General features: G+C 43.0%; 6 protein-coding genes and 1 long non-coding RNA gene across 11 annotated transcripts; 2 read left to right on the top strand and 5 right to left on the bottom strand.

The window, feature by feature from the left end:
• Positions 1 to 17,726: 17,726 nt before the first annotated feature.
• On the bottom strand, positions 17,727 to 33,698 carry LOC110524278 (repulsive guidance molecule A). The gene is made up of 5 exons (XM_021603770.3): positions 33,360 to 33,698; positions 26,844 to 26,884; positions 24,280 to 24,428; positions 21,110 to 21,621; positions 17,727 to 19,312 (listed from the first exon to the last, which is right to left on the bottom strand). Exons 2-5 carry the CDS (start codon positions 26,879 to 26,881, stop codon positions 18,614 to 18,616), a joined length of 1,398 nt encoding a protein of 465 aa, XP_021459445.3. The 5' UTR covers positions 26,882 to 26,884; positions 33,360 to 33,698; the 3' UTR covers positions 17,727 to 18,613.
• A 54,804-nt stretch (positions 33,699 to 88,502) lies between these two features.
• On the bottom strand, positions 88,503 to 100,750 carry LOC110524276 (hydroxysteroid 11-beta-dehydrogenase 1-like protein). Of its 2 annotated transcripts, none has more exons than XM_021603767.3 (6): positions 100,470 to 100,750; positions 91,201 to 91,331; positions 90,300 to 90,503; positions 90,013 to 90,106; positions 89,429 to 89,594; positions 88,503 to 89,265 (listed from the first exon to the last, which is right to left on the bottom strand). In XM_021603767.3, the coding sequence occupies exons 1-6, from the start codon at positions 100,555 to 100,557 to the stop codon at positions 89,076 to 89,078; spliced, it is 873 nt and encodes a 290-aa protein (XP_021459442.3). In that variant the 5' UTR covers positions 100,558 to 100,750; the 3' UTR covers positions 88,503 to 89,075. The 2 variants fall into 2 exon arrangements, with proteins under 2 accessions (XP_021459442.3, XP_021459443.3); XM_021603768.3 differs by lacking the exon at positions 100,470 to 100,750 and adding an exon at positions 99,278 to 99,540.
• A 742-nt stretch (positions 100,751 to 101,492) lies between these two features.
• Positions 101,493 to 105,826, top strand: LOC110524277 (MICOS complex subunit MIC13). Its single transcript, XM_021603769.3, has 4 exons — positions 101,493 to 101,682; positions 104,744 to 104,900; positions 105,019 to 105,070; positions 105,159 to 105,826. The coding sequence occupies exons 1-4, from the start codon at positions 101,654 to 101,656 to the stop codon at positions 105,254 to 105,256; spliced, it is 336 nt and encodes a 111-aa protein (XP_021459444.3). The 5' UTR covers positions 101,493 to 101,653; the 3' UTR covers positions 105,257 to 105,826.
• A 1,494-nt stretch (positions 105,827 to 107,320) lies between these two features.
• Positions 107,321 to 111,800, bottom strand: LOC110524275 (spindlin-Z). Of its 3 annotated transcripts, none has more exons than XM_021603764.3 (5): positions 111,573 to 111,800; positions 110,829 to 110,870; positions 110,446 to 110,699; positions 110,025 to 110,258; positions 107,321 to 109,695 (listed from the first exon to the last, which is right to left on the bottom strand). In XM_021603764.3, the coding sequence occupies exons 2-5, from the start codon at positions 110,846 to 110,848 to the stop codon at positions 109,490 to 109,492; spliced, it is 714 nt and encodes a 237-aa protein (XP_021459439.1). In that variant the 5' UTR covers positions 110,849 to 110,870; positions 111,573 to 111,800; the 3' UTR covers positions 107,321 to 109,489. The 3 variants fall into 3 exon arrangements, with proteins under 3 accessions (XP_021459439.1, XP_021459440.1, XP_090091608.1); XM_021603765.3 differs by having other exon boundaries at positions 110,829 to 110,867; positions 111,573 to 111,729; XM_090235482.1 differs by having other exon boundaries at positions 110,829 to 110,905; positions 111,573 to 111,651.
• Positions 111,704 to 125,376, top strand: LOC118964634 (uncharacterized). 2 transcript variants are annotated; one of them, XR_016496227.1, is made up of 5 exons: positions 111,704 to 111,835; positions 112,970 to 113,032; positions 113,146 to 113,248; positions 113,364 to 113,463; positions 122,580 to 125,376. It is a non-coding gene; the product is annotated as an uncharacterized LOC118964634 (long non-coding RNA). The 2 variants fall into 2 exon arrangements; XR_016496226.1 differs by lacking the exon at positions 122,580 to 125,376 and having other exon boundaries at positions 113,364 to 117,693.
• LOC110524274 (mast cell protease 1A) lies at positions 113,681 to 118,224 on the bottom strand. Its single transcript, XM_021603763.3, has 5 exons — positions 118,160 to 118,224; positions 117,726 to 117,888; positions 115,386 to 115,518; positions 114,182 to 114,436; positions 113,681 to 114,010 (listed from the first exon to the last, which is right to left on the bottom strand). The coding sequence occupies exons 1-5, from the start codon at positions 118,209 to 118,211 to the stop codon at positions 113,855 to 113,857; spliced, it is 759 nt and encodes a 252-aa protein (XP_021459438.1). The 5' UTR covers positions 118,212 to 118,224; the 3' UTR covers positions 113,681 to 113,854.
• LOC110524272 (mast cell protease 1A) lies at positions 125,224 to 138,839 on the bottom strand. Its single transcript, XM_021603762.3, has 5 exons — positions 138,340 to 138,839; positions 134,119 to 134,269; positions 133,785 to 133,926; positions 133,101 to 133,367; positions 125,224 to 125,794 (listed from the first exon to the last, which is right to left on the bottom strand). Exons 1-5 carry the CDS (start codon positions 138,398 to 138,400, stop codon positions 125,642 to 125,644), a joined length of 774 nt encoding a protein of 257 aa, XP_021459437.1. The 5' UTR covers positions 138,401 to 138,839; the 3' UTR covers positions 125,224 to 125,641.
• Positions 138,840 to 144,179: the final 5,340 nt, after the last annotated feature.

The following is a 144,179-nucleotide window of genomic DNA, read 5'->3' as shown; positions in this document are numbered from 1 at the left end:
GTGGGCGTATTCTGCCCAGGGGAGCTGTTCTGACCAAGACGCAGGGTTACGAAAAGAAAGACTGCGTAAGATGCGACCAATAGTCTGATTGGCCCGTTCTGCTTGACCGTTAGACTGGGGGTGAAAGCCGGAAGAGAGACTGACGGAAGCCCCAATCAAACGGCAAAACTCCCTCCAAAATTGAGACGTGAATTGCGGACCTCTGTCCGAAACGACGTCTGACGGAAGGCCATGAATTCTGAAAACATTCTCGATGATGATTTGTGCCGTCTCTTTAGCAGAAGGAAGCTTAGCAAGGGGAATGAAATGAGCCGCCTTAGAGAACCTATCGACAACCGTAAGAATAACAGTCTTCCCCGCTGACGAAGGCAGTCCGGTGACAAAATCTAAGGCGATGTGAGACCACGGTCGAGAGGGAATAGGAAGCGGCCTGAGACGGCCGGCAGGAGGAGAGTTACCGGACTTAGTCTGCGCGCAGACCGAACAAGCAGCCACGAAACGACGCGTGTCATGCTCCCGGGTGGGCCACCAAAAACGCTGGCGAATGGAAGCAAGCGTACCCCGAACGCCAGGGTGGCCGGCTAACTTGGCAGAGTGAGCCCACTGAAGAACGGCCAGACGAGTAGGAACGGGAACGAAAAGAAGGTTCCTAGGACAAGCGCGCGGCGACGGAGTGTGAGTGAGCGCTTGTTTTACCTGCCTCTCAATTCCCCAGACAGTCAACCCGACAACACGCCCCTCAGGGAGAATCCCCTCGGGGTCAGTGGAGGCTACTGAAGAACTGAAGAGACGAGACAAAGCATCAGGCTTGGTGTTCTTAGAGCCCGGACGATAAGAAATCACGAACTCGAAACGAGCGAAAAACAGCGCCCAACGCGCCTGACGCGCATTAAGTCGTTTGGCATAACGGATGTACTCAAGGTTCCTATGGTCAGTCCAAACGACAAAAGGAACGGTCGCCCCCTCCAACCACTGTCGCCATTCGCCTAGGGCTAACCGGATGGCGAGCAGTTCGCGGTTACCCACATCATAGTTACGTTCCGACGGCGACAGGCGATGAGAAAAATACGCGCATGGGTGGACCTTGTCGTCAGAGAGGGAGCGCTGAGAAAGGATGGCTCCCACGCCCACCTCTGACGCGTCAACCTCGACAACGAACTGTCTAGAGACGTCAGGTGTAACAAGGATAGGAGCGGATGTAAAACGATTCTTGAGGAGATCAAAAGCTCCCTGGGCGGAAACGGACCACTTAAAGCACGTCTTGACAGAAGTAAGGGCTGTGAGAGGAGCTGCCACCTGACCGAAATTACGGATGAAACGACGATAGAAGTTCGCGAAGCCGAGAAAGCGCTGCAGCTCGACGCGTGACTTAGGGACGGGCCAATCAATGACAGCTTGGACCTTAGCGGGATCCATCTTAATGCCTTCAGCGGAAATAACAGAACCGAGAAATGTGACGGAGGAGGCATGAAAAGTGCACTTCTCAGCCTTCACAAAAAGACAATTCTCTAAAAGGCGCTGGAGGACACGTCGAACGTGCTGAACATGAATCTGGAGTGACGGTGAAAAAATCAGGATATCGTCAAGGTAAACGAAAACAAAGATGTTCAGCATGTCTCTCAGGACATCATTGACTAATGCCTGAAAGACAGCTGGAGCGTTAGCGAGGCCGAAAGGAAGAACCCGGTATTCAAAGTGCCCTAACGGAGTGTTAAACGCCGTCTTCCACTCGTCCCCCTCCCTGATGCGCACGAGATGGTAAGCGTTACGAAGGTCCAACTTAGTGAAAAACCTGGCTCCCTGCAGGATCTCGAAGGCTGAAGACATAAGAGGAAGCGGATAACGATTCTTCACTGTTATGTCATTCAGCCCTCGATAATCTATGCAGGGGCGCAGAGACCCGTCCTTCTTCTTGACAAAAAAAAACCCCGCTCCGGCGGGAGAGGAGGAGGGGACTATGGTACCGGCGTCAAGAGCTACAGACAAATAATCTTCGAGAGCCTTACGTTCGGGAGTCGACAGAGAGTATAGTCTACCCCGGGGGGGGGGGTGGTTCCCGGAAGGAGATCAATACTACAATCATACGACCGGTGTGGAGGAAGAGAGGTGGCCCTGGACCGACTGAACACCGTGCGCAGATCGTGATATTCCTCCGGCACCCCTGTCAAATCACCAGGCTCCTCCTGTGAAGAAGAGACAGAGGAAACAGGAGGGATAGCAGACATTAAACATTTCACATGACAAGAGACGTTCCAGGAGAGGATAGAATTACTAGACCAATTAATGGAAGGATTATGACAAACTAGCCAGGGATGGCCCAAAACAACAGGTGTAAAAGGTGAACGAAAAATTAAAAAAGAAATGGTTTCACTATGATTACCAGAAACAGTGAGGGTTAAAGGTAGCGTCTCACGCTGAATCCTGGGGAGAGGACTACCATCCAGGGCGAACAAGGCCGTGGGCTCCTTTAACTGTCTGAGAGGAATGTCATGTTCCCGAGCCCAGGTCTCGTCCATAAAACAGCCCTCCGCCCCAGAGTCTATTAAGGCACTGCAGGAAGCTGACGAACCGGTCCAGCGTAGATGGACCGACAAGGTAGTGCAGGATCTTGAAGGAGAGACAGGAGTAGTAGCGCTCACCAGTAGCCCTCCGCTTACTGACGAGCTCTGGCCTTTTACTGGACATGAAGTGACAAAATGACCAGCGGAACCGCAATAGAGACAGAGGCGGTTGGTGATTCTCCGTTCCCTCTCCTTAGTCGAGATGCGGATACCTCCCAGCTGCATGGGCTCAGCACCCGAGCCGGCAGAGGAAGATGGTAGTGATGCGGAGAGGGAGGCGACGGAGAGCGCGAGCTCCTTTCCACGAGCTCGGTGACGAAGATCAACCCGTCGCTCAATGCGAATAGCGAGTTCAATCAAGGAATCCACGCTGGAAGGAACCTCCCGGGAGAGAATCTCATCCTTTACCTCTGCGCGGAAACCCTCCAGAAGACGAGCGAGCAAGGCCGGCTCGTTCCAGCCACTGGAGACAGCAAGAGTGCGAAACTCAATAGAGTAGTCTGTTATGGATCGATTGCCTTGACATAGGGAAGACAGGGCCCTGGAAGCCTCCTCCCCAAAAACAGATCGATCAAAAACCCGTATCATCTCCTCCTTAAAGTCTTGATACTGGTTAGTACACTCAGCCCTTGCCTCCCAGATTGCCGTGCCCCACTCACGAGCCCGTCCAATAAGGAGAGATATGACGTAGGCGACACGAGCAGTGCTCCTGGAGTAAGTGTTGGGCTGGAGAGAAAACACAATATCACACTGGGTGAGGAACGAGCGGCATTCAGTGGGCTCCCCAGAGTAACACGGCGGGTTATTGATTCTGGGCTCCGGAGATTCGAAAGCCCTGGAAGTGGCCGGTGGATCGAGGCGGAGATGGTGAACCTGTTCTGTGAGGTTGGAGACTTGGGTGGCCAGGGTCTCAACGGCATGTCGAGCAGCAGACACTTCCTGCTCGTGTCTGCCTAGCATCGCTCCCTGGATCCCGACGGCTGAGTGGAGAGGATCCGAAGTCGCTGGGTCCATTCTTGGTCGGATTCTTCTGTTATGGTGAGTGAATGAGGACCCAAAAGCGAACTAACTTAAACAGAGCTTCTTTAATAACCAAACATAGGTAGGCTCAGATAGACCGGCAGATTCCGACAGGACAGGACAAGGTTACAGCAAACATGACGATAGTCTGGCTCAGGCATGAAACACAACAAACAAGAATCCGACAAGGACAGGAACAGAAACAGAGAGAGATATAGGGACCTAATCAGAGGGAAAAAGGGAACAGGTGGGAAACGGGGTGAATGGGTAGTTAGAGGAGACAAGGAACAGCTGGGGGAAAGCGGGGGAGAAAAGGTAACCTAACAACGACCAGCAGAGGGAGACAGGGTGAAGGGAAAGGACAGAGACAAGACACAACATGACAGTACATGACACTGAGTCAATACATCACCTTCAGCAGTAATTACAGCTGTGAGTTTTTCTTTTGAAAAATCTTCAAGCTCCATCAAGTTGGTTGTTGATCATTGCTAGACCGACATTTTCAAGTCTTGCCATATATGTTTTAATTAAAGTCAAAACTATAAAATATAGGCCACTCAGGAACATTCAATGTCATCTTGATAAGCAATTCCAGTTAATATTTAGCCTTGTGTTTTAGGTTATTGTCCTGCTGAAAGGTGAATTTGTCTCCCAGTGTCTGGTGGAAAGCAGACTGAAACAGGTTTTCCTCTAGGATTTTGCCTGTGCTTAGCTCTTTTCCATTAATTTGTATCCTACAACACTCCCTAGTTCTTGCTGATGACAAGCACACACATAACATGATGTAACCAACACCATGCTTGAAAATATGAAGAGTCGTACTCAGTGATGTGTTGTGTTGGATTTGCACCAAACATAACACTTTGTATTCAGGACATAACGTTTTTTTCTTAGCCATTTTTTGTTTTGCAGTTTTAATTTAATGCTCAATTGCAAACAGGATGCATGTTTCTGAAAATTGTATTCTGTACTGCCTTTTTCACGTCATTTAGGTTAGTATTGTGGAGTAGCTACAATGTTGTTGAGCCATTCTCAGTTATCTCCTTTCACAGCCATTAAACTCTGTAACTGTTTTAAAGTCACCATTGATCTCATGGTGAAATCCCTGAGCGGTTTCCTTTCTCTCTGATAACTGAGTTAGGAAGGACACCTGTATCTTTGTAGTGACTGAGTGTATTGATACATCATCCAGAGTTTAATTAATAACTTCACCATACTCAAAGGGATATTCAATGTCTGCTTTAAAAAAAATCTACTAATAGGTGCCCTTCTTTGCAAGGCATTGTCCTTGTGATTGTCTCCACCCCCTCCAGGTGTCGCTTATTTTCCCCGGTGCATTTATCCCTGTGTTTCCTGTCTCTCTGTGCCAGTTTGTCTTGTATGTTCAAGTCAACCAGTGTGTTTTTCCCATGCGCCTGCTTTTTCTTTTCTCTTTTTGCTAGTTCTCCCGGTTTGGACCCTTACCTGTTTTTGGACTCTGTACCCACCTGCTTGACCATTCTCCCTGCCTTGACCTCGAGCCTGCCTGCCACTCTGTACCTCCTGGACTCTGAACTGGTTTTGACCTTTTGCCTGTCCACGACCATTCTCTTGCCTACCCTTTTGGATTATAATAAATATCAAAGACTCAAACCATCTGCCTCCCGTGTCTGCATCTGGGTCTCACCTTGTGCCCTTATAAAATCTGGGTTTGAAATTCACTGCTCAACTGAGGGACCTTACAGATAAGTGTGGGGTACAGAAATGAGGCAGTCATAAAAAAATTATGGTAGCCCTTTCCTGCAGTCATAATTAATAAACGTTATTTAAAAGAACAGCTGAAAATCTGTTTGTCAAACGATGTACATGTAACGGATGTGAAACGGCTAGCTTAGTTAGCGGGGGCGCTAAATAGCGTTTCAATCAGTGACGTCACTTGCTCTGAGACCTTGAAGTAGTAGTTCCCCTTGCTCTGCAAGGGCCGCGGCTTTTGTGGCGCGATGGGTAACGATGCTTCGAGGGTGACTGTTGATGTGTGCAGAAGGTCCCTAGTTCGCGCCCGGGTATGGGCGAGGGGACGGTCTAAATTTATACTGTTACATACAGTACCAGTCAAAAGTTTGGACACACCTACTCCTTCAAGATTCTTCAAAATAGCCACCCTTGCCTTGACAGCTTTGCACACTCTTGGCATTCTCTCAACCAGCTTAATGAGATACAGTCGTCACCTGGAATACATTACAATTAACAGGCGTGCCTTGTTAAAAGTTCATTTGTGGAATTTCTTTCCTTAACTGGCTCTCACGAGGACCGCCACAGGAAAAACCCAGAGTTACATCTGCTGAGGATAAGTTCATTAGAGTTAACTGCACCTCAGACTGCAGCCCAAAATAATGCTTCACAGTTCAAGTAACAGACATTTCAACATCAACTGTTCAGAGGAGACCGCGCAAATCAGGCCTTCATGGTCAAATTGATGCAAAGAAACCAGTACTGTAAATAAAAACAAATTTAAACCTGGAATGAGTAGGTGCCCAAACTTTTGACTGGTACTGTCTATATAAAGGGTAATATTTGGATGCAAACTCAAAATTGTATACATTTCAACTCTATTACTGACATGGTACAGGAGTCTTCTTTTTAGGTCCATATCCATGTGTGTAAGGTCTAAATCTACTTGTTTCAAAGTAGATTTGTTTAAGACTACCAAGAAACAGTATCTGACCCTGATTTAGCCTACTTCAGTAAAAGGTAAAACACCATTGCACACAGAGTCCATGCAACTTATTATATGACTTGTTAAGCCCATTTTTACTTCTGAAGTTATTTAGGCTTGCCATAACAAAGGGGTTGAATATTTATTGACTCAATACATTTAAACTTTTAAATTAATTTATAAAAAATTCTAAAAGCATAATTCCACTTTGACATTAGAAATTCCCCAGGGCAGCTGTCTAGGCCCCTTACTTTTTCAATCTTTGAGTAAAGCCAGTGTGTCTATGTATGTGGATGACTCAACACTATACACGTTAGCTACTACAGCGACTGAAATGACTGCAACACCCAACAAGGAGCTGCAGTTAGTTTCAGAATGGGTGGCAAGGATTGTAAACTGTCATGGTCAAAACATATTTATACAACAGTAGCTAAGATGGGGAGAAGTCTGTCCATAATAAAGTGCTGCTCTAACTTCTTAACAGTACTATTAACAAGGCCCATGGATGTACACAGAGCTAACATTAATAATATGCATATCCTTCTCTCCTGGCTCAAAGTAAACTACTGGCACACAGCTTGGACACCCATGCATACCCCACAAGACATGCCACCAGAGGTCACTTCACTGTCCCCAAGTCCAGAACAGACTATGGGAGGCACGCAGTTCTAAATAGAGCCATGACTACATGGAACTCTATTCCAAATTAAGTAACTGATGCAAGCAGTAAAATTAGATTTAAAAAACAGATAAAATACACCTTATGGAACAGCAGGGACTGTGAAGCAACACAAACATAGGCACAAACACATGCATATGCAAACAATAACATATGCACTCTCCATACACATGGATTTTTTTTCTGTTGTAGATATGTGGTAGTGGAGTAAGGGCCTGTGGGAATAGTATGTTGTGAAATCTGTTTTGAATATATTGTAATGTTTTTGAAATTGTATAACTGCCTTAATTGTACTGGACCCCAGGAAGAGTAGCTGCTGCCTTGGCATAAACTAATGGGGATCCATAATAAATACAAATACAAATTATGGGGTATTGTGTGTAGGCCAGTGACAAAAAAAATCCAAATTAAAACAATTTTACATTCAGGCTGTAAGACAAAATGTGTAAAAAGTCAAGGGGTGTGAATACTTTCTGAAGGCACTGTGGGTGAAAAAAAAAACATGGACTCAATAGTTCATGCCTTCTGAGAGTGATATGAAATCCAAAAGTTATGGGCGGAATTAGAAAGTTGGCTGTTAGACGTTTTACAATGTCAGTTTACTTTTAATCTGTCTATGTGCATATCTCAAGACATGGCAAATGACGGTGCGATAAGATACCCAATGGGGTAGACCATACTTTCCTCGTCAATGGTTTTGAAAATAACTGGAAATGATCCTCCATCACTACAACAGCTGATGAATCAAAAGTGTTATTATTGTAATATTTAAAAGGTGTGGGCTATGAAGAATCAGAACAGTGCAATTTGAGGCCATATGGCATAGTGCTACAAGCACTGGAAAGTTCCTGGGGATGAAGGGGGAGTGGGAGCATTTCGCTACACTCGCATTAACATCTGCTAACCATGTGTATGTGACAAATAAAATTTGATTTGATTTGATTTGATGTGAGTGTTTGCGGTGGGAACAGGAAATACGTACAACAACAATAAAATAAAAAATTCTGGTAACTTGCACCTTCCCACCTGCCATACAAAATTAGGGTATCAGCAAGGGGTCTTCTAAGATCCTCAAAGTTCTTCAAATAACCTTAGGGTTCTTGGCATTGAAAATGCCCCCAAAACGTTATTCCAAAAACCCTATAGGAAGTGGGGTTCATCGAGGAACCTCCTAGTTGGTAGGGGTTCTTAGAGGAACTTAACGGCCCAACTGAAAGATTTGGATTTGAAAGGACAGCAGGCACTTAACTGAAATATTTAGAGATCTCAGTTTAAGGTAAGGTTTGTCCCTTGTATAATCTAAACTGATATTGTTTTATGATGATACCAACAACCTTTTAATATTTGTGCAAATCTTTCTAAAATGTAAAATTGACACAATTCACTGGATATCAAACAAGAAAGAGGTAAGAATATATAGGCTATAAGAATATGTTGAAGGCTAGCTTTATTAGGTGCAGATGACTGAACTGCTCACTTTTGTGTCTGTAGGTATACAGAGGAGGAGGCATACAAATGTATGTCAATAGGTATAGGTCAATGTTGTTATGCAGATCACACTTACCATCCTCCTCCCTTATCTCGTCAATGAATATCCCACAGCCCTCCACATTATGGACAAGTTGTGTGTATGACAACCATATTCAAAATAGTATTTTTTCTCTCACATTTACCACAAAAAAAACACGGTTGTGTGAATGTTTTGATAATCATCTGTATAATTACTATTTTTGGGATTCACAGACTTCACCATCCCTACACCTCTGATTTTAACAGGAAACCTGTTCGATCACCATGCACTGCAAAATCATTCTGGCTATGGATACGGAGAACATCTGCAGACACTGCCAGTACTCAATTACAGTTGCTACTGTGGATCTCTCCACTCAAGAACAATCTCTACTATCTACTCTGGAACACATAGACTCTGACCTGTGCAATGAGCCAAACTGATTAAAGAATCCTACAGTACCCAAACACCCCCCCCCCCTCTCTCTCTCTCTCTCTCTCTCTCTCTCTCTCTCTCTCTCTCTCTCTCTCTCTCTCTCTCTCTCTCGCTCTCTCTCTCACACACACACACACACACACACACACACACACACACACACACACACACACACACACACACACACACTGTGCAGTAATTAGAATCCACAGAGCAGCTTTAAGTGACACAGTCTTCTGTGTTCTCACCCCTCCTCTGCTTCTCTCCATCACGTTCTCTGTGTTGTCTGTTGCTGTCTCTCGTCTGCCCTCTTCTGTTGCTGTTTATGTTGCTGTCTCTTGTCTACCCTCCTTTCTCATCCTGTCCTGGTTGTAAAAAGTGTAAAAGAAACAATTGTTTTATTTGTAATTTCACAGGCCTTTTTACCTCAGCTATTCTTTGTAAACCATGTTTAACTTTTTCACTGCCTGTATTTCACCTCTTAGAATTTGTGCAAATAAATACAACTAATTAGAATCTATAAAGTAGCTTGAAGTGCTACAGTCTGTGTGATCAACTCACCTCTGTTCTATCTCCATCTGCCCTCTTCTGTCACTTTCTCTGTCTTGTCTGTGTCACGAATCCCGCTTCCTGAGTCTGTGTTTGCCTGTGTTTCTTTCCTGGAGTGTGTTTCCGGTGTCCTGGAACGCACCCTGTCTGGTTGCCGGGCGAATTAGCTTGTTGGGAGATCGATGTTCACCCGCACCTGTATCCCATCAGTAATCTGCACACCTGTCCTGATCATCACCTCTCCCCTTCAAAAGCTCTGACCTGACATCCATTCCCTGCCGGATCGTTAGCCATGAACATTACTCACCCGGATCATTTACCCCATTCCCGCCTGGTCGTCAGAGGATTCCGCTTCCCCATTGGATCCACCTATTTACTCCCATCAACTCACCACCGCTACCCGCTACACCACCTGGATATATCTACCCATTCACATTCACTTGTAAATAAATACTCACCTTCTTCCTACTCTCCTTGTCCTGGTCTGCTTCTGGGTTCGATTTTGAAGAATCGTGACAGAACGATCCGGCCAAGAATGAACCCAGCGGACCTGGATTCCGTTTGCCATGCCATTACCCAGCAGGGGAAGACATTGGGACAACACAAGACGGCGCTACAGGAGATAGCGGTTGCAATCCAGAAATTATCTGCTAGCTTGACACAGATCCAGGATCAGCTCAGTTTGCTGGCGATTCATTCACCACCTGTTTCACCCATCTCACCTGCCGTGCCTGATGCGGTTTCCTTCCGTGAACCCAAGGTACCGACGCCTGATAAATATGAAGGGGATTTGGGAAGATGCCGTTCGTTTCTTATGCAGTGTGGGTTAGTGTTTGATCTGCAGCCCCATTCTTATGCCACTGACAAGGCTAGGATAGCCTTTGTTATTGAACTGCTGCGTGGAAGAGCTCTGGAATGGGCTTCAGCCGTTTGGGAACGACAGGGGACCTGCATGGCTTCATACCAGGAATTCACGGGAGAGATGAGAAGGCTTTTTGACCATCCAGTCCGAGGTAAGGACGCAGCTAAACGTTTGTTCACTCTTCGCCAAGGAGCTCGCAGTGTGGCAGACTTTATGATCGAGTTCAGGACATTGTCTGTGGAGAGTGGTTGGAATGAGGAGTCACTACAAGCGGCTTTTTACCAGGGGTTGTCGGAGCAACTCAAGGACGAGCTGATATCCTATCCAGAGCCTAGTGACCTAGACAGCTTGGTCACTTTATCTATTCGGGTAGATAATAGAGTCCGAGAGAGAAGGAGGGAGAAGCAGTGGGGCCCATCCAATCAATCAGCAACTCGGTTACCATTCAGTTCAGGAAGTGAACCAGAACGTATTGATCGTTATTCCCCACACAGGATTAGTGGAGGGGTCTTGCCACCAGAGCCTGAATCAATGCAAGTGGGGCGACACGGGCTAACTAAGGAGGAGCGCCAACGTAGACGTGAGACCAACAGCTGTCTCTACATCTCTACTTAGAGATGAACGCTTTTATCGATTCAGGTGCTGATGGCAGCTTTATTGATGCTGACTTGGTGGAACAGCTGGGGCTTTCCAAGGAGCAATTGCCGGAAGCCATTGAAGCAACCACTCTGAACGGCAGTAGTCTGGCACGGATCACTATGAGGACTGAACCGGTTAAGATGTTGTTGTCGGGTAATCATTCAGAGTTTATCTCCTTCTTCATTCTGTCCTCGCCCCATGTTCCTCTGGTTCTTGGTTACCCCTGGCTGAAGGAACACAATCCCTCGTTTGATTGGGTGACGGGTAAGGTAACTAGTTGGAGCATTGATTGTCATGCTAACTGTCTTAGGACTGCCTGTTCTCCTGCCATTTCCAGTCAGGTCAGTGACTCTGCTCCTCCTGATTTGTCCCTGGTTCCAGAAACATATCACGAGTTGGGTGAAGTATTCAGTAAACAGAAGCCTCAGTCCCTTCCTCCCCACCGACCTTATGACTGTGCGATTAATCTGTTTCCTGGAGCCGCCTTTCCCAAAGGACGGTTATACAGTATCTCTCGACCTGAACGTGAGGCCTTGGAGACCTACATCAAGGAGTCTCTAGCTGCAAGTCTCATTCGGCCCTCGTCATCACCTCTGGGAGCAGGATTTTTTTTTGTGAGCAAGAAGGATGGCACTCTTCGACCGTGTATTGATTATCGGGGTTTGAATGATATTACGGTCAAGAACAAGTATCCCCTGCCCTTGATGAGCTCGGCTTTCGATTCTTTACAGGGTGCTACGGTTTTTACGAAGCTTGATTTACGTAATGCTTATCATTTGGTTCGGATCAAAGAGGGGGACGAGTGGTTGACTGGGTTCAATACTCCGATGGGACATTTCGAGTACCAGGTGATGCCGTTTGGACTGACCAACGCTCCTGCTGTGTTCCAAAGTTTGGTGAATGACGTTCTGAGAGATATGATTGGTATTTTTGTGTTCGTTTACCTGGATGATATCCTCATCTTCTCGAAGGAGCTTTCTAGCCACGTTCAACATGTCAAGCAGGTCCTGCAGCGGTTATTGGAGAACCGTCTGTTCGTGAAGGCTGAGAAGTGTGATTTTCACGCCCACACGACGTCCTTCCTCGGTTACATCATCTCCAGGGGAGAGATCAAGATGGACCAAGAGAAGGTTCGGGCGGTTCGGGATTGGGTCCAGCCCGGTTCGAGATTGCAGCTCCAGAGATTCCTGGGGTTTGCAAATTTTTATCGGAGGTTTATCCGTGATTACAGCCGGGTGGCCGCCCCTTTAACTGTACTGACGTCTTGCACCAGAAAGTTCTGTTGGTCTCCTGAGGCAGACCGAGCATTTCTAGATTTGAAGAGCCGATTCACCAACGCCCCGATTCTCTCTCAACCTGACACTTCCCGTCAGTTCGTTGTGGAGGTGGATGCGTCTGATGTGGGGGTGGGCGCCATCCTGTCCCAGCGTAGCTCCACTGACGGTAAACTCCATCCCTGCGCCTTCTACTCTTGTCGTCTTTCTCCAGCTGAAAGAAACTACGATGTGGGTAACCGGGAGCTTCTCGCTGTGAAGCTTGCCTTGGAGGAGTGGCGTCACTGGTTGGAGGGAGCGGAGCAACCGTTTGTGGTCTGGACTGACCACAAGAATCTGGCTTACGTGCAATCGGCTAAACGTCCCAACTCTCGTCAGGCCCGGTGGGCTTTGTTTTTTGGATGCTTCAATTTTTCCCTGACGTTCTGACCTGGGTCGAAGAACGGGAAGGCGGACGCCCTGTCCCGGATGTTCTCCAAGACGGAGGAGAGTGAGGCCAAGACTGAGACGATTCTTCCCCAGAACGTTGTCGTGGGAGCCGTTACATGGAGGATTGAGGAGGAGGTGATGGCGGCTCTTCGGACACAGCCCGGGCCCGGTAACGGTCCACCCGGTCGGTTGTTCGTGCCTGAGTCGGTTCGTTCTGCTGTCCTTCAGTGGTCCCACGCCAGCAAGATAACTTGTCACCCTGGTGTTGCTCGGACTATGGCGCTACTGCGCAGACGATTTTGGTGGCCTGCCATGGGAGAAGATACCCGGAGGTTTGTTGCCGCTTGTCCTGTTTGTGCGCAGAATAAGAGTACCAATCGGGCCAGCTCTGGGCTTCTTCACCCCCTACCTATTCCCCGACGACCTTGGTCGCATCTGGCCCTGGATTTTGTCACGGGGTTGCCCTCTTCTGTTGGTAACACGGTTATTCTGACCATTGTGGATAGATTCAGCAAGTTTGCACACTTTGTTCCCCTCTCCAAGCTGCCTTCTGCCACTGAGACGTCCGAGATCCTGGTTAGGGAGGTGTTCAGGGTCCACGGGTTGCCCTGTGACATTGTTTCTGACCGTGGTCCTCAGTTTACCTCTGCTGTCTGGAAATCCTTCTGTTTGGCCATTGGAGCTACAGTCAGTCTCACATCTGGATTTCACCCCCAATCTAATGGTCAGGCGGAGAGAGCCAACCAGAAGATGGAGTCCACGCTGCGTTGTCTTGTCTCCTCTGATCCCACCTCTTGGTCATCTCAATTACCCTGGGTCGAGTATGCCCATAATACCCTTCCTTCATCTGCCACTGGGATGTCCCCCTTCCAATGCCTGTACGGATACCAACCTCCCTTGTTTCCTTCTCAGGAGAGGGATCTTTCGGTCCCTTCTGTCCAGGCCCACATTCGTCGTTGCCACCGGACCTGGCATCGGGCCAGGAAGGTTCTCCTTAGAGTTTCTGACCGGTATCAGATCCAGGCGAATCGTCGCCGTATTCCTGCTCCCGCTTATACCATCGGAGATAAGGTGTGGTTGGCTACACGGGATCTTCCTCTACGGACTGAGTCGAGGAAACTGTCACCAAAGTTCATTGGTCCGTTCGTGGTGGAGAGAATCATTAACCCTGCTGTGGTCCGACTCAAATTGCCGGCAACGCTTCGAGTACACCCCACCTTTCATGTCTCCTGCCTCAAGCCGGTTCACCTCAGTCCTCTGTTGCCCCCTCCTCCTCGTCCTCCTCCTCCTCGGATGATCGGAGGTGGTCCTGTCTACACGGTGCGCCGCATCATGGACTCCAGACGGCGGGGTCGAGGGTTCCAATATCTCGTGGATTGGGAAGGATATGGTCCAGAGGAGAGGAGTTGGATTCCTCGGCGTCAGATCCTTGATGACGACCTGCTTCGTGACTTCTACCGCCTGCACCCTGGCGCTCCAGGTAGTCCGCCCGGTGGCGTTCGTCGGAGGGGGGGTACTGTCACGAATCCCGCTTCCTGAGTCTGTGTTTGCCTGTGTTTCTTTCCTGGAGTGTGTTTCCGGTGTCCTGGAACGCACCCTGTCTGGTTGCCGGGCGAATTAGCTTGTTGGGAGATCGATGTTCACCCGCACCTGTATCCCATCAGTAATCTGCACACCTGTCCTGATCATCACCTCTCCCCTTCAAAAGCTCTGACCTGACATCCATTCCCTGCCGGATCGTTAGCCATGAACATTACTCACCCGGATCATTTACCCCATTCCCGCCTGGTCGTCAGAGGATTCCGCTTCCCCATTGGATCCACCTGTTTACTCCCATCAACTCACCACCGCTACCCGCTACACCACCTGGATATATCTACCCATTCACATTCACTTGTAAATAAATTCTCACCTTCTTCCTACTCTCCTTGTCCTGGTCTGCTTCTGGGTTCGATTTTGAAGAATCGTGACAGTCTGTTGCTGTCTCAGGTTCTTGTTTCTTACTGTGTTCTTTGTCTATCCTCTTCTGTTATGGACTGTTATGTTTTTGTAGAGTCTCTCTCCATCATATCCTACTCTTTGGTTGTCTGTCTCTCTGTCTTCTCTCGAGTGTCTCTTTAGTTTTCCAATCCAAAACGGTCAAGGGGATACTGGGGTAACTTAACTTGTTTTGGCCTGTATCAGGGTCACCTAAATCATTGTCTTCCCTTCCATTTGTCTCTGGCTGCTGCTGTTCTAAATGCTCCACTGGTCTGCTGTTCTCTTCTGTCCTTGGCTCATCTGAAAGGTATCAAGGTAGAGGTGCAACATGTCATTAATTTGTTTTAAAGGGTGACGGCACGACCTGATTTGGCCTCCTTTTAGATTTGGTTAATTAAGAAATGCAAACAGCTATGATTGAATTCAAACGTGTGTTGGTTTCAGGGTGTGATTTGATGTGTGTTCGTAGGTGGGAAGAGTTAGCCAAATTATTTTCTCAATTAGCTTTAGCTGACTGGTGTGCAACCTGACTTTGGCTTTGGATAGTCTAGCCCCGGGATTAGTTAGGGACCGTCAATAAATTACACAATGTAAATTAGACAATATTTTCATGCTGCACACCTTTTAGTTTTCTCATTAAATGCATTCAGTATTTGTTTATACATTTCTACAATTTATAGTTGGTTTGAGGTTCTTATGTCATTGAAATTTGGAGCTATTGGAATATTTACATATTGTCCCATGTACATTGTGTAATTTATCAAATGGTCCCTAACTAACCCCATAGGGATATTTCCGCATAACAGCGCAACACAACTCCAAACACGACAGATAAGAAGCTACGTAGCCTGTAGGCTATATGAATATAAAGTGACATGAGCCCAAAAAAGATTACCTTTGGAATGGCATAAGTTATAAGAACTCTAAGTTTCATTTGATTTTGTCAGTTCTACCAGCTAATGTGAGATTTTTAGATTACATAACAGGACACATAATTTAATGGCCTATGTATTTTTCAATGTTTTGTCCACCTACAATCTAACCACAAAGCTGGCCATCTTTTCCCCTCTCTTTCTGGCTGGCCCCCCCTTCTCTTCTAAGTTCAAGTTTGTTTATTTGTCATATAGACATGATAAACATGGAGTACACAGTGCAATGAAATACTTACTTGCAGGTTGACCTCTCGACACTGCAAAATCAACAGAAAAAGTAAGTGTCAAATAAATAAAGAGAAATACAAATAAAAGCTCAATTAAATAATTTCACCAATTCCATAATAGCCAGTTATAAATAGTTACATAACCTATATGGAAATAACACACGAGCCAAACATGTTAACCTGTAGAATGGAACAGGTTAGAGGACCTCTATGATTCATTTTGTCAGTTTTACTTCCTCAACATTGCTAATGTTAAACAGGGTTAAAAATGCTTTAGTAAAGTTCAGCTTCCGTCCATAGGGGGGCATTTTGCTGAGTCACATTGACATCTAACCGGTGCTGTAGGGGTGGGGTCAAGGGACGAGTGGTCCACTGTGTTGAGAAACCACGACCAATCACAGCAGGCACCGCATCACTCCAGGGGCTTCTTGCAGTGCCTGCTACTGCCTAGTGCAGTATATTGTATTGTTAATTTTTTTCACTAACATTTGTCAGTAAAACATGTATTTGGTTATGGAAACTCAGACTGAAAGGTTTGGGGCTGGATCAAAAACATCCAGGGCTGAATCCCTGGAGCCCAGGCCAAATGACGCCCCTGGTTTTACTCTCACTTGGAGAGAACACCGTGTCCCAATTCATACGTCAAAATGTATAAATGATTTGGCCTAGATCTCAGAAACATTTATTTATTATTTTTTATAAATACTAGTTACCCACTTGGCTGAATATAAATTAATTCCAGAACAGTTAACATGAGCCCTGTTGAGTGGGCTAGATGGAAATCCATCAATATCCCTGGCTTGTCAATCTGTGGAATAGGCTCCAGTGCGTAGCAGACATGTGTTATCTTTTCTGTTGGCACGTAAATCCCTTCCACACGGTTCACGACACAGATGTTCCCATCCTGCAACACAATCAGAACACCTGCCTTTTTCTTAAATACATTATATCCTGGGTGTTTCTCGAAAGTTTTCTATTTTACCCAAAACAGCAAAGTGGGCAGTCTGTCAATGACAATTTTTATTTTTTAAACAAAAGGTTTTTCCACTATCAATTAAAGGCTTTATTGGTTTCACTCATTTAAGACTTACATGAAGTGCCTCCATTCAGTCTTCACACCTTTTGACTTTTTCCACATTTTGTTGTTACAAATTGGGATTAAAAATGTCAATACATTAGAATCACTTTTGGCAGCAATTACAACCGAGTCTTTCTAGGTAAAACTAGGAGCTTTCCACACTGGATTGTGCAACATTTGCCAGTTTTTTCTCCAAATTCTGTCAAATTGTTGATTGCTTAACAGTGGAGGCTGCTGAGGGGAGGACGGCTCATAATAATGCCTGGAATGGCGTGGGATCAAGCAAATGGAAACCACAATCTTTGTATTTCATACCACACCAGACTCCAATCCAGCCATTATGAGCCATCCTCCCCTTAGCAGCCTCCACTGCTAGACAACCCTTCAGGTCTTGCTATAGATTTAAGTCAAACTCAGGAACAATCATAGATTTGGCCTTGTGTTTTAGGTTAAGGGCTTGAATACTTGACTCAAGACACATCAGCATTTAATTAATTTGTAAAGATTAAAAACAATCCCACTTTGACATCAAGAGTGTGTGAAGGCCAGTGACAAAACATCTAAATGTATTCAATTTTAACTGTGTAGGCCAGTGACAAAACATCTAAATGTATTCCATTTTAACTTCAGGCTGTAACAAAATGTAAGGTCAAGGAGCGACTACATCTGAAGGCACTGTATGTAGAAAGTCACTGGCCTATGCTAAATATAAATTGCAACCCTTTAGGAAGACTTAGTTTACTCAGAATTGACAGATTTACACTAGCAAATATTCTCCATGGTCCCACTCACATACTGAATCCTTGTGCTGTAGACATTGACTCTTGAAAGCTTAATCATAAATGACATACAAAGATGGTGTCCAACACTTTTTAATATGGAAAATTACAGATAAGGTAAAACGCATTAGTTCATTCAAAAATACCTAACTAATCACAACAAGTGTAAAACAATCTATACACAGGCAAATGTACACAATATAAAACATACACTCTTTCAATATATTATTATTATATAGAGATTGTTTCTTTACCTTTAAAAAAACAACTGGAAGCCAAGCAGCTTGAAGAGGGAGTGTTTCACCAAACTGATAATGCGATCACACTTGGGCGGAGTGAAAAGTACTGAGAATATTACACCAAAACCCAAATACATTTGGATAGGTAGTATTTTCGTTTAGTTGTTGGATCATCCCATGTAAGAAACATTTTCCAGTAAATATGACAACATTGAGGAACTAAACTTGGAGCGTTAACCGTTAAGTGCCTAATGATACACATTCCAGAAGTCCCTGCACTATAGACTATTTACACGTAAGCCTGATGCGTTCTCTGATAATATCTGACACGATTGTGTGCATCTTGATGTATTCCCCCAAAATATGAAATTCACTAATATGTTTGATAAGATGCATTTACAGCCCAGAACCACGTTACGATGAATTTCCCATTTAAGCATCCTGTAACTGTCTTAATCCAATTTACAAGTGTGAAAATAGAGAGTGCATTACGCACTTAACCACCGATCCCACCTGATTGCGTGCATTCAGGCTCAGACTCAATTAAGTGGTAGAAGCTGGCAGCCAACGTGTGTCTGGGGGGAACAAGAAGCACTGGTATCCTTTGAGGGATCAATCCTACAAAATGGTTTAGTGACAGGAAAATAACTACAACATTCACAAATGCAAAAAAACTCCTTCAAGCTGGCATCACTTCCACTTTGTTTGCGTGTTGTATTCGCTCTTTACAAAAGCAGTAGAACCAGGAGTAGGAGTGTGACCAGACTGGGGGTGGCTGTGGCCAACGTGTATAGCCCCCCTCTGTTTTGTTGAACATGAGGAGTCCTGGGAGAGTTTTGCTTCAGTTTGCTGGGAGGAAGGGCCTTCAGATCCTCCAGAGCCCCGTAGGCTGCCATGGAGAACTCAGGGTCCCCTGTGGTGAGCAGGTCAAACACACATGACTGGAAGTATATGTCCTCCACTTGCAGGGTCTCCCTGCACTTGGCTGTGGCACGCTCCACTGTGTAGATCTGATGTGGGGGCAGTAGGGGCCCCAGCTCCGGGTTAGACCCGGAGCCCGGGAGGTGGGGATGAAGGGGCTGGCGCCCCAGCGTGTGCTCCTTGATGAGCTCGTTGCGAGGGCACCCATGCAGACAAAGCTGCAGCCCACTGTTCTCCTCAGAAAAGTCAAGGGTGTCCTCTGGCATGCGGATGGCGAAGGTAAGGTAGCGCCCCACTCGGCGCACTATGATGGACGTCCCAATGTAGCGGGCCTGGATCGTCACCAGGCGGCCCCCGGAGCCAACCTTTTCTACGATCCACAGACTGCCCCCCTCCCCGCCACTCCGAGAGCCGTCCTGGAAGGCAGAGGGAAGGTCCTCGGTGGTAGCCTGGTACACCTTCTGCTCTGTACAGCCGTGGTACGACTTGAAGATCACTGTTATCTGGAAGAGAACAATGAAGAGACAAAAGGCAAGACAAAGGAAAGTCAATTAATGATTACATTGAAATCAAAAACTTACTTTCTGTAGTATTGTTTGGTGGACAACTGTTAGTACATAGTTATTATAGTTCTATGCTGATGGTAAAAGCTGTTGAGGCATTATCCTGCATAGACCCTGATTACTAACTACTAAGCAGCAGATGCCATCAGAGGCCTTCAACAGGTGTAGTACCATTTTGAGCCACAGTGTGTCAGCAGGACCTTAACTTTTTATGACATGAAAGGTTAATTTTAAAGTTTGAAAACAAACTCCAGTCTTTCTCTTAGAAAAGGTGTAAGAGCTTTTGTGTAATCTGATGGAAGGAATGCACCGTGAGCAGAAATTATACTTATTTTCCAGTAAATATGGACTAGAAAGCATCAGCAACACATTGGTGAGGTCTTGGACCACTAACTTATAATAACCAAATCCAAAGAAACGACTAGGCCAACTAATGAGTGTTCCCACATTAATCTGTGCAATCTAAAATAAATACTGTAAATGTCATAAACCATGCCACATGTAAGAAAGAGTATGGAGCCATACAAGAGTGATGGATCAAAACAAATCCAGCTGTCTGATAGTCCCAGAAAATCAGAAATACCATCCACCACAACTGCCACTGTGCCAGAGCTCTGACACGACTCTGGAGTTGAGTCTGGATTTTTAGTACTACGCAAACATTTTCACGGCTTTGTCAAAGAGCTGGCTATGGTTCACTTCACAGTTAAGGGGATACTGTATTTGATGAAGGATTTTCCTTTCTGTACTGACAGTTGCCCCAATTCAAGCGGACGGTGGGGGCATGCGGTATTGGCGTTGCATTCCCTCCACCCATATGAACAAAAAATTATCATTTGAAATAGTTGGCTCTGAAATCTGTTCTCCCTTTAGTAGTGTTTGGTTTACTTCGAACTCATACACAATCTAGCATAGGTTATTTACAAAAGCTCTCCAGGTTCAGCAAACTGATCTGAAAGAAACTGTCAGACTAGTCATTATCACTTTTATCAAATCTAGCCTGTCTAGATGATTTGGCCTAGGTCTATTGAGCTTCTCAGAGGTCTAGGTAGTCCAAGACCCAATCCTTTGTGTATTTGCTTGTAATCTACATGAGCTGAAAAATTCACTAATGAAACCAGATTATTTGAGCAAATGTGGCATAGTAACCTAAGCGAGTCTAAATTTAGCCCTACTTTTTAGTGTCTACCAAGTGTTGTATTTATCCAGTTCATATCTACAAATGTAGTAAGACAAGCTCCAAGCGTGGCTTTCAATATGAAGAACCAGGTTTAAATGTCGACTTGAGGATAAAATGGTATTACGATAAACCAAACAAAATCAGTAGAAATATATATATATATATATTAATCAAATTCTTTTTCAAATGATTCCATATTTCAAGAAAAATCTGTTCATTATTTGACTACAGTGGAGAACTTTATTTTTTAAATCCAATTGTGGGAGCGGGAACTGTTGGGGCAAGCGTTAATCACTACCACATGACTGACCACCCATGTGTTAAAGGTAGAGCGCTCAAGCATGTCTGTGATCCAACACCACTAAGTAGCCCTTCTCCCCTGGTGTCTGGAAAAGGAGAGGTAAAGTCACTGCAGACAGAACCTAACTTGAGATATACGTGTCAGTCTCCTTTCAAATGTAATGTATGACATACAGTTCAGGTACCTTTGTTATGATTGGGGCCTTATGTTTTACTGACAGCAAAACCACCATACATGAACCCATGACTTGGCCTACCTTGCTGGTGGCGGTGGCGCTGGAGCCCAGGACAACAGGTACGTTGGTCACCTGCACCGACAGGTAACGGTTATCGATAAGAGGCCACGCCCCCTCCACCTTGCAGGTCTGGAACTCGTCGCGGAACGTCCGCAGGTGTGGGTCCCCAAATAATCCACAGTGGGCATACTTCTTTCCCTGGCCGGCAGGGCCCGAGGCCAGCACGCGGCTCTCGTAGTCGCACAGCTCGGACACGACTGGCCTGGAGGTGCTAGGGGCCCTGGCCGAGGAGGTGGGCCCGTCGCTGGAGCAGTTGTGCTGGGTGAAGAGCTCTTTGATACGGAACACGGCCGAGTGGTAGACAAGGTCACCCCTGCAGCTGCGCGCTGTGCGGCGGGTACACAGGGCGTAGGCACGCAAGGCAATGCAGTAGTCCACATCGGACAGGGAGTCTTCCTGGAGACCACTAGAGGGAGAGGTAGAGGCCACGTACTCCGCATTGCAGCGCTGGATCCGGCACTGTTGGCAGTGTGCTGTAGGGGGGAGGAAACAGGGGACAGGTGTTACATGTTTATCATTGCCAACAACAGGTGAACAGAAACAAAAAAATGTGAGGAAAGTCATTTAATTAGATAATGAACCATTGTGTACACCGAAGCGGAAACTAGTTAAATGGTGGTGTATACGAATGTGTTTGTCTGAACTCTTCCTATGAAAAATTGAGGATGCAAAAACTGCTTAACACTACTCTAAACGACCATATAAAATAGGTTTCCAATAGAAATCACAGTAATTGGGCAAGTCTATTCACTGCTTAATAACTGTTATAATTAATTTTCTGAGTTAACACATCAGCTGTACAACCCAGCTACTTGCAGCAGGACAGTTAAACTATTCCACATATCGAGTTCCCATTTGAAAAAATTGCTACTTAAACCCCAAATGCGCCAGCCCACAGGGACATGGTACCATACCCCGTCTAACAAAATCAGTCAAAACTTAATAGCCCCCACAACTAACTACCACAAAAATAACAGTGCTTCACTGCTGGAGGAAGCCAATCTAGTTTGCTAAAGGGTGATGAATGTGGTTTGGATTTTGCTTGGCCAACAGGAGGCGCAATAAAGGTGCACATGCCCACTGTATATGAGGTTGACTTCAGACCCAAGAGGAACTACACAAAGAGCAGTGCTTGTTCAGCAACCGACTAACAGCTGGTCGAAGGCAAGGATGTAAGACCCAGTCAGGATCGTATAAATTCAGCACTTCCTGTGTTAAGTTATTACTCAGCACTGTATCTGGCAGTAAATATGTTTTGGGGGAGACTATGTATTCTGATGTTTCACGTTTGAGAAGCCCATAGGCTTATCTTGAGGTGACAGGTGCATTGCATGACATTCATTTATTGCCTCACCTGTGCACGTGTCACACAATGTCACATACATTACATCCACTTTAATAATACAGCCTCAACAAGACTAAAAACGGAACTATGAACAATAATCATATTCACATTGACAGAAGATCGGATAATTAACACTAGGCCTCCAGACTGTTACCTAAAGGCATGATGAGCTTACAATAATACAAATCTTGTCATTTTTATTGATTTTTTTCCCTAGACAGTGGGGAAAGATAACTGGTTGCAAAACTGTGTGAAAACATTTTCAAGTGACTAATGCCCTACATGGGTCTCGGCAACTGTTCATCAAAAGTGAGGTGTCGTGTGAGAGGTCATTTTAAAAGCATTTTACATCCCTCTTCTAAATTCCACCAATGAGCCATGTGCTTGGAGGGAGGTCACCAAACTCTGCTTAGAATGTTGTCCGTCTGGCAATCACGGCGCAATCAACAAACACGTCCATCTCTAAAGGCTTTATGGTTAGACCTTGACAAGACGCAATGTGAAAACTATGTGCGGAAAAGGGAAAGGATTAAGAGAATAGGACGAATTTGCATAGGAGAAAAATGTCAATAGGCGCGTGAGAACAATTTAATGGAAACAAAATAAGAGGGTGGCTTTAGAATGTAAACAAGGCAAGCATGGCATATCCAGTACTATAACAATGATCTTACGCATCCTGCTATGTACATGAATACACCAACCAAAATGCACAATAACCATGTCATAGCAGTCTACAACATTATGGGGAAGTAATAATTTAAAACTCAACTAATACTAACATTACTAATTTATAGGATACTGTGTTGCAATGCAATTCCATTTATTTGAATTTATAGCGTCCAACTTTATCTGAAGCTCATCTAAGGATCTACGGTGAAAATTGTCAAAACACTACAATACATCACGAAACGATTGGACCAAAAACACATTCGTCTCAAATCCCCATGTATTTATCTGTAACAACTCTTGTGACTTAAACTTGTAACGTTAACTAGGCATTACGTAATTTTTCAAATACCTTCGAAAGTTATTCAAACTAACAAATCACCACACTTAAACAATGTGTCGTGTCGCTCATGCATACAAAGCTCGGGCCGAAGTTTTTTAAAGTTACGATGGACACGTTCAGAGGCCGAAAAGTCTGACCAATGCATTGTAATAACAAATGAAGCGTGAACTTAAAGACACCATCGACTAAAACTATCCACGGCGTTAACAGTTAGCAAGCTAACTTACATGTTAGCCATGTGTCGCTACTTTACAAACATTTTCGAATACACATTTGCAAATGCGACGTCAAAGGGCTAGCAAGCTAAATGCTAATGTGCTTAATTTGCCAACTTCTACAAGTAACGTGAAACTTTATTTTAGACTTCGTGTGTGAATACTTCATTAGGTCTATAGCTAGTTTCGACCGTGAAAAAAAAACTGTTCGGGATATAATGCATTTAACTAGATACTTTGAGCAAACGGTTAGCAAACTTAAATCGTGTAGTTTAGCTAGCCGCTAACTGCCCGTTTTAGGCACGCAGCAAGCTAGCTCGCTGATTACCGACTTAACTTGTAACAAATCACTGTTTGAACTATAACTCCGATTAACAGCAATATACAGGGTAAACAAAATACAGTCCCATGTTTCAGTTCATAACTATTCCCGAAAGCGTAAGTGTTTTTGTGAACTAGTCTCGCACCATTAACACAGCCAAGAAAGTCTTCCATCAATCATTCTGGGTGCGGGAAAAATGTTTTGCATGCACACAGGAGAACATACATAATGTTGCCTTACCTGGTCGGAGCAGCAGCGAAAGTAAAACCATCGTAAAAGTAATACAGTTCCAAAGCTGCCGCTTAGCCAAGTTTTGAGGTCCGCTTCTCCCCATGCCAATCCATTCAGTTAGAATGGAGTTCTTCGACTGCTGCTCATCGACGCTGTAGCTGCGTGAAATTAGACAAACATTCGTATTCTTTCCCCTGCGCTGTCATTCAAAAAGGGCCCAGTCTTCAGGGCGGCTCTACGTGGGAGGGGTCTAACATAGTAGACAGGGCTCAGATGTGGTTGTTGGCCAATGAAATACTAATTATTCGTTGACCACTTTATATTTACATAATGCGGTTTATGGCAATCATGGGACATTGGGACTAAGCCAATGGAAAGTGTTTCTAAAGACAATGAAGTCGTTTCGAAATGATCATTGTAGTAGTTGGTAGCCAGTTATAAGAAGTATTCGGCCAGGATAGGGCTGATGACAATTAATTTTTCTCACATCTAATTACACTTACAACTAAAACATGATGTTTGCAGCCTACATGATTTATCTGAAAGAAATAGTAAACCTCTTTCAGGAGAGAGTTCGAGATAGGAGTTGTAGCTCTGTCCACATAGCTCCCTCTCTGCACTATAAAGCATTCAGCTGTGGCAGTTGTCCTGTTTGATCTCCCTGAGTCTCAACATAGCTGGAGAGCAAATGGCCCAATGCAAACAACCCTGTTGTTTCTCTCTGCTTCACTTAAATCATTACATTACTTTCTGAAGAAAATGCTCACCCAGGAGAACAATGGTGTCATAACACCTAGCATGAATAACAAAGTTAGGCATTATGTGGTAGTAAATTACCCTAGGTTTGAATAACATATTTGTGGCACATGAACAGCATGAGGGAGTGAGCTCGCCGTGTGAAGATACTCTTGTCGCTTTGCTATTAAGTTGAAAAATTGTTGGGGAAGCAGGTCATACACACTCAGTGGTGACCTACAATCATGTATGCATCAGTGGAGGCTCATTGTAATGGCTGGAATGGAGTCAATGGAATGGTATCAACCAAAAGGAAACCACAGGATTGATGCCATTCCATTGACTCCATTCCAGCCATTATTATGAGCCGTCCTCCCCTCAGCAGCCTCCACTGGTATGCATACATATGGGTTTACATATGTTACCCTGGATGTTGTTCATACCTGAGGTCACTAAACATTGCCAGAGATGGTAAATCTGGTCAATGTGTAGCATTCCCCCCTAGTATTATATCTCCATAAAGATGGGCAGCTTATTAATTGAACACTCACAATACAGGAGAGACATTCTCCATTAATTATTTTCTCTCAGCTAACTGGTGCTATTATTTTTTCCATTACATTTTCAGTTAGCAACTTGTATGTTACTCTTTCTCTTTTTGTAGCCAACTTTCCATCCCTTGCCTTGAACGACACTCGTCTTTCATTTCCACAGCTGCAAAGCAGGTCCATCTGCATGGAGCAGAATCATTGGGTTTTGCTCCATGGCCACCACTGTGTTTCTGTGGTTCTCATGTCATGTAAATGTAGGGTTTTTAATGGACAACTAATTAGCCAATCAAATATTGGTGTAAAGACGATCAACAATCATACTCAGCATAATTCTGTAATTGGATTTAAAACGGAATTTACTCAGACAAATTGAACATTCTGTGCGCCGGGCTGCATACCCCTTTTTACTTTATTAGAAGCAACTGAATTATTATACTGCTCAATTTGAGTGGAGGCTGCTGAGGGGAGGACTGCTCATAATAATGGCTGGAATGGAGCGAATGAAATGGCATCAAACACATGGAAACCATGTGTTTAATGTATTTGATACCATTTCACTAGCTCTGCTCCAGCCATTTCCACGAGCCTGTCCTCCCCAATTAAGATGCCACCAACCTCCTGTGCTCCATTTATACACTTGCCCCCCACCACTTCCCCAATACACATGTAAATATTGGACTATAAATTGTGCCTGTATTATACTCATGCTAAAATGTTTATTCTATTCTACTGGCATTTATGTTTTACTATTTCCTATTGTTGTTGCACTGACAAAAAGGAACCTGCAAGTAAGAATTTAATTGGACGATGTATACCATGCGTATCCTAAAAACTTGTAACTTGAAACTTGAACCCAGACAGGTATTGGATCACTGGTTTCTCTATACACATGCTGGCTCCTCTGGCCCACAAAATGGTGTGATTCAGGTGCTCTGTCAGTCTTGTGAAAGGTCCTCATAGTCCTTGTTGATGTGGGGTTGATATATATATATTGGAGGGGGAAATGAAGACAGCTCAACCTAAGTGGAACGTCTGGATTGTTCTGTTCTGTCAGAAGGGCCTCCTCCACCACAGTTGATACACTGTGCCAAGTCTGTCCCGCGAGGGTCAACGTACTATGTTTGTTCAGCTAATTTTGGGCTTGATCTGTTTCATGGCTGTTCTCTACTACGGACACATTTCAAACTCCCTGCTGCACGGGTTTGCAGATAGTCATTAGGACTCTTAGACATGAGACCGTAGCAAGGCATGTGCATATTCCTAACAAAGTTTCAGGATGTCTCTCACCTCTCAAAATGCTCATCTTCAGGATCTGTAGACAACATTTTCTGCAAGAAAAAAAAAAAAAAGTTATTGTGAATGAAGGCAAATACAATTATTTTTGAATACGTATTTATGAAAAAGTCATTTGGGGCAATTTGTGATTTGCGTCTTTAAAGAGCAACCAATACAACATGCTTAGTGCTGCCCTTTTCACTTGTTTATATTTTCTCTATAGCCTACTTCAGTAACTGAATCCAAACAATAACTCCAAGACGTCAGTTGTAAATGATAACACTTCTCCAGGTTTGTCCTGAATTGTGAACTGACCCTCTCGAAATAAATGTAGACTCTTTGTCCATTGAAGAATTGATATGACTTTCACTAGGGATAGCACAATTACCGTATAACCATGTAACCCATGTTATGAATGAAGACCCTCATGAAAATAAAACAACCGTCATGACCGTTATGATTTTTTTTGTAGAACAAACAGCTGACTGAAGACGGGACAGCCGGCCATTCACATGGCTAAGTCCATTTTTGCGGTAACATGGACTCTTTACTCCTTGCTGAAACAAGCAGGGTGTTGTAGCAAACAAGTCTTCGGTTGCCCTAGACAATGCCCCCTTCCCTGCAGCAGCACACATAGAAATATAATGAATAGAACGGACTTGGAACCTATAACCATGGCAATTTGACTGGTAAACTCATGGGTATACTCGCAATGGCTGCCTAGTTTTGTGACATGTGTAGAATGTTCATTCGAATGATGTTAACTGATGTGGCTACATAGAGATCCTATTAAATTACTGGAGGGACAATGTCATAAACCCTCAAAGTTCCAGAATGGGTGGAAAATGGCAGCCATATTGGTCAGGGATAAGTCTAATTGGAATGAATGGCAGTAGAGGCATAATCCTGATTTAACTTATGCAGGAAAATAAAATGAAGTTGTGATATATCATAAATTGTGTAATAGAATTATTGTCAACGTAAAATATGATCATATAATTATAAATATTGTTTATACAGGCACAGCCAGAAGAGGACTGGTCCCCCTCAGAGCCTGGTACCTCTTTAGGTTTCTTCCTAGGTTCAGAGTTTTTCCTAGCCACCGCGCTTCTACATCTTCATCGCTTGCTCTTTGGGGTTTTATTCTAGGTTTCTGTAAAAGCACTTTGTGACAGCTGTTGATGTAAAAAGGGCTTTATAAATACATTTGATTGATTGATTGATGTCCATTCTAGTATTCTAATTCTTAATTTTATGTGTTGCTCATGCAATGGAATGTATTTTATGTAATGTCAGTTGAGTTGATTCAACAAATCACAGCACATATTGATGGTTGTGACTAGATGAAATACAGCTACGCCCCGAAGTGACTTTTCGTAGCAGGTTAGGAGAGCCTAAATTATCCTAACCTGCTACTGTACGTTAATTCTCCTAACTTGTTGCGTAGGTTCTCCTGACCTGCTACGAAAAAGTAACTTCCTGTCGCAGCTGTATACCACCTAGTCAAAACCCATATTGATGGGTACACTTCCTGCTTTTACTTCCTGCTTTGCTCCTATGGGTACACTCACAATGGCCACCAGTCCACCCATTATGACATCATTAACTTGAATGCGGATGCCTGTTCTATTCATTCTATTTCTATGACAGCCCATGCAGTCAGGAGCGGAAGAGAAGAAACATTTTGACATATTTTTGCTATTCGAACGGTTTTAACAGTGACCGCGGTGATTTGGCCGACCAATGACCGTCATCCAAAATTCCATGACCGTTACAGCCCTAATTTGTAAATCATTCAAACATAGCTCAGTGAAGCAAACAGCTAATCCATCCAGATGGATGGACCAGATGAATTCTTCACATGAAAGAGACCCCCTATAGATGGTCCGTAGAGCTTGATAGGCAGAGAAAGAGCTCTTTCTTCCCCCTTTCCTTCTGAGCATATTGCATTGCATGACCCAGCAAATATGCATATTCTGCCTCTTAAAGCCAGTACATTTCTCCCGACACTGGATCACTTGTTCTAATACAATAGAAAAATGAGGTCAGTCTGGTAAAATTAGCCATCCGCCTCACGGCAGGCCTGAATGCCAGGCCAGTGAGAAGGAACAGCTGGGCTCCATTTGTGAGTTGGAGAAACAAGAGAAATAAAGAGAAAGGGATCAGAGGCATTTTGGCAAGAAGCAAAGATAGGGATTGGAAGAGTGATAATATATAGTAAAAAAAGGAGTAAGAAAAGGAGTAAGGAGAGAGTAACTGACGAAAACATGGGGTTTGATGAGAATGAGTAGTATGAGTAAGGACACTGGAATTAAAGAAGAGGGAAAGGGTTTTGAGAGTCAGACAGTGAGAGAAAGATCCCCAGGAATCTGGCAATTGTAGCGTAAAAGAGAAGAAGAGAGTGAAACGAGAAGGTGGGGGGGAGTGTGCAGGAGCAGGAGAGAGGGGGAAGAAAAAGAGAGGGGATTGGGTTTCCTCTGACTGTGTGTCTGGGCAGCGCCACATGTTCCTCATTAAGGTCCTCACACTGCGGGACCAGCTCCACACCGTGGTGCTTGTTTTTGTTACTAGGTCCATTGCGCTGTGGTCTGGATGAAACCAGAAAACTGGGCCAGTGCTCTCCTGAAAACCTTTACAAACTAGTACACACCTCTTGTTTAGAGCAATCCTTATCTAAAACTTTAGATACAAAACAACATGGGTTTGTTTCACACTAACTTTGTCCACTGAAATTGTCCCCAGATTTTTTGGGATAGAATCTGATAACAAAATCTAGAGAAATGCTTACTCTCTGATACACCTGTAATATGAGGGGTAAGATTTAGGCCGTAGGTTACGCAGGTAACCGCACTGTATTTCTATCAAATCACATATTTTGCCTGGTGGCATGAGCTGTTGAGTGTGGCCACATGAAGGAAAAATGTGACGATTTGCACAATCGTCCTAAAATCTCATAAGAAATTAGGTGGTGTTTTTTGTCTTACAGTAACATTATATTATGCTATTATATTTGGTTCCGTTATGTACAATACTATCATAACGTGATATTGCAGACTTGTTTTATCAGCTTGGGTTGAACGTTATTAAACAAGCACCATCCACCAGAGTAGCTTGTTCTATATGAGTAGATTAGAGACTTGCGTAAGTAGAGAATACCGCACATGCGTAGAAGCTTTGGGACCTTTAGCCCATGGGATAAGGGGTCTAGAAAAGTTGGATCTGCACTCTAAAGTGGAGAGTGCTCAAATGTTCTTTAAAAGGGCTCTTGTATAAGGTAAGTGGCCTAGTTAGTACCTTGTGAGTGTGAGTCTCTGAGTGAGCAGCAGTAGGGAGAGCATGGCTTCATGATGCAGGGCAGGCCACTCACAGCGAGGGGACTGTTATCTGTAGGTAGATAAGACATCCAGCAGTGTGAGTGTGTACAGGGCTGTCCTGATAGCATCTCCTCTCGAGGATCCCACTTACGAGCCCTGATTGATACCTGACAGAGCACAGAGGGGGATCCTCACAGTGTTTTTCTAGCTGCTTGCAGCCCTCTCCATAGCAGGCCATGCGTGCATCTGTTTACAGTGTTTTGGCAATGTGTGTGCCTGAGTCAACATAAGCTGTTATCAAGGAGCTGTATATCTACTTTCAGAGGCTGTGCTTTTTGACCACGTTGTGTGGTCACTGGTTTTCAACAGAAAATGATTTAGTCATAGGACTGCTTGAATATTTTTTTCATTTATTTGTGGGTCATGTGAAGGCGGTTATGTCATGAGAGAGGGCATTATTGCATATCTCCTATCTGAAAAAAATACGTTTGCACTTTGCATTGACTAACTGTTGATCCAGACAGTAGATAAAACATATTGATATTATCTTGACTAGGGGCCTACAATGAAAACGTTGTATATAATGAAATACAGTTATCTATGAACCCTAAATCTAATCCTAAACTGAAAATGTAAATAATTTCACCGAAGTGTCCCTGTTCTCAATTCTGTTATTCTCTTGCAATAATTCTCTCCCCCTTTCCAACAGAACAAATGTAGTTGATATAGCGTCAAGCTCAGTGCCTTTCAATAGATAGTCAACTGACAGGTAACCATAGATTTTAGGTCAGGGGGTGATGAGGGATGATGGAGCAAATACATGCAGAGCAGAATACAGAGGGACCTCCTCTCCATTGCCCCGAAGGGAGAGAGTGCAGCATGGCCTGGCCGACCACAGTGAAGGGGGGATCTCACCTTTGACCCTGACACTACCTGTGTATCTGCAGTGCAGGTGAGTCAGGAGCCAGTAAGCTTCGGGGCCCCTGAGGTGGGAGGTATGTGTGGGAGGATTAGCAAAGGTGTGTGTAACATGCAGACAGATCAGCACTGAAGCTTCCCTAATCTTTCAACTGTCATCTAAGCACAAAGTACCTTGCATGCCCTGCACTCCCTTTCATTAGGTATTGCAACAAACATATATTTACAAGGACTGTGAAATAGATAGTGATGAAGCAAGAAACATTTCTTGGGTTGAAAAACAGACTTTATAACACAACCACAAATAGCACTTTCAGTACTTTATTGATAATGCCATTATGCCATATGCAGGTCGCAAGCTGATTTGATTTCCATTGCCTTGCTAGAACATGCTTGGGCTTTCCACTTCCCACCTCTCCTGACACCCCTCCTCCTCATCTGGACTCCTAGGGCAGGCTGAATAGTAGAGACAGATAGCCAATTGCTTTGCTTTGTAATGACACTCTTTCCGCCAGGAAATGATGGACAATCCGCTCTAAAAGGCTTCACCAGGGAATAAAACGATAATGACCGTGATCCATACCACACTTTTCTTCGATGTTACGAGCTTTGATTTGATTTATTAGGATCCCCTTTAGACGATGCCAATGGCGACAGGTAGTCTTACTGGGGTCCGACATATAATGAAAAAAAAAACACTTCCCAATTTACATACATTCTTTCGGATTGGATATACAGTACGTTGCCTTGTTTATGGGTTAGCTGAACTAGGAAAGGTACATTTAATCCAAAATATGTACACATTGTTGAATATTTCCAAGAATCGACTCTAGCGCATGATTGTGTTCTATCATTGAACCTTCAAACCACAGACCTCTCCAACTCCGGAGTTGAGTGTTTCCTACATTAACAGGTAAGGGAGGTGGAAAGAGGGATGTGGGTTGTGTGTGTTAGTCCATTTGTCTAAGAAGGCAAGCTCTCCCTCAGCCCGGAGAGAGAGAGAGTTATAGCCTCCCGCATCTGCCCCATGCTGTCACCAAGGACCCAAGGTTTCCTCTTCTGCGTTCCTTTTTTACTACCGCTCTCTTTTCTCTTCTCCTGCAGAAACTGTAAACATTTGACTGAGTGCCATGATACTTATCCATGACCTGTCCACACATGGGTAAGCATTAAGCAAACATGAAGGTTAAGACAATAGGGGAAAAATGTTCCTCTCCATTGCCCATCTCCATATATATTTTCCTTTTTCGCCAAACTCCTAACAACAAGGTATACATTTAAAACCACACTTCACTGCACCTTTGGCCATAAAACAGATTTATTTTGTATTTGTAACCACATTACTTTTACAATTACAATTACAATTCAGCTGACATTTGTGACAGTTCAAGTAAGTTTCTCCATATTCTACAAACCATGTGGGGCCAATCCTACACATTTATTTATTTTCATTGGAGTTTCGATTTTTCTACCCTTCAGTCCCATTGCAATGTGCTCTATTCTATGCCTGAAGTGACATGGCATGAACTCAAAATGCGTCACTGTGTGACTCTGCCCAGCCTATCAATCTGATAGTCTTTCAGAACTGGTCTATCTGACATGAGTAAAGGCTATTCTCCCACCCGTAGCTCACACAAACAACAGTCCAAGACCAGGAATAGATGGAGAGGCAGACGGTAACTCATGAGACTAGTGTGTAAATTTAGTTTACTAATCCCTATTCACCAAGGTTTACCTCTGGAGGCATGTAAAGAATGCTTCTGTGTGGGGCAAGGAACCTAAAACTGTGAGTCTTGGGGAAACATTCCCACCGATCAGGGCTGCTTGACTGAATACAATACTGAGGATACAGGATCCGGGTATCGTGTAAAGAATTCAGTGTTCACTGCTTGGAAATGGATATTACTGTCATTTTCTTGGCTTCTAACAGATGTTTCTTATATTCGCTATAAAGAGACATCATAGTCACCCCTAAGCAGTCACGTTCCTTTCTCGCAGAGAGGTAGTACATGTATTTTGTCAACACATATTGTCATCAGCTACTGGTATAGCCAGAGGGGCAGAAGGAATCGAATGGACATAGGAGGATTGATGCTTTTAGTCATATTTTACTGTTCAGTACTGGCAGGAATGAATTAAGATACAAAATTGCCAAATATTGACCCTGACCAGAATTACATTTTCACAGTGTATGTCATGAACAACAGTTTACGTTTAGTATTTTCTTTTCAGTACAGCATCTGACAGTGATTGATTGGTTGGAAAGCAATGTCAGAGGGAAAAAAATGTAACTTACCTTGGATTTCTATGTGTGCGTTGTTGTATGCTGTATGGGCAGTTGGACCAGGCAGAGACAGTTAACCCTCGTTCCCCTGCAACCTCAACTGGTGGACTAAGTGCTGTTCTGCTATACAGGGGGAGATAGCTGGGAATTAAAGCATATGACAACAGCTGTCCGTTAAAAGAATCGGCACTTTGATTAGTAGTGATCAATGTTCTTTAATTCCTACATATCTGGGTAGGGCATTTCTAAAAGAAAAAAAAAAGAAGAATAGAATAGAATGGAAAAAAGATTCAAACACATTCACATGCATGCACACAAACATGCACAAACACACACACACAGACACGTACTGTACACACCCACACACACACTCACACTCATAGACATTCATTGGCTTGACAACATGTGTCGCCTTTGGACGGCATCCCATATTCTCCAAAGGCCTGCGAGGCAGTCAGACAGACAGACAGACGCAATGGTGTAGACGGCCATGCACTAGTGTTAACAGAGCATGTGGACCGCTGTACAAAGTGAATGAGAGCTCTATGTGTTGTCATGTTCTATCCACATCTCTCTCTCACCTCCAATCCCCAACTTCTACAATCACACACTGATTTGCAGCACCTAGTCTTAGATCCATACTATCATGTCATACAATTCATTTATTGAATTAAGGAAAATATCTTTCTTGACAAATATGAAGGGTAAAGTGAGCTCCACAGCTTAATTTCTGTCATTTTTACCCTGCAGACATAGTTTGCTGAAACTCCAGCATCAAAACACCTTCAAAGAAAAAGCCTTCTTATGCGTTTACCCTCATCCAATTCTTTTATGTGGTTCAGACTCAGACTGCAAGCACATGAACGGCGTTCCCCGACAAGATTGATCATGTGCTGGGGCCCCATAAAATGTGTTTGGTTATCAGTTGGTTCTTGCAAATAGGCCGAAGTGATGTGAGTGTGATCAACCTTGCCAGGATGTCTGTGCGTGGTAGCTCCAGGATAGGGCTGTGCTACGGCTGATTTATGAGATCTAGAGCAGCCAGAAAGCCTCAGGCAGAGGGAGAGGGGGACAGAGAGAGAGAGCGAATGGGAGAGAGAGAGAGAGGCCTCAATCTGACTAACATTCTACAGGAAATCCATGCTGACTGTGCCACCAAGGCAGTCGCCCCAGCCTGTAAATTCCATGAAGCCAAGCAACCAAACACTATGGAATATCTGAAAAAACAAATGTGTTCCATTCAGTTTGTTGCATTGCTCTGAATTAGTTTGGGTTGTTGGACATGTGTGTAGATTTTGGATTTGTGCTTTTTAGTTTGGTAGCATGCTTACAGTACGTTCTGTACTCACAGTGTAGTACAGAACATGCATCTATTCAAACATCCTGTGAAACTCCCTTGAAGCCGATATGAATGTCCAGTAAAAGGGTACCTAATCCAGCATGCATTTTTCAAACTTGGGAAATTGTGAAAGGCCTCACAGGCCTCGTTTGCTTCATCCTCATAGTTTTTTTTCTTCCTGTTTCTAGCAAATCTTTTCAGTTGGGCAGCTGTTCAAAGACAGCTGCTTTGGTCATTCAGTCAATGTTGTGTTTCAGTTGATCCATTGCTAGTTCTACAAGTAATCCCCTGTCATGCCTCTTTTCTCTTTTCACACACACCCATTCTGGTACTAGCATGCACACAAACACACACACACACACACACACGCACACGCGCACACGCGCACGCACACGCACTCACACACACGCGCACACACACACACACACACACACACACACACACACACACACACACACACACACACACACACACACACACACACACACACACACACACACACACACACACACACACACACACACACACACACACATTAAGACATGCACCCACTCGTAAACGGCGCCATCAACGAAATAGTGCAAGAGACCAATGATAGTGTGATAGTATGGTGATACATGGCATGCATTTTTTCCAAAGACAAAGAGGCTAAATTGCGGCAACATGGCACCATTGAATTTGAAGCATTATTAGAGCCAGAGCCTATGAGGAGCCATCTAATCTCTTGGCCTTACTGGTCTATGAATGTTTTCCATGTCTGCCATGGTGGAGGTATGTGACCACACAAAGCCCCGCTGGCGACAGAGTGGCATGCGAGAGGGTTGAAATGAGCAGGGACCATGCCAATGTGTGTGTGTGTGCCGCCCTCCTGTCACATGCACTCACACATTGTTGTACATACTTACACACATACACATATCTATACAGAAACACAAACACACACCATGCCTCCAGTTGTCCCTTGCTCTCATTAAACATAGCAGGTGTCAGGCTGGCTCTGATAGACTGCCGGTGGGGGTCAGCTAGCTTAGCCTTAAGAACAGCATTGCTATTGTCTCTAATGTATGTGGAGTACTGGAATGGGATCGGAAAATTGAATGGATTATACCCTGGCCATGCAATTTCACTCATATGAAGTGGCAATGTATAACACATTCTTATTTAGTTTGAATTGCAGTTTGCTGCTTGTAGCCCTTTAAAGGATTGCCCTTGTATTCATTATACATTTCAGACATTCCTAGACAAAAACACATAAATCTTCCTTTCATAAACCTCCCAGTCCTGCTCTCTGTAATTCCTTGTCATCACCCAACGTGGTGTCCAAATTGGCATGTGCATCAGACGCCGTGTGGAGAAGGAGAGAGCAGCGGCCTTGGTTCTAAACATCATCCTCTTTCAGCAGGGGCTTCAACAAATCAAAAACATCCCCTGGCTGTCAGGACTTATTCTAGGTAATGTAAATGAGAGCCAGGGGAGCAGTGAGAGGAGAGAGGAGAGAGTATTCCTGGTGCCACTCACTCACACCCTGGGAGAATCAAAGACCTGGGACTGAGCTGTTTCTGTCAGGACAAGGCTGTTGCTCTGAAGTATGGTAGCCAGATCAGGTCCTGTTTTAGCCCACGCTGCTCTGTTGTCATGTTTATTTTTTGACCAGACAACAGAGGAGATGGCTGTACATCCAGGCACTTTGGATAAAGTCTGTTTTAAGTGCACCACCGTTTTCCAGTCCCCATTCCTGCATGCTCTGGTTTAGTGCACACTGCCAGAACAGTCCCAAGCCGTTAGTCAGGAGGAGTGGATTGTGCAACACGGTCCATGTACATCTGGGAGATACAGTAACAGTCATTCTCAATGAAGAAGTAAGGACATCCCTGTCTGTCTGTTTTCCATACGGCTTTGACAATTGTATTTTAGTAGCACAGGGCCCTCTGTGATTTATTTTCTTCTGCCCTCTGTCTCCTGGCATCTTCTTTTTGGTTGGTGTTAAGCATAAATTGTCCCTAACCTAAAAGATGGGCCACGTTGCAGGCCTATTTATAATGGATCTGGTACAGCCTATATATTTTAATGGACATATTTTTCTCCAACTGTAAACTCACCCTTTAAGTCTGTGGAGTATTTCTGTGTAACGAGAGTCGGGAAGCGAGTACAGGGAGTGAGTGTTTTTAATAAAGAAACAAACCATTAAACACGACACACAAACAACGCACCGACATGAAACAGAGTCAATGACACCCGGGGAAGGAACCAAAGGGAGTGACATATATAGGGCAGGTAATCACAGAGGTGATGGAGTCCAGGTGAGTCTGATGACACGCAGGTGCGTGTAACGATGGTGACAGGTGTGCTCCATAACGAGCAGCCTGGTGACCTAGAGACCGGAGAGGGAGCACACGGGACATTCTGTTACTGCAGCTCCCAGTCTGGGCCGGGGTTAATAGACAGGAAGAGTATGACAGATGGACCGGTGAATTTTTCTTCTTCTTTTCCTGGACTCTTCTACTTAATGGCGGTGATTGCAGGGATAAAGGGACCATCATCTCTCTGGCCCCCCTCGACCCTGGCTCTTCCTGTCCACCACATGTGCTCTGTGCTCATTTCTCAGACGGGGAATACAGAGAGGAGCTGCCAATCACCAAGATAAATGAGCTCCAGGTTTGCTATGATGACTTTGGTCTAGGCCTCTCCCCTCTCCTCCATCTCTCCCTGGGCACTCAGAGGTGGCCTACTCTGCCATACAACCACTGTCCACATAGCAGTGAAAAATTCAAGATTATTTCTTCTCATTTATGCAACGTATTTCATTTATTGTGAATGTTTAGAGTGGAGAGTGGCTAGCACTGAGAATAACAACACGAATAAACTATTTCATCAATAAGTAAATGTCCACTATTTATTTGTGTTTTTGAGAGTTGTTTCAAACACCAACCCCTGGTACCACTCTGTATAATAACACATGTTTACAATCTGGGGAGTGAGATTATGTACAATTGCAAACCTTTTCCAGCTCCACCAAATCCTCATCCAGACTGGGGCATTACACACTAATAGCAGTCTGCTAGAAGCACTGCGTAATTGCCTGGGCTCATGTGCTCTGGAAAGCCAGGGCAGGGGCCAGCGGCATCAAAGACCCACTGATCACTCCTCTGCCTCTCTCCTCCAAAGGGGAACCGGGGGGAAGAAACAAATACACGTGGACAAACACACAAGGGGAAGTGAAAACTGAAGCAGATGTGATAGTAGAGGATGGACAAGACTGGCCAAATGGATTCCCTATCCCTGGCTCCACCTGTTAATATTTAAAAACAATGGGAAAGAAACAATGGTTGGGTCGAAAAAATTAACAAAAACAAAAAGTAATGTTGCGGTGACATCATGGATTATTAAGCTGGGGGTGGGGCTATTAAGAGGCCAGCAGTAACCCCTGGCCTGGCAGTAAGCAGGGCAGGAAACTGTGGCAGAGGCAATTTGAGAAGCTGAGACCTCAGCGTCTGCAGCTGTGCTTTCAGTTTTCCTGCCTCCAACAGCTCAGAGACATGTGACGCTCCCAACTATTCACCTATGACCTCTCTCCCCATATACCTACAGAGAAAAGAGGTGAAAGAAGATGGGAAAGGGGAGCTGGACAACAACTTCTGCTCAATGCATTTACTCCATCAGTCACGTGCTGTGTAGCTGAAGACTGAAAATACATCCAGCAGTTTTACAAAATGGGTCAATGGGTTTGACAACTTCTTGAATTGTTGTATTAGTTTACTCTGACATTTTCTGATTTGTTTTCCAAAGACTTAATTACACTTTGGGGAATACCAGTAACAAAAGCTGAGAAACCATACAGTATACACTACCGTTCAAAAGTTTGGTGTCATTTAGAAATGTCCTTGTTTTCCATGAAAACATACATGAAATGAGAAATAGAGTCAAGACGTTGACACGGTTATAAATAATGATTTTTAATTTAAATAATAATTGTGTCTTTCAAACTTTGCTTTTGCCAAAGAATCCTCCATTTGCAGCAATTACAGCCTTGCAGACCTTTGGCATTCTAGTTGTCAATTTGTTGAGGTAATCTGAAGAGATTTCACCCCATGCTTCCTGAAGCACCTCCCACAAGTTGGATTGGCTTGATGGGCACTTCTTGCGTACCATACAGTCAAGCTGCTCCCACAGGTCAATAGGGTTGAGATCCGGTGACTGCTGGCCACTCCATTAGAGACAGAATATCAGCTGACAGCTTCTTCTCTAAATAGTTATTGCATAGTTTGCAGCTGTGCTTTGGGTCATTGTCCTGTTGTATGAGGAAATTGTCTTCAATTTAGCACTGTTCACAGGGTATGGCATGGCATTGCAAAATGGAGTGATAGCCTTCCTTCTTCAAGATCCCTTTTACCCTGTACAAATCTCACACTTTACCACCACCAAAGAACCCCCAGACATCACATTGCCTCCACCATGATTGACAGATGGTGTCAAGTACTACTCCAGCATCTTTTAGTTTTTTCGGTGTCTCGCGAATGTTCTTCTTTGTGATCCAAACACAGCAAACTTAGATTCGTATGTCCATAACACCTTTTTCCAATCTTCCTCTGTCCAGTGTCTGTGTTCTTTTAACCATCTTAATCTTTTATTTCTATTGGCCAGTCTGAGATATGGCTTTTTCTTTGCAACTCTGCCTAGAAGGCCAGCATCTCGCCTCTTAACTGTTGACGTTGAGACTGGTGTTTTGCAGGTACTCTTTGATGAAGCTGCCAGTTGAGGACTTGTGAGGCGTCTGTTTCTCAAACTATCACTCTTCTTTTTATTCTGGTTAGAGCCAGTTTGCACTGTTCTGTGAAGGGAGTAGTACACAGCGTTGTACCAGATCTTCAGTTTCTTCGCAATTTCTCGCATGGAATAGCCTTCATTTCTCAGAACAAGAATAGACTGATGAGTTTCAGAAGAAAGGTCTTTGTTTCTGGCCATTTTGAACCTGTAATCGAACCAACAAATTCTGATGCTCCAGATACTCAACTAGTCTAAAGAAGGCCAGTTTTATTGCTTCTTTAATCAGGACAACAGTTTTCAGCTGTGCTAACATAACTGCAAAAGGGTTTTCTAATGATCAATTAGCAGTTTAAAATGATAAACTTGGATTAGCTAACACAATGTGCCATTGGAACACAGGAGTGATGGTTGCTGATAATGGGCCTCTGTATGCCTATGCAGATATTCCATTAAAAATCAGCCTTTTCCAGCTACAATAGTCATTTACAACATTAACAATGTCTACACTGTATTTCGGATCAATTTGATGTTATTTTAGTGGACAAAAAATGTGCTTTTCTTTCAAAAACAAGGACATTTCTAAGTGATCCCAAACTTTTGAACGATAGTGTACGTCTGGACTCCAGTCAACAGAAAATGATCTATTGCCTAAACAGAGAGTTGCCGATTGACCAGACCTGTCCTCCACTGCAGCGTCAGAAGCTTGATGAGCCATGTAGGACCTCATGCAGGAGCTCATTCCCAAAAGTGCTGCTCTGCCTTTTGAAGTACTAATCATTTTAATGTGGCTGTGTGTGTGTGATGCCAAACACAGGAAATGTATCTCCACATCTTTTTATCTGCTGTGTTTAAAGTTGCCAGATTGTGAGCCCTTTGAAAGGGGTGCACTGTCATGGTGCTGCATTCATCTCTGCAGCTCCCCTCAATTAAAACCTACTGCTGCTCTTAAACTGAGAGACATCTGCCAAGCATCACGACCCCCCCCCCCCCCCCCCCCCCCCCCCGGTGAGGAGAGAGGAACATCTCCGTTCGCACCGAGCCCAGCCAGGGATAAAATGTGGCACCAGTCTGAGGGCTAAGCTCTGCGCAGCGGCCCTTTTGTAGCCAGATCACAACCAGATGTGCCAAGTGTGTCCAAACAGGAATGACTGCGTGTAGGCAATTTCAGCAATTTGTCCGATTTTAGGGTTCACCCCTATACCTCCTGATAGACAAATACAAACTTCAGAGCCAAAACAATAAATTGAAACACATAGGCACCCCAAAGAGAGTTGTCTCCCCCCCAGGCAAAGTGGTGATGAGAGATAGATACAGTGTGTCTATACAGAGACAAGCAAGCCAAGGTCTGCTGTATTGACAGATAACCTCCCGGCTCACACAACATTACTGCATCAATTGACACAGACAGCAACACGACCATCATGTATTTCACCCCCCGGACTTCAGCTTAGGTGTTTTTTAATGGATTCAAAAGGCCCTGACAAAAAATACTTAGATAAAATAAAGGCTCTGACAACATTTACACACACTAAATCCATCACCTAACACATATTGAGAGAAAAACACACAAGCAAACACAGACAGATAAACAAGAAAAAGCAGCCAGTTAATCTCTCCCCAAACACCTCGTAAATTAAAAACCCCAACTCCCTGGAAGTCTCTGGCCACAAGACCGTTTCAGACATGTTCTCTCACCTTTCCCCCTTCTCTTTTTCTTCTACATAAATATTTTCAAGAAATATAAAAGAGCTGGACTCTCCTAATAATAATCACATTTTCCAAGCCGAGAGAGGTGGGGGGGGGGAAGAAAGTATCCTTTGTTGCCTGTACCCTGTTTAGGCCTCTTTCGTAGGAAATTGAGGGCAGTGTCTCCTCTTTATAGCAGCCATGAAACGTGTCAGCTCTGGGGAGACGTGGGGGGAGACAGGGGGAGGCGGGTGAGAAAGTGGGGGAAAGGTGGGAATGCTAACCCCCCCATACACACATATATGAGCTACATATACCACTCTCCTAGCCCTGCTGAAAAACATTCCACTTTTTGCCCTCCTAACCTGAACTTGCTGTTGCTCTGTCACGCAAAAACAACACAAACCCATCTTCTAACCCACCCCAGATCCTTGTGTCTGAGAGGAACTAGCCCAAGGAAGGGAGTCTCAATTCAGAATGTACACTTGAGAGAATCCCTCTCTCTTGCTCTGAGCTCCAGGATTTGGAGAGGCCAACTGTTGTTTTCTCCCTCTGGTAGTGGTTACCTGGCAGAAAACAGACGTGAGCTTTGGGCTTTCTCTGTTTCTCTGTGATACTCACAGTGCATGTAAATTGCTAAAGTACAGTACCAGAAGCCAGCCCCAGCCCCAGTCCAGCCCAGCCCAGCCCAGCCCAGCCCAGCCCAGCCTCCAGCCCCCAGCCCCAACCCCCAGACCCCAGCCCCCAGCCCCATCCCCAGCCAAGCCCTAGCCCAGCCCCAGCGTTTTGGATCTAAAATTATCCCGTAGTACAATCAAGAGGGTCAGGCAGCTAGGCACTGATTCTGCTCTCTAAGTACGTAATAGACCAGAGCACTTGACCCCCATGCTAACCGCCAAACTTGTGAAGGACATTGCAGCTTGTACAGTGTCTCACTGTAGTGTCAATTGTGACGTCTTTGTTGCTCTTTTGTGTAATCACGTTAGAAAAATCCTAAATGAGCACGTCCACCTTCTCTTGTGCAACTTCGGCCTGTGTTTCAATCACATTACCGTTCAATAGTGATGACGTTTTGACAGGCAACTGCTCGTGTGTGAAAAGGACAATTGTAGAGTTTTCATGACTGATCGTGTATTTTCTGAGAATGCAAAATTTCATGAGTAATTCCCGTTTTTTATTGTCAGCTCACACTGGAATTCCTTTGAATTAGAACGCCATTGTCGGACCTAATTGTAAGTTACGCTCTTTCAGCAAATGGCCATTTACTTTATCCAATGGTATTCTTTATATACATATTGCTGTTGGATATTGGAGATGTCACATAACTTATCCCCTCAAATTTAAATTAAGGAAGTGGTTATAAACTAACAATGCCGTTTGTGATTCAACGTTGACCAGAGCTGCAGGATTTCTTCTTCCTATGTGGATAGCATTGCAGTTGAAATAAGGCAAGGAGATGGAGTTTCCTCCGAGGAATCTGTGTGGGTGTGAGAATGGATGCACTTAGGTATGTATTTTTGAAAAGTAGGAGGGGAAAAAATGTGTGTGTGTGTGTGTGTGTGTGTGTGTGTGTGTGTGTGTGTGTGTGTGTGTGTGTGTGTGTGTGTGTGTGTGTGTGTGTCAACCTGGTCTCAGAGAATTTCGTATTATTCTGTATGTAAATCTGAGATATTTAATTTAGTATGATATGTTACTTGCTGAAATTCACTGAGGAGATGGTCCTCCCCTTCACACATAGAACCCCAACCATAATGCTCTGCAGCACAACCCCAATACAACACACTAGGTTCATTCTCTGATCCTAATCCTATGATGGTATGGACAACATGTCAGTTCATAATGCAAAAGCTTTGATTGGTTGGAGGTTATCCTCCGGAAGTGGTCATCATTTAAAAAAAAATACATATATATTATTTTCCAATAACACATTTTAAAAAATACAGAGATACATTGACATTCATTGTACTGTTGAATGGGATGGCCAATTTAGAGGACAGAACAAAACTTAACTCACACATACACAAAATAAAACGAAATCCTAGTAGGTGGTACATGTATAAGAAGACAGCAATATAGTCATTACAAGCAGTGTAGTTAAGCCATAAAAAAATATTGAGTGGAGTACAGCACAGAGTAGCAGCAGATCGTCAACCCAGTTATGAAGCGGGACTAGACCCTTTATCCAGTATAGGCTGCCATATTTTGTAAAACATTGGACTTCTATTGGAGGTATTGTATCGAATGTTATCCATATGTATTGCATTCCATAAATCCCATAACCACATTTCAAAGGTAGGTACGTTTCCAATTTCCAAAATTGCAATATGAGCATTTTGGCTAATATAGTACAAAGAGAGACAGCCTTCCCCTCCTGGTTATTCCCATCAACTGTACCAAACAGAGCAATCAATGGGTCTGGGGCTAGAACTCTGTCGAAGGCTTTAGATAAGTCATCAAAAATTAGAACCCAGTAAGCATGTAACTTAGGACAGGTCCAAAGCAAGTGGGTCAATGTCCCCTCATCCTGCTTGCACCTCTCACACAGTGGTGAGGTGTCCGGGAATATTTTATGCAGTTTCATTTTTGACTAATGTAACCTGTGTCTGAAGTGGTCATAATTAGCATGAAGGTCAATGGAAGGGGGTGAAGCCTACGAGCCTCCTAGGTTTTGTATTGAAGTCAATGTAGCCAAAGGAAAACGTAAGCTAGCTGTCCTCCTGTTACATCATGGTGCTACCCCAGAGAGTGCCGTTTAAGTTACTATAGACCATTGCAAAACAGTGTGTTTTATAACATATGAATATTAGTATGATATGTTACATTTGGTATAGTTACATAAGTCAGCTGGTTACTAAAGGTAAAAACTGGTCGGGGTGGATGGGTTGCTGTATAATGTAAACTTCTAGCAACCCAAAGGTTGCAAGTTCAAATCTCATCATTGAGAACTTTAGCATTTTAGCTAATTAGCCATTTTTCAACTACTTGCTACTTTTTAGGTACTTTGCGACTACTTAGCAAGTTATCTAAACCTTCCCCTAACCCTAATCCTAACTCCTAGCCTAGCTAACATTAGCAGGCTAGCTAATGTTCACACCTACCTACAGTTGAAGTCGGAAGTGTACATACACTTATGTTGGAATCATTAAAACTTGTTTTTCAACCACTCCACAAATGTCTTGTTAACAAACTATAGTTTTGGCAAGTCGGTTAGGACATCTACAGTACTTGGTGCATGACACAGGTCATTTTTCCAACAATTCTTTACAGACCGATTATTTCACTTACAATTCACTGCATCACAATTCCAGTGGGTCAGAAGTTTACATACTCTAAGATGACTGTGCCTTTAAACAGCTTGGAAAAATCCAGAAAATTATGTCATGGCTTTAGAAACTTCTGATAGGTTAATTGACATAATTTGAGTCAATTGGAGGTGTACCTGTGGATGTATTTCAAGGTCTACCTTCAAACTCAGTGCCTCTTTGCTTGACATCATGGGAAAATCAAAAGAAATCAGCCAATACCTCAGAAAAAAATTGTAGACCTCCACAAGTCTGGTTCATCTTTGGGAGCAATTTCCAAACACCTGAAGGGACCACGTTCATCTGTACAAACAATAGTACGCAAGTATAAACACCATGGGACCACACAGCCGTCATACCGCTCAGGAAGGAGACGTGTTCTGTCTTCTAGAGATGAACGTACTTTGGTGCGAAAAGTGCAAATCAATCCCAGAACAACAGCAAAGGACCTTGTGATGATGCTGGAGGAAACAAGTACAAAAGTATCTATATCCACAGTAAAACAAGTCCTATATCGACATAACCTGAAAGACCACTCAGCAAGGAAGATGCCACTGCTCCAAAACCACCATAAAAAAGGCAGACTACAGTTTGCAACTGCACATGGGGACAAAGATCGTACTTTTTGGAGAAATGTCCTCTGGTCTGATGAAACAAAAATAGAACTGTTTGGCCATAATGACCATCATTATGTTTGGAGGAAAAAGGTGGGAAGTGTGAACACCATCCCAACTGTGAAGCACGGGGGTGGTTTCATCATATTGTGGGGGTGCTTTGTTGCAGGAGGGACTGGTGCACTTCACAAAGTAGATGGCATCATGAGGAGGGAATGTTATGTGCATATATTGAAGCAACATCTCAAGACATCAGTCAGGAAGTTAAAGCTTGGTCGCAAATGGGTCTTCCAAATGGACAAAAACCCCAAGCATACTTCCAAAGTTGTGGCAAAATGGTTTAATGACAACAAAGTCAAGGTATTGGAGTGGCCATCACAAAGCCCTGACCTCAATCCTATAGATAATTTGTGGGCAGTACTGAAAAAGCGTGCCCGAGCAAGGAGGCCTACAAAACGTGACTCAGCTACACCAGCTGTCAGGAGGAATGGGCCAAAATTCACACAACTTATTGTAGGAAGCTTGTGGAAGGCTACCAGAAATGTTTGAACCAAGTTAAACAATTTAAAGGCAATGCTACCAAATACTAATTGAGTGTATGTAAACGTCTGGCCCACTGGGAATATGACGAAAGAAATAAAAGCTGAAAGAAATATTTTTCTCTATCTTTCTCTCGACATTTCACGTTCTTAAAATAAAGTGGTGAGCCAAACTGACCTAAAACAGGGAACTTTTACTAGGATTAAATGTCAGGAATTGTGAAAACTGAGTTTAAATGTATAAAATGTATGTATTTTAAATGTAAGGTGTATGTAAACTTCCGACTTCAACTGTACCTAGCTAGAATTCGTAACCTATTATACGTTTAGCAAAATTGGGACTAATGATACGAATTGTAATTCATAATATATCATATGAAATGGGTAATGGACATCCACAAATTAATGCATACCAGTGGAGACTCCTCAGAGGATTGAGAAGCTTGGTGAGTTGGTGACATTATTGGATAGAGATTGACAGTGAAAAGTGATAGTTGAGCATTTTTAGGATATTATTCGATTCAAATGTTCTTCAAATTACAGGAGACAGAGGAGGTAGATTATAAATTGTTTACTTGGTTTTAGACAGAGGTAGGACCAAGTCACAGGACCAAGTCCCAAGTCAAGACAGGCAAAATTTTGAGTTTTGAGTCCTAAATTTACGCAAATAATGAATGCTTTAAAAAAAAAAAAAATCTCTTACCCCCCCCCCTCGGGTGCAATGATCACGTTCCCGCACTGACTGACTGTGTGGAGGCTCATTGATTTAATGTTACGTTAGCCTACATGCTACACAAGCAAAGTTATATACAGTTATATATTAGCCCCGGCTTACCGTTCGTTGTGCAGCTTTATGCAGCCTTATATCCTAAAATAATAATTTTAATAATAACATCTTTCCAGTGGCTCAGACTGAATTCACCCACTGACGTTCCTCTGCACTGTCACACGCAACTTTTTCTCAGCTGGAAATGGTTAATGTCTGCCTCAGATCAGTTTCATGAAGAAGGATGAAAAGGTGAGGGAGTTCAATACTAATAGGTATCAAAAGTATAGCTAGTTAACAGAGAGCCTTACATCAAGCTGCCTGTATTGTTGGCCTTGCCTGCTTTTTGGAAAGTCTGAGCCTTGGGCGAAAGGGGGGTACAGTGACCTGAAGAACGTTCAGCTAAACAGCATTATATAAATGGGATCATATAAATGCCCACATCAAATTCAAGCTTCTGGGAAAAAGCCGCATCGATCCTGCAGAGGGTCTCCCATCCTCCTCAATGTTTCTATTCACCAGCCTCCACTGGAGTGTGTGTGTGTTGGTGTGAGTGTATCTGTATCTGTGTATACATATATACTGAGTGCACAAAACATTAAGAACTCCTTGAACTCCCCTTTTGCTCCTTGAACAGTCTCAATTCTTGTTGGCTGGATGTCATTTGGGTGGTGGACCATTCTTGATACATTGGAAACTGTTGGTCGTGAAAAATTGCAGTTCTTGACACAAACCGGTGCGCCATATCCTGTTCAAAGGCACTTCAGTCTATTGTTTTGCCCATTCAACCTCTGAATGGCACACATACACAATCCATGTTTCAATTTTCTCAAGGCCTAACACCCTCTTCTTTAACCTGCCTTCTCCCCTTCATCTACACTGATGGAAATGAATTTAACAAGTGACATCAATAAGGGATCATATCTTTCAGCTGGATTCACCTGGTCAGTCTATTTCATGGAAACAGCAGGTGTTCATAATATTTTGTACACTCAGTGTATGCGTGTGCATGTCTGCATGTACTGCAGTAAATGCATGTCTTCATGTGTGTGTGGGGGGAGTATGTTTAGAGAATATCGCTCTGTATGTTTGTCATGAAGTGAAGTCCTACAGCAGCTGGCACCATCTGTGGACCTCCTCTGTCTGGACCCTCAGTCTGTCTGGACCCTCAGTCTGCCTGGACCCTCAGTCTGTCTGGATCCTCAGTCTGTCTGGATCCTCAGTCTGTCTGGACCCTCAGTCTGTCTGGACCCTCAGTCTGGCTGAACCCTCAGACTGTCTGGATCCTCAGTCTGTCTGGATCCTCAGTCTGTCTGAACCCTCAGTCTGTCTGGATCATCAGTCTGCCTGGACCCTCAGTCTGCCTGGACCCTCAGTCTGCCTGGACCCTCAGTCTGTCTGGACCCTCAGTCTGTCTGGACCCTCAATCTGTCTGGATCCTCTGTCTGTCTGGATCCTCAGTCTGTCTGGACCCTCAGTCTGTCTGGACCCTCAGTCTGTCTGAACCCTCAGTCTGTCTGGACCCTCAGTCTGCCTGGACCCTCAGTCTGGCTGAACCCTCAGTCTGTCTGAACCCTCAGTCTGTCTGGACCCTCAGTCTGCCTGGACACTCAGTCTGTCTGGACCCTCAGTCTGTCTGAACCCTCAGTCTGTCTGGACCCTCAGTCTGCCTGGACCCTCAGTCTGCCTGGACCCTCAGTCTGGCTGAACCCTCAGACTTGCTGAACCCTCAGTCTGTCTGAACCCTCAGTCTGTCTGGACCCTCAGTCTGCCTGGACCCTCAGTCTGCCTGGACCCTCAGTCTGTCTGGACCCTCAGTCTGTCTGGATCCTCAGTCTGTATGGACCCTCAGTCTGCCTGGACCTTCAGTCTGCCTGGACCCTCAGTCTGTCTGGACCCTCAGTCTGTCTGGATCCTCAGTCTGTATGGACCCTCAGTCTGCCTGGACCCTCAGTCTGCCTGGACCCTCAGTCTGTCTGGACCCTCAATCTGTCTGGACCCTCAGTCTGTCTGGACCCTCAGTCTGTCTGGATCCTCAGTCTGTCTGGACCCTTAGTCTGCCTGGACCCTCAGTCTGCCTGGACCCTCAGTCTGTCTGGACCCTCAGTCTGTCTGGACCCTCAATCTGTCTGGATCCTCAGTCTGTGTGGACCCTCAGTCTGTCTGGATCCTCAGTCTGTCTGGATCCTCAGTCTGTCCAGACTTAATAGTCCTCCTGGTGCGCCCATACCCGCTAGCCTTTACCCACCCATCTCTTCTTATGTCTGCCTCATCACAACCCTGTTTTCCCTGCTTTAATGTGAAACAATTTCCACATTAATATGCCGTGATGACTCTCTTTGTTGGTATTTCCTGCCCCGTGTCCCGGACCACGTGTCCCGGACCTGCCCCGTGTCCCTCCCTCCACCTCAGGCTTGTTTCCCTTTTGGTTCACTTCCCACAAGCTGGTCGACAGACATCCATCAACCACAACTGGCGCTGATCTAGCTCCCTCTCCCCCACACCCGGCCCCACACCAAGTAGTAAGCCACAGCCACAGAAAAGACTAGCATCTCAACACCATAGATAGACGGATGGGCATTCAGTCTGTTGCAGATGTTGTTTGCGCTGAATTTTAAAGGTTTGTTTTGTTTGAGCTAAGAATGTCAAAATATCTGAAAAAAATAGATTTGACGTATCTGCAATGTTTTTTGCTGCACTACATTTTGGTTGACTTTCATTAGTCAGTTCAAACACAAAAGTCAGAAGCTCATATTTTCCCAAGGAAAAGTTACGGTGAAGGAGAAAGAAGAAAATAATTAGTTGAGTTTTGTTACTATTAAAATGGATAGTCACGTTGTCAGCAATTAGATAATGGTGTATTGTTATAGATGATTGAACATGCACATAAATCCTTTCTATTCACTTTCTCCCTCAAATTATCATATAAAGTTCCAACAATTCCCCCAACAACACAAAAACTTTGACATCACATTTGTGAAATGGAATAATACTATATCTATAATGAGATGAGTCATAATTTCTTTTTTATTCAATGTTTCAGAGACTCCTGTTCATTAATTCTCTCTTTACTCAATTTCTGGCAGAACCATGCAGATAGTTAGGGCCTTTAATGGGTGTGTATGATTTAGAGGTCTTCACCGGTCCAAAAAGTTAGACCCGAGGACAATCAGACCCAGACCCAAATGGACCGATCATTAAAAATAATAAAAATGGAGACCGGGACACGAATGGATCCGAGAACCATTCGACCTAGACCCGACCCGTTCTCTGACAACTCTAGGTCTAGACCCGACCCGTTCTCTGACAGCTCTAGGTCTAGACCAGGCCCGTTCTCTGACAGCTCTAGGTCTAGACGAGGCCCGTTCTCTGACAGCGCTAGGTCTAGACCCGACCCGTTCTCTGACAGCTCTAGGTCTAGACCAGGCCCGTTCTCTGACAGCTCTAGGTCTAGACCCGACCCGTTCTCTGACAGCTCTAGGTCTAGACCCGACCCGTTCTCTGACAGCTCTAGGTCTAAACCAGGCCCGTTCTCTGACAGCTCTAGGTCTAGACGAGGCCCGTTCTCTGACAGCGCTAGGTCTAGACCCGACCCGTTCTCTGACAGCTCTAGGTCTAGACCAGGCCCGTTCTCTGACAGCTCTAGGTCTAGACCCGACCCGTTCTCTGACAGCTCTAGGTCTAGACCCGACCCGTTCTCTGACAGCTCTAGGTCTAGACCAGGCCCGTTCTCTGACAGCTCTAGGTCTAGACCCGACCTGTTCTCTGACAGCTCTTGGTCTAGACCCGACCCGTTCTCTGACAGCTCTAGGTCTAGACCCGACCCGTTCTCTGACAGCTCTAGGTCTAGACCCGACCCGTTCTCTGACAGCTCTAGGTCTAGACCCGACCCGTTCTCTGACAGCTCTAGGTCTAGACCAGGCCCGTTCTCTGACAGCTCTAGGTCTAGACCAGGCCCGTTCTCTGACAGCTCTAGGTCTAGACCCGACCCGTTCTCTGACAGCTCTAGGTCTAGACCAGGCCCGTTCTCTGACAGCTCTAGGTCTAGACCCGACCCGTTCTCTGACAGCTCTAGGTCTAGACCCGACCCGTTCTCTGACAGCTCTAGGTCTAGACCCGACCCGTTCTTTGACAGCTCTAGGTCTAGACCAGGCCCGTTCTCTGACAGCTCTAGGTCTAGACCCGACCCGTTTTCTGACAGCTCTAGGTCTAGACCCGACCCGTTCTCTGACAGCTCTAGGTCTAGACCCGACCCGTTCTCTGACAGCTCTAGGTCTAGACCCGACCCGTTCTCTGACAGCTCTAGGTCTAGACCAGGCCCGTTCTCTGACAGCTCTAGGTCTAGACCAGGCCCGTTCTCTGACAGCTCTAGGTCTAGACCCGACCCGTTCTCTGACAGCTCTAGGTCTAGACCCGACCCGTTCTCTGACAGCTCTAGGTCTAGACCAGGCCCGTTCTCTGACAGCTCTAGGTCTAGACCCGACCCGTTCTCTGACAGCTCTAGGTCTAGACCAGGCCCGATTGGACCGAGTGACAAAAAAAGTTGTTGTTCAGGTTAACAAATAGGTCTTTATATGTTGGATAGGCCTTCTATAAATCAATACATTCACCTTATTAGCGTAAAATAAATATGCTATAGGCTATGCAGAGCCGTGGTCGGGTCCATTCGGGTCCACTTAGGTCTATCAGCTGTAGATACATAGACATGAGACCAGATGACAATCGAACACGACCCGTCCGGAACAGTTATAATTTCAGACCCAAACTCGATCGGGCCCGGGTCAGGTCTCGGGTCTATCGGGTCCACCCGAACGAACGGGCAAAGACCTCTAGTATGATTACTAATAACATTTAATTAGCCTTCCTAATGAGAGTTTCTCTGAAAACAGGAAAGTGGGAAGAGGACATGTAGCAATACAAAACGTTTACAATGGGAAGGAATCTTCCCTCTCCACAGACCAGTGTCCAACTAATACATTTACTTCTGCTGCAGTACAATCTGTGTTATTTTCCTTGTTGTAAAGCACATTTTTTTTGTTTACAGGTTCAAAGCCTTGTGACATTTAATATTGAAACGAGATGAAGAAACACAGCAAGTACAGGTGTTGGTATAACAAGAAGTGGCTCAATAAGTGTTGGAACAACGACATGCCCACAACATCCAGCTGTATTCATGAACTTGGTTCTATTTTGGACGTGTGACACGTTGCAAGTCGCGCATCTCCCATCTCCTCATTGGTTTTTAGGAGCATATACCCACCTGGGTGATTGAAAGATGAACTGAGGTCCACACTCCAGTCCAGCTGGAAGCGGTAATGCACGTTAGAGTTGTTCGCCAACCTCCATATAAAGTCAGTAGAAGAAGCCTGAAGGAGGAGAGATTACTAGAAACAAACTAGGTTTCCCCTTTTATCTGTTGATTCATTGTAGGGGTAGAGAACACACGATTTTGTGTGACTTAAAAGGGGTCAAAATTCTACAAAGATCCAGAAAAAAAGGACCTGGTGCATTTCAGGTAAAATAACAACCAAATGTTCATATCCCAGAACAAATTAGCTAGCAACAGAAAGCTAGCTAGTTAAATGTCCATGAATGTTTCATGTGTTTCGACATGTCCCCAAATGAATATAGTTGGTTCAGAGTTCATTTTGATATTTCAACCTGCGTGTCCAGATTGAGTTTGGTGTGGATGGATAAAAGCAACATGCGCCCAATGTTGCACGCAGACACACGCGCGTGCCAGGTCTAGTCAGCATGTAAGATTATTATGGAAAGTTTGACCATTTTCTGTGATTAAACCATAGCATATCTTTGTAGGGATAATCCACCCTTTTCATATCATTCTAAAAACATAATCCTGATGGTGGAAACTTCTCCACAGCAGAAATGGCAGGGAAGGCTTCAGGATGTATGTGTTAGTAATTTGGAAACCTAGTTGTGGGGGATGGTGGTGTCGTATCCCACAATGCAGTGCAGAATTCCTTTAACATATGGTGCGTCAGGAAAGGGCTGGTTGACCTCTGGCTTCCCAGGAGTCTCTCGGGACAGCTGAGCTTGGTTGTTCAAGAAATCTAGGATCACTGCACACTGCTATGGATGGAAGTTGTGACTGGAATTGTAATCACTCTCTCCCTCTTTTCCCCTAAAACCCGAGTCTTTCTCTCTCTCTCTCTCTCTACACTTTATTTAGTTCCTTCTTTATTTCTTTATCCCCCCACAGCTGTAGAATTCCTTCTTCTCTCTCTCTCTCTTACTTTTTTTTCTTATCTTGTCTCTGTTTTAGTCTATTCCTTCGTCTTGGTAAGACACCATCTCGGCACACATGTGATGCATTAAATGAGGTAGAGCAGCGAGAAAGTACAGGACCTCACTGAAATGTGTTGCTCTACGTACTTCTGTTTCCTGTGGCCAGAGATCTTGAGTCTGTGGTTTTCCAAAATGTGATATCACCATTCTAGATGATTTCTGATCATTCCAAGGAAGCTACTGTGGAGGTGCATCAATTTGTAACTGGGAAATGGCATACAAATAATAATCACAAGCAGAAATTTCAGAACAAGAAGTGAAAAAGTTACAATAAAAGTACCGTAACCCTATCTGAAAACAAATTATGAAATGTTTATCCATGCATTTCATGGCTGATTTGTTATTTGACTAACAAACCCCTGAATGGCAAACAGCGAGAGCAAATCATGCTGAAATAAATAAATAGATATTCCTTGTCCCATGTTGCCTTGATTAACATTAACAGTGTATGAGGGCCACATTCTATTGAAGATTTGAATTGCATGGAATTCCCTATCTGAACCTATCTCTATCACTTGATTACTCTCTACAGTGACTTGTTACGAACACAAGCCAGATAACACCATATCTATGTGGGACTGCTGTGGGCCATCATAGATGGGTGCTGACGGCACTGACAACAGATTGAGTTCCTATACATCCTACAGGTGCAATTCTCAAGGCAAATGGATCCCTAATTGGTAGTGCTGCCTATATCAAAGGGAACTAATAACAGCTTCAAGTGTCCCATTGAAGACAATAGAGCCTTGGGGGGGGGGGGGGGGGGGGGGGGGGGGGGGGGTAGGAAGGTGGTTTGGGTCAGGGTCATGAGAGGGATGTGTCCCGATGGCTCTATTGTGCCAGTGAAAGGGGCTGTGTTTGGGACGGGGGCAGCCCTGCCGGGCTGGCAAGGAAGGACTGCAGGGGGAAGCGGTGGTGGTGGTGGTGGTGGGATGCTGGTCGTTGGGACCAGGGATGGGAGAATGTGAATGGGACAGCTGCACAGGGGTGAATAGGAGGTCCCTTTGTATGCTGCCAACAAAAATCTGTGACCAATTATCTGTGTCTGTCTCTCAAGGGGAATTCTTGAACACTTTGGGTGGGTGGGTGGTTGGGTTGGGTGGGGAAGGGGGGAAGTTGTTGCGGGGTACGGAGGCAGGGACATGTACAGTAAGATGGGATTTGTTCGTTTTTAACCCCTGTCCTCTTCTATGGCCCACAAATACCAGAGGAAGCCCCATTACGGTGAGAATATGACACATTACGTCCTTGGTGGAGTGGATTTACTTTTTGTAAAAAAAGAAGAGGGAAATGATCATCATATGGCGCCAGTAAGAGACTCAAAATCAGTAGAAACACCTACTTCAGTGTCTACAACCAAATTACTAAATTATGGATTTGTTTTAGCACAGAATTGGATAATCACCCTATTTTATCATTTAATTTGAGTCAGGCTGTTGAAACGACAGATTGGGTCTTTAAAAATGTTCAAACACAGACCGAACAGTACTTAACTACTTGTGGGCCTCCAAATCGCCCACACAGATTTGACTTCCTATTAGCGTGGTTAGATTTCAGACTGGTTGAGAAGTGTGTCCTACAGAGAGAGGAGAAAGTGGAAGAGAGGAGGGAGAATGGGCTAGGAGATGGCTTGTAAAGCCATGTGTTAGGCATTACATGCTAATTACAGTTTTAAAAGCTGTGTGTTTACCACTGAGAAAGGCCTTGTTAGGTATATTTTACTGTCTCCACTGAAATTATTCATCCTTGACAAGCTCAATTGACATTCTCATAATTAAAAATATGATTGCTTAATTGCATTCCCATTATTTCATGTTCTTAAGTACTTCAACAGAGGTTCACTGTTCATAGACCATCCATCAGGACACCAGACACAATTTGTTTCACGTTTGGGTGTAAGAATGGCTGGATTTTCATTATTATTATTATTATTGTTTGAACCTTTATTTAACTAGGCAAGTCAGTTAAGAACAAATTCTTATTTACGATGACGGCCTACCCTGGCGACCCTGGACCAATTGTTCGCCGCCCTATGGGACTCCCAATCACGGCCGGATGTGATATGTCCTGGATTCGAACCAGGGACTGTAGTGATGCCTCTTGCACTGAGATGCAGTGCCGTAGATCACTGAGATGCAGTGCCTTAGACTGTTGCGCCACTCGGGAGCCTGCTGAAACAGTTTACTCTATCCTGTGAGGATTTACTTTACTTCAGGATTTTCTGTTGATGAAATTCAAAACATCCCCTGCAGATAAACCCAATTGAGTAAATTTAGACTTATTTGGAGATAGTAGCGCTCTGTTAGTAGAAATTTGGTGAAGGTACTGTATGTTGTAGGTGAACTTTAACCCTGTAGGGGCTGGGTGTGTTATTGCATAGGTATAGAATAACTCCGCTGCCGCTGACCCCAGTGCCACCTTTCCTTCCAATCCCACATGGTTGCCAATAGCGATGGCTCTAGTTGATCTTCACCTGTCAAAGCAAAGCTCTGACTAAAGACTTGCAGCTTGAGGAGAGGAAAGCAAAACAAAAAAGGAAAAGAACAAACAAAGAGCTTACAAACCGCCCACTGTGTGGCCGAAAAGAAGAAAGTATTTTTTTATTTTCTTTACGAATACCACCAATTAAACAATGGGGTTCGTGGAGGATTGAAAATTACCCATAAATCAAATATATATATATATTAATGAACAACAACACAGCTGAGGGAGGGCTCTCTCTGGAAACTTTGGCAATGATCTTCTCTACATCATCGACACTGTGCATTTGAAAGTTTATTTCCAAAATGCTATTTCCACAAATGTTTCACATTTGTGTTTTTTCATCAGAAATGATTGCTCAGGTGTGAGTACAATATTACTATTCTCATATTTTTAATTAATTGATTTCAGATGTGTATGAAACTGTTTTTTTAGGGGTGGTGGCAAAGCACTATGTATCCATTGTTCAGCTGGAATGGAATGTTCATATCCTGTATTTGACTGTGATATGTGGTTGTCTCACCTAGATATCTTGAATGAACTTACTGTATGTAAGTCGCTCCGGATAAGAGCATATGCTAAATGACTAAAATGTCAAATGTAAGTGCTTTACGTACAGATCTCTCTTTACAGTGGGGCAAAAAAGTACTTAGTCAGACACCAATTGTGCAAGTTCTCCCACTTAAAAAGATGAGAGAGGCCTGTCATTTTCATCATAGGTACACTTCAACTATGACAGACAAAATGAGGGAAAAAAATCCAGAAAATCACATTGTAGGATTTTTTATGAATTTAGTTGCAAATTATGGTGGAAAATAAGTATTTTTCCCTCCTCATGATGCCATCTATTTTGTGAAGTGCACTAGTCCCTCCTGCAGCAAAGCACCCCCACGACATGATACGGCCACATTCGTGCTTCCAGGTTGGGATGATGTTCTTCGGCTTGCAAGCCTCCCCCTTTTTCCTCCAAACATAACGATGGTCATTATGGCCAAACAGTTCTATTTTTGTTTCATCAGACCAGAGGACATTTCTCCAAAAAGTACGATCTTTGTCCCCATGTGCAGTTGCAAACCGTAGTCTGGCTTTTTTATGGGGGTTTTGGAGCAGTGGCTTCGTCCTTGCTGAGCGGCCTTTCAGGTTATGTCGATATAGGACTCGTTTTACCGTGGATATAGATACTTTTGTACCTGTTTCATCCAGCATCTTCACAAGGTCCTTTGCTGTTGTTCTGGGATTGATTTGCACTTTTCGCACCAAAGTACGTTCATCTCTAGAAGATAGAACGTGTCTGCTTCCTGAGCGGTATAACGGTTGTGTGGTCCCATGGTGTTTACACCTGCGTACTATTGTTTGTACAGATGAACGTGGTCCCTTCAGGTGTTTGGAAATTGTTCCCAAGGATGAACCAGACTTGTGGAGGTCTACAATTTTTTTCTGAGGTCTTGGCTGATTTCTTTTGATTTTCCTATGATGTCGAGAAAAGAGGCATTGAGTTTGACTATAGACCTTAAAAGACATCCACAGATACACCTCCAATTGACTCAAATTATGTCAATTAGCCTATCAGAAGCTTCTAAAGCCATGACATAATTTTCTGGAATTTTCCAAGCTGTTTAAAGGCACAGTCAACATAGTGTATGTGGACTTCTGACCCACTAGAATTGTGGTACTGTGAATTATAAGTTAAATAATCTGTCTGTATATATTTTGATGTCACAAATGCTTAATTTATACATTTCTTTATAAAGAATTGAGTTATTTGTTACATTTGAGTGTGTAAAACCTAGTAGTACTATTTATTTCTCTAACAGTGAGGCGGATATATAGTATTTTGCAAAATAAAACCATTAGGTGACAGATTTAAAACAAATGATACATCTGTCATTAAACAACCCCATGCCATGATTAGATAGTGAAAAAACACACCCATCTCTTTCATAATTTATTTAAACAACAAAAGATCATTTACCAACATTTCAGAAAATGGATATATAGAGTTTTGGAATGAAACTCTTTACTTCTTAGTCTACCATTAGGCAATATAGGACAAAAACTTTTATCCACTTGTGCAAAACTCCTATCCTTCAACTCCATTAGCACATATAAAGTCAATCTTAGTAGACTTTTCTAAAAGACAGTCAGTAAATAGTAAAGAGCAGAGAAGCAGACAGGTCATAATCAATCACTCGCCAGACCAGGGGAGACTAGGGGAGGATGCTTTGTTTTGCATTTCCCCAGTTCCTTTCTTCCTGGGTTTTTTCTTCCCTGACAGGAGGTGCCGTGAGCACGCTAGCAGTAGAAAGAAGAGCCACACATTCTTTCAGCACAGTTTCCCCCTTCACTCTTTTGTTCCACGTTTATGTTTGTTTAAGGATCTTTCCTCACCTTGAATTCCTGTTACAAGACAACAAAATGAATTCCCCATACAAACCTGTGACTTAAAGGGAAATTCACCTCTCGACACTATTTGTTTTTCCCAGTCTCCCTACATCATTCTGATTGATGAGAGGGTGTTTCAGATATAATTATGCACTATGGCTGCATTTTGGAATTTTCGCGCCGGGAGAGTTCAACCGATGACACCATTGGTTGATTGAGCCTGCTGTCTGATTTAAAAATGAATGGAGTCATGTTTTGTAGCAATTATTGTGGCCTTTGTGTTTCGCAGATTGCAAGATCACAATAGCATGGAGCTATATTGCACTGTCTATCTGCTAAATAATTAGCTAGAGTGGCTGCTTCGGATGATTTCTCTTTCCAATAAGAGCTGGACAACGACAACATTTTATGTTGTTTTTTTAAAACTTAGGAACATACATCTCTATTTATTTGAGCTGGAATAGACTGAAGAGGAGTTAAGACAGCAAGAAAAATAATTTGCGAGACCAGCAAGCAGCGGTGTCAGCTTATATTAGCTGGACCAGGACTCAGATAGGCAAATGACAAACGTGTAAGTTGTTTTGCTGTTGGTAGCTAGCTAGAAATATAACCTCTCTTTTTATGCAAGGCAGTGTTCTTCAGTACAGTACAATTTGGCTATCAATTCCACCATAACGAGGCCTGCTAGTACCATTACTATCCAAGTTTAGCTAGCTGTTTTTCATAGACCTAAAATGTACTGTAATCTAATGGTATAGCTACTGTAGGTAGCTAACTAACCTAGCTATACTCAGTGTCTCTCATGAGGAGCAATACTGGTTTGATGATGATGGTGGACAGTAAAGGAATTACGTTGGTTTCATGCCTCATATTGCTCTAGTAACTATACCTGTGTGTTGTAGCTTGCTAGCTAACATGTGTCTGTGTGATGTCTCATATGCTGCACCATTAAGTAAGAATACAGATAGTCCACAACAATTTTCCATCTGATAGCATTTTCGTCTTTCTCTCACAGACAATACCGCTTGGATACAAGGAAGTTGAAGACTGTCAAGAGGAGATGTGAAAGGTCCCATAACTACAATCCAAAGTCACTGCGAACACCTCACTGCACCACCCAAATACACCATATTCAAGTATTCCCTTTAAAAAAAAACTATAGTATTTATCATAAGCATTATTAGTATATTTTAATTATATTGTATATATAGTGCATTCGGTAAAGTATTCAGACCCTTGGAATTTTTCCAATTTTCATTATGTTACAGCCTTATTCTAAAATGTATTAAAAAATGTGTGTTACCTCATCAACTACACACAATACCTCATAATGACTAAGCGAAAACAGGTTTTTAGAAATGTTTGCAAATGTATATTAAAAAAATTATTTAAAAAAATAGTATTTACACAAGTATTGAGACCCTTTATTATGAGACTCGAAACTGAGCTCAGGTGGATCCTGTTCCCATTGATCATCCTTGAGTTGTTTCTACAACTTGATTGGAGTCCACCTGTAGTAAATTAATTTGATTGGACATGATTTAGAAAGGCACACCTGTCTATATAAGTCCCATAGTAGACAATGCATGTCAGAGCAAAAACCAAGCCTTGGTGGTCGAAGGATTTGTCCATAGAGTTCCAAAACAGGATTGTGTCGAGGCACAGATCTGGGTAAGGGTACCAAAAATTGTCTGCAGCATTGAAGGTCCCCAAGAACAAAGTGGCCTCCAACATTCTTAAATGGAAGAAGTTTGGAACCACCAAGACTCTTCCTAGAGCTGGCCGCCCGGCCAAACTGAGCAATCGGGGGAAAAGGGCCTTGGTCAGGAAGGTGACCAAGACCCCAATGGTCACTCTGACAGAGCTCCAGAGTTCCTTTGTGGAGAAGGGAGAACCTTCCAGAAGGACAACCATCTCTGCAGCACTCCACCAATCAGGCCTTTATGGTAGGGTGGCCAGACGGACGCCACTCCTCAGTAAAAGGCACATGACAGCCTGCCTGGAGAATGCCAAAAGGCATATAAAGGACTCTCAGACAATGAAAAACAAGATTCTCTGGTCTTGGCCTGAATGCCAAGAGGCACGTCTGGAGGAAAGCTGGCACCATTCGTATGGGGAATCATGGTGGTGGAAGCATCATGCTGTTGGGGATGTTTTTCAGTGATTGGGAGACTAGTCAGCATCGAGGGAAAGATGAACGGAGCAAAGTACAGAGAGTTCCTTGATGAAAACCTGCTCCAGAGTGCTCAGGACCTCAGACTAGGGCCAAGGTTCACCTTCCAACAGGACAACGACCCTAAGCACACAGCCAAGGCAACGCAGGAGTGGCTTCGGGACAAGTCTTTGAATGTCCTTGAGTGGCCCAGCCAGAGCCCGGCCTTGAACCCGATCGAACATCTCTGGAGAGACCTGAAAATAGCTGTGAAGCGATGCTCCCCATCCAACCTGACAGAGCTTGAGAGGATCTGCAGAGAAGAATGGGAGAAACCCTCCAAATACAGGTGTGCCAAGCTTGTAGCGTCATACCCAAGAAGACTCGAGGCTGCAATCACTGCCAAAAGTGCTTCAACAAAGTTCTCAGTAAAGGGTCTGAATACTTATGTTAATGTGATATTTCAGTATTTCTTTGAAAATAATGTATAAAAAACTGTTTTTGCTTTGTTATTATGGGGTATTGAGTGGAGATTAATGAGGGGAAAAAAATAATTAAATACATTTTAGAATAAGGATTTAACATGCACTACTGTTCAAAAGTTTGGGGTCACTTAGAAATGTCCTTGTTTTTGAAAGAAAGGCACATTTTTGTTGATTAAAATAACATCAAATTGATCAGAAATACAGTGTAGACATTATTAATGTTGTAAATGACTATTGTAGCTGGAAACGGCAGATTCTTTAATGGAATATCTATATAGGCGTACAGAGGCCCATTATCAGCAACCATCACTCCTGTGTTCCAATGGGACGTTGTGTTAGCTAATCCAAGTTTATACTTTTAGAAGGCTAATTGATCATTAGAAAACCCTTTTGCAGTTATGTTAGCACAGCTGAAAACTGTTGTCCTGATTAAAGAAGCAATAAAACTGGCCTTCTTTAGACTAGTTGAGTATCTGGAGCATCAGCATTTGTTGGTTCGATTACAGGCTCAAAATGGCCAGAAACAAAGAACTTTCATCTGAAACTCATCAGTCTACTCTTGTTCTGCAAAATGAAGGCTATTCCATGAGAGAAATTGCCAAGAAACTGAAGATCTGGTACAATGCTGTAGTGTGTGTATATATACTGTATATATGTATATAAGTCAAGGGGTCTGAATACTTTCCGTATGTATGTCATACATTGCCATAACCTCTACGGGATGTCCACCCCCCCTCCACATTTTGGGGAATATTCAGAGGTGGAAACTTTGTGGGAATTAACAGGAATATATGGGAATGAACAGAAATACACGCAAATTAATATTAATACCATTTAAATGTAGATATTTTTTTGCATTGGATATATTTACCATATCATATGGAGATAGGAACATAACCCTTTTACCTTATCATAAGTAGTGTCACACCCTGATCTGTTTCACCTGTCCTTGTTATTGTCTCCACCCCCTCCTGGTGTCGCTTGTTTTCCCCAGTGTATTTATCCCTGTGTTTCCTGTCTCTCTGTGCCAGTTCGTCTTGTATGTTTCCAAGTCAACCAGTGTATGTCCCGCTTTTTGCATTCTCCTTTTTCTAGTCCTCCCGGTTTTGACTCTTGCCTGTTTCTGGACTTTGTACCCGCCTGCCTGACCATTCTGCCTGCCTTGACCACGAGCCTGTCTGCCTCTCTGTACCTCCTGGACTCTGATCTGGTTTTGACCTTTTTGCCTGTCCACAACCATTATTTTGCCTACCCCTTTGGATTAACAAACATTGTAAGACTCCAACCATCTGCCTCCTGTGTCTGCATCTGGGTCTAGCCTTGTGTCTTGATAGTACGAACTAGCTGTGACAGACCCAGCAGACTTGGACCAGTTCCGCCACGCAGTCTCCCTGCAGGGAACCACCATTAGGAGACATGAGGAGTTGGTACAGGGCCTTTTGGAAGGGCTCGGGTCCTTGACGAAATGCCACGACCAAGGGTTAAAGGCTATTATGAAGCAAATCAGAGAGTTAGCTCAGAGGCTGCCTGCCATCTATGGAAAAACTCCAATTGCCCAGTAATTATTCCTCTATCTGTGGTGAGTTTGTACAGCCTTTCCTGACTCCCCGAGAACCCTGCTTACCTCCTCCGGAGTGATATTCGGGGAATCCTGGTGCCTGCCAGGGTTTTCTTTCTCAGTGCTGGCTTATTTTTGAGCTACAGCCATCTTCGTTTCCGACAGATCTAAGATAGCGTATATTATTACGCTAATGTCTGGAAGGGCACTCTCCTGGGCTATGGCAGTTTGGGGGCAACAATCTGCCATTTGTGGTCATCTGGAGGAATTCATGGAAGAAGTGAGAAAGGTATTTGAATCCCCGGATTCCGGGAGAAAGGCAGCCAGTAAACTGCTTGTCAACTCCCGAAGTGTTGCAGACTACACGGGGGACTTTCGCACATTGGCCGCCGAGAGTGCCTGGAATCTGGAGTCTCTTTTTTACACTTTTCTGTACGGATTATCTGAGGAGGTAAAGGATGAGTTAGCTGCTTGGGGACTGCCGGTGGACCTCGACTCCCTTATCGCCTTAACCATTATAATTGATGGACACCTAAGGGAACTCCAGAGTGAGTGGAGGTCTGGTCTTGGGCACACTCGTGCACCCGATATGGCGCTTCACCTCCTATGGTATCCGGAAGTTTCCGAAGGCAGCTCTTCCGAGAGGCGTCGAAGCCACCCGAGCTCTCTCGTGAATCTACGAGGGGTAAGTTGGATACTCCTGAGCCTATGCATTTGGGAAGAACTAGGCTATCAGTTTGGGAGCGCTCAGGGAGGATGAATAATAACTGTTGTCTGTACTGTGGAGGGGCAGGACAATTTATACCTACCTGCCCTATTAGGAAACTCTTTTCTCTAGTGGGTACCAGTACTATGGTGAGTCAGACTGGGAGTTTCCTAATTCCCATCACCCCACACCATTTTTTGCTCTTGTTCTGTGGGGAGATCAATTTAAGTCTCTCCGAGTGCTCATTGACTCTGGGGCTGATGAATGTCTTATGGATGCCACGATAGCTTCGCGCTTGGTATTTCCACTCAGCCTCTCTCTGTGCCAATGAATGCTAGGGCACTGGACAGCCTCTCTATAGGGGAAGTCACCCATAGTACTGTGCCCGTTCAATTACGGGTTTCTGGTAACCACAGTGAGACAATACAGTTCCTCCTCATTACATCTCCCCATGTTCTGTTGTTTTGGGATTTTCCTGGCTTCAAAAACACAATCCGATGATTGATTGGACCACAAGCTCCATCCTGGGTTGGAGCCCATTTTGCCATTCCCACTGCCTTCAAGCAGCACAGCCTTCCTCAAGTCGTCTTCCTCAGGATGTTAGCAAGACTGTGGATGTCTCTGCTATCCCCACAGAATACCATGACCTCCTGGAAGTTTTCAGTAGGGCAGGTGCTACTTCCCTTCCCCCGCACCGTCCTTATGATTGTGCCATTGATCTTCTCCCAGGCACTACACCACCTTGGGGTTGATTGTGCTTCTACACCTGCATTGCTTGCTGTTTGGGGTTTTAGGCTGGGTTTCTGTACAGCACTTTGATATATCAGCTGATGTACGAAGGGCTATATAAATACATTTGATTTGATTGTCTTCTCTGTCTGGACCAGAGACCAAAAGCTATGGAGGAGTACATAGAGGAGTCTCTAGCCACTGGGGCCGTCCGTCTGCCACTCCTGCCGGCGCCGGACTTAATGACATTACTGTCAAGAATCGTTACCCCCTACCTCACCTCTACTCGGCTTTTGGACCTCTCCAGGGGACTGGACCTTCGAAATGCCTACCACCTGGTTCGGATACGCGTTAGGGATTAGTAGACGACAGCCTTCATCACAGTCAGTGGACATTATGAGTTCCAGCTCATGCCATTTGGACTCACCAACACCCCCGCTGTTTTCCAGGCTTTGGTCAATGATGTGCTTCGGGACATGCTAAACCAGTTTGTGTTCGTGTACCTTGACGACATCCTGTATTTTTTCCAGATCTGCACAAGAACATGTTCTTCATGTCAAACAGGTCCTTCAGCGCCTTTTAATCACCTTTCTGGGATATGTCATAGCTGAGGGCAATGTTCAGATGGATCCTGGAAAGGTGAAAGCAGTGGTGGATTGGCCTCAACCAACGTCCACGATGCAGTTTGCAAACTTCTACCGCCATTTCATTCGGGACTACAGCACCTTGGCGGCCCCCCTCTCGGCACTCGCCTCTCCCAAGGTACCGTTCAAATGGTCTCCAGCTGTCGACAAAGACTTTGTCCACAACAGAACCCATTCTCATCCATCCGGACCCCTCACGTCAACTTGTGGTGGAAGTGTTTGCTTCGGATGTTGGAGTGGGGGCCATCCTGTCCCAGCGATCTGCCCAGGACCAGAAGCTTCATCCCTGTGCCTTCCTGTTCCATAGTCTCAATCCTTCTGAAAGGAACTACGATGTTGGCAACCAAGAACTTCTGGCAGTGAAGATGGAGTTGGAAGGCACTGGCTGGAAGGAGAAGAACAGCCATTCTTGGTCTGGACCGACCATAAACACCTGGAATATTTCCATACAGCCAAGCTCCTTAACTCTAGGCCGGCCCGGTGGGCCATCCTGTTCACCAGATTTAACTTCACCGTCTCCTTCCGCCCAGGGTCAAAGAATGTGAAGCCTGACGCCCTCTCCCTTCCTATACAGTTCCTCTGCCACACCCTCGACCTCTGAAACCAGTCTCCCTACCTCATGCTTTGCTGCCACTGTGGATTGGGGTATTGAGAACCTAGTCCGCGAGGAACAATGCATCCATCCTGGACTTGAAGGAGGCCCGGCTAACCGGCTGTTTGTCCCTAATCCAGTCCGGTCCCGGGTCCTGGAATGGGCTCATTCCTCCATGCTGACCTGTCATCCAGGGTACCGTCGTACACTAGCCTTCCTTTGACAACGTTTCTGGTGGCCCACAATGGTCCCTGACGTCTCTGTCTTTGTCACCGCATGCACTGTGTGTCCTCAAAACAAGACTCCACCGCAAGCTCCTTCTGGCCTCCTCCAGCCACTACCGGTTCCTCATCGTCCCTGGTCTCATATCTCTGGACTTTGTCACTGGGCTCCCTCCATCTGATGGCAACACTGTCATCCTGACAGTAGTCAACCAGTTCTCCAAGGCCGCCCATTTCATCCCTCTCCCCAAACTACCTTCTGCCAAGGAGATGGCCCAGCTTATGGTGCAGCATGTCTTCTGGATCCATGGTCTCCGATCGGGGTCCTCAGTTCTGGAAGGAATTCTGCACCCTTATTGGGTCATCGGCCAGCCTGTCATCCAGATTCCATCCCCAAACTAAAGGTCGGCGCGAGCCAACCAAGACCTGGAGACCACCTTAAGGTGCCTGGTCTCAACCGACCCCACTACCTGGAGTCATCAGGGTGGGTGTATGGGTGGAGTATGCCCGGAATACTATTCCCAGTTCTGCCACGGGACACACCCCATGGAGCACTCGAAAGGGGAATCAGCCCCCACTCTTCCCTGAGCAGGATGTCAGTGTACCCTCTGCCCAGATGTTTGTCCGCCGCTGTCGACGTAGCTGGAGAAGAGCCAGGGCGGCTATTCTCAAGAAAACTCCAGACATCGTCGACAAGCGGAGCGTTCCCGGATCCCAGCTCCCGCTACCGCATTGGGCAGAGGGTATGGCTGTCCACACGGGATCTGCCCCTTAGAGTCCAGAGTCCTGCAAACTGTCCCCTCATTTCATTGGTCATTTTCCCATCTCCAGAGTCCTGAGTTCCACTGCTGTCCGTCTTGTGTTACCCCGTACCCTCCGTATTCACCCTACCTTCCATGTGTCTAAGATTAAGCCTGTGTCTCACTGTTCTTTGTCTTCTGTCCCCAGGCCCACCCCACCTCCCCATATCATTGATGGCCATCAGGCCTACATGGTAAAACGTCTCCTGGGTGTTTGACCACGTGGCAGGGGTTTCCAGTACCTGGAGGGGGGTACTGTCACACCCTGATCAGTTTCACCTGTCCTCGTTATTGTTTCCTCCCTCTCCAGGTGTCACTTGTTTTCCCCAATGTATTTATCCCTGTTTCCTGTCTCTCTGTGCCAGTTTGTCTTGTATGTTTTCAAGTCAACCAGCGCCAGCGTTTTTCCCGTTCTCCTGCTTTTTGCATTCTCCTTTTTCTAGTCCTCCCACTTTTAACCCTTGCCTGTTTCTGGACTTTGTACCCGCCTGCCTGACCATTCTGCCTGCATTAACCACGAGCCTGCCTGCCACTCTGTACCTCCTGGACTCTGATCTGGTTTTCACCTTTTTGCCTGTCCACAATCATTATTTTGCCTAGCCCTTTGGATTAATAAACATTTTAAGACTCCAACCATCTGCCTCCTGTGTCTGCATCTGGGTCTCGCCTTGTGCCTTGATAAGTAGGCATAATTGCAAATGATTAAATCCTTACAATAGAAATTTAAAAAACAATTTAGTTACGAATTGAACTTTAATTTAAATGAATTGACTCTTCTCTTGAACTCTGCATCCAGCTAATTAGTAGATAAAGCATGTCTGGTTGGACGGGTGTATGCTGGGCAAAGAACATTCAGAAATTTCTTCCAATACACATTGCCTGTGAGCATCAGAGGTGAACCAGTTGCATACACAGCTCGAGCAAGACATTCATCAGCATTTCTCTGACTACATTCCTCCATTGAGTCAAAAAAACTTCTAATTCCAGCTGTTGCTACGTATAAGGTGTCTGATTCATCATTTTCACGTCGACTAGAAGTAGAGGGACTTTTGTCTGAGGTTGCTTGTTGTGAACGCTGAAGGAACTTTATGCACTTGGCCAGATGATTCTGCATCTTTGTTGCATTCTTCACACATGATTTGGCACAGTATTTGCAAATGTACACAGCTTTTCCTTCTACATTAGCTGCAGTGAAAAGTCTCCACACATCAGATAGTGCCCGTGGCATTTTCTTGTAAAGATTAGAAAATATGAGTAACAAAAAAGTAATTCCATGTACAGATAAATAGTTAAGCAGTTAGATTAAACAACTCTTTTGTAAGATTTTTAAAAAAATGCAACATGTTGTCACACCCTGACCTTAGAGATCCTGTTTATGTCTCTATTTTGGTTTGGTAGGGTGTGAGTTGGGGTGGGTATTCTATATTCTATTCAATCAGGGACAGCTGTCTATCGTTGTCTCTGATTGAGAACCATACTGAGGTAGCCCTTTTTTCCACCTGTCTTTGTGGGAAGTTGACTTTTGTTTATGGCACATAGCCTGTAGCTTCACGGTTTGTTTGGTAGTGTTTATTGTTTCGTTCGGCGTCTTTTCTAAATAAAAGAAGATGTACACTCACCACGCTGCACCTTGGTCCACGTCCTTCAACAGCCGTGACACATGTATGGAAACAGGTGAATTAACACTCCTCAGTTAGCAGTCTCAAGCAAGCTAAAACCCACATGGTAGCAAAAACTAACTAGCAGAAATTGTTAAATTAGAAATGATTTAAACACACTTTGCTGTAGGCTACTATTTACTAGTTATCAACAAATCATGTATGTCAAATAAAATATATTCACCCCTATAATAGTATACTAACAGCCCCTCTCCCACTGCCAAGGGTGCAAGACTGCAAGGTTGTGAAAGGTTTGAGGAGCACTTGTCTTGTAGACAGTTTAGTGTATTGGTGATTTTGTTTTCTCAAGAGAGTACTGTGCTTTCATAAATACCTTTGGCTGTCATGGCTTGTATCAACGTCAGGTGATGTTGAGCTTGGGCTTATTCCAGGCTGAAAGCTTTCATTCAATGGGTCTACAGGCTCTGTACTAGTAAAGCTGGTGCCAAGGTCATTGCCATCAGTTAGTTAGCTAACTTTAGCTTGCAAAGTTAAAAATCAAATCTCCAGATTGCAGCTGGCTAATTACGTTTATATTCTTTGGAATGTGTAGCCAGCCTATTATGAAAGCTAAGCTAGATAGATTTTGGTTTAGTTAAACAAATGTAGCTCTCTAGTTAGCTAGGTAACATTAGCTACTTTACCTCAGCTTGACTTCTTTTCTGCTGCGCTGATGTTGGCTTCCTCTTTGAAGTGACGAAAAAAATCTATGGAATAGTATCACTTGAGACTTCAGTTCCGTTCCGAAATCCTCTAGCTCAGTGGTTCCCAAACTTTTCATAGTCCCGTACCCCTTTAAAAATTCAACCTCCAGCTGCATACCCCCTCTAGCACCAGGGTCAGCGTACTCTCAAATGTTGTTTTTTTGCAATCATTGTAAGCCTGCCACACACAAACTATAGATTTATTAAACATAAGAATGAGTTTTTGTCACAACCCGACTCGTGGGAAGTGACAAAGAGCTCTTGTAGGACCAGGGCACAAATAATAATATAACAATAATAATTCTTCTCTTTATTTAACCATCTTACATATCAAACCTTATTTCTTAATTGAAAATGGTGAATAACTCACCACAGGTTAATGAGAAGGGTGTGCTTGAAAGGATGCACATAACTCTGCGATGTTGGGTTGTATTGGAGAGAGTCTGTCTTGAATCATTTTCCACACAGTTTGTGCCTGTATTTAGTTTTCATGCTAGTGCGGGCCGAGAATCCACTCTCACATAGGTACGTGGTTGCAAAGGGCATCTGTCACGTTCTGACCTTAGTTCCTTTGTTTTGTCTTTGTTTTAGTATGGTCAGGGCGTGAGTTGGGGTGGGCAGTCTATGTTTGTTTTTCTATATTGTTTTTTGAGTTTGGCCTGGTATGGTTCTCAATCAGAGGCAGGTATCGTTAGTTGTCTCTGATTGAGAATCATACTTAGGTAGCCTTTTTCCACTTGTGTTGCGTGGGTGTTTATTTTCTGTTTTGTGTGTCATCACTAGACAGGACTGTTTCTTTTGTTTTGTTCTTCCTAGTTGTTATTTTGTTTAGTGTTCAGTTTTGATTATATTCAAAATCATGAACATTTACCATGCTGCACCTTGGTCCTCATCTTCTTCCACCGACGACGGCCGTTACAGCATCTGTGTCTTAATAGCATGATATGCCAATGCAGGATACTCTGAGCTCAGCCCAATCCAGAAATCTGACAGTGGCTTCTGATTAAATTACATTTTCACAGAATATCTATGAGGCTCTCTTGTTCAGATATCGGTAAGTGGACTGAAGGCAGGGCATGAAAGGGATAACGAATCCAGTTGTTTGTGTCATCCATTTCAGGAAAGTACCTGCGTAATTGCACACCTAACTCACTCAGGTGCTTCGTTATATCACATGTGACATTGTCCGTAAGCTTGAGTTCATTTGCACACAAAAAATCATAAAATGATGGAAAGACCTGTGTGTTGTCCTTGTTAATGAAGACAGAGAAGAACAACTTCTTAATTATAGCCTCAATTTTGTCCTGAACATTGAATATAGTTGTGGAGAGCCCCTGTAGATTCAGATCATTCAGGCAAGAAAAAACATCACCCAGATAGGCCAGTCATGTGAGAAACTCGTCATCATGCAAGCGTTCAGACAAGTGAAAATTATGGTCAGTAAAATCTTTAAGCTCGTCTCTCAATTCCAAAAAATGTGTCAATACTTTGCCCCTTGATAACCAGTGTTGTAAAAGCGTTACATGGTCGCTGCCCATATCATTGCATAGTGCAGAAAATACACGAGAGTTCAGGGGCCTTGCTTTAACAAAGTTAACCATTTTCACTGTAGTGTCCAAAACATCTTTCAAGCTGTCAGGCATTCCCTTGGCAGCAAGAGCCTCTCGGTGGATGCTGCAGTGTACCAAAGTGACGTCAGGAACAACTGCTTGCACGCGAATTACCACTCCACCATGTCTCCCTGTCATGGCTTTTGCGCCATCAGTACAGATACCAACATGAGCAGCAGGTACGTTTGGTTACATACGGACCGTTGGTGGAATTCCTGCAAGAGAGCAACAGTTAATGTGATTGGATGTTAATTATTTGACTAGGCTACCAGTATTTGACATTGTGTTGTTATCTTCGCTGAACACTAGATTTAATTTTATTTTTGCCTGTGAAACTAGGCTACTTAGGCAAGAGAAAAAACTCACCCAAATGTATAGCCCTGTTGGAAAATATAAATGGACTGTTTGAAAATGTGAATTCCATTTTTATTTGGCGTACCCCCGACGGCATTGCACGTACCCCAGTTTGGGAATACCTGCACATACATTTTTATATTTCTCACATCAATTGGATACACCTCCTTGGGCCGGTACTACGTCCTGAAATCACTATGAATTTGCAGATATTGTGGTTTACTTGCAACTAGGAAAGTAGCTGGCCCAACTATTTTGATAATACTTTTGCCAATGTCTGACATGACCCTAGATTGAAGCATCAGGGGAACAACATTCCCCTCCATGTTGCATTTAAACAGTTTCTCCGATTTCAGTCATCATTTCAGCACGTCGAAAGATAATTTATTGTAAAGTGAGAGTTCACAACAATTCACGGCTGGTAAAATGTCTGGAAACCTTATGGAAGCTTCTTTAGCTCCTCCTGAATAAAGTGAAAAGCCTCCTTGTAAAAATCCAGTAATCCTTACAGTTCTGCTTGACTACCTCAAGACCCCCCTTGGTCTTTGAGGGATGGAAGTCAAGCATTCCTAGCCAAGCTATCCCCTTTGGCAATCTTTTCTGAATTAAAATACACATTTGGCTCCCTATCCTTTCCCTGTGAGTTATATTTGTCTTGTAATGGGGTTAAGAAAAGTAACCTTACATTCTACCTCAGCTGGAGTTGGGGTCAAGCACGGGGTAGGGGCGGGGGAGGAGAGGTGTAGTCCATAGTTGAATCTGCAATCATTGTTACTGTAAAACAGCATGAGGGGACCATCAAAATGGAGCTTGCAGGGTTGAAGCTCCTCTCTTTCTCCTTTCTGTCTTTCTCTCTGGGTTTGTTCTTCACAGGGAGAGTATTTCTTCAGACTGACTAGCTCTTACCTCCCTCTGGCCCTCCCAGTGGAGCGATGGGAAAAGGCTATGAGGCTACCTGTTGCATGAAACAGTTGTACCATTATGTATGCTGCCACCCCCAGGGAAAGAGAGAAGCCTGGCTGCCGGTGAAGACTTGGCCCTGGAGCCAAATGCACATCTGGTGTAAGTTGTGTCCACTTTTAAAAGTGCAGATGCTTTTGGATTGCCTTTCAAAAACTTCTCTCCATCTTACGAAAAATGGAACCGAGGGGAGATTTATTTTCCCTTCTCGCATTTATTCTGCTTGTTCAGTTCCTCAAAGAGTTTCTGACACAGAGGACATGTACTATGCTTAGCTTAAGCTATGCATGCAAATTCAGATTCAACTTCTCTTAAAGCTTTTCTATTTCAAAGAGTCTGGCTTTCAAGACTGCTCTTACCCAGAGACCCATGAGAGTTAGTGTCCTGCACAGTGTTTTCTCTGCCTCCCCACAGAAGCAGCATGCACCTTGCCTCTGCTGTATCCTCGATACAGACCCCACTGTGCAGAGCTCACTCCCCATGTTGGCTGTATCTGTCTTGGGCTGAGGTGAGGGGAGCGTAGGCTAGGGCCCAGGGGCTTGAGGTTGTGGCCTGGGCCTGTTGACATTGGCTGTGCTCTCTCATGGGCCGTCTGCTGTGCTGGCCAGTGTCTGGATGTGTTCAGGCCTCACCCACTCCCTAGGTCCACTGCCTGCCACACTATCACGCCACATGGACCTGCTGGCAGCCTGCGCCCACTACCCAATGACTCACCGGACTGGGCTGCACCTCTCTAGGCAGCCAGCTGGCCAGAGCCTGGACTGTGGAACATTTAGACACATACAGGAGCACTATATTTCTCCTCTGCCCAGGCGTTAAAGGTATATTTCACTTAAACTATATTTTGGTATTTTTTTCATTAATCCACAGTTGGTACAGTCCAGAAATGTTTTGCATGTCAGCAGTGAAGTTTTCAAGATATTGGATTGTGTCACCGGCCACATAATCATGATGATGCGTTTTTGACTGAAATTTCCCTTTAACACTTTCCTCACTAATGATACCTAGATCATGGTCCCCTAGAATGTTTTGTTTCTTTATTTTAATATCCTAGAAATAATGCCTAGTTGCATTTACTTGACTGTAAGTCTTTGTTTACCCATAACAGTCCCACTTTAAAATAAACTGCAATACCAAACACCTGAAACAAAAACACTTCTTTAGCTTTGTTGTTATGCTAACAAGCTGGTGATTAAGTGTTTGGTTACCTAATACCGCACACCAACAGAGATAAAAAAACAGAACTTTCAGCACTTTCTCTGGACCAACTGGTCAGATAATTTGGCCAGATAAAGCTCAAAGCCACAGGTCAGAGGTCAAGCTGAGTCGGAGTTAGGTTGGCATCGTTCAAAGGAAAGCTATACTCTTTATGATAGTCCCTCCATTAAAGAAATAACAACAGTACTTAATACATCTTATCTCTGTTCTGTTATGTGACAAGTCATTGTCGGACAGAATTATTTCGGAAGTCTGGTTTATTATGTATTGTCTGCTGTCATGATGGTAGTCATTTACACTCCAACATCACATATACTCTTTCTTGATTATAATTTTACGACACAATCCAAGTTTATGACACAATCCGTCTCTTTCATAAGGAAATAAACTACATATTTTCGCAATGCCTTGTTTCCATTTGAAAACAATCAGTGGTCATCAACAGTCTCCAGGTTTCCAGGCAACCCTTTGCAGCTAGACGTCCAGCAGAGCAGTGCTAGAGGTTGAGGTACAGTAGGTACCGTATGATGGACACTGACCTGATCCCATCTCAGCGCTGATGGATAAACAAGGTTTCTGGTGCCTGACACAGCCTCTGTCTGAGGATGATGGTGATGATGAGAGGTTTTTACGTCCAGAGCCCCAGAGAGCAATCGAGGCGAGACTACGCTCTCTGCTCCCCCACTGGCCAGTCCTAGAATGAAGGCCCTGTCTGGAATGCAATCTGTTGGCCATCTGTAGGCCTCCATCGGTCTGTTTGATATTCAAACAAACACCTGTCAAAAGTCAATGTCTCATCTCACATGGAACTCTTGGAAAATGGCACATCTCGACTTCTTCCTCACACAGAAAAAAAATATCCTCAAGCTGGATCTTATTCCAACCATCTGCGAGTTTGTTAAATATAGATTGTTATGGAAGGTTTGAAGAGCAAGTTCTTGTTTCCACTAAAATGTCAAAAGATAATAGTCTATTCAAGGTGGTACATTCTGGAAGAAAGATGTTTGTATAATAGAATCATTACTTATTTCATGAGCTTCACTTTTTCACCATTGGTTATAGTATTATGGACTGACCTGTGAATAAGCAGTCACAACTGCAAGAAGCTAAGAGCTTAGGAGGATGTTCTGGGATGAAGAAACAGGGAATCTTTAGTAACCCCTCTCTCAATGTATCTCTCTCCCTCTACCGTCTCTGATCCCTCTATCCCTCCCCTCCTTTCTCTTTCTCTTCCTCTCTCTCTCTCTCTCTCTCTCTACCCTCTGATCCCTCTATCCCTCCCCTATTTTCTCTTCCTCTTCCTCTCTCTCTCTCTACCCTCTGATCCCTCTATCCTTCCCCTCTTTTCTCTTCCTCTTCCTCTCTCTCTCTCTACCCTCTGATCCCTCTATCCCTCCCCTCTTTTCTCTTCCTCTTCCTCTCTCTCTCTCTCTCTCTACCCCATCTAGCTGATCCCTCTTTCCATTTTGGTCTCTCCCCAGCTCTCTCCCTCTCTCCCTGTTTGGCTGTTTGGAGATGAAGGGATGAATAGGACAGTATAGTGAGCTTGTATTGGCTACTGTCCAGCCTCCACATCTGCCCCACTGCTGTTATTCTGATGCTCTCTCTGCCCCATACAGTATTTGTTCAGTGGCTGGTCCTTCTCTGGTTCTCATTTCTCAGAGCAGTGATGGTGATGGATCTTGCAGAGATCTGGTTTATGGGTGAGTAATATGAAGACATGAAGACATGAATCTATCACATTGAGCGATTAGATGAATCAAGCATCAGTCATCAAAGGTCTATCAGGGCCAATGTAAATGGAAGGTGTACCCATTCCCCTTTGGATGGGATGGGTTGAATTAAGTTGCTGCTCAAGATTATGGTGCATATCTGTGGTAGATCATCAGTCCTGGAATGGTTCTTAACACTTCAGTAATCGTTCTTCTTAGTAGTATCTTCTATCCCTAATAGCTTTTCAATCATTTAGATTTCTGACAGTTTCCCCTATTTTATAATCATGAATTGAATGATTATTAAATGATATATATATATAAACACAAGCAACAATGTCATGGCCACATGCTCTCCAAATGTCAGTGACTTTGACCCAGCAGACTATTTGTGAGGGCCATAAACTTTTAGGGCCTTGTGGCCCTCCCCTTGTCCCTTTGGTCTTTGATAGAAGTACTTCCTTTGAGGAGTGAACCCTGATGCATTTCCAGAGAGAATCTAAGTCAACACTCTTCACCCACACAGACACTGGTATGTTTACAGTACAAAGACATTGTAAAGTTATCACACCTTATTATGATTACCCCTAAACTCAAAGCTGTCTGGCGTGTGAATCGGGCTGAAACTCACTCCATATATTCTTGTCAAAACAATTCCACTCTTTTGCTATGATGCAGAAACATGGAACGGCTGCATACCTGCCTTTGACCACAAAGAAAATGCTTCATGACTGTGGCACATGGGATGAAGCATTGCCCGTGTTGAGAAAAGCATGTCTTTACACGCCTTAGTTACCTAACAGTGAGATGATGCCTACAGTACAGAACATGCACGTGCCTACCAGTGGAGGCTGGTGACTTGAAAATGGAGGAGGATGGGAGACCCACAGTATAGGCGCAGAACGCACGGAGACGACAAAGCGTGTTTTAAAAATCATCATATTTTAATGGGAATGAGAGGGCTACTTACACAGTGTTGAGAAGGGATCACAGCAGGAATTGAATGAGGGTATGAGGCATGTGTTGAGGTGTTCAGAGGTTTGACTTCAGGACAGGGGTTGAGGTGTTGGAGAAGAGCTCAACTCTTCACTGAGGGCAGGACAGCATTTTGACTGGGAAGACAACAACAAAATAACACAATACGCTACACAGTTAGACAAAAGAGCGAAGAGTGAGTCCAAGCAAGGAGTAAAATCATTGATGTGTAATAATGTGATTGTATTTGTGTGTGTGATTGACTACATACAGTAATATGAGAGAGTTTATAGGGGTACTCACAGCGCTTGGAGAAGAAACATTTAATGTGCCAGTGGATGAGTGGGGCACATGAGACTTCACATGTGGCTTCAGTTCATGTCAGGTGAGAGTTTGACAATGGTACTGGAGTGGAGTGGTCATCACCTCTTAATCGGGGGACAGGAGGGGACTGTAAATACAAATAGCAGATACATTCCATTACAGCACAGCCATCATATGTTTGGGCAACGAGTTTCTCCATGTTGTTAAACTCAGACATCTCAGAATTCACAAAGTCAAACAGAGACTGTACATTTCGCCCACTTGCCATAAAAAAAAGTAGCCCAAGAAAAGTTCCTGAATAAAGCCCTGATCATCCACATAGCTGTCGATAACTGATAACTGCTAGCAGGCTGGTGGCACCATAGGTCCCAGAGAGGTGGGGCATTTTTTTGTTTTTCCCTCTCTGTTAACCTAACCAGGAAAACTCTGGACCCTGTAAGGTATAACAGTGATTAATCAGTTGTAAAAAATATTTAATATGGGCTATGATGGGACCAGTTTATAAGGTCACATTGTTTAAAAAGAACTCCTGGCCCTGGGGGGATGAAGACCCTGTCAAACTGCAGCAACCTTATACTTGTTCATATGAATTATATTTAGACTAGATTACGAGGGGAATTTCCTCTACCCAGACACAAAGGCAACAACTGATAGACAATAGCACTCACAGGGCTGAGCTTGCTTTATGCATGTTTGTATCATGCAGGCCCATGCAACTGTAGGCCTAACAAAACATTAACTCACATCTTCAGAACTATTATGTTGATTGATTAATTCCAGTAAATCATTTTGGATAGAGAAAATAAAGGCAGCCTAGCCAGCCCAAGTTCAAATATTAACCCAATATGATCACATTCACATTTTCTCCTGACAAACAAATGGACTATAAATACAGATGAAGTCAGAAGTTTACAAGCACTTAGGTTGGAGTCATTAAAACTAGTTTTTCAACCACTCCACAAGTTTCTTGTTAACAAACTATAGTTTTGGCAGGTCGGTTAGGAAATATACTTTTTGCATGACACAAGTAATTTTTTAAATAATTGTTTACAGACAGATTATTTCACTTATAATTCACTGTATCACAATTCCATTGGGTCAGAAGTTTTTCAAAAACTAAGCTGACTGTGCCTTTAAACAGCTTGGAAAATTCCAGAAAATTATGGCTTGAGAAGCTTCTGATAGGCTAATTGACATCATTTGAGTCAATTGGAGGTGTACGTGTGGATGTATTTCAAGGTCTACCTTCAAACTCAGTGCCTCTTTGCTTGACATCATGGGAAAAACAAAAGAAATCAGCCAAGACCTCAGAAAAAAATGTGCGGACCTCCACAAGTCTGGTTCATCCTTGGGAGCAATTTCCAAATGACTGAAGGTACCACGTTCATCTGTACAAACAATAGTACGCAAGTATAAACACCAATGGACCACGCAGCCGTCATACTGCTCAGGAAGGAGACGCGTTTGTCTCCTAGAGATGAACGTCCTTTGGTGCAAAAAGTGCAAATCAATCCCAGAACAACAGCAATGGACCTTGTGAAGATGCTGGAGGAAACATGTACAAAAGTATCTATATCCACAGTAAAATGAGCCCTATATAGACATAACCTGAAAGGACACTCAGCAAGGAATAAGCCACTGCTCCAAAACTGCCATAAAAAAGCCAGACTACGGTTTGCAACTGCACATGGGGACAAAAACTTTTTGGAAAAATGTCTTCTGGTCTGATGAAACAAAAACAGAACTGTTTGGCCATAATGACCATCATTTTTGGAGGAAAAGGGGGAGGCTTGCAAGCTGAAGAACAAAGTCAATGTATTTGAGTGGCCATCACAAAGCCCTGACCCCAATCCTATAGAAGATTTGAGGGCAGAACTGAAAAGCGTGTGCGAGCAAGGAGGCCTACAAACCTGACTCCGTTACACCAGCTCTGTCAGGAGGAATGGGCCAAAATTCAACCAACTTATTGTGGGAAGCTTGTGGAAGGCTACCCAATACGTTTGACCCAAGTTAAACAATTTAAAGGCAATGCTACCAAATACTAATTGAGTGTATGTAAACTTCCGACTTCAACTGTACATAACGCTACCAATTAGTTCACACTAACCAGATGGACAGGACGCATAGGCTGCATGCAGATTCTCTTATTAGTAGACTACAGTTGATCAGACTGAAAAAAATGGTCTCGTTTTCATCCCATACAGCATGTCCAATCTCTAATGTTTAGGTGTAGCCTAGGCTGCTGCAACATTTCAAATCAAATTCTAATTTGATTTGTCACATGCGCCGAATACAACAGGTGTAGATCTTACAGTGAAATGCTTATGAGTTTTTGCTTGTGTCTGTCTGTGTGATTTGTTTTGTTATCACCTTTGCTAAATAAAAACAGAAGGAAAGTGGAAAGCCTACTTGAGCGCCTCAACCCCTCTCTTTAATCTCACTTTTAACGGATGATGTGATGGAAGCCATCAAATCCTTCTGAATTCATTTCGACATCCCAGAAAAGGCAGTCAAAGGTTCCATATGTTCAGCAAGTAAAGCATCGTAATGTGCGATTACCTCTGCAAGCTCCTTGTAGTTGCTCTTGTTAGTGGAACTTTCCCTCTCGTCGTGTCCTCTAAAAGCCAAATCTTGCTTGCCGGAAAATGCAGTGGTGTTGATAAGCAGCTTGATAACATCCCTGTTTCTTCCTACTTTCTCACGTTGCACAGTTTGAATACGCAGACCTTCGTCCATTAAATGATCGATGCAGCTTTTCCCAGAAGCTTGAATCTGATGTGGGAATTTGTGTTTCCTACTTTTGTGATGCTGTTTAGCTGAATGATCAATGTTCTTCAGGTCACTGTACCCCTCTTTCGCCCAAGGCTCAGACTTTCCAAAAAAGCAGGCAAGGCCAGCAATGCAGGCAGCTTCATGAAAGACTCTCTGTTTAACTAGCTATACTTTTGATGTCAATTGATATTGAACCCCCTCACTTTTTCATCCTTCTTCATGAAATTAATCTCAGGCAGAGATCAACCATATTTTTTTCCCCCTGCACCTTTTCCATGTACCCCAGAGAATGAAAGGGGTTCTTCAACAAAAATCCACAAAATGTTCAGTAGCGTTGGCCTTTCTGCCATCTTGGCAGAGAAACTGCCTGCTTGAGCTGGTAGCTAGCTAGCTACTTCTACTTGCTACTAAATTTAAATAAATTGCACTAACTAGACACAAAAAGAAAGTTATTAAACCAAGTAAAAAATGTATAATATATTTCCTTCATCTCCTGTAATTTAAAGAAACTAATTTGAATTGAATAATATCCTAAAAATGCTCAACTATCACTTTTCACTGTCAATCTCTATCCAATAATGTCACCAACTCACCAAGCTTCTCAACACATAAAACCTCCCATAATGCTCTGCAGCACAACCCCAACACAACACACTACATTCATTCTCTGATCCTAATCCTATGATTGTATGGACAACATGTCAGTTCATAATGCAAAAGCTTTGATTGGTTGGAGGTCATCCTCCGGAAGTGGTCATAATTACCGGTCTATGGAAGGGGGTGAGGCCTACGGGCCTCCTAGGTTTTGTATTGAAGTCAATGTAGCCAGACGAAAACGTAAGCTGGCTGTCCTCTGGCTATACCATGGTACTACCCCAGAGAGTGCTGTTTAAGTTACTATAGACCTTTGTTGCAAAACCAGTGTGTTTTAATCAATTATTTAATGACATATGAATGTATTTAGTATATTTTAATCTAAGAAGGATAACTTTTTTTAAATGTTTCACTTTTTTTTAATTACATTTCACTGAGGAGGATGGTCCTACCCTTCCTACCCTTCCTACCCGCTATGTGTCTGTCCAGATGATGTTGGTCTTTCTCTTTGTTCTGACTAGGGGGACCGGGAGAGGTGCTGGAAGATGGTCAAGTAGCAGCAGATAACTGACATAGCAATCAGGGCAGAGAGCATGGACGGGACAATTCACCCAGCTCCTGGGTTTGTGTGACTCTTCAAATTGGGGGAGAGGATTGGTAAAAAGGAAAAATGGGTTGACAATTAGGGACAACTAATCACTGGTGTTTAGCCAAGCGCATCCTCCCTCGCCAGTGCCAGTGCTTGCACTGCACTTGAACCTGCGCTGAATGCCAACGGCCAGATAATTATAAACCCGCAGGCCTCTTCACAGCAGAGAGAGGAATGGAGCCGGCCCTGAACTCCTGACCTTCTTCACACATGAAGCGTCTGTTGTGGGCTCAGGGAGGTGCAAGATGGGTCACAGCAAGCCGTGGGGTAGCAGGGAGAGAGGGGGGTGGGTGAGGCAGGCAGAGAGAGGGGGTGGGGTTGGTGAGGTTGGGGATGAGGGGATAGTCGGGCACAGCGGAGAGTCACTTTGTTGGCATTCATTGGTGAGCTCTCTCATCCAATCAGAAGAGAAGACAAACCACTGAGGCCATTTCACAAAGCACAGTGGAAACCCAAAGAGAAAAATACCCTTTGTTATGGCTGTTTGGTTGTCTCCTTTATTTATCTGCACTAATGTAGGGGAAAATGTAATCTGACAAAATTGTTAACTAAATGAAAAGTCTGTATACCCTTTGTTACATTATAATAGACTTTTAAGATTTTCTTAGCTGTCAATATGTGTGTCCACAATTGTCAAAGGATCAACATCTATAACGATACTGGGATGCATTACACCGACAGACAGACAAACAAATACCAAATGAAAAGAAGGAGGGGATTAGAATTTAGAGCTATCATCCTCCCTCTGTCCTCTGAAGTCTGTAAAATCCCCATGGACCTCCACTGCTATCTGGGCTCATGTTCTCCTTATGCAGATCTCTCTGTGCAATTTGCCAATTTCCCATGATTGAATGTAATTGAGACCAGATAACCCTCTCTCCTCCACCGCCTTTGATCACTTTTGACCTAGCTTAGGCTCAACATTGACAGTGAATCGTTTCTTGGGTGGCTTGTGATTGCACAGAGAAGACAAGGAGCTGCATTGCCATGGAGTTGAAAGTTGAGTTAAAACATTAAATGGACTGTCAGCCTTCGATTGGTTTGTGGTTATTTCAACTTTAATATAGGCTTTAATGTACTTTTCCACCTCTCAACCTAACAGAGTTGAAAGTGTGTCTTTGTGTTTGTGTGTGCATGCATGCGTAACTGCGTGTGTGTGTGTGTGTGTGTGTGTGTGTGTGTGTGTGTGTGTGTGTGTGTGTGTGTGTGTGTGTGTGTGTGTGTGTGTGTGTGTACTGTATACATGTGGTGAGGCTTGTTTATGCGTGTGTGCGTGCATGTTATGAGCAAGGCTCTTGAGGGAATGGAACAAGATGTGAAAGAGATTCCCAAAATTCGATTCAGGGATTTGTAAATCCTGTGCAAATTACTGTTGCTTCGTTCTTTTTTCTATTCTCTTTGAAACTCGTCTTCTGAGGCAATAGCTTCCAGATGTTCAATATTAGATGTAATCACTTCCATTTCCCTGCTCTCTACCTTGGGCTGCGAGGTGACATGGTGTCTCCATCTGACAGCTCTTCACCATAGCCAATTATCTTAGCCTCATCAATCATCAAACTACACAACGCTCCACTTCTCCACTCTTTCTCGACAACTTGTGAGAAATCATCACATTTAACAAACTCAAAGGCCGGACAGATCAGGTTACAGTATTTAGCCTTTTCTGGTCATTTGCATTACACGCCCTTGCAGTGAGGAAAAGACTATCAAATTCTCCAATGTGCAGTTTGCACATTCATTGACTTGAGAATTGTATGACCTTTGACCTGTTGATATTACCAAAGGTACAGTACATCCAATCTAAACAAAACTGACAGGATTTAATCTAGCCCTGTATCTTCCAGCTGCATAACTTTTATGATGTTGATTCAATATGACTGATTCTGATTGTCCACTGTAATCCTCCAGTAGCCGCCAATAGCCCAGCTAAATGGTACGAATGGTAAAAACGTGTAGGCCTATTGGTGAACCTGTCTCTCATGGGAGGATTTGTGGAGATAACCCCTGGGAGGAGGAGGAGGAGAAAGAGGGAGGAAGGAGAGGGTGAGAAGGGGAGGAGGTTATTTTAAGAAATCAGGGATTCTGAGAGACCCTCCCTCCATCCCCCACCCCTTCCCGCCATGGACAGAGACAGGACAAGCCTTCTCTGGCTGACCTCTGTTTCACCCATACCTCCACACCGTCCCAAACCAGTGGTGAGTTACAGCTCAGGGATCCTGTGAGCCTCCGAGTCTCCCTTTAATAAGGGCCAGGCCCGGGCCCTATGGCTGCTCTGCCGAGGTCACCCCGGCTCCAGACACGCACCGATCACATCACCCTACCCTCTGCACCGCTCCGAAGCCTGGGGAAATTCCTATCGGCCTGGTGGGAGAGAGAGAGAAAGAGAGAGAAGAGAAAAGAGAGAGAGACCCGTGCAGTTTGGCTGGAGTGATTCATCTCACCAGGGTCCATTTCGGGGATTTTTGACGTTCATCTTATTCCAGGCACGTGTACCTCCCCGCTTTCTCACGACCCCAAGTTGACGGAGCCACATCACTGACCTTGTGGTGCACTTTTTTCTTGTCCTGAGCATAAATGACAGTTTCTGTGATTCAGATGTTGCAGCAATGGGCCTGAGTGCTCCTTGAAAGCATAACAACACAATGGGAAAGAGCAGCACCTGTTTGCAAACACATCTTTAGATATGGAATGCTCTGCTTTACCTTGAAATCAGAAAGTGTGTGTTTTCTTTGACATTTGGGTATGGAAAGGTCCTATATAGTATTTTCCCTTCTTCTTTTGCAGTGCTCATTTTCTATAATGGAGTCCACACAGAGTCACATGTCTCCCACCATCCCTGATCCCTCATTCCAGTGAGCCTGCAGAGCATTGAGACCCCTGGGAAGGGATGTGGCCTGAGCCTGGGCCTGTGTGATGGAACCAGTAGAATCATGTCAGAGCATGTCACGTCTACCCTCCACCTTGTATTTGAAGGTAAATAAAGGGAACCAAGACTGGTTCTCTACCATCATCTCATTATTTTTACACAAAGTGGACACAATGTCAGTATGGTAGGGTTTCCTCCATCTTAAAACAAGCTTAAATGTATTTGTACTGTATGCTAACGACATACCATTTTGCTTTCTAAGGTAAAGGTACGTTAAAATCCATGCCATTTCATCCATATTCCATAACCAAGCACGTTAAAGACTGGAGTCGTCTTTTCTGAGGGCGTTCGGGAAACCTAAGTCTCTAGCAGCTATAAATTGTGTCGAGGCAGGCAAGCCAGTGCAGGGCTGGGGAATGGAGAGAGTGAGGAGGGACAGGCAGAAGCTCTCTCTCCTTATAGAGTCTGAGGGTCTCCATTTCTCCCTGGGTTTAACCCCTCTGACCCCTCCTCATTCACCTCTTTTATTGGCTGATTTATGGCTGTACGGAGGAAGAAAAACACTGGTGCCACGGCCATCCCTTTAATAAATGACCCAAGCATCTATCTTCATCTCAGAAGAGACCCCAGGTTCCACCGGGGAGGAAGGTATGTGGTGACTGCGGGAGAGTGTGCATTTGGGAGTGTGTTAGTGGCCTATTGTAGCCTTTGTGTTGGCTGCTGTGTGTAAATTGGGCTCTTCTGCGTGTTGTTGTTTTGCATACAATATGTGTAAGTGTGATTGATGGAGAAAGAGAGAGAGAGAAAATGTGAGTCTGCATTTCTTGGACCAATAGGTCTATAATTGTGCTTGCACGTAAATTGATGACACTTGTAAACTCAGAAGCAGATTCATGACCCAGTTATTAATACAACATTTGAAACAATTCTGCTGCGGTTATGGATATCATAGAATGGACAATGGTATTTTCAAATGGTAATAGAGAGGAACATCTAATTGCATGTTTAAAACTTAATCCACAGGTTGCTCCGTGTATGTGTGTGTGCCTGTGTGTATGCATGTGTACACATGCAGTGCACGTGCATGAATATGTGCCTGATGCCTGTTTGTGTGTTTGCAGCATGGTGAGAAAGCCCTGGCACATTAATAATAACCCATGCTGCAACACAGGCAGGCGGGCCAGAGGAAGACTTTTCCCCCTCTCTTCTCGTTGTTTCTCTCCCCTCCCTCCCTCACCCAACCCCTGCCCCTCTTCTCTCCCCAAATGAAATTCTTTGGAAAGTCATTTTATATCACCCTTTGAACGTGCATTGAACTGTAACAGCACCCCATTGGAAACAAAATAAAAGGATAGGAGAGGGAGGGAGAGGGGGGATGGGGCAAGGAGGAGAATTATAATTCTTTGCAGGCCTTTGGTATTAACCCAAACACCATAGCTGTCAGTGGCTCAGAGAGGGAGGTGCGAGGGGCAAACATTCAGTATTAATTGGCACTTTGTAAGCGCTGAGCCTTCCTTTTGTGGGGGAAGTGGAAGAGAGAGAGAGTGACTGAGGGAGAGAGAGAGTGACCGAGGGGGGGGGGAGACAGAGAGCGAGAGAGAGACAGAGAGAGACAGAGAGAGAGAGAGAGAGAGAGAGAGCTCTTGTTGTTGTAAGTTTGTTGGGCCATGCTGAGGGTGTTTACGGTTCACTTCTTATCCTTTGTTAATTGGTCTTTCTCTCCCCCTATGAAAAAAGAAGAATTCATCTGACCCCCACCCAACCACCCATGCTCCCTCAGCCTCTCTCTATCGCTCTCTCCCTCTACAGTAGCCATGCAGATCAGTTAAAGAAGGAGTAACGACCAACGAGAGTACATCAAAACTGTTTGATTGCACATTCTATTATAACACGTCATTGGAAAGATGCCTTTGTTGGGGAGCCTGAAAACATTCCAAAGTCGTCTAAATTGGAACACATGACATCCAACCACACCATTTTAATTGGGAGGCCAGTCAGAAAGTAATCGCTCAATGTATTTTTCACACAGAGTGAAGTGTAAAACATGACTGAGTACAGGGTGGAAATTAAGATAAGAATGATGGGGGAAAGATAGAAAAAATAGACTCCCCCCCAACAGTTCCAAACATGTGTTAAACAACCATCCCCAATCAGGAGCTTTTTCGACCTCATCTTAAACCCTGTTAATGGAGCCGATAGAGAAGAATGGGCCAAAGCAACTCTCTCTCTCTCTCCTCCTTTCCTCCCTTTCTCCCTTCTCACTGCATCCTCCCTTGTGTTTGGGGCTAGCTCATACAATTAGAGAGGGAGCTGGAGAGAAAGGAAGGGACCTGTCTTTGGGCGAGAGACAGGGGGACAAGGGTTGGCCTGCTTCACAGCACCTCTGGCCCCTCTTTCTCCCAGTGAGTGATGTAAACAATAATAGTGCCAGGACTGAAAGGACACAGGTGTCAACCATTGTGCTGCTCTGAATGGGGCTGGGGGAGGTCAGGGGGGCACATCGCCGGCTCAGCCACACTGTTTTTATTCACCATCGTCTATTTCATATTGTCCCCTTTCTCTCATCCTCCCTTTGTTATTACTAAGGAAAACTGTTCGCCAAATACTTTTAGCTGTTTGCACAGGCTTCATGTTGGAAAGGCTTAACATTCCTGAACATGACTGGTTCACCACAACACAAAGGCCTGGTTTGGTGTGGTCTCTAACATGTTTTAAGAATTTATTAATATTTTTGTTTTCTTTGATCACATCTTAAAGATAGAAGACAAAAAAATGAAAATATAAAATGTCATTTTTTTCACTCATTTATACAACATCAACTAACACTTGATGTAGTCTGTATTTATACATAACACGTAGTGTACATACCATAGTCAAATGTTTTCTCATTACACCTGCAAAGCGGAGTTATTTCCCAAACCTAGACCAAACACATGCTTCCTGAGGGGAAAGTACATTCTCACAGTATGAACTGACTGAACCAACACTGAAGGCAACATATAAAACCTATCAAATGTGTCTAAGGCTGACGCTGCAAGCAGAGACCACCCCCAGCCTACAACAGCTACAGTGCCTCACCATAAGCATATTAGACCCACGTGCAGAGGTTAGATATGTGGGAGAAAATAGGACCTCCACCAGAGATAGAGGAGATGCTTCGCTGTACATCAGCATTTTCTAGTGATTTACACATCATCATCCTCCCTTCCTTCCCCAACAGAGAGGAGATTCATGAGTCCTACTCTCACCAGTGGGCCACCCATTCTCCAGGCTATGGATGATAAATGCCACACACACACTTTTGCTTGCGCGCACACACACACACACACACACACACACACACACACACACACACACACACACACTCTTCAGAGCATTGACTAAACATCCAAAGCCATTCTTCCCATGTTGCTCACAGGAGCTAGTGATGGCGAATGGATGAAGATTTGTGGACTGGTGTGCTTTGTGCTCAAACTCCCAGGGCCAGGCAATACCATAAATTGAGATCAGCAGCTGATGGTTGTGGTGCTCCACACTGTTTTAATGGATTATGATTATGGCATGACATTTCTGCTATCTCGACAGCCTGGTGGCACAAATCCCCAAATGCAAACATATGTTCTCTGACGTGTTGCTTTTAACTACAGAGTAGAAACATTTCCTTAATTATGTTTTCTGTCATTTGCCTTGCTGGGCCACACATTCTCCACAAATATCTAATTTCCATGACATTACAGCAGGGTACAAATCACGAGACAGCACAAATACCCTACATCAAATCAAGAATCAAATCACATTTTGTTGGTCTCGTACACATATTGTGGATGATAGTAATGCATGAAATTGGAATGTATTATGCAGTTCCTTGCCATGAGAAACATATTAGGTGAATAATAGGTTGCTTAAAGCGAGCGTGATGGTGGTGTCCATTGGCCATTATTTCATCAGATTACTACGGTGACTTGAAGGAAAATTCCACCCAAAAACTACATTTTGGTATTTGTTTCATTAATCCATTGTTGATATAGTTCCAAAATGTTTTGCATGTCAACAATAAAGTTGTCAAGATATATAACTGTCCAAATACCAAAATACAGCTGCTATGATGCAAAAAAAAGTACCCACGGTACACAGTCAATAACAATGCCCTACTCTAGTCTCTAACAACACATCATGGTAGGATCCCGTCTGAGAACCTGGCTGGTTTGGGTGTGTCTTCAGTGCATGTCTCTTTGGTGTGTGTTTTAAGTTGAGTGTGTGCGTGTGCGTGTGCGCGTGTGCGCGTGTGCGTGTGTGCGTGTGTGCGTGTGTGTGTGTGTGTGTGTGTGTGTGTGTGTGTCCATGCGTGGGCTCCATGCTTGGTGGAGATGCTAGACGAGGGTGAGGGGATTTATTACCAAACATTAGGAGCACTAATCTGTTGCAGGTGTTACTGGCTGCTATCCCAGGCGGTGCCTGCTCTCTTCCCCAAGAGGCCCCAACATGTGTGTGTGTGATTCTGTTAAGTTCAACATTCTTTAGAAGGACCATGCTATCTTCTCACAATATCAAATGGAACCTCGGAGAATGACTTGATTTCTAAGTGGACCAATCTGTTTCAATACAATACTGATTTAAGATGTGATCGAACATGTCAAGACAGAGGTGGTCACTTCTAATCAATCAGCCAACTCAAAGGAATATCATAGACAGGTTGGACAGACTGGGTTCGAATCCTAGGGCTGCTGCACGCCACAATACTGTGTTAGCTGAGCTGAGCTGACCTAAAGCCCAAGCATTAGCCCGAGGAGCTAACGCAACACTACAGGTCTCATGCAAGGTTACTTTGCATGCAAGCAAGGTTCACTGAACCACCTCCATTACACAGGGAAATAGTACATCATGATTATGTCATCTACCGGCCCCACCATGTTTCAACCTTCACTTCAACACCCCAAGGTTACATGGAGCTCCCTAGTCTCTTATAGGGATGGCGCCCGAGGTGCAGTATTTAAATACAGTGGACCACCAAGATGGATTACACTGAGCTGGTAAAAGGCCTGAAGGGCCGCTGGGCTGATGAACAATGACATCAGGACACAACAGGGACCTCCCCCTCCCGGCAGAATGCCACACAGCCTACTGTGACAAGCTGGGACATGGAGTGGTGGAGTAGTAGTGGGGTAGTAGTGGGGTAGTAGTGGGGTAGCAGTGGGGTAGTAGTTGGAAGGTGGGTGGGTGGTAGTTGTGGCGGGTGTCCGCTATGATTTACAATTAAAATATACTAAAGACGAAAAAAGTAAGTGAAACTACACCCTAGAGAACACTAGGCACATTGAGTACACTAGAGTCCAGCCCAATCATACATCTCTGGGAAAGCGAGCATTAAAATAAGGATTAAACAATACTGTACTACTGAAGTATGGATTTATGCACATTACAGTACACTACAGTACTTTTATTCCATTGAGGGTATATCATGGTAGGGGGATTTGGGGAAGGCCATACGAGCGGAGACAATACAGGTGCATCCGTGTCAAGACCAAGAGAGTAAAAAACAGCTTCTATTACCAGGCCAGTCATCACTAGCTGTCTACCATGTGACCATTCAGAGAGGCAGAGGCACACACACACACACACACTCTCTCTCACTCTCTCTCTCTCTCTCTCTCTCTCTCTCTCTCTCTCTCTCTCTCTCTCTCTCTCTCTCTCTCTCTCTCTCTCTCACTCTCTCTCTCTCTCTCTCTCTCTCTCTCTCTCTCTCTCTCTCTCTCTCTCTCTCTCTCTCTCTCTCTCTAAGCCAACGCTGCTGTTCCATGTCGTACAGACATTAAACCACTGGACACTTCCCGTTTCACACAGAGTATATAAATACTCTATTACCGACATACAGTAGCTCACTCTAATAGATCTACTGCTGTACATATCATTCTTAGTATTTCTTGTGTAAATTCTTCCAGTGTATATATGTATTTTGGTTACTCTTACAGTGCTATTTGGGTTGTTAATTGGATTCATCCCGAAGTTCTTGATGTCTTGTTTTTGTAATTTTACATTTGAATTATTTGTTTACTTGTTTGACATTTTAATGCATTGTTAGGACCTAGTGACATAAGCATTTGCACCCACTATACCATCTGCTAAACCAAAAAACTTTGATTTGAGGTTAAAAAAAATCATGTCAGATTTACTATGAGCATGTTTGAATCTAAAATGCCTCATGTCTAGATTCTGCTTCATTTCTTAGCAGCCACTGCCCTCAAGTGGTTGACATGGGGATTGTTCATTGAGGTAATAGAAAAGGTATCCTGGTGGAACCAGTCTGATCATGCTGTGACTCATAGAAACAAAATGTGGGTGCAGCAGTCAGTCTACTTGATCAGGCTATAAAAAGGTACTACACACTACCTGACATGAACCTCCCTCTCCCTTTATTGATTACCAGTGTTGGGGAAGCTACTCTGAAAATATAGCTTACGAAGCTACCAATTACTTCACACTAGAATAAGTTAAGGTACACTAAAGCTAAGCTTAAGAAAATCTAGTTTATTGAACTGAAGTTACTTTGAAAAAGTAGATCACTACATCCAAACTACTTTGGAGTCAGATGTTAAGAATTGATAATATAGCCTATTAAACACAAAAAGTGATAATTAGGCACACAAAAAGGGTTTCAAGTGAGAATTGGGCAGGTATGATGCTGAGAAAGAATTCTTGCCTAATTCACCCATATTTTATTTATTTTTGCAAAAACAGTAGTGTGTAGTTAGCAACATCGCTACATGGCAAAAACAGTAGTGTGTAGTTAGCAACATCGCTACATGGCAAAAACAGTAGTGTGTAGTTAGCAACATCGCTACATGGCAAAAAAGTAATTTACTACTAAAAACACTACCAAGATTTGATTTGACCAAGCTACTGCAAAATGTAATTAAAGAACTAGTTGAACTACATGTATGTAGTTCACGACTACCCAGTACTGTTGATTACATGTGGATATCATTCAAAAGCAATGAGAGAGGGGATGGACAAAGTTCAAATTGTGACATAAACATGCAGAAATGTACCACAGAAAAGCAACCAATTATACAAAGAAGAAGACCAACAAGTAACACAGTTTTACATGAAAATCTTCCAATATACCGTTCATACTGTTTATCATTTAAAGAACTGTGTTTAAATTATCAATGTCAGAGAAGTTGGCTGTAACAGCATTTTTTTAAATCAACAAAGAAGTGTAAACCAAATTGGGAAAAATGCAAAAGCGATATTATCGTAATGTATATTTCAAGCAAATGGTTCATATTTATACAAGTTACGTAAAGACATGTCCCTGAAGTAGGGGAACCAGTCTCTGATGAGACAGCAATAGTACCAGAACCAGGGATAGTAAGACTCTGTCTGTTGCGTGGCTCCAGAAGTGATGATGTGCAGAGCCGCCTCACTGGCCGGCCAGGCTTGGATGTTGGTGATGCCCCTGTAATACAAACAAATGTGACTATTTGAAATGTGTCCAAGGATACTTGTATTTGCATGTAACAACCATCAGGTCAATCATTAAATCATTGACTGTATTCCAGGCTTAAGTTTACATACTTTAATATTAAACTTGACTGAACTTGGTATCAAAAATAGCTCACCTGACTTTCTCCATAGCTGAGTCTGTATCGATCAGGCCCAGGATGCAGATGGTGATGGACACGTTGCTCCTCTGCATGGAAAGCTCATGCTGCAACGTCCCAAAGAAGCCGTTCAGGGCAAACTTGGTGGACGTGTAGGGAGCCACAAACGGACTGCTAATTTTTCCTGAAGGACCAAAACACTAGCCAATCATAGGTTCAGGGTCACTTAATGGTGCATTTCCATATAGGATTCACCCCAGTGTTTTACCCAAAAGCATCAGACTTTTCTGTTTCCATCTACGCGGGCCCGGCACCCGTGTCTCACTGGGTCATGTGGATCTGCTCTCACTTGGGGCCAAAGCCAGGCCACCGGTACTTTTCAGCTGGCATTTACATAGCAATGGCTAACTGTGGACATCAACACCTTCTCATAAAGCAAATGTTTCGATGATGCAGAGATTGTTGATTCTGCTCCTCACTCAGCCCTGGCTATGGAAACACAATTTCACTAACATAAGGTTGTATACACTAGTATAACACTGGTGTTACAGTCGAAAAGCAGCATTAGAACACTTTGTGTAGAGAGAAGAGCTCTCATTTACCTAACAAGGAGGTGACGACCACAATGGAGCCCTTACTCTGCTCAAGGGTAGGCAGAACTGTCTTTGCCATCTGCAGATAGCTGAGGAAATTCACCTGTGAAAAATAAATTAAGCAGGAAGAAATAGTTAGTCCTGTGTGGCTCAATTGGTAGAGCATGGCGCATGCAACGCCAGGGTTGTGGGGTTGATTCAGTATGAAAACGTATGCACTCACCACTGTAAGGTGCTCTGGATAAGAGCATAGTGGTATATGTGATATAGCAGTACTTGTGATTAAGTTACCCCACCTGCATTAACCATCTAGTGTGTTCCACATCTCTATCCCACATGGCGAATGGGCTGGGTCCTATGTGGTTCAGCACCAGGTAGTCCAGTCCTCCCAGCTTGTCCACAGCAAACTTCACCACTCTCTCTGGGTCAGACGGATTGGCCATGTCTGCTGCTATGTATAGAGCTTTCTGGGCCCCCAACACGTGGCATTTCTCTGCTACCTGCAATACAAGTGAGCGTTTGCATAAGGGTAACATAATCATGAAAAACATTAAGTAATCATGTTTTATTAACGTACTGTATGTACAGGATACACATGGTATACCGTCCAATGAAATAATAAAATATAAGAATACAAACAAAGTAAATGGCTCAGTAGAATAGAATAAATAGTTTAGCAGAAGTATAATATAGGAAGTCAACATTTATAGTCCAATATTTACACGTATCAGGGAAGGGGGGAATTGGGGGCAAGTGTTTAAATAGTGTAGCATTAGCAATAGTAAATAAGAGTCTGGTAGCAGCAGTTGTGATGTGTGTATAGCATGAATGTGTATGATAGTGTGTGTATGTCTGTGTGGATGTGTGCGTGAATGAGTGCATGTGTGCTAAGGAGTGGAGAGTCAGTGCAGGTGGTCAGTCCAGTTCAAGTGTTCAGCCTCCTGATGGCTTGTAGATACAAACTGTCTCTGAGCCTGGTGGTAACAGACCTCATGCTCCTATACGGTCTACCCAACGGTAACAGAGTGAACATCTTGTGGCTGAGGTGTGTGGGGTCCATGATGAGGCACCTTTTCGAGTATATGTACTGGGCCGTCTTCACCACCCACTGGAGGGTATTGTCATAGAGTTAAGTGGGAGAACTAATGGCTAGAGACACAGACATTGACGAAAACACCTAATTGAAGTGTTACTGACCTGCTGTAGAACCTTTTCCCTCCTGGCTGTAATAACCACCTGGGCACCAAAGCCGGCGAAGTGATATGCCATTTGTTCACCTATTCCTGTACTGGCACCAGTCACCAGGACCCGGGCACCCTTTAACGACTCTGAAAACCAGCCATTTTGAAAGTCATTACAGTAGTCATTACTTCTTACATTATAGTTTGTCTAAATGCAATTCAAAAGGGAAAAGACAAGGGGAAAGAATGGGGACTGTTTAATGTCGACATAAGGCCGTTCAAGAAAACGTGCAACTGATGTGGTGTAAAGTATGTGCTGAATCCTAGACCTGATGGACACTTTTCTGGCATCCAACTATCATGCTGATATGGATCTTCATGTCTGTCTAGGACTTAGTGTGTAACAATGAACAATGTGGAATCTTTGCAGGCACGTGCACAGATAGGAGTCAACCTGTGCCCAGCACATGCCCCTTTGCCCTCCCACTTGCCAAGTGCCGTTTTGGTTGGTGGTATAATATATACAGTGCATTCGGAAAGAATTCCGACCCTTCACTTTCCAACTTTTGTTACGTTACAGCCTTATTCTAAAGTGGATTAAATAGATTTTTTGTTCCAAAAATTATAAAAAAACATGAAATATTACATTTACATTATTTACATAAGTATTCAGACCCTTTACTCAGTACTTTGTTGAAGCACCTTTGGCAGCGATTACAGCCTCAAGTCCCCTTGGGGTATGATGCTACAAGCTTGGCACACCTGTATTTGGGGAGTTTCTCCCATTCTTCTCTGCAGATCCTATCAATCTCTGTCAGGTTGGATAGGGAGCGCCGCTGCACAGCTATTTTTCAAATCAAATACCATTTTATTGGTCACAAACACGCGTTTAGCAGATGTTATTGCGGGTGTAGCGCAATCCTTGTGTTTCTACTGTAGCTCAAACAGTGCAGTAATATCTAACAAGTAATATCTAACAACTTCACAACAATACACACAATACACACAAATATAAGTAAAATAATTGAATTATGAACAAATAAATATTTGGACGAGCAATGTCAGAGCGGCATAGACTAAGATACAATAGAATAGAATACAGTATATGCAGTGGGGCAAAAAAGTATTTAGTCAGCCACCAATTGTTCAAGTTCTCCCACTTAAAAAGATGAGAGGCCTGTAATTTTCATCATAGGTACACGTCAACTATGACAGACAAAATGAGAAAAAAAAATCCAGAAAATCACATTGTAGGGTTTTTAATGAATTTATTTGCAAATTATGGTGGAAAATAAGCATAGAATTAGTTTAGCTCATCTGGTAGGCTCGTGGGCAGCTCTTGGCTGTGCTTCACTTTGTAGTCTGTAATGGTTTGCAACCCCTGCCACATCCGACGAGCATCAGAACCGGTTTAGTATGATTCGATCCTGGTCCTTTATTGACGCTTTGCCTGTTTGATGGTTCGTCGGAGGGTATAGCGGGATGTCTTACAAGCTTCCGGGTTAGAATTCTGCTACTTGAAAGCGGCAGCTCTAGCCTTTAGCTTTAGTTGCCTGTGATCCATGGCTTCTGGTTGGGGTATGTACGTACGATCACCGTGGGGATGATGTCATCGATGCAGTTATTGATGAAGCCAATGACTGATGTGGTGTACTCCTCAATTCCATCGGAGGAATCCCGGAACATATTCCAGTCAGTGCTAGTCTGTGCTTCCCTTCGCTTGTGGAATTCAGTGCACAACAGCATTGTCATTTCCTGTCACAACTTGTGGACTTGTTTAAGTGTTGCCAATGTTACTTTGCTACCTGCCAACTTTACAGTTTTAACTTTTTAATTACTGTTTTATATTTAAATGTTTTCCCTTGGACGCTTTATCTGGGCATGGCTCTTCAGGACCTCCACCAGCCAAGGCTAAGTAGTAACATTAACGATGTGCAGTCGCTGTACTCATAATATACAGGAGAACGATCGCCTTATGGTGAGGATAGCCATGCTGCAAGCCCAGCTTCAGACGCATTCGTTAGGCAAGGGTAATTTACAGTGAGCGAAAAAGGTATTTGATCCCCTGCGGATATTGTATGTTTGCCCACTGACAAAGAAATCATCATTCTATAATTTGAATGGTAGGGTTATTTGAAGAGGTGAGAGACAGAATAACAACAACAAAAAATCCAGAAAAACGCATGTCAAAAATGTTATAAATTGATTTGCATTTTAATGAAGGGAAAACATGCAATGAAACATGACTTAGTACTTGCTGGCAAAACCCTTGTTGGCAATCACAGAGGTCAGACGTTTCTTGTAGTTGGCCACCAGGTCTGCACACATCTCAGGAGGGATTTTGTCTCACTCCTCTTTGCAGCTCTTCTCCAAGTCATTAAGGTTTCTAGGCTGATGTTTGGCAACTCGAACCTTCAGCTCCCTCCACAGATTTTCTATGGGATTAAGGTCTGGAGTCTGGCTAGGCCACTCCAGGACCTTAATGTGCTTCTTCTTGAGCCACTCCTTTGTTGCCTTGGCTGTGTTTTATTTATTTATTTCACCTTTATTTAACCAGGTAGGCTAGTTGAGAACAAGTTCTCATTTACAACTGCGACCTGGCCAAGATAAAGCATAGCAGTGTGAACAGACAACACAGAGTTAAACATGGAGTAAACAATTAACAAGTCAATAACACAGTAGAAAAAAAGAGAGTCTATATACATTGTGTGCAAAAGGCATGAGGAGGTAGGCGAATAATTACAATTTTGCAGATTAACACTGGAGTGATAAATGATCAGATGGTCATGTACAGGTAGAGATACTGGTGTGCAAAAGAGCAGAAAAGTAAATAAATATAAACAGTATGGGGATGAGGTAGGTAAAATTGGGTGGGCTATTTACCGATGGACTATGTACAGCTGCAGAGATCGGTTAGCTGCTCAGATAGCAGATGTTTAAAGTTGGTGAGGGAGATAAAAGTCTCCAATTTCAGCAATTTTTGCAATTCATTCCAGTCACAGGCAGCAGAGAACTGGAATGAAAGGAGGCCAAATGAGGTGTTGGCTTTAGGGATGATCAGTGAGATACACCTGCTGGAGCCCGTGCTACGAGTGGGTGTTGCCATCATGACCTGGTGAACTGAGATAAGGTGGAGCTTTACCTAGCATGGACTTGTAGATGACCTGGAGCCAGTGGGTCTGGCGACGAATATGTAACGAGGGCCAGCCGACTAGAGCATACAGGTCGCAGTGGTGGGTGGTATAAGGTGCTTTAGTAACAAAACGGATGGCACTGTGATAAACTGCATCCAGTTTGCTGAGTAGAGTATTGGAAGCTATTTTGTAGATGACATCGCCGAAGTCGAGGATCGGTAGGATAGTCAGTTTTACTAGGGTAAGTTTGGCGGCGTGAGTGAAGGAGGCTTTGTTGCGGAATAGAAAGCCGACTCTAGATTTGATTTTAGATTGGAGATGTTTGATATGAGTCTGGAAGGAGAGTTTACAGTCTAGCCAGACACCTAGGTACTTATAGATGTCCACATATTCTAGGTCGGAACCATCCAGGGTGGTGATGCTAGTCGGGCGTGCGGGTGCAGGCAGCGAACGGTTGAAAAGCATGCATTTGGTTTTACTAGCGTTTAAGAGCAGTTCGAGGCCACGGAAGGAATGTTGTATTGCGTTGAAGCTCGTTTGGAGGTTAGATAGCACAGTGCCCAAGGAAGGGCCGGAAGTATACAGAATGGTGTCGTCTGCGTAGAGGTGGATCAGGGAATCGCCCGCAGCAAGTGTGTGTTTTGGGTCATTGTCATGCTGGAATACCCATCCACGACCCATTTTCAATGCCTGGCTGAGGGAAGGAGGTTCTCACCCAAGATTTGAAGGTACATGGCCCCGTCCATCGTCCCTTTGATGCGGTGAAGTTGTCCTGTCCCCTTAGCAGAAAAACACCCCCAAAGCATAATGTTTCCACCTCCATGTTTGACAGTGGGGATGGTGTTCTTGGGGTCATAGGCAGCAGTCCTCCTCCTCCAAACACAGTGAGTTGATGCCAAAGAGCTCCATTTTGGTCTCATCTGACCACAACACTTTCACCCAGTTGTCCTCTGAATCAGTCAGATGTTCATTGGCAAACTTCAGATGGGCATGTATACAGTGCCTTGCGAAAGTATTCGGCCCCCTTGAACTTTGCGACCTTTTGCCACATTTCAGGCTTCAAACATAAAGATATAAAACTGTATTTTTTTGTGAAGAATCAACAAGTGGGACACAATCATGAAGTGGAACGACATTTATTGGATATTTCAAACTTTTTTAACAAATCAAAAACTGAAAAATTGGGCGTGCAAAATTATTCAGCCCCTTTACTTTCAGTGCAGCAAACTCTCTCCAGAAGTTCAGTGAGGATCTCTGAATGATCCAATGTTGACCTAAATGACTAATGATGATAAATACAATCCACCTGTGTGTAATCAAGGTGTTGTCACCTTCTCACCAAGCTGCTTGACAATGGTCTTGTAGCCCATTCCAGCCTTGTGTAGGTCTACAATCTTGTCACTGACATCCTTGGAGAGCTCTTTGGTCTTGGCCATGGTGGAGAGTTTGGAATCTGATTGATTGCTTCTGTGGACAAGTTTATTTTATACAGGTAACAAACTGAGATTAGGAGCACTCCCTTTAAGAGTGTGCTCCTAATCTCAGCTCGTTATCTGTATAAAAGACACCTGGGAGCCAGTGGGTCTGGCGACGAATATGTAACGAGGGCCAGCCGACTAGAGCATACAGGTCGCAGTGGTGGGTGGTATAAGGTGCTTTAGTAACAAAACGGATGGCACTGTGATAAACTGCATCCAGTTTGCTGAGTAGAGTATTGGAAGCTATTTTGTAGATGACATCGCCGAAGTCGAGGATCGGTAGGATAGTCAGTTTTACTAGGGTAAGTTTGGCGGCGTGAGTGAAGGAGGCTTTGTTGCGGAATAGAAAGCCGACTCTAGATTTGATTTTAGATTGGAGATGTTTGATATGAGTCTGGAAGGAGAGTTTACAGTCTAGCCAGACACCTAGGTACTTATAGATGTCCACATATTTGTCACTGACATCCTTGGAGAGCTCTTTGGTCTTGGCCATGGTGGAGAGTTTGGAATCTGATTGATTGCTTCTGTGGACAAGTTTCTTTTATACAGGTAACAAACTGAGATTAGGAGCACTCCCTTTAAGAGTGTGCTCCTAATCTCAGCTCGTTATCTGTATAAAAGACACCTGGGAGCCAGAAATCTTTCTGATTGAGAGGGGGTCAAATACTTATTTCCCTCATTAAAATGCAAATCAATTTATAACATTTATGATTTTTTTGTTGTTATTCTGTCTGTCACTGTTCAAATAAACCTACCATTAAAATTATAGACTGATAATTTCTTTGTCAGTGGGCAAAAGTACAAAATCAGCAGGGGATACCTTTTTCCCTCACTGTAAGTGTAGGAAAGGATGAAACAGCATCTTTGCCACCAACAAGTACAGATTAGAGGTCGACCGATTAATACGTTTTTTTTTTACACCTTCATTTTAATATTTAATTAACTATGCAAGTCAGTTAAAAACACATTCTTATTTTCAATGACGGCCTAGGAACGGTGGGTTAATTGTTCAGGGGCAGAACAACAGATTTTTACCTTGTCAGCTCAGGGATTCAATCTTGCAACCTTACGGTTAACTAGTCCAACGCTTTAACCATCTGCTTCACGAGGAGCTCACCTTTCTTAAAATCAATACACAGAAGTATGTATTTTTAAACCTGCATATTTAGCTAAAATAAATCCAGGTTAGCAGGCAATATTAACCAGCTGAAATTGTGTCACTTCTCTTGCGTTGATTGCACGCAGAGTCAGGGTATATGCAACAGTTTGGGCCGCCTGGCTCATTGCGAACTAATTTGCCAGAATTTTATGACATAACATTCATGTTATAAAGTAATTGTTTATGACCTTTTTTCAGTTTGAGCACTTTCCCCCTGAAAGGAATGTGCACGACCCTGGATCTACATGAGTAGAAACAGTGGGAACATTCATTATGGGCCACAGAGAATTAGTACTTTAAAAATGTATGAATCAAGTTGATTGTTAGATTGTAGTTTGCTGCTTTCTGGTTATGAAACAAACCCAAGGCTAATTTGTGGTGAGAAACAATTTTACTGCTCATGAAAAGGAAAAGGACGTCACGCTGCTTGCTTGGCGCTGATGTTTCACAACATCCAGAGAGGAAGAAGAGAGAGGCCCATCCTTCCAGCAGATGGTGTTTTTCCGCCCACCAAGAAAGGAGTTTTTGTATGGAGGTCAATGAGAGTGCGAACTTGGTCAACAACAAAAAATGTATTGCTTATTTGCTACTTGAGGTTTATTTAATTGAATAGAAGTTTCATAATGCATCGGTTGTTACGAGTGTACTATTATAAGTAGGACACGTGCCATCCCCGCAACTTTGAGAAAAAAACACTATGTTGGAGTTGTCTCAAAATGGCTATACATATTCACGGCATGACGCTAGTGGCATAGCATCTCTCCATTGAATACAGGCGGTTGATGTCAACAACCCTAATCGAAAATTCAAAAAATTATAATAATGAGATGTCTCCATCAATCTAAAGAAAGGAGAAGCGGGAGCTAGAGAGCCCACCGTGCTGCTTTGTGGACAACTCCCATTGTTAGGACGAAGTGACAAGTATCTTGTCACTATATCCATAATCTTTGACTATAGTGATAGCCTACTCTAGCCTGATGATCCACTACTACGGGTTCCACCCTAATCCAGTTATGAGTGGAACGGCGTAGTAGGCTGTAGTTCTGTATCATTCCAATTTCACACGGTTGCCTCTTCTGAATCATTTTCAGGCATATGGTCACTAAATTTCTGTATGTGTAATTTATTGTACTCTATTGCACTCAATAAAGCTGAAAGTTGCATTGGAAAAGTGTTTGGGAATTAATTCACATAAGGTTGGTTATCAATGACTGCATGCATTACTCATCACTTATAACCTGTCTTGACAGGGAAGATAACCAAAACTGTTCAACATTCTTTACATGACACCAGTATTGGTTTGAATTTAAACATGTAAGTAATGTGCAGTAGCGGTGCGTGGGTAAAATCACTGCGGAAGCCAAGCCAATTAAAACCTATTCAGAAGGGGTGTGAATACCCATGTACTTTTACCACATTTTGTTACGTTACAGCCTTATTCTAAAATAGATTAAATAATGTGCAGCGACGCTCCCCATTCAACCTGAATGAACTTGAGAGGATCTGCAAAGAATGGAAGAAACTCCCCAAATACAAGGTGTGCCAAGCTTGGAGCGTCATACCCAAGAAGACTCGAGGATGTAATCGGTGCCAAAGGTGCATCAACAAAGTACTGAGTAAAGGGTCTAAATAATTATGTAAATGTGATATTTCCGTTTATTTTATACATTTGCAAACTTCTAAAAACCTGTTTTTGCTTTGTCATTATGGGTTATTGTGTGTAGATTGATGAGGGAAAACAATTTAATCAATTTTAGAATATGGCAGCAACGTAACAAAATGTGGAAAAAGTATAGGGATATGAATACTTTTCGAATGCACTGTATGTGTTGTCATACATGTGTTGTTTGCTCTAAAAGCTTCATTTATACGCCTTTCGACCGTGATATATAGGACTTAAGACGGAGACAGTAAGAAGACACAGTGGCAGAATAAATTCAACCCCACATTTGTTTTTTTCACAAAACCGGATAACAACCTCTGTCCAGTCCAGAAAGCAATTTGCATGTAAAGTAACAGACAGTTACATGACCCACAGCATGGTCGAGCAAGTTCATGTTTGCGACATATTGACATATTGATTTAGAACCACAGAGAGTTACCGCAAGTCACGCTACCGCAAGGCGCTGCCTCCACTATTCCAGCATCATCAAATTACCCCAGCTTAGTATAGTACAGTGACAACTAAAATATACCAAAAACGATTTAGTCCAATCAACGTAAGCTAAATATGACGTGGCTGTCCATGGTTCTGATTTCTCTGTGTGTTTGTGTGCGTGCGTGTGTGCGCGTTCGTGCAAGTAGAAAAACATGTTGACTCACCCTACTTGTAGAGAAAAGCCAATGCCATCCTCCTCTCTTTCATGTTGACGAAACGGTCTATCACTTTGTCATGCAGTACACTCTTATTGTTTTGTTGTCCTAGGCTACCTGACTAAAATGATTGCCAGGTAGCCACTCTGATGAGTCACTCTGATGATTTCCCCTGTGCAATACATTCACCCTCTTGTGAGTTGAAGGACAATTGGGAAAGGGGGGGTGGGGGGCCTGGCTTCCCTTGGCACCCATGAATACACACCACTGGTAATGAGGGGAATTTCCAATGTACTTATAAAAAGGCGTCTCGCAAATGATATGCAATTTAATCAAAACTTTGCAGCAAGGCATTTCAAAACCAAAGTCATAGTACCTCAAATGTATTAGATTCACTTTGAAACAGTGGTACTTCATGAACTGGATCATCATTCAATCCAATTTGATCATGTGAGGATATCATATGATCTAATAACAGAAGGTCCTCTTATAAGTTCACTATCACAAGAGACTCACCATCAGGCAATTGATAAACAATTAGACACACAATCAAGGGCTATCACAGTAACTTTTTTACAAACCAAAGTGTGATTTCATTCAGTTTTGACAAATACAATACTGTACTTGTGGTGATGTGTGGCTTACACACGTTAGATGTTATTACCATTTGAACCTTTCCCTGTTCGAGGTCTAGCCCCGAACCCAACTATATCAGTTTGATTGTTTAGTTTTGTTGCCAATTAACACTTCTCTAGTAGCCTTCATCTACCATAATGTTTTGGGATTTGTTTTCTATAATTAATGTGCTGGTATTTTTTTGTCTCAAACACACAAGCCTGGTTCTTTCTGTACTCATCTGACAAATTAATAAAACAGTATACTGCCTTTATGTGCAATTTTTGTGAAACTGAATTATTATGAGTATTTGAGGTTTCATAAATCAATAGCATATCATGTGTCTGTAATGTGTGACAACTGTCTGAAGTGCGACAACTACCCTCTGAGGTTATACTGGTTCAAGGGCTGTCATTTTAATGTTGTATTTAATTGAACCTTTATTTAACTAGGCAAGTCAGTTAAGAACAAATTCTTATTTTACAATGACGGCCTAACTACAAATTATGTGATCATAAAATAGCCTGTAGCCAACAAAAGGTTGCACAGACCAGTCAAGGATTGTGAAGCTAAGTACACATCTTACCTGGGTCAAAAGTGGGTCCACTCCATTGGAAAGCAACAAAAGCTGCACCTATAACACCAACTATTAAGAGTTTAGTAAAAACCTTCATCTTGCGACTGCTATAACCAACTCAATGGTTTCATGCAACTACTATTTATTGTGAGCCAAACAACTTAACAATACGTTTTTTAAAATCCCCTCGTTAGATATTTAGATTTATACTTTCAGGCTTCTCTGCACTTCAGAAACTTCACAGGACAAGCAATAACAATTCATAGACACATTTTTGTTGGTGAAAAAACGTCCTTTATAAGAGGCTTATCTCATTTAACTTGAAGCAGGCGGAGTCTTTTGTACTTGAGACAGCCTACCATTGTGCCCCAAATCCAAGTGTCATAAAACTGATCCCCATACTGTATCCTTTTTTTTAGGGCAAGGTATTATTATTGGATTTGGATTCATGCAGCCTGCGAAATGATAAGCGAAATCAAGTAGGTTTCACCAATGACACAATCTGTCATTTCCACCATAAAGTGCAATAAAATTATAACATTATGATGATTATTGTTTAATATCAATCAATAAAATGTATTTATAAAGCCCTTTTTACATCAGCAGATGTATACAGAAACCCAGCCTAAAAACCCAAACAGCAAGGTATGCAAATGCTCCTATTGTTATCACTTTCATTATCACTGTCATAAATATGTTTCTGATTTTTATTGTGCCTGGATTCTTTTTATTATTTTTATGCATGCACTATGCATTTGTTTTCTTGTGTTCTGAAATGGACAAAACAAAACAAACAAAAAATTCCTCATCCCCCATCCCTCCCCTCATGATCAGCAGCAGCCGGTCCGCAGCAGCATCAAATAGCATCAAACTTATTCAATCCATTATTCGTTTATTGTACCCAGTCAAAATCCAGAAGAAAAAAAATGTATTTGTAGGATAAATATAAATCGCTTTGGAAAATGACAGTCTCTAAATATATTTATTTGGATGTCTTTCATATCTTTGCGAATCAGCTACTCTCGCAATGTAAAAAAAAAAAAGAAAAAAAACTTTATTGACTCACAGCTATGTCACAGCGTTTGCCCTTCAATGTAGCCGGTTACTATTCGTGGTCGAGCTCATTTATTTCATGCTTGCTGTCTAAATAAACGTTCATTTAAAAAAAAATACATTGATTTACCCGTGACACTATGGCTGGCAAGATTTTACCTGTTCTAAAGTAAGTTTTCCATTTCATACTCACGATAAACATTAGTATAGCTAACGTTAGCTAGCAAGTAATATGGCAAGCTTGAAGCAGGTTGAAATTTAGCTAGCTACAGATTTGCCTTGAACTTGGCTAGCTAGTTGTTGGCTAGCTAGTTATAGTTACTCTGTTGTCGTGAACTAGCTAGCGAAACAACACACAACCTACTAACGGCGACTAACCCCATTCCGTACAAATTTGTCCAAACGAGCTGCAATGAAAAGTAATGGGACTGAGTTGACGTCAAAATCTAGGGTGTGAACCACGTTTCTTGTCAAGCGTTGATTGACATGGTAATGGATCAATAGTATTGGAGAATAGTTGAAAAACTGACCCCTACGGCGCTGCACGTTAAATTGTGACCTTCCATGACGTAACGTACAGCACGCGTAAAGCAACTAATTCTGTCTTACAGCCTCTCTCCACCAGGTGTAGCGCTTCTCTCACCGTTTAAAAATAAGAAAGGGACAGGGTAAGGGGGATAATTTACCTAGTCATTTTTTGCGTCATCACTGCAAGCCATTATGACTCTCAAAAGCTGCTGTTTACTTCTGAAGATAACTTTAGCGCTGCCCTAAAAACCAGATTCAAATTCGACACAAACCTTCAATAGGTATGGAATGACACATTATATGAACTCTTTACAGTGTTTTATTTACCTTTTAAGAGGTGATAAGTTGGACAGATCAGGTGAAAAAAGCTGTTTCCACACACAACATATCTCTCCCTTTCACTATCACGCAATAGGTTTTGCTTCCCCACCTGCCATTTAAAAAAAAGACCAAGCGCATTGCCTGCTTGAATCATGCAGAGATGGGCCTCATGAAGGTCTCGTCATTGATTTTTGTTGAAAAGGGGAGAAATTGTGCTTTACAATATAATTGATATTACAGTTGATCTGGAGGTATTACTTTTTTGGGGTGCTAAAATAAGGTCAATTGTACGGACCAGCACGATCTAGAAAAGTGAGTTAGTTACCGTTAGGTAGGGATAGGGGATCGATAATAAACAGTAACAGCAGCATATGTGATGAGTCAAAAGAGATTAGTACAAAAAGGGTCAATGCAGATATTCCGGGTAACTACTTGAAAATGTCAGTGAAGACACATGCCAACTGGTCAGCGCATGCGCTGAGTATCCGTCTTGGTAATCCGTCTGGCCATTAACCTGTTTAAAGGTCTTGCTCACACCTGCTATGGCTAGCGTGATCACACAGTCGTCTGGAACAGCTAGTGCTCTCATGCATAGTTCAGTGTTGCTAGCCTCGAAGTGTGCATATAATGTATTTAGCTGGACAGCTCGTGGCTGGGTTCCCCTTTGTAATCCGTGATAGTTTGCAAGACCTGTCACGTCTGACGAGCATCAGTCTAGTAGGATTCTATCTTGGTCCTGTACTGACACTTTGATGGTTTGATGGTTCGTCAGAGGGCGTAGCGGGATTTGAAAGCGGCAGTTCAAGCTTTTGGCTTAGTACGAATGTTGCCTGTAATCCATGGCTTCTGGTTGGGATATGTTCCAACAGTGACCGTACGTACAATGTTGTTGATGTACTTACTAATGAAGCCGGTTACTGATGTGGTAAACTCCTCAATGCCATCGGATAAATCCTGGAACATATTCCAGTCTGTGCTAGAGAAACAATCCTGTAGTTTAGCGTCCACTTCATTGGACCACTTCCGTATTGAGAGCGTCACCGGTACTTCCTTTTTGAGTATTTGCTTGTAAGCAGGAATAAAGAGGATAAAGTTATTGTCAGATTTGCCAAATGGAGGGGGAGGGGGAGCTTTGTATGCCTTCTCCCTACAATTCTCAGCCAATTCTCAGGGGGTGATGCGCATGCTTCAATGGGTCAGAAGTCAGTGTGTTGCGATACTGGATGGCCAGATAGCTAGCAACAATTACAAGAAACTGCCATGTGGGGAATCGTAAGTGGCTTGTTTCAGCTAGTTTCATCTTGTTCTTGATACCATGTCTTGTTTTGAGATGTTGACTGATTTCATGGCGATGCAAAAAATTTGCTAGCTAGCTAACCAACAACTGTAACAATGTATTTGAGACAACAAGTGCTCATTGTGCAAATGTATTTGTTTTCAATAAACATATAGTTTACATGTTGTCAACAATCTAAGCCGACCGCAGCTGTTTTGCCCCATAGTTGTGTACGCATCGCTTTTATTGCTAAACAACCAACCCCTCCATCTGACGAAACTACACTTCGAGAGTTATTCTTACATACAGATGTTCGGAGCATGCTAGACAGCTAATTAGCACAGGTGGTACCCTCTTGTCTTCGGTCTGTTTTCCATAAACAAGCCCTAACATGGAGATACAGTGCATTCGGAAAGTATTCAGACCCCTTTCCTTTTTCCATATTGTGTTACATTACAGCCTTATTCTAAAATTGATGAAATTATTTTTTCCCCAATCAATCTAGAAAAAATACCACAATGACAAAGTCAAAACAATAATTTTTTGACATTTTTGTACATTTATAAAAAATAAAAATGATCCCTATTCAGATCCTTTGCTATGCGACTCGAAATTGAGCTCCGGTGCATCCTGTCTCCATTGATCATCCTTGAGATGGTTCTACATCTTGATTGGGGTCCACCTGTGGTAAATTCAATTGATTGTACATGATTTGGAAGGGCACACACCTGTCTATATAAGGTCCCACAGTTGACAGTGCGTGTCAGGAACCACCAAGACTCTTCCTAGCGCTGGCTGCCCAGACAAACTAAACTGAGCAATGGGGGGAGAAGGGCCTTGGTCAGGGAGGTGACCAAGAACCCGATGGTCACTGACAACAACACTAACTGCAGCTTGTTTGCTAGCTAGCTCAATAAGCTACACCCGATTGACAGCCAGATAAACCTAACGTTAATGCATCATGATAACTTATTCTCCATGATGTTGCTATGAATTGACTATGTGCATATGGGTAGTCAGGTGTAGCTTAACACTGTATTTCTGTCATCTAAAACGAGGCACTTCTTACCATCCACAAAGTTGTCCCTATCTTTTTCTCTTACAGGTTGGCGACTAAGGTGACCATTGCAGGAGGTGCTTTGTATGCTGCCTATGATTCTGGACTATTAGGGGGAAGGGAGCAGGGCTCCGAGGTCCTAGGAAAAGCTAAAGCTGCCATTCCCCCTGCAGTGGATGAGTGGGTGAAGTACTTTGGCTTTGAGGTAAATATGCCATTATTGTACTGATTTAGCTGGTTCTGACCGACAGAACAATGCGCTATGGCGTATGAGGTAAGTGAGAATATGTGAGGGAGGTAAAATGTACACTTGTTTCTTTTAGCTTCCAGCTTTCCCTAAAATCGGATTTGCCCCTGTTGAAGCGTGGAACTCGGGTAAGAAATGGTTGACCGCTAATTCATAAAGGACTTCCAAGTCTAAAATTGAGCTATTTTAAAGAGCTTTTGTCTTATTGCGTTCCAGGGGTGCACTCTTCCATATCTGCTCTCTCATCGGGCCCTACAGCAGTGGGTGACTACACCAACCAAGGCTTGCAGTACCTGAAAGACCTCGCCAAATGAGTGACATCATGCAACTAGCAGACATTTAAGAACCAAATCCTCTGGAGTAACGCGACTGGTGCAAATACATACAGCCCTCCTGTAAAAGTCACTTGCTTGCTTTGAATGCAAAAAAATGCAGTGGTACAGTAACATTTGCAGAATTAGGTTTAGGACAATTATACTTTTTTTGTTTAGTTTAGTTGCTGATAATGCCAGGACTCAATATTTGCATTTTGTTGTGTTGACAGCAATTTGTCAACACAAGCAGATAACAATCTTCTTTTACCCTACTTTTTGAGTCAAATTATGACAGAACTTGGGTACCACAGAAAGACCTGCACCCAAGAGAGAAATCTAAGTATATCCTGATGGACATGTTTAGTGCTATCATGTCTTGTGTGTGTACACATTGTTAATTTTGCGATTTTTATTTAAGACCGATTATATATTGTTCTGGCTTTGACCCAATTCCCAACCTATCCCATCATGATCCAACATATTTTATACAGAAAGAATGTCTTGTGTGTGTATATAGATATTTAACCATTTTCTGAGTCTATAATAAACCTAAACATGTCAGTTGTGAGACATTTGGTGTGATGCGTTGTCTGTTGAACTGAATATGTTTAGGTTAGGGTTCTCCAACCCTGTTCCTGGATCCCTGTCCTGGAACGCTAACCCAGTTGTACCTAACCTGATGCAGCTGATCAACCAGATAATTATTAGAATCAGGTGCTCTATATTAGAGTTGGCGTTAAAACCTACAGGACAGTAGCTCTCCAAGAACAGGGTTTTAGGTTTTAGGTATACTGTAAGACAGAGTTTCCAAATTCCGGTCCTGGAGTACCCCCCAACATGCACACATTTTTGTTGTAACCCCGGATAAAAACACCTGATTCAAATTGTCAAGGGCTTGGTGATTAGTTGACAAGTAGAATCAGGTGTGCTTGTCTGGGGCCACAACTAAAATATGTATCCCTCGATCTGGGGCTGCACGCAAGATCTCACCACGTGGGGTGAAAATGATCACAAGAACGGTGAGCAAAAATCCCAGAACCACACGGGGGGACCTAGTGAATGACCTGCAGAGCTGGGACCAAAGTAACAAAGCCTACCATCAGTAACACACTACGCCGCCAGGGACTTAAATCCTGCAGTGCCAGACGTGTCCCCCTGCTTAAGCCAGTACATGACCAGGCCCGTCTGAGGTTTGCTAGAGAGCATTTGGATGATCCAGAAGAAGATTGGGAGAATGTCATATGGTCAGATGAAACCAAAATATAACTTTTTGGTAAAAACTCAACTCATCGTGTTTGGAGGACAAAAATGCTGAATTGCATCCAAAGAACACCATACCTACCGTGAAGCATGGGGTTGGAAACATCATGCTTTGGGGCTGTTTTTCTGCAAAGGGACCAGGACGACTGATTCGTGTAAAGGAAAGAATGAATGGGGCCATGTATCGTGAGATTTTGAGTGAAAACCTCCTTCCATCAGCAAGGGCATTGAAGATGAAACGTGGCTGGGTCTTTCAGCATGACAATGATCCCAAACACACCGCCCGGGCAACGAAGGAGTAGCTTCGTAAGAAGCATTTCAAGGTCCTGGAGTGGCCTAGCCAGTCTCCAGATCTCAAGCCCATAGAAAATCTTTGGAGGGAGTTGAAAGTCTGTGTTGCCCAGCAACAGCCCCAAAACATCACTGTTCTAGAGGAGATCTGCATGGAGGAATGGGCCAAAATACCAGCAACAGTGTGTGAAAACCTTGTGAAGACTTACAGAAAACATTTGACCTCTGTCATTGCCAACAAAGGGTATATAACAAAGTATTGAGACACTTTTGTTATTGACCAAATACTTATTTTCCACCATAATTTGCAAATAAATAAATAAAAAATCATACAATGTGATTTTTCTGGATTTGTTTTCTCATTTTGTCTGTCATAGTTGAAGTGTACCTATGATGAAAATTACAGGCCTCTCATCTTTTTAAGTGGGAGAACTTGCACAATTGGTGGCTGACTAAATACTTTTTTGCCGCACTGTATATTGAATAGGTGAAAAATGGCAGAGAAAAGGGATGTGCAAAAAAAACGAACTTTATTACTCATGATGAAAATAATTACACAAATGGGTTGGTAATTGCTACAATTCCAGACCTGGGAGGAATGAAAGATGGAGGATAACAGAAGAGTGCACAATCTTTTGGAGTTTCATTTTACTGTACATAGAAACACCACAGCACAACTGGTGGTGATACAAGTAGCAAAGAAGCACTGACAATGTTTTTTTTTTTACAGTCACATTTTCTACATAAACATTTTAGTAAAATCGGTCTGCAAAGACTCCCACAATATTTTTTTTTACCTCTGCAACTGTCAAAATAACCAATATGCTTGAATGCACTCAAGGCTGCATTCAAGTGATGCATGCAAATCTGACAATCGATAGAATGAACCTTATGTACACCATGGACCAATGCACTGTAAATGAATGCACTGTATGCCCTGGAGTGAGACTAAGGACAGAAGACTACATTTAAATACTTCTAGCCAAAACATTTGCGTTTTGGACTTCCTTGGATAACATTATGTACTGTAGCTCCCAAGTCTTTAAAATAAGTTTAAAAAGTGAAGCCAGCCAGGCTGCAGGCTTTTTGAATGCAGTCTTTGCAGCATTTCTCTAGGTGAGAATTCTAGATGGACTTTAAAGCTGGTATTTCAATGGGATATTTACAATATAACAGGAGTATTCACAACAGCATACATTTACAATACACTACACAAAAGTTAGATTAAATACTGTATGCGTGTTATAACTTTTCTTTTCTCCATGCGTTTTTACCATTATGATATACCGATGCTGCAATATGCCACTTGTTCTTGCACAAAAAAAGTATCTTGACAGAAAAAGACAATGTGCCAAATCTTTAGCATATTTATGTGAGTAATTTAAAGTGCACCCTACAATATCAACATTTGAATGAGACTAATCAACGGTCATGGATGTTCGATTGGAGGAAATAGTCTTATACTGCATTAACTGCCAAACATTGCACATATCCTCTTATACAAACAGACAATAGCAAAAACCTGGTACGCAGCATTTGACACTTTTTCATTAAAGCATTTTTTACTTTGACTAATACTGACCAAATAGTGGCCTTAACAGTAAATGGAATAAAATTGTGAGCGGTTAGCAAATATATACAGTATGGCGACATGATCAGCCTGAAGGCACTTTATGTTTGTTTTCTATTCAAGATCAGAATGTAGTGTAAAGCACTGCCTCTATTCCACTTGAGCTAATCATAGTCTGATGATGTTGGGATTCTGAACCTGGTCAGGTATTGTTAAGGCCTTTTCCCAATCTCTACAAATTAATCAGGTTTGTCTGGTCAGGAAAAACTTGCCCGAACTTTATGAAGACCTGTATTCCTTGTTTCTAACAAGTCTTGATTCAGCATTATGAATAATTGTTTTGATGTTCAAACTAGTAATTGAATCATCAGTACTCCTAGGCCAGTGCAACCCAGTACTATGAAGCCAATGATAGCACTGTGGGTTCATCAAGGAATGATTGTCTATGAACTGACTGACACATAAATCAAACATAGTTGCCTATTAATAAAGGCAGTATTTAAAAACAAAAAAATTATACGTTCAGGGGCATCACAGCTTATTGCATTTCTCCTTCAAAGGCTTCACTGAACACTACAGCTCAAACTAGTCTCTACAAATATTCACCTATACATCATGCTTGCTGTTTGGTCATTCAAGGACCACATATGAATGGCTATCGGGGCCAGATTTAACTATTAGTTTTATAATATATAATTCAGTTCAGCTTTGAATAAAGATAATTGAGCATCAGGATGTGGGAGACAATTCAAACGCGGTCGTTATTGCACTTTACAGTAAGTCTGTCATTGTAGGGCAAGGTGCACTCCTGGACTGTCCGAGATGTGAATCTACTGTGCAGCACAACAACCAAATGGGGTAACTGAAGAAGTGAGGAGGTTTAAATAGGTCCTTCCAAGTGTACATGTTCCCACTCTCCTCCTAGTGGCCTACAATAGCATTGCTACAGTTCTGCTGTGCATACCATAGAACTAGTTTTAAATGTGGAATAAAAGATTGCACTTCCTGAATAATAAAGCGTAACTGTTATACCGTCCAGGGCCTTAAGAGAGATGGAGAGAGAGTGAGGAGGATACGTGAAAAGTAAGCAATGGAGTGAACAATCAAGTGTCCTAGGTGGTCTTGACCAGGTCGTAGACATGGATGTGAAAGTCATCGTCGTATTTGATGTAGTATACAGAAGGCTTGGCAGGGACTTGGTAGATCACCAGGCCTGTTCGCTTCACACCTTTGTCAGTAACATACTCAACCTGCTTCCCCACTAAGCTCTCAGTCTCCTCGCCGGGCTTTCGGTCGGCCGGAAGCAAGTGCTTATTTTCTACAGAGAAAAACAATGAATAACATCAATGCTAGGGGTCTCTTCTTCAAATCTACTTTGGGGCATTATCAAAAGATGCTATCTTAACCAACATGATTATATGTATTCAAATCTAGAAATATTTGTCATTTCGACAAGTCACATAGGACGAGTAAGAACAAACACAAATATTGTCCGCAACACTCCTAAAGCCACCATCATCTTATAATTAGTGTGTAAAGACCGAACAATTTCTACTCTATAATCACCCTCCTGTTTTCTTTAGGGAGAAGTATCTGAACACCCTGCTGCAGGTGGAGATGATGCTGAAGCAGAGAAATGGTCGGTACCTGCTTCAGGTAAGATCCTGAGATCTCCATCTGCGTAGTCGTCCCACAACTGGTACATGTAGAGCACGGGGTCCTTCTCATAGGTGATGTAATACCAGTTAGTCATGATGGGAGCCCTGGAGAGGACCATGCCTCGCCACTCATTCTTCTCTCCATCCTCCTTCTCAAATAGGTGTTCCACCGCTTTGCCTACCAACTCCTCCGCCCCATGAGGAACCTTGATCTTGTTGTTGACTGTGGAAGCAGATAAATGTCATCAAGGCAGAGACCAACATCACATAGCCACTGTGTCCCTACTGTCTGATCATGCAGTATCAGATATACAATAAAAACATGTTATAACTTGTGCAAACCAAATCACGTTTTTACATTACTCTGAGAAGATGTGACACCTGAACTAAAAAAGGAACCCATCACTCACCAACTTTCTCTGTCAGGACCTGCAGATTAGAAACCCTTTCGTCCTTGAATAGCTCGATGCCGTAGACACAGTCAAACCCATCGTACTTGACCATAAATAGTGAGGGGTTGACACTGAGACGGTCCAAGACGGTGCCTTTCCATTTGCTCTGGTTGCCCTTCTCCCTCCAATTGTGCTGTATTCTTACTCCCAGGAGACTGTTGGGGTCAGGGGTCATCACTGTGGAATCACTCAGCTCCCCGCTACTCCGCTTTCTGGGGGATAGTTAAGCAAATCATATTTGTTTGTAAGTGTAGCCTACCTACGTGCAGCTTTCTCTGACCGTCTGGAAAGTGTTAATGTTATGATAACATAATTATAGAAAACTACATATTTACACATACCTGCCCCTTTTCTTGGACATCCCTCCAAAAATTCAAATACTGCTGAAGGAACAAACAGACAACGATGCTCAGAAATTATGTGAGAGAAACAGCCATTTTCTTTAAAATAATACTAGTCTGGAAAGAGACTGAGCAGTAAAGTAGTGGTTGAGACAGACAAAGAGAGCAGCCAATAGCTTAGCATGTCTGAATAACTTCCTGGTCATTTCCTTGTATGCATTGCATCGATGGAGGTCACTGCAATCAATGCAGAATGCACTTATTTTTTAAAGGAACAAAACTGCCGCAGTTATATATCTTTACTCAAAATGTCAATCGATAATAATTCATTATGTCACTATTTGAACTAACACAATCGTTATTCATGAACAACAAACTCATAGATTGCAAGTTGGCTATGAGAGATCAAGAGATGTGCTATTCAACTTCAAGAAAATACGTCAGCCACCACTGTATCAGACAAACATGCAGAAATGATTGCAGCCTATTTGAATTCGTCGCAACGATTGTATCAAAAATGAATCGTCAATGTTTTAAGATCTAACATATCGCATACACTGCTGATGAGACATGGATAATACGCGCCACAGGCACTGTTTGATCGTAATATGTTATCAAAAATCATTGTCTTTATGCCAACTCTACAATACTGTTGTTCGGCACAAATGTAAATTTGGGTCCATGTCCCCAATAAATAAGCTATACACCGATGGCCTATATTCTCTATCAAAAATATACAATTACCTGTACACGAATTTCATCCCAAAAATATTCAATTCTTCCTGCAGAGAAATGCAGACTGCCGCCCATGCAAACCTCGCGAAACCTATGGAAAATGGGAGGATACTTCCATGGGAGAAAAAACTACAGCCCCCATAGAACATTGAGGAGGGATGAAAGTAGAGAGGGAGGTGAACGTGAGAGCAATGAACAATGGGAATTGTTGTCATTGTGGTGGTGACCTCAGGTTTCGTTTTTGGTAAACTGTCGAACGATATTGATCAAAGGTAAGAAAGACCATGTTGGTTTAACAAAAAAGGTATGGTTTAACAAATGGTAGGCTACTTGGGTGAAACCTCTGGGTGAGACAGTTGCACATCAATTATTATGAGTGACAGATGACACCTGAAAGTTGTAGAGGTATGTTGCAGGTAGACCTATGCTGTAGGACGCTGTATAAATAAATCAAAAAAAGGTTCAGGTCCTTGAATGCTTATACTGTGGTGTGTAGGGTACTGATCTTTGTGGTGTGTAGGGTAGTGATCTCTGTGGTGTGGGGTAGTGATCTCTGTGGTGTGTAGGGTAGTGATTTCTGTGGTGTGTAGGGTAGTGATCTCTGTGGTGTGGGGTAGTGATCTCTGTGGTGTGTAGGGTAGTGATCTCTGTGGTGTGTAGGGTACGGATCTCTGTGATGTGTAGAGCACTGATCTCTGTGGTCTGTAGGGTACGGATCTCTGTGATGTGTAGAGCACTGATCTCTGTGGTGTGTAGGGTACGGATCTCTGTGGTGTGTAGGGCACTGATCTCTGTGGTGTGTAGGGTACGGATCTCTGTGGTGTGTAGGGTACTGATCTCTGTGTTGTGTAGGGTACGGATCTCTGTGGTGTGTAGGGCACTGATCTCTGTGGTGTGTAGGGTACGGATCTCTGTGGTTTGTAGGGTACTGATCTCTGTGTTGTGTAGGGTACTGATCTCTGTGATGTGTAGGGTACAGATCTCTGTGATGTGTAGGGTACAGATCTCTGGGGTGTGTAGGGTACTGATCTCTGTGGTGTGTAGGGTACAGATCTCTGTGATGTGTAGGGTACAGATCTCTGGGGTGTGTAGGGCACCGATCTCTGTGATGTGTAGGGTACAGATCTCTGGGGTGTGTAGGGTACAGATCTCTGGGGTGTGTAGGGTACTGATCTCTGTGTTGTGTAGGGTACTGATCTCTGTGATGTGTAGGGTACAGATCTCTGTGATGTGTAGGGTACAGATCTCTGGGGTGTGTAGGGTACTGATCTCTGTGGTGTGTAGGGTACAGATCTCTGTGATGTGTAGGGTACAGATCTCTGGGGTGTGTAGGGCACCGATCTCTGTGATGTGTAGGGTACAGATCTCTGGGGTGTGTAGGGTACTGATCTTTATTTTGTTCCCAGGCCCGTCTTCCACTGAAGTGAAGTCTGGTCCGATGACATACTGCTGTGGGGAAATCTCTCTGGGTGGGTTACACTATCAAAAGATGGAAAAATGCTGTCTTTTGTTGGATGAAGCAACATATGTGAGTGAGCAAAGAAACATTTTGAAATGCATGACTTGATGTTGTCTTTTGTAGGTAAGAGCCCATACCCTAATGTTGTGGTGGACACCTGATTCTACAAGATTATCAAAGATGGGATGCCACATGTCTCATGACCAGACTTTGCCCTTCCAGAGATGTAAGTACATTATGCTTTGAGACTGGAAATTAAGCAGGAATGATGAATTAGTCAATTACAGCAATCAATGACATAATCTGACAACCTGCAGTATCTGACACTGACTTCTCCTCAGGTACACTATAATGGAGATGTGCTAGAACCTGGAGCCAATAGTGTGTCCAAACTTCATTGGTCAGCTTATCCAGAGGCTACTGCTTGACCAGCCAGACCAGGTGAGTGACCAAGGACCTAAATTAAGTAGAGAGTCTGTGTATCCTATTGTCATATTGTGTTGTTTTTACCTTACATCAAAACTTACCAAATTAACAAAATCAGTGGAGGTTGTTTTTAGTCTTTGAACACCAAGGAAAGAAATGATAAGTATATGGACCAATGTTTTTTACTGAATTGTTTAGGGAACTCAAGTACTCCAAAGTGAGACACACAAGCTGAAATTAGTGCCGTTTAATAAGAATAGCAACAAGGGAACACGCAATCAGAGAAAAGTGTTATCTTTAGCACTTCAACAAAGACTTTGGGCAACCCTGCTCTAAATGAAATCCTAATAAGTCATATAGTGAGATTTTGTGTAAGCACACACTGGCGGCTTACGTGCCAAAAACCTTAAGGGTTTCTCGCTAACTCCCTCTGAATCCATCGGCAGTACGAAGTCACTCGTGTGTACACATCAGGGGTACTAGGGTTGGCACACATCTGCCCTGAGAAAGAGACGATGCCCGCTGACATCCCGTTACACACCAACGGACCTCCTGAATCCCCCTGCAGTAGCAAACAATGCATTTTAATTAATTCAGAAAAACGGAGGAGTCATGTATCATAGTTTGTGCCTTGACAAAGAGAAATTCTAATCCAGTTATAGCCAATAATAGCCTGTCCTGACCATGAAAAACTAATTGCAGAGAGTTATAGCCTGTAACAGTGCAGTCATACCGAGCAGAAGCCTTGGAAAGCTCTGGGGCCTGTTGCGCACACCGTGCGCCTGGAGATGTTGACACCACTCCACCGGCGGCCACACTCTCTGGGTGATATGATGGTGGCGTTGACCTCCTGCAGTTTGTCTGGTGGGGTGCTGTTATCATCTATGTCCCCCCAGCCAGCCGTGGTGCACAGGCTTCCCTCAGCCATCGAACCATTCATCAGCGGGATCAGCTGCACTGCTCTGTTCAGGGTGGCCCTCCCTCTCAACTAAGAAAGATCACAGAGATAGCACACTCTATACAAAATCTGTATGTATTCATCTATGTTGTAAATATTCACTCATAGGCCAGTTTATTAGGTACACCACACCATTCACGAAAAAGGATCGCTGCGACAGACAGTGAGTCACGTGGCCATGGCTTGCTATATAAAGCAGGCAGAAATGCATTGAGACATACAGTTACTGTTCGACTGAATGTTAGATTGGGCAAAACGAGTGACCTAAGTGACTGAGTGTGGTATGATCGTCGGTGCCAGGCACGCCGGATCCAGTATCTCAGAAATGTCTGGCCTCCTGGGCTTTTCACACACAACAGTGTCTAGGGTTTACAGAGAATGGTGTGACAAACAAAAAACATCCAGTCAGCGGCAGTCCTGTGGGCGAAAACAGCTCGTTGATGAGAGAGGTCGAAGGAGACAGGCAAGAATCCTGCAAGTCAACAGTGGTGTGCAGAACGGCATCTCAGAGTGCACAACTCGTAGATCCTTGTCACTGCTATTGCAGCAGACGACCACACCAGGTTTCACTCCTGTCAGATAAAAACAAGTGGGCATGCGATCACCAACACTTGACGATTGAGGAGTGGAAAAACATTGACTGGTCCGACGAGTCCTGGTTCCAGGTGCATCATGTTGATGGCAGAGTCAGGATTTGGCATAAGCACCATGAGTCCATGGACCCATCCTGCTTGGTGTCAATAGTACAGGCTGTGGTGTACTGGTATGGGAATGTTTTCCTGGTACACGTAGGTCTCTTGATACCAACTGAGCAACGATTGAACACATGCCCCGAATATTTCAGGCTGTTATACACTGAGTGTATATAGGCTATGATTATATACATTATTTTGTATGTATTTTTCATGAATTTTAAACCTACAATGAAGTTAGTATCACTATGGAGATTATTGTAGGCTATGTCCTGGTTATCACTCACCTTGAGAAGCATGATGTCATTCTCCAGGTTGTCCCCAAACCTGGGGTGTGGAATGTATTTAACTACTTTGAATTTTTGTTGTGTATTTTCATCCTCTGACAAGTCGTGAGCCCCAAGAACCACCCTGTAACGCCTGAAAATCAGTACATGAAAGAATTTACTTGTGTATTTACCTTGACAGACTGGTGTAATAACATTGAAATACATGTTGGATTGATCCTACAGCATTGTTAGACTCATCAACCCTGAAGCAACTATCAGCAGACAAAAATGAGAAATTGACACAAAATAAATATTAGACAATGTTAAAGCATTGGCTCAGAGAAAAGCACCAGGTATGGATGGCTTTCTATTAGAATTGTTCATAACACACTGAGACAATGTAGCGCCCCTATATAATCAAATTAAACACGTGTCACTCAATTCAGTACTTTCTAGTTCCATGTATCTAACAATTATCTCAGTTATATTAAAACCAGGAAAATCTGGAGTGTCCCTTGCATATTGATTACAGACCCATACATTTAATAAATTGTGACAATAATAACAAAAGTCATAAAAATGGCAAAAGTCTTACCAGACTTGATACATATTAATCAAACAAGGATTATTAAAAATAAACACAAACATGTTTCGGTATACAATACGCTAAAAAACAAGATATAGATTTATCAATAATGGCTGTTGATACCTGAAAAGGCTTTTGGCTGTCTTGAATGGCCATTTCTATGAAAAACTTTGGAAGCCTTTCAACTTTCCAGTTGAAATAATAAATGTCATAAATATATTATATAAATATCCTAAAGCTAAAATATACACAAATGATACATTATCTGATGATTTTGCTTTAGAAAGGGGCACAAGACAGGGATGGTTCCCAAAGTTGTAAGATGTAAGTAAGATTTATTTTCAGTAATACCAATTAAAAGACATATATTTAAAAAAAAAAGTGTACTCCATCATAATTCACTTCATGGGAAAATAAAACTCAAACTAAAAAGGAAAGTTTTACATCTTCCTAAGTCGGAGGGTGGTTTTAACCTTCCAGACTTGGAATTGTTTCAACTCTCTACCCAAGGCTTTTACTTGCGACATAATTAAATGCACTAAAGAGTAACAATGGGTACATATTGAAGATGTGCATGCTCATCCCCAGAATGTTTTCACGTGTCTATTTTCAAAGGAAAAGCAAAGAACATTAACAACTTCATAGTTAAGAACACTATAACAACATTGAAGAACATGAAACGGATTCTACAAGAACCAATATCACTCCCTAAAAACCATGGAGCAACCCTTGGATAGCTTTTCAGAATTCACCGATTAAATTGGCCCACGTGGAAAACTAAAGGTATAGAAACCGTAAATGATGTGGTAATAGGAAATACAATTATTTCCATGACAGAATTAAAAGCATTTTGGACTGACCAATGTAGACATTTTCAAATACATGCAGCTTAAAAGTTTTATATCACAAAATGTCCACCTGAAAGCATTTGGACATCAGAGCAATGTTGAGGGAATCCTATTTGAGTCAGAAAAAGATACTTGTATGATAGATAAGATGTACAAAACCTTGCAGAGAGCCTATTTAACTGGCAATCACTTAGAAAAAATATTAACTGTTGGAACCAAGACTTAAAAATAACTGATATTGGCACCAGATGGAGGGAGTGTTGGAACATAACGAACTAAAATTACAGTTAACAAAAATGTACTCTTAATCCAGTATAACCTAATGTAGAGAATGTATTATACAAGAGACAAAATTCACAAATTACAGCACAATGGCAGTCTTAACAATGACTCAATCATTATTGCCTTCTGGGAGTGCTATAAAGTCCAAAAGCTATGGGCGGAGTTAGAAAGCTGTCTGTCAGACGTTTTACAATGTAAATGTACTTTTAATCCGTCTATTGGCATATTTCAAGACATAGTATATCCTCGACGGTGCGATGAGATACCCAATGGTATCAGTATTATTTGTGTCACTTATTGAATAAGCTATTACTTAAATACTGGACGTCAAATGATACTCCAACGTCAAGAGAATGGAAGAATCACATGCTTTATTTAAATATGAATCAAATCTGGCTACAGACAGAAACAACATAACATAATCTGAAGTCATATGAGGCAGAGTCTTGCAAGCGTTGGAAACAACATTGGGTGTGGATACAGTGGGTCAATGTGGGTCTGAGCAAGTGTGGTGTAATTCACGTTTGTTGAAATGTATGTCATTGTTAAGTTGTCTATTGTTTTTGTCTATGTATGTAAAATATAAAAAATAAAAAACCATTTAAATAAATGAGTTTGAGAGATTCTGAAAATACTTCTCACCCGTCACAGTGAGCAGCAGTGAGGACAAAATCTTCTCTCACCAGAACTCCTCCACAGGAATGTTGACCTCGGGACTGTAAGGAAGCCATGTATGGACGAGAGTTGCGAGCTGCCTCTCTTCCACCAACAATACCCACCTTTGGCACCTTGCGCCCTTCAGTGCCTTTGAACAGAAAGTAGAGAATACTTTTTGTATAGCTGTTGTCTATAGCTTTGCATTGCTACTGTATCTGCACAGCTTACAACAAATGGTTTGTCAGTATTCATTACTGCCAAATATAATATGAACTGCCTTTAGAGCTGTATGCAGAAGCATTAACATTTGTCAAATATACTTTTCGTAACAAGTACTATACTTCAATATTAGTCTGCATGGTGTAGTCAGTTCGGTGCTAATGGCAGTTACTATGTTATAGAATTTAAACATGCCTTACCATTCACGGCTATGATCAGCACTATGTGAAGAACCACTGAGCGGATTGCCATAGTGCATATGGACAAATGGCATGGTGCACCTCTCGGGTATATAAATGTGTGTGTGGTGGTGGGGGGGGGGGTTATTTCTCAATATTTTACTGTTTTACAAATTCCGGACAGTACGGGGTCTTTGTTCCCCATTGCCACACACAGACTGTTTCCCAATATTATGCTGTGGCTGGTTTCAAGGGTTCCTTGATGGTGTATTCTGAGGAAAGATGGCTGTGATATTATGAAATCATGTCAGTTAAAGTTGATGTAATTTATTTATGCTTTCAAGATGGCGTAGCAGTTGGACATGTGTTTGTCTTGTCCCGTGTAGATAGTCGGTTTCTTTGTTTTTTCTTATATATTTTAATCTAATCTATGAACTGAATATACTTTCCTGCAACCCGCCTCACCCAATGTGGTACGGATCTGCTATTTTTATACTTTATAACTGGAACCCCCATCAGAAGATAGCCAGCCTACTAGCAACTAGCTAGTAGTCAGTTAGCCACTGAGCTCGGACACCAGCCAGCTTCAGCTTGGTCAATACCTGCCAGTCTGCACAGCGCGATATCAACCCAGAGAATATCGGACTGCTTTTCTCTACCACATCACCGGATGGATTCCTGCCGCTAGCTCTGGACCATTACACCTGATCATTGCAGCTAGCTAGCTACAACTGAGTGGCTATGGCTGGCTAATGCCTCTGTCCCGAAGCAAGCACCAGTTAGCCTTGAGCTAGCCTCGAGCTAGGCCCATCTCCCGGCTAGCCAAAGAGGTATACCAGCTAAATCTTGGGCTACAATACCCCTTGGCCTGGACCCTTTATTTCCGACACGCAGCCCCGTCGATTCATCACAACTGGTCTGCCGACGTAATTGTCCGAGGTGGTTTCAACAGGCTTTTCCGTTGCGATGTCGCCGAAGACCCATCTGCTAGCCCCCGTCCACTAGCTTTCTGAATCGTCGTGTCCTAGCATAGTAGCGACTACCGAATGGCTCCCTGACTCACCTATTGCTGCTCATTGGACCCTATGATCACTTGGCTACACATGCCTCTCCCTAATATCAATATGCCTTGTCTACTGCTGTTTCGGTTAGTTATTATTGTTTCATTTCACTGTAGAGCCCCCAACCTCGCTCAACATGCCTTAGCTCTTTTGTCCCACCCCCCACACATGCGGAGACCTCACCTGGCTTAACTGGTGCCTCCAGAGACACAACTTCTCTCATTGTCACTCAATGCCTAGGTTTACCTCCACTGTACTCACATCCTAGCATACCCTTGTCTGTACATTATGCCCTGAATCTATTCTACCATGCCCAGAAATCTGTTCCTTTTATTCTCTGTTCCCAACGCACTAGACGACCAGTTCTTATAGCTTTTAGCCGTACCCTTATCCTACTCCTCCTCTGTTCCTCTGGTGATGTAGAGGTTAACCCAGGCTATGTAGCCCCCAGCACTACACCTATTCCCCAGGTGCTCTCATTTGTTGACTTCCGTAAAAGCCGTGGTTTCATGCATGTTAACATCAGAAGCCTCCTCCCTAAGTTTGTTTTATTCACTGCTTTAGCACACTCCGCCAACCCTGATGTCCTAGCCGTGAATTTTTTCCATCCCCAACTACAACATTTTCCGACAAGATAGAACTGCTAAGGGGGGCGGATTTGCAATCTACTGCAGAGTTCTGTCATACTATCCAGGTCTGTTCCCAAACAGTTCAAGCTTCTACTTTTAAAAATCCACCTTTCCAGAAATAAGTCTCTCACCGTTGCTGCTTGTTATAGACCCCCCTCAGTCCCCAGCTGTGCCCTGGACACCATATGTGAATTGATTGCCCCACATCTATCTTAAGAGTTCGTACTGTTAGGTGACCTAAACTGGGATATGCTTAACACCCTGGCCATCCTACAATCTAAGCTAGATGCCCTCAATCTCACACAAATTATCAAATGAACCTACCAGGTACAACCCTAAATCCGTAAGCATGGGCACCCTCATAGAAATCATCCTGACCAACTTTCCCTCTAAATACACCTCTGCTGTCTTCAACCAGGATCTCAGCAATCACTGCCTCATTGCCTGCATCCATAATGGGTCCATAATGGGTCCGACCACCCCTCATCACTGTCAAATGCTCCGTAAAACACTTCAGCGAGCAGGCCTTTCTAATCGACCTGGCCCAGGTATCCTGGAAGGATATTGACATCATCCCGTCAGTAGAGGATGCCTGGTAGCTCTTTAAAAGTGCTTTCCTCACCATCTTAAATAAGCATGCCCCATTAAAAAAATGTAGAACAAAGAACAGATATAGCCCTTGGTTCACCCCAGACTTGACTGCCCTTGACCAGCACAAAAACATCCTGTTCACCAACTACTTCTCAGATAGAGTTCAGTCTGTCAAATCGGAGGGCCTGTTGTCCGGACCTCTGGCAGTCTCTATGGGGGTGCCACAGGGTTAAATTCTCGGGTTGACTCTTTTCTCTGTATATATCAATGATGTCGCTCTTGCTGCTGGTGATTCTCTGTTCCACTTCTACGCAGATGACACCATTCGGTATACTTCTGGCCCTTCTTTGGACACTGTGTTAACAACCCTCCAAACGAGCTTCAATGCCATACTACACTCCTTCCGTGGCCTCCAACTGCTCTTAAATGCAAGTAAAACTAAATACATGCTCTTCAACCAATTGCTGCCCGCACCCGCCCGTCCGACTAGCATCACTACTCTGGACGGTTCTGACTTAGAATATGTGGACAACTACAAATACCTAGGTGTCTGGTTAAACTCTCCTTCCAGACTCACATTAAGCAATCCAAATACTTATATCTCCCTCTCTAACTTTAAGCATCAGCTGTCAGAGTATCTTACCAATCACTGTACCTGTACACAGCCAATCTGTAAAAAGCACACCCAACTGTTAGGGAAGATTCAGAATTTGTTGGTAACATATGTAAGATGTTTTATATTTATCAAATGTGTGTAAGTTAATTCTCATCAGAATGGTATTTTTGTATAATACTGTGGCAGGGTTGCAGTATCTGTTCTATGTCAAGACTAAGTTGCATGGCCGCTGAGAGGGGAGAGGTCAAAGTGTCATCATGTGTAAGCATATCTTTTGCTCCACTGTGTGTGTGCCAGTTCACTCCCTAGTTTTCCCATCGGAGATGGCAGTGTCTGGAATCATTCTCCTCTCCGTGAGTTTGTCCAGGAGGTTGTATTTTGAGTTGGTTGTATCTAAATGACAATTTGATATATGCCTGTTGATATGGAGGGTTGGTTTATGGTTCTGGGGTTTGAGTAAGGAGACAAAGCTGAACGATTTATTATGTCTATGCTGTCTTATCCTGGGTGTGTGTCTTTACTATAAAGGACCTCATTTGAAATGTGGAAGGGGCTCTCAGAGAATTCATGGTTAGACACTGAATCGATCTGAGAGTCACAGGGTTGTGATAGAGCTCATATAATTAAAGATGGACTTTGATAACTAACTCTGACTTGTGTGTGTGGTTTGCTCCCATGATTTGGTAAATAGAGGAAATTTCCACGACACAACTACCTCATCCCCATATTGTATTTTTTTGTTGTTGCTCTTTTGCACCCCAGTATCTCTACTTGCACATCAAAATTGTAATTATTGTAAATTGTAATTATTTCGCCACTATGGCCTATTTATTGCCTTACGTCCCTAATCTTACTACATTTGCACATACTGTATTTTGTGTTATTGACTGTACGTTTGTTTATCCCATGTGTAACTCTGTGTTGTTGTTTTGTCCCACTGCTTTGCTTTATCTTGGCCAGGTCGCAGTTGTAAATGAGTACTTGTTCTCAACTGGCCTACCTGTTTAAATAAAGGTGAAATATATATATATATTTTAAATGATACTCAAACATGCAGAATAATTATTTTAGAAAGCAAATTGCAAAGGCTCCATGTTGTGGTATTGCTGCGGGTACTTGTGCAATGAGAAGCTACCACTTGCCGTTGTTGGCATTGTTGGGACATTGTGGTGTTTACCAGGATTTTCTGATGTAAACCTTTCCCAGCATTCGCTGGTTTGAATAGCCTGCAAAACTGTTTAGGTACAACAAACATTACATTCTATCTGATGTGTGTGCAATTCTTTATATTGATCACAAGAGACATTTCACTCTGATCTGTTAGGCACACATTTATTTCCCTTACACGACAGTACATACATGGTAATTGTTATGCATTTAACATAGACAATAAAGATAGACACCCAATGTAAGAAAAACATCAGGAGTACGAGTAGGTATTAATATAAAAATAATTGGACTGCAATCAAAACTAGCATATTAGCACGTTCATTTTGCAGGATAAATCCTAACATATTTTCTTGTTGATTACCTTCTTTATCCAGAGTAAGAACTTGGAAATCTGACTATAGACATTGGGCATGTACAGAGAGTCACAGTTTCCATCCAAGTTGACGGAGATGACACCCACAGCCATTCCATTGAACACCAAAGGACCACTAGAATCCCCCTGTGGGAGAGAGGATGATCACCTTATAGGTTACATACCAGTCAAAATTGTCCCATTTCGGTGCATGTATGATGTAGGCTACACATGTATGAACATCACATTGTCTTCCTACAATTTTCAAAGTCAATATTATATTTCTTTGGAGTTAAACAAAACTGACAAGCCATTCTTGGTACCTGTACAGATGACCTTGGGAGGAAGTTTACGCCACTCCTTCTGGCAGACATTCAGGACAATGGTAGTCATGTCCACCACTTGAAGGTCATCAACAAGGCACTTGGTGTTGGGTTTGATGACTTGGTCCTAGAATTTTCCCTGTTTTCACAGCTTTATTTGATTTAGCCTTCTTAGACAGCTTGAAACATATGTGAAGGCCAAAACGTGGGAATCTGTAGTATTAGCAATTACTGATGAATGCATATGACCTATTAGGATGTACACTTAGTAATAGTGTAAATAATAATATAAAGACAAATTATATTGATACAAATATGCCATTACCAGTGTCAACATCTTCATAGTTGGTTGCATTTGTTTTCCACATTGTATCTGACAGAGATGGTACTGCAGGGTATTCTTCTGTGCTTTTTTTCCCCCCATTGATGAGATAGTAAAAGCGGCCACAATGAACTAAACGGTAAGGTAATAGGCATTTGTTCAGATCTCATTGATGCCCATCAAGTTCAGGAGAGAGAATTACCCAGTTAGGTCAGGGGTACAGTAAGTAGTTTGTTTGTGGTGCACATCGTGCTTGGAGGGCTTGTCAGAAATACCAGATTCACCCTTGGCCCCTTTGTATACACAAGATGGTCGATCTGAGGACAGCTGTGGTTTCACTTCTATGATGACTATCTATGATGTTTCCATCGATCCTTGTATGGTTTTCCTGTAAAGCCAAGGTACGTGTTTTCTGCATTTACCATAACTCTGTCGGCCCTTCTGCATATGAATAGGTGGAGGGTTATCATGGGGACCTTATATGTGACACACTGATGGTTGCCAATCCTCCTTGTTGTTGTGTTGATGACCTTATACTGTTTGTATATGATTGGCTGGTGGTAATTTAGAGTGTATGAATACTCATAGTTGCATGCAGTGCTGCATTTACCTCATATAGGTCAACTCAACTCCCTCTCCCTCATGCAAGAGCCGTGTCTTCTCCTGGTTGATGCTCTCCTGTGTTACCATGCCAACTATGAACAACCTTTGGTTTACAAAGGCTGACGACATTCTTGATGCTTTGAAAGACACAGTGACAGTCATAAGACCTTGCCACTCTCAGTGGTCCTGCACTAGAGGAAGAGGGGAGGGGCATATCTTCTCACAATGAAAAACGAGTTGATAGGCCTGCGCAGTGCACCTATTCAGAACAACATGTCAACTACGAAAGGGCCATACCTTTCTAGTCACTGTAGAAACAACAGTAAATCACATTTTAAAATGTAATGTTAGTTTAAGAGGAAGTTGTGTTGTGCTCATTGAAATGTAACCTTTTTTTGGGTGTATCTGTACTTTACTATTTATATTTTTTGACAAGTTTCACTTCACTACATTCCTTAAGAAAATGTACTTTTTACTCCATACATTTTCCCTGACTCCCCCAAGTACTTGTAACATTTCGAATGCTTAGCAGGGCAGGAAAATGGTCCAATTCACACACTTATCAAGAGAACATCCCTGGTCTTCCCTACTGCCTCTGATCTGGCACTAAACACAAATGCTTTGTTTGGCACTAAAGTAATACTGCAAAAAATGTGGTAAAGCAATTCACTTTTTGTCCTGAATACTAAATCCTAGAGGAAAACCTGATTCAGTCAGCTTTCCACCAGACACTGGGAAATGAATTCATCCTTCAGGTGGAATATAACCTAAAACACAAGGCCAAATCTACACTGGAGTTACCAAGAAGACAGTGAATGTGTCCGTCCGAGTTGCAGTTTTGACTTAAATCTACTTTACAATCTTAGCAAGACCTGAAAATGGTTGTCTAGCAATGTTCAACAACCAATTTGACAGAGCTTGAAGAATTTTGGAAAAAAATTATGTTGCACAGTCCAAGTGTGGAAGCCTCTTAGAGACCCAGAAAAACTCACAGCTGTAATTGTTACCAAAGGTGCTTCTACAAAGTACTGACTCAGGGGTGTGAATACTTATGTAAATGAGATATTTCTGTATTTCATTTTCAATACATTTGTACTCATTTCTAAAACATGTTTTCCCTTTGGGACTATGGGATATTGTGTGTAGATGGGTGAGAGAAAAAAATGATTCAATCCATTTTGAATTCAGGCTGTAACAACAAGATGTGGAATAAGTCAAGGGGTATAAATACTTTCTGAAGACAGACACCACAGGGATCATGTCCTCTGGTCTGAAAACAGAAGCTGTGTTGTGGTTTCAAAGCATTGTGACAGCTTCATGAAACGAGTTACTCTGTATTCTTGACCACAAGTTTCCATGTGTGGTGGTGTTTGGTGATGACAGCTGAAGATGCGAGAAGAGCTCGCTGTCTGAAGAGGTATACTCAAATCAAACGTTTATTGGTTATGTACGCAGTTTAGCAGATGTTAGCGCATGCAGCGAAATGCTTATGTTACTAGCTCCTAACAATGCAATAAAATGTCAAACAAGTACACAAATTGAACAAAATAAAAACACAACAAATCAATAAATGTCAGAATTAATCCAATTAACACCCCAAATAGCACTAACAGTAATCCAAATGCAAATTACTTGAGGCTGTTACTGAAAATCAACTAAAATACAAACATACACGTGCATGCATATACACTAATCCTACTCGAGCATACACACACACACACACACACACACACACACACACACACACACACACGGTATAGAGCTCATTGAAGAACGGACATCCTTTATTGTTTGATACAATGATATATAATTGTCACTCAGTTAATGTCTCATTCCTTAATACTTAATGATAGACTTGATCCAGGAAAGATACTTGGATATTTTGGTGTAGACGTTGGGCTTCTGTGGCTCATTGCAGTTTCCTTGCTGGTTGAATGACACAACACCTACTGCTGTCCCCTTACACACCAGAGGACCTCCTGAATCTCCCTGCAATGATAGTTGAAACAATGGAGGGAGAAAATAAAAAAAAACACTTTACATTTGCAAAGAAAATCGCTTATTTATAATTAATGCATTATCAGAATTAAAAGGGCAATTCCAACACTTTTCAACCTCATATTCATTATCTCCAGCACCAAACCAGTGTTTAAATATGAAGAGTTTCATTCCAAAATGCTGCATATCCAATTTCAGAAATGTTGGTAAATTAGCTTTTATTTTTTAAAGAACTTATCAATGAGATTGTTGAGTTGTTTCACTATCTAATCAATGCATGGGGTTGTTCAATGACAGACATACAGGGCCTTCGGAAAGTATTCAGACCCCTAGACTTTTTCCACATTTTGCTACCTTACAACCTTATTGTAAAACTGATTTCAAATATTTTTCCCCCTCATCAATCCACATACAATATTACATAATGACAAAGCAAAAACCTTTACTAATTTATAAAAAATTACAAAATAAAATATCACATTTACATAAGTATTCAGACCCTTTACTCAGTACTTTGTTGAAGCACCTTTGGCAGCGATTACAGCATCGATTCTTCTTGGGTATGACACTACAAGCTTGGCACACCTCTATTTGGGGAGGTTCTCCCATTCTTCTCGGCAAATCCTCTCAAGCTGTCAGGTTGGATGTGGAGCGTTGCTGTAAATAGAGTAAATTAAATCATAGCTTAAACTATTAAAGACCACAAAGGGAAACCCAGACGCTCTATGCTCGCTTCCAGGCAAGCAACACTGAAGCACGCACCAGTGGGTCAGACGTTCACATACACTAAGTTGACTGTGCCTTTAAACAGCTTGGAAAAATTACAGAAAATTATGTCATGGCTTTAGAAGTTTCTGATAGGCTAATTGACATAATTTGAGTCAATTGGAGTTGTACCTGTGGATGTATTTCAAGGCCTACCTTCAAACTCGGTGCCTCTTTGCTTGACATGGGAAAATCAATAGAAATCAGCCAAGACCTCAGAAAAATAATTGTAGACCTCCACGAGTCTGGTTCATCCTTGGGAGCAATTTCCAAACGCCTGAAGGTACCACGTTCATCTGTACAAACAATAGTACGCAGGTATAAACACCATGGGACCACGCGGCCGTCATACCGCTCAGGAAGGAGACGCTTTCTGTCTCCTAGAGATGAACGTACTTTGGTGCAAAAAGTGCAAATCAATCCCAGAACAACAGCAAAGGACCTTGTGAAGATGCTGGAGGAAACAAGTACAAAAGTATCTATATCCACAGTAAAACGAGTCCTATATCGACACAACCTGAAAGACCGCTCAGCTTGGAAGAAGCCACTGCTCCAAAACCGTCATAAAAAAGCCAGACTACAGTTTGCCACTGCACATGGGGACAAAGATCGTACTTTGTAGAAATGTCCTCTGTCTGATGAAACAAAAATAGAACCGTTTGGCCATAATGACCATCATTATGTTTGGAGGAAAAAGGTAGAGGCTTGCAAGTAAAACAACACCATCCCAACTGTGAACGGTGGGGGTGGCAGCATCATGTTGTGGGGCTGCTTTGATTCAGGAGGGATTGGTGCACTTCACAAAATAGATGGCATCATGAGGAGGTGAAATGATGTGGATATATTGAAGCAACATCTCAAGACATCAGTTAGGAAGTTAAAGCTTGGTCGCAAATGGGTCTTCCAAATGGACAATGACCCCAAGCATACTTCCATAGTTGTGGCAAAATGGCTTAAGGACAACAAAGTCAAGGTATTGAAGTGGCCATCACAAAACCCTGACCTCAATCCTATTGAAAATTTGTAGGCAGAACGGAAAAAGCGTGTGCGAGCAAGGAGGCCAAGAAACCTGATTCAGTTACACCAGCTCTGTCAGGAGGAATGGGCCAAAATTCACCCAACTTATTGTGGGAAGCTTGTGGAAGGCTACCCGAAACGTTTCACCCAAGTTAAACAATTTAAAGGCAATGCTACCAAATACTAATTTAGTGTATGTAAACTTCCGACCCACTGGGTAAGTGATGAAAGAAATAAAAGCAGAAATAAAATCACTCTACTATTATTCTGAAATTTCGCATTCTTAAAATAATTGGTGATCCTAACTGAAATAAGACAAGGAATTTTTACTAGGATTAAATGTCAGGAATAGTCAAAAACTGAGTTTAAATGTATTTGGCTAAGGTGTATGTAAACTTCCGACTTCAACTGTATCTGAGAATGCTGTTCATCGACTACAGCTCGGAGTTCAACACCATAGTGCCCACAAAACTCATCACTAAGCTAAGGGCTCCGGGACTAAACACCTCCCTCTGCAACTGGATCCTGGACTTCCTGACGGGCCGCCCTCAGGTGGTAAGAGTAAGCAACAATACGTATGCCACGCTAATCCTTAACACTGGGGCCCCTCAGGGGTGTGTACTTAGTCCCCTCCTGTACTTCCTGTTCACCCACGACTGCGTGGCCAAACACAACAACAACACCATCATTTAGTTTGCTGACGACACACCAGTGGTAGGCCTGATCACCGACAACGATGAGACAGCATTTAGGGAGGACGTCAGAGAACTGGCAGTGTGGTGCTAGGACAACAGCCTCTCCCTCAATGTGAGCACGACAAAGTAGCTGATCTTGGACTACATGAAAAGGCCCCCATTAACATCGATGGGGCTGTAGTGGAGCGGGGCTGTAGTGGAGCGGGTTGAGAGTTTCAAGTTCCTTGGTGTCCACATCACCAACGATCTATCATGGTCCAAGCACACCAAGACAGTCGTGAAGAGGGCACAACAAAACCTATTCCCCCTCAGGAGACTGAAAAGATTTGGCATGGGTCCTCAGATCCTCAAATGGTTCTACTGCAGCACCTGGTTGCATCGCTGCCTGGTATGGCAACTGCTCGGCCTCCAACCGCAAGGCACTACAGAGGGTAGTGCGTACGGCCCAGTTAATCACTGGGGCCAAGCTTCCTGCCATACAGGACCTATATAATAGGCGGTGTCAGAGGAAAGCCCATAAAATTGTCAGAGACTCCTGTCTCCAAAGTTAGACTTTCCTCTGCTACCGCAAGTCTAGGACCAAAAGGCTCCTCAACAGCTTCTACCCCCAAGCCGTTAGACTGCTGAACAATTAATACAAATTAACCCCCCCCCCCCCCTCTTTTGTACACTGCTGCTACTCCCTGTTTGCTTGTTACCTATGCATAGTCACTTTGCCCCCATCTACATGTACACATTACCTCAACTAGCCTGTACCCCTGCACACTGACTCGGTACCAGTTCCCCCTGTATATCGCCTCGTTATTGTGTTACTTTTTATTAGAGCCTACTTGGTAAATATTTTCTTCACCTTAAAGTCTACACTTGTTGTATTCGGAGCATGTGGCAAATCAAGTTGTATTTTCAGGTCTCCAGAGATGTTCGATCATGAACCTTCGCCCCCAGTCTGAGTTCCTGAGCATTATGGAGCAGGTTTTCATTAAGGATCTCTGTACTTTACTCCGTTCATCTTTGCCTCGATCCTGACTAATCTCCCAGTCCCTGTCGCTGAAAAACATCCCCACGGCATAATTCTGCCAACACCATGCTTCACCGTAGGGATGGTGCCAGGTCTCCTCCAGAAGTGACTCTTGGCATTCAGGCCAAAGATTTCAATCTTGGTTTCATCAGACAATATAATCTCGTTTCTCATAATCTGAGAGTCCTTTAGGTGCCTTTTGACAAACTCCAAGCAGGCTGTCATGCGCCTTTTACTGAGGAGTTGCCACTCTTCCGTAAAAGCCTGATTGGTGAAGTGCTGCAGAGATGGTTGGCTTTTTGGAAGGTTCTCCCATCTCAACAAAGGAACTCTAGAGCTCTGTCGGAGTGACCATCAGGTTCTTGGTCTCCTCCCTGACCAAGGCCCTACTCCCCCGATTGCTCAGTTTGGCTCGGTGGTCAGCTCTAGGAAGAGTCTTGGGGGTTTCAAACTTCTTCCATTTAAGAATGATGGAGGCCACTGTGCTGCATACATTTTTTGGCACCCTTCCACAGATCTGTGCCTTGACACAATCCTGTCTCGCAGCTCTACGGACAATTCATTCGTCCTCATGGCTTGGTTTTTGCCCTGACATGCACTGTCAAGTGTGGGACCTTATATAGACAGGTGTGTGCCTTTCCAAATCATGTCCAAACAATTGTATTTACCACAGGTGGACTCTTTCAACGTGAATATAAATATTTTATACACACATGAAGCTACCCATAAGCAATCATTTCTGATGGAAAAACACAAATGTGAAAACATTTGTGGATGTAGCATTTTGGAAATAATCAGTTCATGTGTGAAAACGCATTTGTAGGATCTGTGGTTAAAATTACACTGCTCAAAAAAATAAGGGGAACACTTAAACAACACAATGTAACTCCAAGTCAATCACACTTCTGTGAAATCAAACTGTCCACTTAGGAAGCAACACTGATTGACAAGAAATTTCACATGCTGTTGTGCAAATGGAATAGACAACAGGTGGAAATTATAGGCAATTAGCAAGACACCCCCAATAAAGGAGTGGTTCTGCAGGTGGTGACAACAGACCACTTCTCAGTTCCTATGCTTCCTGGCTGATGTTTTGGTCACTTTTGAATGCTGGCGGTGCTTTCACTCTAGTGGTAGCATGAGACGGAGTCTACAACCCACACAAGTGGCTCAGGTAGTGCAGCTCATCCAGGATGGCACATCAATGCGAGCTGTGGCAAGAAGGTTTGCTGTGTCTGTCAGCGTAGTGTCCAGAGCATGGAGGCGCTACCAGGAGACAGGCCAGTACATCAGGAGACGTGGAGGAGGCCGTAGGAGGGCAACAACCCAGCAGCAGGACTGCTACCTCCGTCTTTTTTCAAGGAGGAGCAGGAGGAGCACTGCCAGATCCCTGCAAAATGACCTCCAGCAGGCCACAAATGTGCATGTGTCTGCTCAAACAGTCAGAAACAAACTCCATGAGGGTGGTATGAGGGCCCAACGTCCACAGGTGGGGGTTGTGCTTACAGCCCAACACCGTGCAGGACGTTTGGCATTTGCCAGAGAACACCAAGATTGGCAAATTCGCCACTGGCGCCCTGTGCTCTTCACAGATGAAAGCAGGTTCACACTGAGCACGTGACAGATGTGAGTCTGGAGATGCCGTGGAGAACGTTCTGCTGCCTGCAACATCCTCCAGCATGACCGGTTTGGCGGTGGGTCAGACACCCTGGACCCAAACTGCTACAGACCTTTATCCATCCTGCCCTACCTATCTAAGGTCTTCGAAAGCCTAGTCAACAAACAGATCACTGACCATCTCGAATCCCACCGTACCTTCAACGCTGTGCAATCTGGTTTCTTTGCCGGTCACGGGTGCACCTCAGCCACGCTCAAGGTACTAAACGATATCATAACCGGCATCGATAAAAGACAGTACTGTGCAGCCGTCTTCATCGACCTGGCCAAGGCTTTCGACTCTGTCAATCACCATATTCTTATCGGCAGACTCAGTAGCCTCGGTTTTTCTAATGACTGCCTCGCCTGGTTCACCAACTACTTTGCAGACAGAGTTCAGTGTGTCAAATAGGAGGGCATGTTGTCCGGTCCTCTGGCAGTCTCTATGGGGGTGCCACAGGGTTCAATTCTCGGGCCGACTCTTTTCTCTGTATATATCAATGATGTTGCTCTTGCTGCGGGCGATTCCCTGATCCACCTCTACGCAGACGACACCATTCTGTATACTTCTGGCCCTTCCTTGGACACTGTGCTATCTAACCTCCAAACGAGCTTCAATGCCATACAACACTCCTTCCGTGGCCTCCAACTGCTCTTAAACGCTAGTAAAACCAAATGCATGCTTTTCAACCGTTCGCTGCCTGCACCCACACGCCCCACTAGCATCACCACCCTGGATGGTTCCGACCTAGAATATGTGGACATCTATAAGGACCTAGGTGTCTGGCTAGACTGTGAACTCTCCTTCCAGACTCATATCAAACATCTCCAATCTAAAATCAAATCTAGAGTCGGCTTTCTATTCCGCAACAAAGCCTCCTTCACTCACGCCGCCAAACTTACCCTAGTAAAACTGACTATCCTACCGATCCTCGACTTCGGCGATATCATCTACAAAATAGCTTCCAATACTCTACTCAGCAAACTGGATGCAGTTTATCACAGTGCCATCCGTTTTGTTACTAAAGCACCTTATACCACCCACCACTGCGACCTGTATGCTCTAGTCGGCTGGTCCTCGCTACATATTCGTCGCCAGACCCACTGCTCCAGGTCATCTACAAGTCCATGCTAGGTAAAGCTCTGCCTTATCTCAGTTCACTGGTCACGATGGCAACACCCACTCGTAGCACGCGCTCCAGCAGGTGTATCTCACTGACCATCCCTAAAGCCAACACCTCATTTGGCCGCCCTCCATGTGCTCACCAGAGGTAGCCTGACTGCCATTAGGTACCGAGATGAGATCCTCAGACCCTTTGTGAGACCATATGCTGGTGCGATTGGCCCTGGGTTCCTCCTAATGTAAGACAATGCTAGACCTCATGTGGCTGTAGTGTGTCAGCAGTTCCTGCAAGAGGAAGGCATTGATGCTATGGACTGGCCCACCCGTTCCCCAGACCTGAATCCAATTGAGCACATCTGGGACATCATGTCTCGCTCCATGCACCACAGACTGTCCAGGAGTTGGCGGATGCTTTAGTCCAGGTCTGGGAGGAGATCCCTCAGGAGACCATCCGCCACCTCATCAGGAGCATGCCCAGGCGTTGTAGGGTGGTCATACAGGCACGTGGAGGCCACACACACTACTGATCCTCATTTTGACTTGTTTTAAGGACATTACATCAAAGTTGGATCAGCCTGTAGTGTGGTTTTCCACTTTAATTTTGAGTGTGACTCCAAATCCAGTCCTCCATGGGTTGATAAATTTGATTTCTATCGATCATTTTTGTGTGATTTTGTTGTCAGCACATTCAACTATGTAAAGAAAAAAGTATTTAATAAGAATATTTCATTCATTCAGATCTAGGATGTGTTATTTTAGTGTTCCCTTTATTTTTTTGAGCAGTGTATTTTCAAGACCTGTAACGCGTTTCTAGGCCAAGGGAGGGCATTTCCTTCCTCCCCATGTCACCACAAATCACATAGTGACTGAAAATGTTTACATTTTTGATGTTGTCATTGAGTAGAACTGTTTTACTACAAAGTTTTGAAATGCGCCATGTTCACACTGGTATTGTGCTGGTGATAATGAAAATGAGGTTTAAAAGTGGTGGAGTTGCCCTTTAACTACATTCTATGACCATACCTGGCAAACACCCTTATAATCAGCAGCGGTACCACCGGCACATATCAGAGACGGGGTTATGGTGGCAGTGTTCCCCCAAGATCTCTGGCAGGAACGTCTGTCTACAACGGTGACATTCACCTCCAGAAGGCGTGGGTTTGCAGTGCCCCCTGTTTCTGTGGCACCCCACCCTGCCACGGTACAGAAGGATTTGGCCTTGATGTCCTGGTCTTTCTTAGGGAGAGGGATCTGCTGCACAGCTTTGCTCTTCGGGGTCGTTTTGACAAGCTACAGTTAGAGCACATGACTGTAGTTAGGTTTTCTAATAAGCTATAGGATATATTATGCAACATCAATAGCCACTATGTACGCACATGGTCAAAGGTTTTCATACATGACTATGGGTCGTGTGGCTCAGTTGGTTGAGCATGGCGCTTGTAAGTTGCCAAAGTTGTGGGTTCGATTCCCAAGGAGGACCAGTACAAACAAAATGAAAAAATTATGATGTATGAATATTGTAAGTTAGTCTGCATAAGAGCATCTGCTAAATGACTAAAATGTAGATGTAAATCACACCTCGTTTGAAAAAAAATGAAATGTTAATATATGTTATTTATAACAGTACATTTGGCATTTATTATTTGGGGAATGGGGTGCTAAGCTAAGAAACATTCTCACATTGTGCATACTTCCTTTGTCATGTACCTGCAACAGCATGATGTCGTTCTCCAATGTCTTAGCATTGTAACCAGGATGTATGTGGTAATATTTCACATCAATCCTATAAGAAGAACTTTCCTGTCTTGTGATGTCATGAGCACCAACCACAACCGTCAGATTCACAGCCCTATGAAGAGGAAACCACAGTATACTTACTGAGCAGCTAAGCACACAGAACATTCTACAGCATAAAACAAATCTGCAATTTTTAAACAGATACCACAGAATTATTTATGACTTTTAGGTGTGAGTAGTTGAAGTTGTAGATGTCATTTTCTTACATAAATAGTTCAATAGGATAAGAGTAAAACACAATTACCATTTGTAGCAGTGGGCGGCTGTCATGACAAAGCTCTCAGACACGAGGAACCCTCCACAGATGTGTGACTTCTTTGCTTGTACAGAGACCATGTAGGGTTTGGAGTGGCGTGTGGCTTCTGCTCCATTCACTATGCCAGAGTCCTGGTAGGCTGGGACAGAGAGATTTGCCTAAATTAAACGTAGGTAGTGGTAGGCTATCACATCGGTACAAGATATTTAATTATTTTTCATGACATTTTAAAAATATATTTACACTACCATTCAAAAGTTTGGGGTCACTTAGAAATGTCCTTGTTTTCCATTAAAGCATCCATGAAATTAGTTGCAAAATGAATAGGAAATATAGTCAAGTTGTTGAAAAGGTTATAAATAATGATTTTTAATTTAAATAATAATTGTGTCCAAACTTTGCTTTCGTCAAAGAATCCTCCATTTGCCGCAATTACAGCCTTGCAGACCTTTGGCATTCTAGTTGTCAATCTGTTGAGGTAATCTGAAGAGATTTCACCCCATGCTTCCTGAAGCACCTCCCATAAATTAGATTGGCTTGATGGGCACTTTTTATGTACCATACGGTCAAGCTGCTCCCACAACAGCTCAATAGGTTTGAGATCCGGTGACTGTGCTGGCCACTCCATTAGAGACAGAATACCAGCTGACTGCTTCTTCCCTAAATAGTTATTTCATAGTTTGGAGCTGTGCTTTGGGTCATTGTCCTGTTGTAGGAGGAAATTGGCTCCAATTAAGCGTTGCAAAATGGAGTTTCAGCCTTCCTTCTTTAAGATGCCTTTTACCCTGTACAAATCTCACACTTTACCACCACCAAAGCACCCCCAGACATCACATTGCCTCCACCATGATTGACAGATGGCGTCAAGCACTACTCCAGCATATTTTCATTTTTTCTGCGTCTCACGAATGTTCTTCTTTGTGATCCAAACACCTCAAACTTAGATTCGCCTGTCCATGACACCTTTTTTCCAATCTTCCTCTGACCAGTGTCTGTGTTCTTTTACCCATCTTAATCTTTTATTTTTATTGGCCAGTCTGAGATATGGCTTTTTCTTTGCAACTCTGCCTAGGAGGCCAGAATCCCGGAGTCGCCTCTTCACTGTTGACATTGAGACTGGTGTTTTGCGGGTACTATTTGATGAAGATGCCAGTTGAGGACTTGAGGCGTCTCTTTCTCAAACTGGACACTAATGTACTTGTCCTCTTGATCATTTGTGCACCAGGGCCTCCCACTCCTCTTTCTGTTCTGGTTAGAGCCGGTTTGCACTGTTCTGTGAAGGGAGTAGTACACAGCATTGTACGAGATCTTCAGTTTCTTGGCAATTTCTTGCATGGAATAGCCTTAATTTCTCAGAACAAGAATAGACTGACGAGTTTCAGAAGAAAGTGCTTTGTTTCTGGCCATTTTAGCCTGTAATCGAACCCACAAATGCTGATGATCCAGATATTCAACTAGTCTAAAGAAGGCCAGTTTTATTGCTTCTTTAATCAGGACAACAGTTTTCAGCTGTGCTAACATAACTGCAAAAGGGTTTTATAATGATCAATTAGCCTTTTATAATGATATACTTGGATTAGCTAACACAACGTGCCTTTGGATACATGAGTGATGGTTGCTGATAATGGGCCTCTGTACACCTATGTAAATGTAGATATTCCATGACAAATCTGCCGTTTCCAGCGAAAATAGTCATTTACAACATTAACAATGTCTACACTGTATTTCTGATCAATTTGATGTTATTTTAAATGGACCAAAAAAAAAACGCTTTTCTTACAAAAACAAGGACAGTTCAAAGTGACCCCAAACTTTTGAACAATAGTGTATATATTTTTTAACCTTTGCTTAACTAGGCAAGTCAGTTAAGTTTAAAAAATATATACACTACTGTTCAAAAGTTTGGGCAATTAAAATAATAAAGTAATAAAAATACAATTTTAAAAAGTAAAGAGCAGAATCCAGGCTGTATCACAACTGACTTGCCTAATTAAGTAAAGGTTCAGAACTAATTCTTATTTACAATGACGGCCTACACCGGCCAAACCCGGACGACGCTGGGCCAATTGTGCACCGCCCTATGGGCCTCCAAATCATGGCCGGTTGTGATACAGCCTGGATTCTGCTCTTTACTTTTTAAAATTGTATTTGTATTACTTTATTTTTCTTGCTTTAAAAGTCTCTCATTCAACATCAATACTGTACATTGTATCACATTTACATTTGATAAAAGAAAGATTTAGAATGATTTTAAGGGAATCAAGTCATTTACAACATTAACAATGTCTACACTATATTTCTGATCAATTTTATGTTATTTTAAATGGACCCAAAAAATTAGCATTTCTTTCAAAAACGACATTTCTAAGTGACCCCCGGACGACGCTGGGCCAATTGTGCGCCGCCCTATGGGCCTCCCAATCATGGCCGGTTGTGATACAGCCTGGATTCTGCTCTTTACTTTTTAAAATTGTATTTGTATTACTTTATTATTATTTGATTTTTTTATTGCTTTAAAAATATTTCTCATTCAACATCAATACAATACATTATCACATTTACATTTGATAAAGAGATTGAGAATGATTTTAAGGAAATAAGAAGTCATTTACAACATTAAATGTCTCACTCTATTTCTGATCAATTTGATGATATTTTAAATGGAAATAAATATAAAAATTAAAATGTTTTTCTTTCAAAAACAAGGATATTTCTAAGTGACCCCAAACCTTTGAACGGTAGAGTATCTATGTATATATATATATTTTTTGAACGGTAGAGTATCTATGTATATATATTATTATTTTTTGAACGGTAGAGTATCTATGTATATATATATATATTTTTTGAACGGTAGAGTATCTATATATATATATTATTATTTTTTGAACGGTAGAGTATCTATGTATATATATATATATTTTTTGAACGGTAGAGTATCTATATATATATATTATTATTTTTTGAACGGTAGAGTATCTATATATATATATTATTATTTTTTGAACGGTAGAGTATCTATGTATATATATATATATTTTTTGAACGGTAGAGTATCTATATATATATATTATTATTTTTTGAACGGTAGAGTATCTATGTATATATATTATTATTTTTTGAACGGTAGAGTATCTATGTATATATATATATATTTTTTGAACGGTAGAGTATCTATATATATATATTATTATTTTTTGAACGGTAGAGTATCTATGTATATATATATATATTTTTTGAACGGTAGAGTATCTATATATATATATTATTATTTTTTGAACGGTAGAGTATCTATATATATATATTATTATTTTTTGAACGGTAGAGTATCTATATATATATATTATTATTTTTTGAACGGTAGAGTATCTATATATATATATTATTATTTTTTGAACGGTAGAGTATCTATGTATATATATTATTTTTTTTTGAACGGTAGAGTATCTATATATATATATTATTATTTTTTGAACGGTAGAGTATCTATATATATATATTATTATTTTTTGAACGGTAGAGTATCTATGTATATATATTATTATTTTTTGAACGGTAGAGTATCTATATATATATATTATTATTTTTTGAACGGTAGAGTATCTATGTATATATATTATTTTTTTTTGAACGGTAGAGTATCTATATATATATATTATTATTTTTTGAACGGTAGAGTATATATATATTTTTTGAATGGTAGAGTATTTTTTTTTAACTGCTCTTTACTTTTTAAAATTGTGTTTTTATTACTTTATTGTTATTTGTATTTTTTTGCTTTAAAAATCTCTCATTGAACATCAATACCATACATTACATTTCATTGTAAAGAAAAATTGAGAATGAGGGAAGGGAATCAAAAGTCAAGAACTTCATCGTTCACCCTCTCCACGTTTCGTTTCAATGGTTCTTCTCCTTTTCAATTCAATTCATATTTGTTTAAAGACTGTCTCGCTGGAAACCAAAATATTTTCAAATGTATGTCAGCACAGGGTTTTCCATATTTGTGCGTTTACTGTACTTTACAATACAACTAAATTATTAATTGTACCATAATTGTCAGGTAACATTGTAAAACCAGAAAGAAGACCTGTGTGTCTATGTCCCTAGCGTCCCTTTGCTGTTCCAGAGAATAGAAGGTCAAATGTCCCACTCTGCTGCCCTCTGACCCAAGAGTGTGTAGACGTCAAAGGTGAAGTTTGGTCTTACCTGTGAGCCCTGGAGCAGGCAGGAGAGTGATGAGCAGGAGCAGGAGAGATGTGGCAGCCATGTTGTCAAAGAGCGTGTCTGAGAACGTGTTTGAGAGAGTGTGATGGGGTCTTTGTCTTCTCAGACTGGTGGGTTTAGAAGTGCAGAGTGTCTCTATGAACTTCTTCACAGGATGTACCACCTTAGCTTCACAGGATCACACCTATCAGAGTGTGAACTTTCCTTACGTACTATCAATTGACACCTCTTATAGGCCTAGATCATCTACCACATTGTGACTTAATATTTGCTTATAATATATTTTTCTACCTAATTGTACTATAAGTTAACTTTCTTTGATCAAACAAATGGACTGTTTTAATCACTACTTTTTCACTTGAAAAATGGCTTAAAGTATTTGTAATTCCAGATAGTATTCATGGTTTAATATCACTGTAATGCTTGTATTTAGTTAAGAAATGCTTGTAGACTCATTTTGTCAGCCATGTGTCTCAGCTACTGTAGTATATCCAGCAGAGGGGACAAGAGTCACAAATATTTCTGAGAGTTATCCAGTCTTACATCCAAAAGATTATGCAGCGTCCCCAGTGGAAAGAATCAACATGGTGCTGGTTACCCACATTCAGTGATTCTCCCCTCCCACAATGCATTGTGCAACATTAACCGAGTGTATTTTACATAACATCAGAGAATTTCACCAGCTTATCCCCTGTTATTACCTATTTATAAAGTCTATGCTTTCTCCCTCATTCAAGACAAGAGATATATTTCTTGCATGGTCAATGCCCTCCTTTCTTTTTCTTATTTTTTTTCACCTTTATTTAACCAGGTAGGCTAGTTGAAAACAAGTTCTCATTTACAATTGCGACCTGGTCAAGATAAAGCAAAGCAGTTCGACACATACAACACAGAGTTACACATGGAGTAAAACAAACATACAGTCAATAATACAGTAGAAAAATAAGTCTATATACAATATGAGCAAATAAGGTGAGATAAGGGAGGTGAAGGCAAAAAATGTAAAAAAAAATAAGGCCATGGTGGGAAGTAAATACAATATAGCAAGTAAAACACTGGAATGGTAGATTTGCAGTGGGAGAATGTGCATGGTAGAGATATAAATAATGGGGTGCAAAGGAGCAAAATAAATACAGTAGGGGGAGAGGTAGTTGTTTGGGCTAAATTATAGATGGGCTATGTACAGGTGCAGTAATCTGTGAGCTGCTCTGACAGCTGGTGCTTAAAGCTAGTGAGGGAGATAAGTGTTTCCAGTTTCAGAGATTTGTAGTTCGTTCCAGTCATTGGCAGCAGAGAACTGGAAGGAGAGGCGGCCAAAGGAAGAATTGGTTTTGAGGGTGACCAGAGAGATATACCTGCTGGAGCGCGTGCTACAGGTGGGTGCTGCTATGGTGACCAGCGAGCTGAGATAAGGGGGGACTTTACCTAGCAGGGTCTTGTAGATGACCTGGAGCCAGTGGGTTTGGCGACAAGTATGAAGCGAGGGCCAGCCAAGGAGAGCGTACAGGTCGCAGTGGTGGGTAGTGTATAGGGCTTTGGTGACAAAATGGATGGCACTGTGAGAGACTGCATCCAATTTATTGAGTAGGGTATTGGAGGCTATTTTGTAAATGACATCGCTGAAGTCGAGGATCGGTAGGATGGTCAGTTTTACAAGGGTATGTTTGGCAGCATGAGTGAAGGATGCTTTGTTGCGAAATAGGAAGCCAATTCTAAATTTAACTTTGGATTGGAGATGTTTGATGTGAGTCTGGAAGGAGAGTTTACAGTCTAACCAGACACCTAGGTATTTGTAGTTGTCCACATATTCTAAGTCAGAACCGTCCAGAGTAGTGATGTTGGATGGGTGGGCAGGTGCAGGCAGCGATCGGTTGAAGAGCATGCATTTAGTTTTACTTGTATTTAAGAGCAATTGGAGGCCACGGAAGGAGAGTTGTATGTCATTGAAGCTCATCTGAAGGGTTGTTAACACAGTGTCCAAAGAAGGGCCAGAAGTATACAGAATGGTGTCGTCTGCGTAGAGGTGGATCAGAGACTCACCAGCAGCAAGAGCGACATCATTGATGTATACAGAGAAAAGAGTCGGTCCAGGAATTTAACCCTGTGGCACCCCCATAGAGACTGCCAGAGGCCCGGACAACAGGCCCTCCGATTTGACACACTGAACTCTATCAGAGAAGTACTTGGTGAACCAGGCGAGGCAATCATTTGAGAAACCAAGGCTATCGAGTCTGCCGATGAGGATGTGGTGATTGACAGAGTCGAAAGCCTTGGCCAGGTCAATGAATACGGCTGCACAATATTGTTTCTTATCGATGGCAGTTAAGATATCGTTTAGGACCTTGAGCGTGGCTGAGAATAGCGGAGAAGGTATGGTGGGATTCGAAATGGTCGGTAATCTGTTTGTTGACTTGGCTTTCGAAGACCTTAGAAAGGCAGGGTAGGATAGATATAGGTCTGTAGCAGTTTTGGTCAAGAGTGTCCCCCCCTTTGAAGAGGGGGATGACCGCAGTTGCTTTCCAATCTTTGGCAATCTCAGACGACACGAAAGAGAGGTTGAACAGGCTAGTAATAGGGGTTGAAACAATTTCGGCAGATCATTTTTGAAAGAGAGGGTCCAGATTGTCTAGCCCGGCTGATTTGTAGGGGTCCAGATTTTGCCGCTCTTTCAGAACATCAGCTGACTGGATTTAGGAGAAGGAGAAATGGGGAGGCTTGGGCGAGTTGCTGCGTGGGGGGGGGGGGGGGGGGGGGGGGGGGGTGCAGTGCTGTTGACCGGAGTAGGGGTAGCCAGGTGGAAAGCATGTCCAGCCGTAGAAATATACTTATTGAAATTCTCAATTATAGTGGATTTATCGGTGGTGACAGTGTTTCCTATCCTCAGTGCAGTGGGCAGCTGGGAGGAGGTGTTCTTATTCTCCATGGACTTTAGTGTCCCAGAACTTTTGAGTTTGTGTTGCAGGAAGCAAATTTCTGCTTGAAAAAGCTAGCCTAGTCTTTTCTAACTGCCTGTATATATTGGTTTCTAGCTTCCCTGAAAAGTTGCATGTCACGGTGGCTGTTCGATGCTAATGCAGAACGCCATAGGATGTCTTTGTGTTGGTTAAGGGCAGTCAGGTCTGGAGAGAACCAAGGGCTATATCTGTTCCTGGTTCTAAATTTCTTGAATGGGGCATGCTTATTTAAGATGGCGAGGAAGGCATTTAAAAATAAATCAGGCATCCTCTGACGGGATGAGATCAATATCCTTTCAGGATACCCTGGCCAGGTCGATTAGAAAGGCCTGCTCGCTAAAGTGTTTCAGGGAGCGTTTGACAGTGATGAGGGGAGGTCGTTTGACCGCTGACCCATTACGGATGTAGGCAATGAGGCAGTGATCGCTGAGATCTTGGTTGAAAACAGCAGAGGTGTATTTAGAGGGCAAGTTGGTTAGGATGATATCTATGAGGGTGCCCGTGTTTACGGCTTTGGGGTGGGACCTGGTAGGTTCATTGATAATTTGTGTGAGATTGAGGGTATCAAGCTTAGATTGTAGGATGGCTGGGGTGTTAAGCATGTTCCAGTTTAGGTCGCCTAGCAGCACGAGCTCTGAAGACAGATGGGGGGCAATCAGTTCACAAATGTTGTCCAGAGCACAGCTGGGGGCAGAGGGTGGTCTATAGCAGGCGTCAACGGTGAGAGACTTGTTTTTAGAGAGGTGGATTTTTAAAAGTAGAACCATGAGCAACTAGACGTTAACATTGTGTGGCCACACCACTCTAAATACCAAAAAATATGCTTATTTTAATTTCACAGTGCACACAATTTAAAACGGCCAAACTCCATTCACAACAGGATTCAGTTGGTAAGAGACAGACATTCAGTTAAAACTAGGAATAGATTGTCCATCATCTATGTCTTTTCCCAGCAGAGAAGAGAAATGGGCAAAATAGGAACCAATCTATTTAAATCAAAATAATATTTCAGTGTCAGGTGAGAGGCGCTGCTAGCAGCTGAGGAGCTGTAGGGTTACCACTGTGGTAGGCAGACTCCCAGACAACCCGTGGAATTACTCCAGCAACTGGCCATGCCCGGGCATGGCATTCAGCCAACGTTTGGACCCCCCTCCACAAGGCCACGAAGCAATTCCTCATGCCTACCGATGGTGGCTCCTTGGGTGGAGATGGCGTTGCGCATGTAGAGGTCTGTCATTTTTATCATAGGTACACTTCAACTGTGAGACAGAATCTAAAACAAAAATCCAGAAAAATCACATGATTTTTAAGTAATTAATTAGCATTTTATTGCATGACATAATTATTTGATACATCAGAAAAGCAGAACTTAATATTTGGTACAGAAACCTTTGATTGCAATTACAGAGATCATACGTTTCCTGTAGTTCTTGACCAGGTTTGCACACACTGCAGCAGGGATTTTGGCCCACTCCTCCATACAGACCTCCTCCAGATCCTTCAGGTTTTGAGGCTGTCAGCTCCCTCCAAAGATTTTCTATTGGGTTCAGGTCTAGGGACTGGCTAGGCCACTACAGGACCTTGAGATGCTTCTTACGGAGCCACTCCTTAGTTGCCCTGGCTGTGTGTTTCGGGACATTATCATGCTGGAAGACCCAGCCACGACCCATCTTCAGTGCTCTTACTGAGGAAAGGAGGTTGTTGGCCAAGATCTCACGATACATGGCCCCATCCATCCTCCCCTTAATATGGTGCAGTCGTCCTGTCTCCTTTGCAGAAAAGCATCCCCAAAGAATGATGTTTCCACCTCCATGCTTCACGGTTGGGATGGTTATCTTGGGGTTGTACTCATCCTTCTTCTTCCTCCAAACATGGCGAGTGGAGTTTAGACCAAAAAGCTCTATTTTTGTCTCATCAGACCACATGACCTTCTCCCATTCCTCCTCTGGATCATCCAGATGGTCATTGGCAAACTTCAGATGGGCCTGGACATGCGCTGGCTTGAGCAGGGGGACCTTGCGTGCGCTGCAGGATTTTAATCCATGACGGCGTAGTATGTTACTAATAGTTACTTTGAGACTGTGGTCCTAGCTCTCTTCAGGTCATTGACCATGTCCTGCTGTGTAGTTCTGGGCTGATCCCTCACCTTCCTCATGAGCATTGATGCCCCACGAGGTGAGATCTTGCATGGAGCCCCAGACCGAGGGTGATTGACCGTCATCTTGAACTTCTTCCATTTTCTAATAATTGCGCCAACAGTTGTTGCCTTCTCACCAAGCTGCTTGCCTATTGTCCTGTAGCCCAACCCAGCCTTGTGCAGGTCTACAATTTTATCCCCTCTGGTCTTGGCCATTGTGGAGAGGTGGGAGTCTGTTTGATTGAGTGTGTGGACAGGTGTCTTTTATACAGGTAACGAGTTCAAACAGGTGCAGTTAATACAGGTAATGAATGGAGAACAGGAGGGGTTCTTAAAGAAAAACTAACAGGTCTGTGAGAGCCGGAATTCTTACTGGTTGGTAGGTGATCAAATACTTATGTCATGCAATAAAATGCTAATTAATTACTTAAAATTCATAGTGTGATTTTCTGGATTTTTGTTTTAGATTCCATCTCTCACAGTTGAAGTGTACCTATGATAAAAAAATTACAGACCTCTACATGCTTTGTAAGTAGGAAAACCTTCAAAATCGTCAGTGTATCAAATACTTGTTCTCCCCACTGTATAGGCCTACACTGTGCACCTATTCTGAAACATGTAAACTACGAAAGGGCCATACCTTACATCCCTATTGAAACAACAGTAAAGCATATAATGCTATGTTAGTTTAAGATTGAGATGAAGTTGTGATCATTGAAATGGAACCTTGT

Source organism: Oncorhynchus mykiss, chromosome 5, assembly GCF_057628025.1.
Source record: "Oncorhynchus mykiss isolate SJ-2025 chromosome 5, ASM5762802v1, whole genome shotgun sequence".
NCBI lineage: Eukaryota > Metazoa > Chordata > Actinopteri > Salmoniformes > Salmonidae > Oncorhynchus > Oncorhynchus mykiss.
Note: the sequence above shows the minus strand (reverse complement) of the source record. Positions and strands in the feature narration are given on the sequence as shown.

Bases quoted from the DNA above. Each gene is read 5' to 3' on its own strand.
- LOC110524278 (XM_021603770.3), bottom strand. From the start codon at position 26,881: ATGTTGTCTACAGATCCTGAAGATGAGCATTTTGAGAG. The intron at 21,622-24,279 runs GTAAGGCAACAT...TCCCCCCTACAG, and splicing joins TTCGCTGCTGCTCCGACCAG to CACACTGCCAACAGTGCCGG. The intron at 19,313-21,109 runs GTAGGCCAAGTC...GTTCTCTTCCAG, and splicing joins GCGCCACCGCCACCAGCAAG to ATAACAGTGATCTTCAAGTC.
- LOC110524276 (XM_021603767.3), bottom strand. From the start codon at position 100,557: ATGAAGGTTTTTACTAAACTCTTAATAGTTGGTGTTATAGGTGCAGCT. The intron at 91,332-100,469 runs GTAAGATGTGTA...GCTGGTTTTCAG, and splicing joins TGGACCCACTTTTGACCCAG to AGTCGTTAAAGGGTGCCCGG. The intron at 90,504-91,200 runs GTCAGTAACACT...CTTGTATTGCAG, and splicing joins GGGAAAAGGTTCTACAGCAG to GTAGCAGAGAAATGCCACGT.
- LOC110524277 (XM_021603769.3), top strand. From the start codon at position 101,654: ATGGCTGGCAAGATTTTACCTGTTCTAAA. The intron at 104,901-105,018 runs GTAAATATGCCA...TGTTTCTTTTAG, and splicing joins TGAAGTACTTTGGCTTTGAG to CTTCCAGCTTTCCCTAAAAT. The intron at 105,071-105,158 runs GTAAGAAATGGT...ATTGCGTTCCAG, and splicing joins TGTTGAAGCGTGGAACTCGG to GGGTGCACTCTTCCATATCT.
- LOC110524275 (XM_021603764.3), bottom strand. From the start codon at position 110,848: ATGTCCAAGAAAAGGGGCAG. The intron at 110,259-110,445 runs GTGAGTGATGGG...CTGCTTCCACAG, and splicing joins GGTCCTGACAGAGAAAGTTG to TCAACAACAAGATCAAGGTT. The intron at 109,696-110,024 runs GTACCGACCATT...TTTTCTCTGTAG, and splicing joins CAGGATCTTACCTGAAGCAG to AAAATAAGCACTTGCTTCCG.
- LOC110524274 (XM_021603763.3), bottom strand. From the start codon at position 118,211: ATGGCAATCCGCTCAGTGGTTCTTCACATAGTGCTGATCATAGCCGTG. The intron at 114,437-115,385 runs GTGAGTGATAAC...GATCTTTCTTAG, and splicing joins ATGACATCATGCTTCTCAAG to TTGAGAGGGAGGGCCACCCT. The intron at 114,011-114,181 runs GTATGACTGCAC...TTGCTACTGCAG, and splicing joins CTTTCCAAGGCTTCTGCTCG to GGGGATTCAGGAGGTCCGTT.
- LOC110524272 (XM_021603762.3), bottom strand. From the start codon at position 138,400: ATGGCTGCCACATCTCTCCTGCTCCTGCTCATCACTCTCCTGCCTGCT. The intron at 134,270-138,339 runs GTAAGACCAAAC...TCTCTGTCCCAG, and splicing joins GCCTGCTCCAGGGCTCACAG to CCTACCAGGACTCTGGCATA. The intron at 125,795-133,100 runs GTATGGTCATAG...CTATCATTGCAG, and splicing joins ATTATAAGGGTGTTTGCCAG to GGAGATTCAGGAGGTCCTCT.